The sequence below is a fragment of the Trichomycterus rosablanca genome, chromosome 6 (genome assembly GCF_030014385.1).
Source record: "Trichomycterus rosablanca isolate fTriRos1 chromosome 6, fTriRos1.hap1, whole genome shotgun sequence".
NCBI lineage: Eukaryota > Metazoa > Chordata > Actinopteri > Siluriformes > Trichomycteridae > Trichomycterus > Trichomycterus rosablanca.
Window position 1 is genome coordinate 26,572,669 of NC_085993.1, and position 139,212 is coordinate 26,711,880.

The 139,212-nt window shown below is 38.6% G+C and overlaps 2 protein-coding genes and 1 long non-coding RNA gene across 4 annotated transcripts; 1 reads left to right on the forward strand and 2 right to left on the reverse strand.

The window, feature by feature from the left end:
* Positions 1 to 544: 544 nt before the first annotated feature.
* Positions 545 to 67,180, reverse strand: LOC134316996 (dTDP-D-glucose 4,6-dehydratase-like). 2 transcript variants are annotated; one of them, XM_062997618.1, is made up of 12 exons: positions 66,702 to 67,152; positions 66,540 to 66,606; positions 66,346 to 66,414; positions 65,637 to 65,727; positions 65,397 to 65,539; positions 62,161 to 62,259; positions 54,954 to 55,013; positions 26,626 to 26,669; positions 26,381 to 26,546; positions 21,792 to 21,847; positions 21,357 to 21,454; positions 545 to 779 (listed from the first exon to the last, which is right to left on the reverse strand). In XM_062997618.1, the coding sequence occupies exons 1-12, from the start codon at positions 66,788 to 66,790 to the stop codon at positions 715 to 717; spliced, it is 1,047 nt and encodes a 348-aa protein (XP_062853688.1). In that variant the 5' UTR covers positions 66,791 to 67,152; the 3' UTR covers positions 545 to 714. The 2 variants fall into 2 exon arrangements, with proteins under 2 accessions (XP_062853688.1, XP_062853689.1); XM_062997619.1 differs by lacking the exons at positions 545 to 779; positions 21,357 to 21,454; positions 21,792 to 21,847 and adding an exon at positions 26,030 to 26,178 and having other exon boundaries at positions 66,702 to 67,180.
* Positions 67,181 to 81,561: 14,381 nt separating this feature from the next.
* LOC134316413 (coiled-coil domain-containing protein 122-like) lies at positions 81,562 to 113,070 on the reverse strand. Its single transcript, XM_062996778.1, has 5 exons — positions 113,003 to 113,070; positions 112,404 to 112,509; positions 111,838 to 112,236; positions 111,587 to 111,703; positions 81,562 to 81,886 (listed from the first exon to the last, which is right to left on the reverse strand). The coding sequence occupies exons 1-5, from the start codon at positions 113,026 to 113,028 to the stop codon at positions 81,725 to 81,727; spliced, it is 810 nt and encodes a 269-aa protein (XP_062852848.1). The 5' UTR covers positions 113,029 to 113,070; the 3' UTR covers positions 81,562 to 81,724.
* A 12,969-nt stretch (positions 113,071 to 126,039) lies between these two features.
* Positions 126,040 to 128,240, forward strand: LOC134316415 (uncharacterized). The gene is made up of 3 exons (XR_010013093.1): positions 126,040 to 126,253; positions 126,668 to 126,749; positions 128,015 to 128,240. It is a non-coding gene; the product is annotated as an uncharacterized LOC134316415 (long non-coding RNA).
* Positions 128,241 to 139,212: the final 10,972 nt, after the last annotated feature.

Consider the following 139,212-nt stretch of genomic DNA (forward strand, 5'->3'; position numbering starts at 1 on the left):
AATTGGGTGAAAAATTGGACGCACTAAAAGGAAAAAGGAAATGCATAAAAAAGTGTCAGTTAATAAGTTAAGAGATTTCACCTTTCACAAGCTGCTAATAAGGGCATGTTTAAAATTAATTATGAATTTGCCATCAACATGTATATTTGTATGTTGAATTTGTCTAATCTTTTGCAATAGTTTTTCTTTAGAAAAATTTACAAAAAATAGAAAGTACATTAATACATTTAACAAATTATATTTGCAGTATGGGACAAATACCAACAGAAAAGGTTTTAGGTAGCTAGTTTGCTATTTAGTTGCTAATGCTAATTTGCTGTTTAGATTACACTATACACAACTACAACTATAAGGTGCTGTTTTTGTAAAAATCACAGCACAGTTCAATAACACTTATTTAATGTTTACCATTCACTAGCCCATTGTTTAAGATTTGCTTACAAACATCTACAAAAACAGTCATGGGTGCTGTCCTGCCATGCTTCTGGATCCAGGGCTCATTCACACCTTGTTCCCAGCTAAGATCAATTGCAATTAAACAATATAGTTACTAAAATCAATGAATTTAATTAACCATATTATACATTTTCACAATAGTTTAAGAAAACTGTACATTAGTTTATTTGTATGCATGCAATAAAATTAGGCATTAGCTTACAGAAATTAAAAACAAACATTTCTTTGTAGTGTGAAAACATTGTGCTTCGTCATTTGTCATCCTCGCTCCTCCTTTTCAGTGACTGTTGGCCAGTAGCCCACATTCTCTTCATACCACCTAACTATAAAAAACAGACATTAACAAAACATTAGCTCACTGTCCACAAGGTTTATATACAGTAGGGAAAGAAATCAGTATTTAATCATGTTAGTTTTTCTTCTTTAGTACAATTCTCAATGCATATATCTACTACGAATATCTACTTGAAATTTATTTCCACTTTGTTATAAGCTTTAACTTTGTTTGGCTGCCGATGTTTAAAAAGGGGTGCTGAGGTGGCAAAGCACTGAAACACGCTAGCACACCAGAGCTCATAAGTTCGAATCTCAGCTCTGCTACTGGCAGGGCAGGCACCTATACGGACAATAATTGTGTTCTCTGCAGGTGTGATTGCAAGAGGGGATTTCTAATAACTGCTGCAATTAAGACCTCTCTTGGCTGATCGATGGCACCTACGACAAGGGATAATCGGTGTGTGACTCTTCATGCATAATACAGATCCCCATATAAACCTGCCTCATGAAGAGGCTGGCTACTGCACACATATCGGAAGGGGGCGTGTGTTAATCATGGCTCTCCTCGGTCAGGAGTGGAAGTCAGCAGCCGTAGAAGAAGCAAAATGTGATCAGGTAATTGGATACGACTACACTGGAAGGAAAATTGAGGAAAATGCATTAAAAAGGTATGTTTAAAACATTGATGGGGAAAAGATATGTATAACAAATCAAAAAAATGTGTCATTCATGGCAATTTATGGCAATTACAATTTCAAGGCAACTATAATAAAAAGTATTTTTGTAAAGGTAAGATTTTTTGCAGAATTTAATTTGGACCCAATACTTGGCATAAGTTAGGAGTTACAAAGCTACAAATCTTACAAAGCATTATCTATTCAAGTACTTCACTTTTATCTTTCAGTTATTTTAATCTGGTTTTCTGGCCTGCTTAAATCTTTTTATTGTAAAATGCAATAAAATCAAATCTGTTTTGTTAATTCTTTTAAAAGTTTTATCTTTAAATGTTACCTAAAATTGGAAAGCAGAGGCACAGACGACTGAGATTCGGAATCAGGTTGACCAACTTGGAGCAGAAATAAAACTTGCTAACGATGATGCTAAAAATGAGGCTCTGGAAAAACGAGAGGTCGCCCTCAAGTCCACAGCTGGCGGCTTTTCCAATCAGAGAACTGCTTTTGTTCAAGACATGGCTAATGTGCAAAGAGAACTGGCCATTTTGAAGGCTAGAAATGAGTATCTAAAGGCACACTGTAACCTACGCATTATCGGAACAAAAGAAAAGCGAGACTTCGTCTCTCAGTGCTTGAAGCAAACACTCAGCCTCGACAAGTTTCCTCTACTCGACCGGGCTCATCGCACACTGTGTGAAAGGCCGGGTGACGATGATCCGCCAAGAGCCTTTGTTATCAGATGCCACTATTTTCAGGAAAAAAAGGCAATCTTAAGAAAAGCCGGACAAATGAAACAATTGACTACAGGGGACGGTGATAAAATCTGCATCCAACCGAATTACACACAAGCGGTGACTAAACGGAGAGCCGAATGTAACGAAGTGCATGGTCTGTTGAGGGCCTGTGAGGGAATTCAATATGACCTGTGCTACCCAGCAGAGCTGAGGATAACCAGGCCAAACGGAGAGTGTTTACGCTTTAAAGATCCCAAATGAGCAAAGGACTTTATTATGAATAAACTGAAACGCAAAGCGTAACATGCTCGGTGACAATCACCGATGTTTTCGGTGAGGTTCTACACTTGGTAGGTTGGACGAGCGGTATTTGGGACATGACCTCTACAACTTACTTCGAATAGTTTAATGTCCGCTCAAGCATAATACTGCTTTAATTTTCTATTTCTAGCAAAGAGGTAAACATACAGTGGTGCTTGATAGTTTGTGAACCCTTTAGAATTTTCTATATTTCTGCATAAATATGACCTAAAACATCATCAGAAGTCCTAAAAGTAGATAAAGAGAACCCAGTTAAACAAATGAGACAAAAATATTATACTTGGTATTACCAATATTACATATTTGTGAGTGGCAAAAGTATGTGAATCTTTGCTTTCAGTATCTGGTGTGACTTTGACTTGGCCATTCCAAAACATTAACTTTATTCTTCTTTAACCATTCTTTGGTAGAACGACTTGTGTGCTTAGGGTCGTTGTCTTGTTGCATGACCCACCTTCTCTTGAGATTCAGTTCATGGACAGATGTCCTGACATTTTCCTTTAGAATTCTCTGATATAATTCAGAATTCATTGTTCCATCAATGATGGCAAGCTGTCCTGGCCCAGATGCAGCAAAACAGGCCCAAACCATGATACTACCACCACCATGTTTCAGAAATGGGATAAGGTTCTTATGCTGGAATGCAGTGTTTTCCTTTCTCCAAACATAACGCTTTTCATTTAAACCATAAAGTTCTATTTTGGTCTCATTCGTCCACAAAACATTCTTCCAATAGCCTTCTGGCTTGTCCATGTGATCTGTAGCAAACTGCAGACGAGCAGCAATGTTCTTTTTGGAGAGCAGTGGCTTTCTCCTTGCAACCCTGCCATGCACACCATTGTTGTTCAGTGTTCTCCTGATGGTGGACTCATGAACAATAATTAATTGCCAATTAGCCAATGTGAGAGAGGCCTTCAGTTGCTTAGAAGTTACTCTGGGGTCCTTTGTGACCTCGCCGACTATTACACGCCTTGCTCTTGGAGTGATCTTTGTTGGTCGACCACTCCTGGGGAGGGTAACAATGGTCTTGAATTTCCTCCATTTGTACAGAATTTCCTCCATTTGTACAAAATCTGTCTGACTGTGGATTGGTGGAGTCCAAACTCTTTAGAGATGGTTTTGTAACCTTTTCCAGCCTGATGAGCATCAACAACTCTTTTTCTGAGGTCCTCAGAAATCTCCTTTGTTCGTGCCATGATACACTTCCACAAACGTGTTGTGAAGAGCAGATTTTGATAGATCCCTGTTCTTTAAATAAAACAGGGTGCCCACTCACACCTGATTGTCATCCCATTGATTGAAAACACCTGACTCTAATTTCACCTTCAAATTAACTGCTAATCCTAGAGGTTCACATACTTTTGCCACTCACAAATATTGATATTGGATCATTTTCCTCAATAAATAAATGACCAAGTATAATATTTTTTGTCTCATTTGTTTAACTGGGTTCTCTTTATCTACTTTTAGGACTTGTGTGAAAATCTGATGATGTTTTAGGTCATACTTATGCAGAAATATAGAAAATTCTAAAGGGTTCACAAACTTTCAAGCACCACTGTATTTAAGTTCTTTGTTGATAAGCCATGTTATATAGTGATATAGTTCAGGACATCCCTGGCAAGATGACAGTTTAAAGAGGATGTGAAGAGGAGGATGGGAGATTTAATGAGTATGGTATGTTTGACTATGGTCATGTTTAGCTGCAAAAATTTTTTATTTTGTTATTTAATATAGTTCCAGTGGGGCTCAGTCTCACAAGGTAAGCGCGGATATGTTACGCAATAGGATGCAATGGAGGGTTTATGAGGCCTCTCATTTGGGAAGAGGGCAGCAATTAATTATTGTGAATAGGAGGTTTTTGGTTGTATTGTTTTTTGTCAGTTTTATGTTCATTGTTATATTCTTTAATTCTACATTACTACAGAGAACTGTTACTTTTTGGAATTTTTCATGACTATGCTGTCTCTAGCCGGAATGCCATTGTTTTGCTGTTAATACGAGTAAATAGTGGTCCCTAATATTAGTAGGTCAGGCTAGGCAATTACTAAATTCACTAACTGGAATATTAAAGGGCTTAATCATCCAGTAAAATGTTATAATGTGTTCTTACATAAAAACTGCAAACATACATAGCATTTCTAACTGAAACACACCTGCTTAAGACTTAATAGGGGGAATTTCTCCCAGATTTTTTATTCTAGACTTAATGCTAAATGCCAGGGAACAGCCATTTCACAGAGGGGTGCAATTTGTGCAGTCAAAAGTAATTTCAGACAGAGATGGCCGTTTTATCATTGTACAAGGACATCTGTTTAATATACCAGTGGTACACGCATGCGTTTACGCCCCCAACTGGGATAATAGCAATTTTTATTTATTTAGCCATTTTTTCTCCCTGCTTCCAGAGTTGAACAGCCACCAACTGATTATTGGAGGAGACTTAAATTGCGATTTGGACCCCGTTCTGGACCGCTCAGGGGCCGCACTGGAAAGGTTAAGTAAATCAGCAGAAACTATTAACACCTTTGTTCAGGCTTTTGGAGCCGCAGATGAATGGAGGTAGAGAAATCCAAGGTCTAGACTAGGGGTCACCAACGCGGTGCCCGCAGCGACCACGTGAGTCGCCCGCAGGGCATGTTCTAAAAAATAGCACCATGGAGTAGAGCCGGGTGGTTCGTGGTTCGTGAATCACCCGGGTTAATGATTCGAATCTTTGTACTGAATCAGGAAACACAAGTCCGAGGTCTCAATTAACCCGGAACCTATGAGTCCTCTGACTGGCTGCTGCTAAGTACACAAGGCGAGTGAGCAGACTCACCAGAAATTGAAAAAACAATTTGGACAGATTGAAAAGGTCCATGTACTGGCAGAAGCCACCCTTTTGGATCCACGGTTCAAAAAGCCTGCATTTGTGAATGAACGAAATGTTTGTTTATTAGGATTTTAAAGTCATGTTTTACACTTTGGTTACATTCATGACAGGAATGGTAGTTACTCATTACACAAGATTCATCAGTTCACAAGATTATATTAAACATGTCATGGACAATTTAGTGTCTCCAATTCACCTCACTTGCACGACTGTGGGAGAAAACCAGAGCACCTGGAGGAAACCCACGCGGACACAGGTCCAATATTACATGGGTCAATGACGAATAAGGAATTTCAACAGGCCAATTTTAAAATACTAAAAATAAGAGTGTTTCTTGCAATTGTTCACTTATTTAGAATGTTGTGTACATGTAAATTCCTATTAAAATTTTAAATTGTCATTTTAGTGTTTTATCATCCAGATGAATTGGCTGTGGCCTAACAAAATGTCAAAATTTTCTCAACATGCTTAAGTGTTTTTGCAAGTACTCAATAATATAATGTGTTTAGAAACAAATTGTTATTACTTTAAGTTTTTGTAAATAATGTACTTGTATTTTTTGTTGTATAACATCAAATTCACTACCTTAAATGTACTTGACAGACTTATTTTTCTTGTAAATTACATTAAACATATTAATTTTTTTACAACTACCTTTAACTTAGGCATACTGCATCAGTGATTAATATTTTAGCAACATAAGTGAGATTCATTATTTATCATTTAATTCAGTTACTTCTGTTATTGGTTGCACCACATGATAAGTGGTCGCCCCAAATGACATGAAGACCTCTTATTGTTAAAAATCTATTTGAAGAGATCAATAAACAAATTCCCTACAACAATAAATTTAAACCAGATTTTATTAACATTTCATCAAACTGACATGAATAGAAATGTTTCACAAACTTTCCATGAAAGGGTGAACATGGTCTGCAACAATGTTTAGGTAGGAGCTATGTGTCAGAGTAAAATCCACAAGGATGGCAGGACCCGAGGTTTCCCAGCACAATGTTGCCCAAAGCATCACACTGCCTCCGCTGGCTTGCCTTCTTTCTATAGTGCATCCTGGTGCCATGTGTTCCCCATGTAAGCAACACACAGCACCAGCACCCGGCCATCCACATGATGTAAAAGAAAACGTGCTTCATCAGACCAGGCCACCTTCTTCCATTGCTCCGTGGACCAGTTGCAATGCTCATGTGTCCATTGTTGGCACTTTCGGTGGTGGACAGGGGTCAGCATGGGCACCCTGACTGGTCTGCGGCTAAGCAGCCCCATATGCAACAAACTGTGATGCACTGTGTATTCTGACACCTTTCTATCAGAACCATCATTAACGTCTTCAGCAATTTGAGCTACAGTAGCTCGTCTGTTGGATCGGACCACACGGGCCAGCCTTCACTTCCCACGTGCATCAATGAGCCTTGGCTGACCATGCCCCTGTCACCGGTTTACCACTGTTCCTTCTTTGGACCACTTTTGATAGATACTGACCACTGCAGACCGGGAACACCCCACAAGAGCTGCAGTTTTGGAGATGCTCTGACCCAGTCGTCTAGCCATCACAGTTTGGCCCTCGTCAAACTCATCAAACTTTTCCTGCTTCTAACATCAACTTTGAGGATAAAATGTTCACTTGCTGCCTAATATACCCGCCCTCCCCCCCAACTAACATGTGCTGTGATGAAGAAATAATCAGTGTTATTCACTTTACCTGTCAGTGCTCATACTGTTATGCCTGGTCAGTAAATAGTGTTATGCCTTAATTATAGGGTATATTTTATTTTGCACTAATGATAGACAGCAGAAAAACATGTTAATGAAAAATCTATTTTTCTCCAGGTGATAAAAAGAACTACAATACACCCAAGCTATATGTACTTCATGTTTGTTTATTTATGCTGCATGTTTAACATAACTTTTCTCTTCTCCTAGCCAGGTACTGAGATCATACTGCAGATATAAATAAATATATAAATAAAAAAAGAATAAATGGCTAAAAATGCATAATTACCAAAGTGAAATTACATTTACTAATTTTAAGTTTTTCAAAAATTGTTCAAAGTTTAAACATTGTTTCTGAAATATTAGTCATGTTGCAATAAAATATATCCCAAAAACTATAATAAAGTACTTTACGTATATAAATAATCAGTTTTATATATATATAAAAGCACAAATACTGCCAATCTAGGACATAAATCCATCATGGAAATCACTCTGCAATGGTTGCACTGCATGATATTTGGTTGCACCACATGATATTTTCAAGTTTAGTTCAAATTTACAGGCACAGAATTGGCCACCTTAACAAAATAAGCTAGCTTCCCACATAATGTAATTCTGAAATCTATAAATAAAATATATGTTTGTAGAAATAACTTAATATTCATTATATTTTTGAGGTCATACCACATGATATCCAAATATGACAACTATATACTAGCTGTTAAAAGGGTTATTTTTTTGAAAATTGAGTTTGAGTTAGAAACCTGCATGTTGCTTTCAAGGGCCCTTGACAAATAGGTGTATGATACAACTTCAAGTCTTTGACTTGTTTTCAACATTAAAACCCCAAAGTGGTCATTTCTTCATGGTCGCACCACATGATATTTCATAAAATGGGCATCATCGGACAAAGTTTGTTTGTATATTATGATGGAAATTAAAATAAAAACGCTTTGCATTTTTGTACAGTACTGCAAAACACTTTAAAAATTATGCCGGGTAGGACATAAAATAAAGACGAACAGGTGTAGAGAATTTAAATGAAGTTTTTAAAACAGAAGTCATGGCCGGACGGTCACACCATATGATATTTTGACACTTTAAAAATCAAAAAATGACAATTTACTAATGTTTTGTGAAAATTTAAATTGAGTGCATATATGGGAGAGATACTACATACATATGGCATCTTTTTATGCGTTTAAACATTTTCTTAACTGAAGAAAATGCAGTCGGACAGAAAATGTAGGCGTCACGTCAATGACCCACATATTTGTGAGTGGCAAAAGTATGTGAATCTTTGCTTTCAGTATCTGGTGTGACCCCCCCTTTGCAGCAATAACTGCAACTAAACGTTTCCGGTAATTGTTGATCAGTCCTGCACACCGGCTTGGAGGAATTTTAGCCCATTCCTCCGTACAGAACAGCTTCAACTCTGGGATGTTGGTCCCAGATGCAGAGCACCTGGAGGAAACCCACGCGGACACAGGGAGAACATGCAAACTTGAAACTGAATTGCATATTTTTCAGTTTTGTTCCATTTGTTGTTTTTTGTGTTTAAGTTGTGTTTGTTTGTTTTCTTGGTGTGTGTAATTTAAATTAAATTGTTATTTATCGGATGGTGGGGGCGGTTGGAGGACTCAAGTGTCAAGTGAACTGGATCACTTTACCGAGTGACTCAGATTAACCCAAGTCCATAAAATGAACCGAATTTACCACCACTACCATGGAGCTCCGTCTAAAATTATATTTGTGTTGCTGTTCTTTTTGAATCAATAACACTTGCATTGATGTAGATTTGAAAATGACAATACTGAATATATTGTCATTATATATTGTCATTATATTGACACAAAAATGTTTTATGTTTTTATTAGGGATGCATCGATACCATTTTTTCCCAACCGAGTACAAGTACAAGTACATGTATTTTTGTACTTGCCGATACCGATACCGATACCGATACCTATTGGATCAGATATCTGACATGCTAGAAAACTCTATCCGGTCGCCGAGCGCTCGGTGAGTTCACACTTAGCGATCGAGAGCCGAGTTTTGATCGCCGAGCGAACGCTGAGTTGCTCCCGAGCCGGCAAATCTAGCGCCGACCAGTCGCCGAGCGAAAATCAGGGCAAAAATCGTGTAGTGTGAACTAGGCATAACACAGCAACGTGCACTAGGCACACAGTATCGGATGTTTAGTATCTGAGCCTCGTTTGCGAGTACAAGTTAATGAGCGCGGTATCGGGCAAATACCCGATACCAGTATCGGTACTCATGCATCTCTAATAATAATAATAAAAGTTTTGACTTTGATCAAAATGTTTCAAATGTACTCATTCATACAAAACTGTCAAGAAAGATATTTACAAAAATATCAGAGATGTGATAGCTCTGACTTTCAAATATTGAAACAGATAGAGATTAACTGCAATAAATAATTGTTACATGTTTAATGTTTCCTACCATGGTAAATCATTGTTAATAATATAATGAGGAATCATTAACATTAACATGTGATCAGTCTTTTCACATATATGATTATTATTATTATATTATTATTATTATTAATCATAATATTATCATTAAAGATGAACCGTGCAACTTTATGTTATTCAGGAAGTTTGTATTAAACAAGTAGCCCTTCGTATTACCCAGTACCCCTGAAGTAGCTCTCGGTCTCGAAAAGGTTGGTGACCCCTGGTCTAGACAGTATTCCTTCTATTCTGTGGCACATCAGTCATACTCTAGGATAGATTATTTCTTAATAGATAATAAATTTTCCCCCCTGCTGAGGTCTAGTGAATATGAGGGCATTGTGATCTCTTATCATAGCCCATCGACATTGGCGTTCTGTTTTCCTGACAATACACCTCCTCAACGTACCTTAATCCAAGTCTTTTGTCCAACAAAGATTTTGTTGGCTTTCTATCCACACAAATTGACTTTTTCCTAGAAATGAATCAGTCTTCAGGCACAAGTTATGGTATTCTCTGGGAGGCAATAAAAGCATATTTCCGCGGACAGATAATATCCTATAATGCCAGTATGAACAAAAGAAGGTCGGCACGCCTTAATGAACTCATTTCTTTAATTAAGGATATTGACCAGACACACTATAGCTTCATCAGATGATTTATACAATGAGAGAATGGCGTTGCTGACCGAATTTGACACACTTTCGACAGGGGAAGCTGAAAAGCTCCATCTTAAGTCTCGTCAAGAATTCTATAAGCATGGGGAACAAGCCAGTAAATTGCTATGTCACCAGCTAAGACAGTCTGAAGAGGCTGGCTTTAAAGCAGAGATTGACACCCCAGACGGAATAACTATGGATCAAAAAAGCATTAACAATCAGTTTTTATAAGATCTCTACTACTGCAAAGAGTGAGTCCACCCAAATAGCCCAATTCCTCTGCGGCCTTGTGTTGCCAACTATAGGTCTACAAGACAAGACTGATCTTGATAGTAGTATCTCAATAGTGGAAATCAAGCAGGCAATTATAAAGATGAAGAGTGGGAAAGCCCTAGGGCCAGATGGCTTCCCTATTAAGATAAACTAACCCCTCATTTAAAGGAAGTGTTTGCGGAGGCACTGGAGCAGAAGTTGCTCCTCCTAACAATGAGACCATGAAGCCATGATTTCAGTCCTTTTGAAAAAAGGAAAAGACCCTCTGAAGTGTAAGTCATATCGGCCAGCGAGCCTGCTCTGTTGTGATTACAAGATTTTGACTAAGGTCTTAGCTGGCAGACTGGAGTCTGTCATGCATACAGTGATACATCCAGATCAGACTGGCTTTATTGTGGGGCGGCAGCTTTTTAGTAATCTGCGCCGACTGTTTAATGTTCTCGATTCCCGCGAAGTTTCACCTACAGCTGAGGTTCTGCACTCTTTAGATGCACACAAAGCATAAGATCGAATTGAGTATAATTACCTTTTTGCAACATTGGAGAGGTTTGGTTTTGGTCCCAACTTTTGTGCATGGATAAGAGTTTTATACGCAGCACCCCAAGCCTCAGTCTGTACTAATACAGTCATTTCTCACTATTTTCTGGTATGTAGAGGAACTAGACAAGGCTGTCCATTAAGCCCTCTTCTATTCAACCTTGCCATTGAACCACTAGCAGTGGCTCTAAGGGAGACCGGGAACCTCACAGGAAATGTTAGGGGTGGTCAAACCCACAAACTGTCTCTGTATGCAGATGACCTAATGCTGTACCTGTCTAACCCTAGCATATCTATTCCCAAAGCACTAGAAATCATTTCTAACTTTGGCAACATTTCAGGTTACAAGATCAACCTCACTAAGAGCCTGCTATTGCCTATTAATGGCCAGGCCTGAGAGATGTCACATGAGTCATATTCATTGAGGAAAATTCATGACACTTTGACACCTTGACACCCGTAAATACAGTAATCCAGCCCTGGAGAGGGCCAAACAGGACCTTATCCGCTGGGCATCACTTTCTATTTCGTTAGTGAGCAGGATATACTTAATTAAGATGATAATTGCACCTAGGTTTCTGTTTCTGTTTCAAACAGTGCCAACCTTCATCACAAGTCTCTGACATGCTAGAAAACTCTATCCGGTCGCCGAGCGCTCGGTGAGTTCACACTTAGCGATCGAGAGCCGAGTTTTGATCGCCGAGCGAACGCTGAGTTGCTCCCGAGCCGGTAAATCTAGCGCCGACCAGTCGCCGAGCGAAAATCAGGGCAAAAATCGTGTAGTGTGAACTAGTGATCGACCGATATGGGTTTTTTAATGGCCGATGCCGATACCGATATTTAGACGAAAGAAGTGGCCGATGGCCGATATATAAAGCCGATAATACCATTTTTTTACAACTAAAAAATACAATAATAATAGTAATAATAATAATAATAATACAACAAAACAGAATTAATGATCTTAAATAAACATTTATTTATCACTGTATATTCTTGTTTGCTCTTTTGGCCATTCAAAAAATTAAATAATAAAATTAAAACTTTAAATAAAATACAAATTATTTCAAAGGTTTCAGTGCACTTAACATACACAAGCAGATAGCAGTATCTTTTTGTTTTTAAGAATGAACAAACTTGCTTAGTGAAGACAGTTGCACATAGAAGAACTTCTTTTAAGGAGCCATTATTTAAGCACCAAACTGTGTGTGCATTGTGTTTGAGCATTTAGATAAGTAATCAAAATATTAATAAAATATTAACAAAAATATTTGTGAATAAAAAATAATGAAGTTAAAGTTAAAGTGAAATATTTGGAAAAAAATGAGATGAGACGGCATGCAGCTACAGGCTGGAGGATTACAATCCTTGTTCTTGTGCATTCACTGATGTCTGCCTGGAGAGTAGCAAAATGGACACACGGGGCGCTCTAACAACAGCCAGACCAATGACTGTATACAGTCACTGAGCTGACGGAGGCAATGTTTAAATATCGGCCTTGTGCGCACATATATCGGCCGATGCCGATTATCTAAAAAATGCCAAAAATCGGCCCGATTGTCGATCACTAGTGTGAACTAGGCATAGTTGAGATGAGATGAGACGGCATGCAGCTACAGGCTGGAGGATTACAATCCTTGTTCTTGTGCATTCACTGATGTCTGCCTGGAGAGTGGCAAAATGGACACACGGGGCGCTCTAACAACAGCCAGACCAATGACTGTATACAGTCACTGAGCTGACGGAGGCAATGTTTAAATATCGGCCTTGTGCGCACACATATCGGCCGATGCCGATTATCTAAAAAATGCCAAAAATCGGCCCGATTAATCGGCCGGCCGATTAATCGGCCGATCACTAGTGTGAACTAGGCATAACACAGCAACGTGCACTAGGCACACAGTATCGGATGTTTAGTATCTGAGCCTCGTTTGCGAGTACGAGTACAAGTTAATGAGCGCGGTATCGGGCAAATACCCGGTACTCATGCATCTCTAATAATAATAATAAAAGTTTTGACTTTGATCAAAATGTTTCAAATGTACTCATTCATACAAAACTGTCAAGAAAGATATTTACAAAAATATCAGAGATGTGATAGCTCTGACTTTCAAATATTGAAACAGATAGAGATTAACAGCAATAAATAATTGTTACATGTTTAATGTTTCCTACCATGGTAAATCATTGTTAATAATATAATGAGGAATCATTAACATTAACATGTGATCAGTCTTTTCACATATATGATTATTATTATTATATTATTATTATTATTAATCATAATATTATCATTAAAGATGAACCGTGCAACTTTATGTTATTCAGGAAGTTTGTATTAAACAAGTAGCCCTTCGTATTACCCAGTACCCCTGAAGTAGCTCTCGGTCTCGAAAAGGTTGGTGACCCCTGGTCTAGACAGTATTCCTTCTATTCTGGGCATCACTTTCTATTTCGTTAGTGAGCAGGATCAACTTAATTAAGATGATAATTGCACCTAGGTTTATGTTTCTGTTTCAAACAGTGCCAACCTTCATCACAAGTCTTTTTTCAAAGAACTAGATAAGTCCATATCAACCTTTATTTGGAATAAGACTGTTCCATGGATAAGAATGGCAGAAAGAAGATGAAGGTCTGACACTTCCTAATTTTCTAGAATATCACTGGGCAGCTAATATTCATAAATTAATATATTGGGTCAGTGATGCAAAATGGAACAGCATTCTGCACACCCTGTGTCTCTGGCCTTGTTGGTATGTCATTACCACTTAAAACGTTATACAAATAATCCCATTGTGAGCAAGTCACTTAAAATTTTGTCTCAGTTTAGGACCCATTTTTGGCTCAGACAGACTTTGCCCTGTATTCCAATTGTTGCGAAAGCACTTTTCCCGCCTTCACTCATGGATGCGGCTTTCCGGATGTGGCTGGGGAGCGGTCTAGGACGGGTAAAGGATTTTTATAAGGATCGGGTGTTTATGGCTTTTGAACAACTAGTGAGAAAGTCCGATATACCCCGCTATCATTTTTTCAGGTATTTACAGGTACGGGCCTTTGTCAAGAGGCACGTCCCTTATCCCCACCAAGTAGCTGGATAGATGAATGGTTGGGTTCAGATCCAACTCAAAAGGGAGTGGTGAATAGATTATACTATGATATTCAAAAGATTGCTTTTCCATCACTTTACAGTGAAGCCTAGAAAAAAGACTTGGGTTATGACATCTCTGAGGATTTCTGGCTACTGGCAATTAAGAAGATACATTCAACCTCTATCAGACATGGTCTACTTCAAAAGTGCTTCACAGGCTCCATCTGTCTAAGAGCAGATTGGCCAAGATCTATCCAGGTGTTAACCCCGCTTGCTCTTGATGCCATCAGACCCCGGCCACTCTTTATCACATGTTCTGGTAATGTTCACGGCTAGTACAATTTTGGTCCTCTATTTTTAAAACGTTTTCCTATATTTGCAACATAGATATCAGCCCTGGCCCTGAAATAGCTATTTTTGGTGTAGTCCCCAGAGAGGTGGTGATGTCAACTGCCCAGTCAAAGGCCATGGCCTTTACATCCTATAAAAGAACAAAGACAAAAGGTGCATGGTTTGCTCCTACTCCCAGATCCTGTGATGACGCCCAGATCCTATCTTGCAACAATTGCCATAATTAACAAAAGACTGTCGCCTGCAATCAAGAGGTTTACGAATCCTGTTCCCGCTGACTTCAAACAGTTACTACTCCCCACCTAAGAAATATCTGATCTTTCCCACACACCATAACCTTTGTCACCATGTATATAAGAGATACTGTATCTTTGTTCCGGAGCACACTGCCCAGTTTACTATGTGAGGCTTGTCAGTGTGTTCCTTCTCTGCAGACAAAAATAAATCTCTTTTTTTACTTATAATCCAGTCTTCAAGGTATTTATTAAAAGGGTTTTCTTTCACCACAAGTTTGGCACCCCAGATGGCCAGTTCGTTTGGGTTTGGCCTGATCGACAGACAAGCTTAAGGACGCTCGTGGAGATTTAAAATTTATCTTCATCCTTTACTTCATTTTTTTGAGATGAAAGGAAGCATTGTCTGATCGTCAGTGGTCTGCCCTGCGCTACTGTCCGTACTCATACAGGTGAGAAAGAACCTTTCTTTGTTTTAGTAGTAATTCTGTAATGGAATAAGTGATTTAATTAGTTTTGTGGAACTGTGTGTATACGTTGTCCCCTAGAAGCTGACCGAAAACTGGGTTTTCGGGGTCGAGACCTCCCGTCTCTCGACTGAATGGGATATTTCGATAAAACTTGGATTTACATTGACGAATGTAACTTAGCAGGGCAACGGCGAATAAGTTAAACACTGGGTGTTTAATTGAATGCATGGTCTGGGACCTGCAACTTGGTACGGGTTAACAAGTAGTATTCGTGACGTGTTGTGGCTGCATGGTGCGCATTAGCTCGGGGCGTATAGACAGCACTTGCACAAACTAAAAGACTGGATTCTTAGTAGATTTGAGGATTTAAATGTTGTATGTGTGTCTTGTTACGTGTATTTTGTAGTTGTATGTGTTTTGAAACTTTTGTGACTTGCCATTTGCCATTCTTGGATATATTATTTTGTATATTATTTCTAGTGGTATATTATCATTTGTTTGGATATCATTAAAACTTCTGAGCTGCTACTACAAAGCTGTAGTACGTATGTAAGTAGGTATGTAAAAACTAAATAATTATAAATTTTTCTTGTTGAAATTTGACACTTTTCTGCTAAAATATGGGCCAGAACATGAGCAAAAAACATTCTATGTGATAACACTTATGATTACCCTAATATATGATTAATGCATGTTAAATATTGATCAGACAGTGTAAGACAAATAAGTTATTGGACAGAACAAGGGAAGTTTTGGTGAAAGTTAGAAATGTTAAAGTGACAATTGTATGTAAAAAGAAAAAGAAATGCTGAATTAAAAGCATTTTAGGGAAAGAGAATTTGCAGGTAGGGAAAGAGAATTTGCAGGTAGGGAAAGGAAAAGAAGGTAGTGCAGGCAGGGCAAAATTAATCTGTCTCTCAGTTTGTTAAAATGCAGGCCAACGCTGACCTGGACTCCACCCCAACACGCATGCAACAGAGACGTTCTGCTCAACATCACCACCAGCAACAGGAAGTACAAGACATGGATTCAGACAACCACATCAAAGACGGAGGAGCAGCAAAAGACAAAAGAGAGACAGACACTTCCAGTGCACAAAGACTCTACACCCAGATCCTCCAACACCTCCACCACTGGCCACAGCAACCAAAGGCCTCATGTCATCTGCTCACACAAGAGGTGTCAACAGACAAAGCCACCAGACATCAATAATGACTCCGCCCAAGCTTGACACCAAGAGACAGTTGCAATCCTGCTGATATCATCTCATGAAAGACACATCTAAAATGAACTGAGTCCTGAGATTTGAAACACGATAAAAACACTTGCATTACCTGGGATTTTGCCTGATTGAAGATACAGTCTATGCTAAAAAGACTGTGTTAAAATAATAATAATAATAAAATAAAAAAGAAGAAGAGAGAAGAGAGAAAAAAAAAGAAAGAGGAGCAGGAACCTGCATGCAGCCAGTGGGCGTTACCATGGATTAGGATGGGGTGATGGCGGACATACTGACAGTAGATCCACTGCCTGTCTGGATACAGAGTGTTACAACGCGGGAAGACTGGACACTTTTCAAAGAACTGCCCAAATAATATCAGCCACATGCTATAGCTGTGAGAAGAAGGGACACACAGCCAAGAACTGTTCCAGCGGTGATGAAGAGACCAACCAGCTGAAGGTCCTAAAGGCAGACTGGAGGGTGGAGTCTGGGGAAGCAGCCGACTGATTGAGCAGATGAGTATAGTTCTACACACACACCACCTAAAACTATCTTAGTGTATTTCATAAGTGTGTTTAATATTCTATTTTGTATTTTACTCACTTATAGACCCAAATATAGAACATTGCTTATAGCCACTTGAATGTATAGAATTGAGAGTATGACACTTACTGAATCTGTGTCTGATTTCTCATGTGATAAATGGAGAATCAGCCCTGATGCGGTAACCAAGGTCACTACATATCTTGTAGGTTTGGCTAAAGAACAAGTCAGGAATGAGGAAGTAGTTTTCATATCACCAGATGAGCTACATTTTACAGCACGTTCATATGGATCATATGTAGATTTCAAGGCAATATGGTACAGAAAAAAAAATGTTTTAACAGAATTGTTTTTTCTTTCTAGAAAATATCTATTTATCTAAAACTAATGTAGCTTGTCCAATGTTTTTTGCTCTGTCCTGGTCATTTGTTTGATGTACTAGGTTTCGTACCGCATGTTTTATTAGCAAGGCCTGGGCATGGCAAATGGCAAGCAAGAATTGGGCCCTGAGTTTTGTAGGGCCAACAAGTCAAACAATTGGGAATTAACCAGCAATCCTACATTTGTTTAATTTATTAATCAGAGTGGGTAAAGAATCCAACAAGAGTAAAAAAAAAAAAAGGCTTTTAATTACTGTGCATGCAATTAGAACAGTTTAAGTTAAGGACTGTGGGGATTCTCACCTCCACCGCCTCGCTAGGTCTGTTGTCTACAGACATACAACCAAGGTTGGCAGAGGTGCCAAGCCATTTGTGGGCTAAGGGAAAAATTATGTTGGGTTGGTAAAAGGGGCCGGAGGCTGTGAGAATTAAGCCTCTGAATTAGCCTAAATATTGTTCTTTTCAAACACAGTACCTATTAAAGACTAAAGTATTCAAAGGGATCACACCAAGGTTTAAGTTTCTTTTATAGCCAAGTGTCATTGTGCCTTGAGAAAGTCATAATAAATAAATGAATAAATAACAGTGCTAGGATGACATAGTGGTACAGCTGCAGCACCTCGTTAAAGAGGGCCACAAAGCTAGTTTGTCTAAATTATAATTAGTCAAAAAGCAGGTAATGGTCATGGGATATTGGCATGATATTTCAGCATCAGATAAGACTATTTTACTTGATCACATTGCTGCCATTAAGAAGATTCCTAAACATGCATATTCCTAAACATGTTACTAACAAGCAAGCGCTATCTTTTTGTGCATGTCATACCGTAGAACCTTTATCCCCTAATTATTAGATGTTGGAGGCACCACTGAGAGAAATTGCTCATGGACAAGGCCTCACTGCATACAGTAAGTCAAGTGGACAGAAGATGGACTGTGCAAGCTTTTGTTGACTTAAAATTATGCTTGCAGACTACACCTACACTTGGACTGTCTGACCCACCTAGACCTTTACCCAGACTGTGGACAAGAAAACATGACTGTATGATTTCAGTTTTGCTCCAGAACTACAGACAGATGGAGACCTCTGGACTATTTTATTTTATTTTTTTATTTTCAATTGTTACAATTAATGTTTTTTTTTTTTTGAATGATTAACATGACCATAAATGGTACACTGTCTTGAATCCAGCTACTAGGTTGTACGCAGAAAAGGAGGATGAACCACATGACTGTCTTAATAACTAATAAGCTTTCCTCCCCCAGGCCAGATCTGCTGGAAACCTCACCCCTTAATCCTAAACTGGAATTGAGTGAGCATTGTATTGGTCATTGTTCATGATGTTGTTACATTCATGATGTGGTTACTTAATATTATATTATTCTTAATTGAAGTTTGTAAATTTTGTGGAAGGCAAAACCTTATCAATTATATAGACAGTAGGAAATTTGAAGAAAATTTTTTTTTTATTATTATTAGTTTTGATAATCACACTGCCCACAACTCTTTGGCTTCACAGTTGCTTGATGCTATCTACTTCCAAAACAGGTTGCTGTTCATAAGTGTGGAGTTTATACTAACAAGTTTGATTTTGTTTCACAGGGTAGAGGCAAAGTGGAAGCTGCTGCTAAAATACCATATACGAATGTTTTGTCTGTTGTACATGATTCTAACACCAAACTATTTTTCAGGTTCCTAAAATCCAATAACGAGCTACTTCCGATGAAAAGGCAGAGGTGAAAAGCAGGTGGCATTGTCTCTGGTGGTGTGTGGTCTAGCGCTGATGGTAAACAGTATCTCCCAAAGCATTTGTTCAAAATTGACCCATGGAAAGCACCATGTGTAAAAAAGGGGGGATTAGTGCATTTTTTAGAAAACATGGGTTCACTAGAGCCTCTACTTCTTTTGCCCAAAAATTTTGTCTACAGTTTTGTAACAACACTGTCAAAGGCCAAGTGATGGAACAGGCTGCATACCCTGCTTCAAATAAATGTTTCAATCACCTGTAGATGAATTTTATTTAATTATCACTCAGTGAAGAAAAAATACTGTTTGGTAATCGTGGACATGTTCTCCAAATGGATTAAAGCATTTCCAACAGCCAAACAAGATTCAGAGGCTGTAGCGAAGGCACTGATTAAATAAATCATCCCTCGATGGGGAATTCCAGGTAAAATCTCTAGTGATAATGGTACTCCGTTCATAAGTGTAGCATTGAAACAGATCAGAAGATACTTGGGTATTGATCTGAGACAGCACTGTGCTTATCACCCAGCCAGCGGTGGAGCTGTGGAAAGGGATAATGGCACACTAAAAAACAAGCTCGCCAAGTGCTGTGCTGAAACAAAATTGTCCTGGACTAAAGCATTACCTCTGGTTCTCATGCAAATGAGAATGAGAGAAAGGTCAAAACATGGATTAAGTCCATTTGAGATTCTGTTCGGGAGACCTCCAAATACAGGAATTGGGCCAAATAAACCCACACCATCAGACGCAAACCAATGTGATGATGAAATGCTTGATTATTGCGTAAACCTGTCCTCTGCCCTGAATATGATCCATAGGTTGTAGGAGATGAATGCTGTACTTATGTTCCCCCAAACGATGCCACAGATGAAAACATAACTAAAGCTTTGAATATCATTAAGCAGCTAACCAATAGTTTAACCAAGGAAGAAACACTGAAAGACACTTGGGGCATGTGTCCTTAATTTCTAGATCCATGCAAAATCTTGCTGCTCCAGCATATGCACGACTACATCAACAACATCTGGACAGAACTGCAAACCAGAAACACATAACGACATGTTTCATATGGACGTGGATTATTTGTGATGTTACATGGTATATTAATGAAGCAATAACTTAAACCCGAATGGAGTGTTATTGTGGATGTATTCTATGTCATTTTCTTTTTTCTCTTTTTCCTTTTGTTTCCTTTTTATTTTCTTGTTCCTTAATATTTTGTTTCATATGCCTTATGCCTATACACATTTTTTGTTATGCTAACTTTGTTGAGTTAATTTGGTTGTCATAAAATGAAAAAAGGAGGGATTGTAAAAGAACAAAGACAAAAGGTGCATGGTTTGCTCCTACTCCCAGATCCTGTGATGACGCCCAGATCCTATCTTGCAACAATTGCCATACATAACTGTCGCCTGCAATCAAGAGGTTTACGAATCCTGTTCCCGCTGACTTCAAACAGTTACTACTCCCCACCTAAGAAATATCTGATCTTTCCCACACACCATAACCTTTGTCACCATGTACATAAGAGATACTGTATCTTTGACCCGGAGCACACTGCCCAGTTTACTATGTGAGGCTTGTCAGTGTGTTCCTTCTCTGCAGACCAGAATAAATCTATTTTTCTACTTATAATCCAGTCTTCAAGGTATTTATTAAAAGGGTTTTCTTCCACCACAGTCCCTACTGGCAAGACTTATTTTGTTGAACTGGAAATCGGCTACCCCTCCTGCACATAGATAGTGGGTGATGGAGGTGATTTCACACTTAAAGCTAGAGAAGCTAAAATACTCAATCAGGGGATTCAACCAAAGGTTTTATAGGGTGTGGCGGCCATTTCTGGACTACTTTAACTTGGAATTTCCGGCTGAAAGCACTGTTAAATAGAACTGTAATCTCTTTAGAATACAACTGACAATCTCTGTGATTTTATTTGTGGAATTGATTTTATGTATGTATGTTGGTAGGGGGGTTTTGTTGTATGTTGTTTACCGTTAAAATGACAATAAAATATTTGAATAATAATAATTAGATGGTTGCATGTTTTAAAAGAACTATTTGGACTGTTGTCAGACTGATAACAGTTTTGTCTGTGAGGATGCATCAAAGTTTGGGTGAGCAAATAATTTTAATACAATTGCAAGGACTTTTGGATCTACAGTCTGTAAATACAGTATATTAAAGGTAGAAATCTTTGTGCATGAAGCACAAAGCCAAAGCAAATCATTGCTTTCTGTCTTAATTTTCAAACTGTTACAACTTTTGATTTGCAAAAACACAGTACGAAATAAAGATATACAGGGCTTTACTTGTTCTTTGTATTCCTTCCTTCCATTGGACCCTTGGTCTCCATCCAAGTTTGCGCATCTTGTCTGAAATCATGGGATATCTCTGGTCACCAACAGGTCTATAATGTAAAATAAATATATAACGTTAGCCCCTCTGTGGTGAAACAGAGCAATGGTGATATACAATGAAGTGTAAATTATGGGCCCCTACAGACCCTGGTGTGTACCTTTCCAAATTTGTCCAATCAATTAACATTGCAAAAGTTTTTAAAAAACTCTAAAACAATTTGTCATTATAGATGACATAAATGTAAAAAATGTAAAATAGTGGGTAAAATGCAATTATACCCACTTTAACTCACAATTGGTCAGACCTCTTGACTTTATGCACACTTTAGTGTGTTGGGGATTTGATTTTTTACACACTATATTTTTAAAGGCTTGCATCATACGCACCTATCTTCAACAAACAGTAGCCAATTGTCCAGCTCATAGGCAGAAGCATTCTTCACCTAGAATGCAGCAACCCATTAATACATGGATATACAGTAAATAAGAAGTTCAGAAAGTCAAAACAAATATACTGTATCCATTATGTAAAATAGCAAATGCCATCTTCAGATCTGTCAATGCATATTTGTCATCCCAACACATTTTGGAAAACTTCATGTAAAATTTCATTTGCTTACAGCATAAAGTTATCCAACACTTATAACACTACTGTAAATAAAAAGCAATTGTTATTTTGTGTTATTAGCTGATGGAACTACTATTAGCAGCAATGACTGCAACTAAAATGTGCATGCTATGAAGATACATGTGGAGAAATTCTAGCTCATGTTTCTTCGAAAAACTGTTTTAAAGAGACACCCTGCTAGGTTTTTAAACTTACCGGCTTATTTCAAGTCTTGTAATTACACAGTAGAAATCTGAGATTTAGATCTCAAAGAAAATTCCTGAGATTGTGAGGTTAGCTTTTTAAGTGAGTAAAATCGAATAGTAATTTCACTGATGGTAAGTTTTTCCCTGCAGTGAAGCACCCCACACTGGCACGATCACTGCCATGTTTGATCGCTGATACTCTACAGGGCTGGCTGAAATCTTACCAACTAAATTTGATAAATTGGTTAATGGAGTAATGAAGTGTAAAGTTACTTGATAGATTTGCCCTTTAAATACATTTTACTCTAGTTCTCTTTGTTTAATATCATGTTTGTTTAATGGTGTATGTGTTGTCATTTAATGTGACAAATACGCATTAACAGAATCAGAAATGTGGCAATTACTTTTTTACAGCAAAAAAAACTTTTATTTCTAAGCTTAAAAATGTACTTACAAAAGAGTTTGGATATGTTTTATGAAAGTTCTATATACTGTCGGACATTGCTTGTTTCTCATCAACTGGACATTTTTGTTCATGTGTATTGTTTTAAAAGGGGGCTGATTATTGAGATGTACAATGCAGGCGAGGTCCTACACTGTACAATGTACTCATTTGAGTACACATTTAAATGTGCTAAAAGATTTAAGTGTACTAAACAAAAAAAAATACATTTCTATCAGATTAACTTAAAAAAGTAAAGTTAAGGTAATTAAACAGAAAAACGCCCCCCATTTACGTGTAAGTCCGCCTTTTTTCAGCTTTCTGTTGGTGAATCAGGCAAAAATGATTTTCTTGTGTTCGGGTAGCCATTTGTTTTAACTTTTGTAACCTGTTGTTGCAAATTACTTTTTACTTTTCATTTAAGGCTTTTTGCAAAAGTAAACTTGTTTTTTGTGAAGTGGAACCTTTGTTAAACTAAATGGACAAACATTTTCTTACTCATTATGCTATTTTTGAGTAGCATGTACACCAGTCTGATGGGACTTTTTCATCTTCCGTCCAATGTTGGTAAGTGTTGTACTTTACTTAACAATTTTGTTTAAAATAAATGATCTTAATGTTGACACTAAATAAATAATCAAACAGCGCTGCTTTATTTGCCGTGTTTAGGCTACATGCTAGCATGCTAGCCTTCATACGAAGCAAAGAGTGTGCTGGCCTGCTTTATTTTAATCTTTAAATGAATGGTATTAATGTTTATATTAATACTTCTGTTTCTTGTTTCTTTGTTTTGTTTTAGAGAGCTGCAGCCAAACGTTAAGAAATCAGCTTGCTGTACAGGTTCATGGTTACTGTAAAGAGCTGTTTGTGTTTCATCAAAACTTTATATACAGTTTGTACAGTTTTTAAGATGTTTTCTTGACATATTGTATTTTAAGTAAATACTTCTGAAGTGAAATAAAGAAAAATAATTTTATTATTCTGTCTGTTTTTCTATAAACATTTCTAATTGATATTTAACGTAATTAACATGAAAACTAAGAAGAAATCAATATTTTTGTCCATTGAGCTCAAGATAATAAATAGAATTATCGGGAAAAGCAGTTGGTATAACGAAAAAAAATTTAGTTTAATCAACTTGCCTTTTAGGTGTAATAACTTAAAGTTTTAAGTCATGCTAACTCAAGTTTTCATTATACATTACTTAACTTTTTTAAGGCAACCGGTTTCCTCAAATTTTTTAAGTAGATTGAACTTATCCGGGCTTACAGTGTAGAGGCAATGCAGATGGCTGAGAGCCTTTCGCAACGAGCTAGGAGGCTAATAAAATACTTCTGCACCTGGCGTATGGTTGCAAGTATGCCCCCACCTCCCTTTTTTTTTTTTATGTACAGCCGTTCTCATTTATCTTTCTTACTTGTGTGGCTAAAAAGGTGTTTATTTCTCCTAAAACATGCCAGTAATCCTTAGGGGAGAGTCCACTCCCTCCTTCACAAGCACATTATTCATTCTCAAGTAACTTTTTTTAATAGAAAACAGACTTATTCATCGGGACTTCGGAATATCATACCATTGTTATCTTGGATCACCCCCCTACCTCAGTAGATGTTAACTTCACCCTCAGCAACCCACCCTTAAGACCTTGGAGATTTAACTCTCAATTCTTTTCTGGCGACCAAGCAAAGGATTTTTCAAACCTATCCCCAGCAGAATATAAAAAAAGTCTCAAGCTACATTCAGAGAATGATCTGTTGACTACTCATTCGACTGAGACGCTACTAAAGAGAACTAAACAGTTATACTTTGAGCAGGGTGATAAAGCTGGGAAGGTGTTGGCAAAACAAGCTTAAGCACTCCGTGTTTCCAAGTCGATCCCCATCAGGGGATATAGTTTAAGACCCCACTGAAGTCACCAAAGCATTTCTGAACCATTATGTTGATCTGTATAGCTCAGAGAACCCTTCTTCTTCTCAGTGACTACAGAAATATTTTAATATACTGACTTTTCCCAAAGTATACGAGGTCCTTGCTAGAAACTTGGGCAGTTACGTCACTGCCCTGGAAGTATGCGAGGCAAAAAGTTCCCTGCATAATAACAGATATCCTGGTCCAGATAGTTTAACAGAAGAATTTTACAAAGCATTCCCTGATTTGATAACCTGCTGCCTACAGCCTGTAATGCCAAATATAATCGCACATGATCAGGTTGGATTCACCCAAGGGAGGCATTCCTTTTTTAACACCTTTTTAAAGAAGTTCGGATTAATCACCAATTTCACAGGATGGATTCATCTTCTTTAAAACTCTACTTGCTTCCCTTGATATAAACGGTACAAATTTAATTTGCAGAAAAGTGAACTATTTTTCATTAACTCTGCAGCATCATTGTCCCTTATTGGTACAGTAAACCTGATTAAGATGGTTATCCTACCCAGATTTATATATTTGTGCAACACATCCCCCATGCAACAAGTTTTTTTTTTATTAAGAAATCTTTCTTTAGTAACTTGGACTGGCAAATTGTTTTTTTTTTCTACTACTACTACTGGCCCTACAAAATTTTTATATTGGGTAGATCAAGCATGCGAATGTCTGTGGGCACATACAAAGATCTTTACCTCACAATGTTTATTACATGCACACAATTAGTGCAAAAATGCCATTACCCAATAACAAATTCCTTAACCTGGTGATCATGCATACTATTAAATTGGTTCCAGTTTGGGAGACACTTTGCTCATCCCTTTTATCAATATACCTGTTCTAAATAATCCTATGTTTTGTCCATCACGCTCTGATACAGCGATCTGTACCTGGTTCACAAAGGGTCTTTTTTTAAATAAGTAATTTGTACACTGACGGTGCATTTATGTAATTTTTAGACATGTCGGCCTAACCGACCTACCTAAGACACACCATTTCTGCTTTTTTTCCACATCAGGCACTATGTAGAAACCTTCTTTCCTTATTTCCCTAATTGCCTAGAGTCCATCTTGGATCAAATTTTTGCCCTTAATTGCACTCAGAAGCACTTTATATCACATCTCTATGGCATGATCAATGCTATCCGCACCTCTGTGGTGAGTGACCAGCACATATTTTTCTGGATAGGAACAATGCATTATCGCAATGCAAACAATCTCCTGCAGACCATTTACACATATTTTGGACATGTCCTAAGTTAGCAGTCGCTTCACAGAGAGTCCTTGCCTTCACCACACTGTTGGTTAGGCATGCTGTTCTACTTCAGTGCAAACACAATCTCCCACCTACTTATGATAGATGAGTTCAAGAAGTGTTAACTTCTGTTAAGCTTAAAAAGACAAGATCTCTCAATCTCTTTTATAAAACATGGGGCCCCATCCGCCACTTTATTAAAAACAAGATAGAAATGTTGGACCTAGTGGAATAAAAATGAAAAATTAACTATACAGTACATTTTAAAAATGGTTCACTGACAACAGAATCGAAATTTTGCCATGGTCATCCCAGTCTCCAGCGGTAAAAGCCATAGAAGACCTGTGGGAATAGCTAAATGAGAGTCCACAAGTAATTCTGCATAAAGGAATTATGTCAGATTCTATTAAACATTATATGAGAAACCTTTATTCTGACTATATTGTATTAACAAATGAAGGCTGCAAAAAACTAATCGAAATGTGTAGGGGGCTATACATTAAAGGCAGTTAAAATGTGATTTAGGGTATAATCAAAAAATTACCATTTTTACTAGCTCTTTGGCTAGCTGTATGATGGAAATTTCAAAGTTAGCAGCAATGTTGTAAATCTCTCCCAGGATGCCTCTGTTCATGATCATTAGGAGGGCTTCTGTTATATCATCTATATAGAGAAAGTGACGGGACTGCAAACCTGTTCCATGAATGGTGCTATTGGGCAGAATAAAGACATATTTCCCTTTGCTTAAATAGTACTCCTTTTATATAAATGAAATTAAGACAGCCTTACCATTTTTTGTCCTGTTGCAGAAGCACTAAAAACCGTGGAATAACCTTGAAAAAGTGTAACATTTGTAAATTCAATTATTTTGCACGTACACATACTACATACATATACTGTATATATATATATATATATATATATATATATATATATATATATATATATATATATATATATATATACAGTATATATATATATATATATATATATATATATATATATATATATATATATATATACTGTATATATATATATATATATATATATATATATATATATATATATATATATATATACAGTGTATCACAAAAGTGAGTACACCCCTCACATTTCTGCAGATATTTAAGTATATCTTTTCATGGGACAACACTGACAAAATGACACTTTGACACAATGAAAAGTAGTCTGTGTGCAGCTTATATAACAGTGTAAATTTATTCTTCCCTCAAAATAACTCAATATACAGCCATTAATGTCTAAACCACCGGCAACAAAAGTGAGTACACCCCTAAGAGACTACACCCCTAAATGTCCAAATTGAGCACTGCTTGTCATTTTCCCTCAAAAATGTCATGTGATTTGTTAGTGTTACTAGGTCTCGGGTGTGCATAGGGAGCAGGTGTGTTTAATTTAGTAGTACAGCTCTCACACTCTCTCATACTGGTCACTGAAAGTTCCAACATGGCACCTCATGGCAAAGAACTCTCTGAGGATCTTAAAAGACGAATTGTTGCGCTACATGAAGATGGCCAAGGCTACAAGAAGATTGCCAACACCCTGAAACTGAGCTGCAGCACAGTGGCCAAGATCATCCAGCGTTTTAAAAGAGCAGGGTCCACTCAGAACAGACCTCGCGTTGGTCGTCCAAAGAAGCTGAGTGCACGTGCTCAGCGTCACATCCAACTGCTGTCTTTGAAAGCTAGGCGCAGGAGTGCTGTCAGCATTGCTGCAGAGATTGAAAAGGTGGGGGGTCAGCCTGTCAGTGCTCAGACCATACGCCGCACACTACATCAAATTGGTCTGCATGGCTGTCACCCCAGAAGGAAGCCTCTTCTGAAGTCTCTTTACAAGAAAGCCCGCAAACAGTTTGCTGAAGACATGTCAACAAAGGACATGGATTACTGGAACCATGTCCTATGGTCTGATGAGACCAAGATTAATTTGTTTGGTTCAGATGGTCTCAAGCATGTGTGGCGGCAATCAGGTGAGGAGTACAAAGATAAGTGTGTCATGCCTACAGTCAAGCATGGTTGTGGGAATGCCATGGTCTGGGGCTGCATGAGTGCAGCAGGTGTTGGGGAGTTACATTTCATTGAGGGACACATGAACTCCAATATGTACTGTGAAATACTGAAGCAGAGCATGATCCCCTCCCTCCGGAAACTGGGTCGCAGGGCAGTATTCCAGCATGATAATGACCCCAAACACACCTCTAAGACGACCACTGCTTTATTGAAGAGGCTGAGGGTAAAGGTGATGGACTGGCCAAGCATGTCTCCAGACCTAAACCCAAGAGAACATCTTTGGGGCATCCTCAAGCGGAAGGTGGAGGAGCGCAAAGTCTCGAATATCCGCCAGCTCCGTGATGTCGTCATGGAGGAGTGGAAAAGCATTCCAGTGGCAACCTGTGAAGCTCTGGTAAACTCCATGCCCAGGAGAGTTAAGGCAGTTCTGGGAAATAATGGTGGCCACACAAAATATTGACACTTCAGGAACTTTCACTAAGGGGTGTACTTACTTTTGTTGCCGGTGGTTTAGACATTAATGGCTGTATATTGAGTTATTTTGAGGGAAGAATAAATTTACACTGTTATATAAGCTGCACACAGACTACTTTTCATTGTGTCAAAGTGTCATTTTGTCAGTGTTGTCCCATGAAAAGATATACTTAAATATCTGCAGAAATGTGAGGGGTGTACTCACTTTTGTGATACACTGTATATATATATGGGTCAAAGACGAGACGTAACTTTTTAGTGTCCCCACTTCATAAATAATATACAATTATATTATTATAAGTGGATATACCTTCAATCTACTCCATTTGTACATGTTTACTGAAACTTAAAGTAATTTTTACAGAAAACGTATGATTTTTGAAAAAATAACCCTCGACACCCCCAAAATGTCATTCAGTGCAACGGTCCCCCTACCTCTTTAAGTAATAAAACATTAAGAAAAAACTAATTAATCTTAAGTAAAACTTAAAATTTACTGCTTTGGCATAATTGTACAAATGTCATGTGTGACATATTAAATAATATTCAATCAGATGTGTTTTTTAATATTAATAATATTCAGGACACTTTCAGTCCCCATTTTCCCAATCTTCAGTTGTCATTCAGTACAACGTTAATAAAAAGCCTTATTTTAATATGCGATCAAGTTACTGCAGTCATGTGACCAATTATAACAACAAAAGAAGACACCTGGGGACCCTTCAGCACACACAAAAGGTCAATGCATTTTAACATTATTTGATAAAAATGTATTTTTACTGACATAGTACATTAAAGAACAAAACTGAGTGTCATTCAGTACAACACAGAAAACGTAATATTACAGTTACTCTTGTAAACAAACAAGGTTATTAACATTTAAATGTGAATATGTGTAGAAATGTCTGAGTTAAGGTCAATGTTAGCTTTGGCTAACCACTGGGATAACTGTAAAATGCGCTAAAGTAAAATTTCTGTCATTCAGTACAACAACAGTCATTCAGCGCAACAGAATTTCGCTGTTGCACTAAATTGACAATGACATTGTTATACTGACTTTTTAATGTTTTAAAATTATTTTTTAAAGCAAAATTGAAACAGAAATTCCTTTGTGTGGCCAAATCCACCTGATGAAATTTACTACCTTAAGTCTGATGTCAAAATCATAATCGCAGAACCAAAGCCATGTACAGCAAGAACCTCAAGGTTAACAACAAAAGATAAAATGTGACTTCAAATGGTTTTCACTGCTGAATGAATGTAGATTTACTGCAGCAACTTTTTCACGTGTTATGACACAAATTCCACACTTCCACACTGTTCTGGTGCCTTACAAGTTGTTATGATGGCTTCATTAGCTATGTTTTAATATTAAAATGCTTTATGAATATATTGAAATGCTTTAACAGCAACCATTTTTTCATGCTATGACAGGACTTCAAATGATCTTATGTTACATCACTTTTATGCAAGTTTCTTGTTTTATTTCAGAATAAAGTTTACGTTTTTGATTGCCTTACTTTTTTCATGATGTAGTTTGTTTGTTTATTAAAATTTTAACGTCATGTTTTACACTTTCGGTTACATTCATGACAGGAAACGGTACTTTTCCTTTTCCTTACACAAGGTTCATTAGCTTTATCAAACACAGTCATGGACAATTAAGTGTGTCCAATTCACCTCACTTGCATGTTTTTGGACTGTAGGAGGAAACCGGAGCTCCCGGAGTAAACCCACGCAGACACGGGGAGAACATGCAAACTCATGATGTACACATATATATACACACACACACACGTTGGAAACAGTGAGGGCGGGAGGAGTAGTAATTGGTGGTGTCTGAGAGACTGCGAGAGAGCTAATAGCCTAGAAGAACCCTCGTATATATCAAAATAGACAGACAGACATACAGATAGATAGATAGATATTTACACTGATCAGCCATAACATTAAAACCACCTCCTTGTTTCTACACTTACTGTCCATTTTATCAGCTCCACCTACCATATAGAAGCACTTTAAAGTTCTACAATTACTGACTGTAGTCCATCTGTTTCTCTACATATCTTTTTAGCCTGCTTTCATGCGGTTCTTTAATGGTCAGGACCACCACAGAGCAGGTATTATTTACTTGGTGGATCATTCTCAGCACTGCAGTGACAATGACATGGTGGTGGTGTGTTAGTATGTGCTGTGCTGGTATGACTGTTTAAAAACTCCATCAGTGCTGCTGTGTCTTATCCACTTATACCAGCACAACACACACTAACACACCACCATGTCAGTGTCATTGCAGTGCTGAGAATGACCCACCACCCAAATAATACCTACTCTGTAGTGGTCCTGGGAAAGTCTTTACCATTGAAGAACGGCATGAAAGGGGGCTAACAAAGCATGCAGAGAAACAGGTGGACTACAGTCAGTATTTGTAGAACTACAAAGTGCTTCTATTGGTAAGTGGAGCTGATAAAATGGACAGTGAGTGAAAAAACAAGGAGGTGGTTTTAATGTTATGGCTGATCGGTGTATATAAGAGAACACTAAAATAACACATCAGATCTCAATGAACAAAAGATTGAAGTTGAAAATCTTCAGTGACATAACTTGTGTAACTTGTTGAAAACAAAATTATATGACAGTCGATGAAAACTATAATTCACTAAGGCATGGATTAAAATTCACATGAAAATCAAAGTAAAAAATGAAATCACAAGGAGGTCCATTTTGCAAATCAAAAAGTCAAATGCTCAGTGTGAACCTCATCTGTTGGTTGTGCCCATGTGTTGGCACGATGAATTAAAACCTGTCTGTATATTTCAGCATTAATAATCCCATTAATTTGGACAATATCGACAACACTTCTGGAACATTTGTAGCCCCAAACCAGAACAGAACCTCCACTATGTTTTTAAAACCTAAATTCGCCACTTCACAATACTCTTTTCACTGATCTTCATTCCAATCTTTGCTAGCTTTAGCAGAAAGATGGTATCACCTACTAAAAACACCTACTCTTAGCTGCAGCTAAAAAAACAAAAAAACAAACAAAACAAAAACTTACACACGAGCATCTAAAGTGTGGGTGTATTTGAGAGAGACCAAACAATGTGGTGCTCTGTAAGATTTTTAAAGTGGAAATGTGGCTTGTGCAAAGTGGCTTATCACAGCAGTATGAATGCTATGCACAAGCACTTAGAGTAGCTTGCTGGAATGCTTTGTCAAGACTGCAGCAAGACACCACCATAACTCCTGTTTACTTTCACCACCCTAGCATTCCAAAGTAGGATTAATAACACATGTAGCTAACACTTTTCTGTTAGTAGTAGTCACTATAGAGTTAATTTTCTAGCTGTGTCACCATCCTATGTTAAAAGCAATCTCTGCCCTGTTGCTGTTATGTACTGTAACGTAATGCAGCACCATGCGTTATGTAAGATTGTTATTCAACCACTTTATATTTTTCCGTTTACTTTAATGGACATGTAGGAGTATGAAAATAGCTTAAACTAACATTATAGTCTGTTGCTAAATTGTTTTAAGTATTTTCCTTGTACTACATTAATGCAAAAACACATTTACAGCAGTGATAAAAACTAGACATAAACATAAACATAAACATCATCTCCAACTCATCTTGTAAAGCTAAGTACATTTCTCTGTTATTATGGCCCCAGCAGGAGCATTATATCCATGTTCCGAGTAGGGCTGTCGCGCTAACCGCAATTTTGAAATATCGCGGTATAGACCAGCCAACCGCAGGGCATGCCAAGCAACCGCCACACCGCGATATTCACGTTTTTTTTGTTGTTGTTGTTGTTGTTGCAGGGTCCATCTTGTTTTTCGCTTACAATCGGGCATAATAAATGTTAAATAAATTCATAATGAAAAAGAGCTAAGTGCGTCATTTTCCTGCAAACTGTTCACATGCGTTGCTGCTGAGTGTCAGGCTTTGTGTTTTAAGATGGAAACACTAGACGGTTTTCCATCCACCAACTTTTTGCGAATTTTGAAAACTGCGCATTAAAACACCTGGATGGAAAAGCAAAAAATTCGAAAAACGACCCAAATATCGCAAAAAAAAGTTTTCACGCTTGAACGAGGTGGAAAAGTTAGAATATCGCATCGCCGAAATGCGAAAAAAAGGGGATGGAAACGGGTTTTGCGAATAAACGATGACGTTTCAAGCTCTAAGTCACACACACACGCATATATATATATATTTTTTAAAACTGAATCACTGTCAACGTGTGTAGTGTACCTGAAAAGGTGTGATGTTTTAATAACTGCTGCGTTATGTGCGCTGCTGAGAAAGCCAACACATACATCACGAATCAACAACTGGTCATCCACAAGTGCCTGCAAAACAATCAATGGCCATCCCTTCTATGTACATAGCCCCTGTACCCGACTGCTGGAGGGAGGATTGGAATGTGTGTACCATCCAGTGCAGCGTACACCTGTGGTATATGATGCGCTGCGTAATTACGCGGTGCTATTTCTTCTGCCTCCTGCGCATTTGGTAATACGACGTAATGTTTAATTGGTTTTGATGTTATTGCTTGGCATACAGCGTATACACTATGGTGAACTGTTGTTACGCTCACGCCAAACGTCTCGCCCACTACTACTTGTATAAGGCAATAGCAATCCTCTTTTCAGTTGGCACGGGTGGCCGGTGACTGTAAACTTTTGGCTCTACAGATGACCCGATCATAGCTCATCAAAGGCTGATTTTGACATTCTGAAATTCTTGATCCAAAGCTCGTTTGAAAAATGGTTCTGCACGATGTGCTCCCAAAATTGTTTAGTGCGTTTTACGTTCCCAGATGCGAGGTGAACGTCGCCGTGGCACGGAGATTTGAGCCCACATTAGACGGGCCATTGCTCGTTCTGCCCGACGTCTCTCACGTCATGTAAAGGTTTTTTCACATAACTGTAGTTGATGGAAACGCAACATTTTCCGCTTTTTTTTCTGCCGATATTTCATAAATGCGCATTACACTTGCGAAATGTTTGGATGGAAACGGTTAATGGCAACAGGAATTACAGGCAAGTTTATTAATGATCAAATTGAGTTCACACTCAATAAAATACTTGTAATTTAGACTATATTCAAACCTTAAAAAAGCCTTGGCGAACTAAAACACTTAATGACGGTTAATATGGCATTGCAGCCTGCAAATATTCTCTTGCTGGCTTGCTGAAATGATTTAAATGTATTTTTTCGTTGAATAAAAATGTATTGAAACGAATAATAACTTAAAATGTAGTATTATTTTATATATTATATTGTTATGTTAATTATACCTACTAAATAGATGGTTAATAGTGACGCGACAACCAGGCTAGATTTGCTTTGATCTGTAAAGTCGCATGCAGGATCAGTACACGTGTGAATTAGTGTAACATCGGTAACATCGGGAACATCACTACCCCACTCAGATCCTCTCTAAACCACATCAGATGAACGTGTTGGTTCTTCTAGCACGCATGATAACGCAGGTTTAAACTCTTACAGACTTTATTCTTTATTCTATTTTTTTTACCATATTTTGATTAGATGTGCATTTAAAATATTTAGCCTAAACACTTTTTTTTTCGTTTCACAGTGTATATCTAGCCTAGGCTAGAAGCTTAATTTAAACCTTTTTTAATAGAGAAAAGACGCGCATCCCTGCTCTGTTCTGTATTTAACAATAAACACACATTTGATTGGTGTTAAAGCGGTCTCATCTTTGTCATTATAAAGCAATAATATACCGAATCATAGCCTAACAATAAAGCTTGTTTATATAGCTCTAAAATCCAGATAAATTAAGTCATTTTCAAAAAAAAATAAAAAATGGCGATATTATCGCATACCGCGATATTACGACAGGCTGAATATCGCAAGGGGAAATTCTTTCACCGCGACAGCCCTAGTTCCGAGTGTAACATGTTCAGTTATTCCTTCTCCGTGTTTAGTGATAACTTTACATGTGATAAGTGTAGATTAGTTGTTAGTCTGACGGAGAAGATCTCAGTGTTAGAAGGGCGCATTCGGGCGTTAGAACAGACTACTACTAGTGAGTGTTTAGATTTAGCTGTAGCAGTCCCGAATGCCAGCAGTTCAGGTATAGAACCCCAGACTCCGGCATTAGAGCCCTCACAGCGGGGCGACTGGGTGACGTCTCGGCGACATAGTCGTAGGGCAAAGCACCGACCATCTCAGTTGCACGTGTCCAACAGGTTTTCCCCACTCAGTGAGCCACCCACTGAGCAGCCTGTTAATGTAAGTGCTCTGGTTATAGGAGATTCTCAGCTCCGACACATGCGTATTGCAACCCCCATAGAGACACCAGCAACCTGAAAGTGCTGGCTAATGCTAATCGTAGATTTTCGAAGATTGTTATCCACGTCGGCACTAATGATGTTCGTTTACGGCAGTCTGAGGTTACTAAGAGTAATGTTAAAGAGGTGTGTGAGTTAGCTAGGTCGATGTCTGAGGCAGTAGTGTGCTCTGGCCCCTTACCGATTCGACCCAGTGGCGAAACCTACAGCAGGTTGTTGTCGCTGAACCGCTGGATGTCTAAATGGTGCTCAGAAAACTGCATTGATTTTGTAGATAATTGGTCCACCTTTGAGGGAAGGCCTGGTCTTTTGAAGCGGGATGGTGTCCACCCCACGTGTGAGGGTGCTGCTCGCATTTCTTGCAGCATAGGTGACAGGCTTTACCACTGCGTTAGTGTAGCGGCAGATAGTGTTAAATGACTATCCAGAGCCAAGACCAGGCAGCAGACTAACAGGCCTAACCAACTGTCTGCGAGTCGCCATCGGACGTCACCCGGAATCCTTAGGTCACAAACCATTGAGACTGTGTCTGTTTACCGTGGCAGGTGTAAGCCAAAACAAAATCAAAAAGTAGGTCATAATAACTTAATTAAAATTAATCTAAATGAGCATCATGAAAACCATAGTAAAGCTAAACTAAAGTTAGGACTTCTAAACATCAGGTCACTTGCATGCAAAACAGTAATTATAAATGAAATAATTACAGATAATAGTCTTAGTGCACTTTGTTTAACTGAGACCTGGGCTAGACCTGATGAGTATCTAGGTTTAAATGAAGCATCTCCTCCGGGTTACAGTTATGAACATAAGCCACGTCTTAGTGGTCGTGGTGGAGGAATAGCCGCAATTTATGACAAGGACATAGGTCTCACTGTAAAATCAACTCCCATAACAAACTCGTTTGAAGTTCTTATCTCTGACATAACCAATAAATGTTCATCTGATAAAACTAGTATGTTTAAGCTGGTTACTGTTTATCGACCCCCTGGTCCTTACTCAGAATTTCTTAACGAATTTGCCGATTTTCTTTCTAAATTAGTTTTATCAACTAAGAAAGCTTTAATTGTTGGTGACTTTAATATCCATTATGAGGATGAATGTAATCCACTCAAAACTGCGTTTGACTCTATTTTAGAATCTTTAGGCATCACCCAAAATGTAACAGGACCCACTCACCGCTGTAAACATACCTTAGATTTAATACTTACTTATGGTATAAACATAGACAACCTGGAAATTGTACCACAGAATGACTTAATCTCTGATCACTCTCTACTAATTTATGAAGTGTCCCTGTCCAATAAGGTACAGCAACCAAATCGTTTTAAATATAAGCGCACTATTACATCTGCAACTGCAGCAGCGTTCATAAACTGCCTATCAGAATTACCAAATATACCAGCATCAGAACCTAAAGAACTAGATCACGCAACTCAAAACCTAGACTCTGTATTGCGCACAACCTTAAATAACGTAGCCCCACTCAAAACTAAACTGATTAGGGAGAAAAAACTTGCTCCTTGGTACAATGACCACACATGCGCACTTAAACAAGCAGCACGGAAATTAGAACGCAAGTGGCGTCACACTACACTGGAAGTGTATAAGATTGCTTGGAAAGATGCTCTAACTGAGTATAAACATGCACTTATAAAAGCTAAATCTTTATATTATTCGTCCCTAATAGAGAAAAATAAAAACAATCCCAGATTCCTTTTTGAGACAGTGTCCAAATTAACTAAAAACGTCAATGAAACTGAATCTAATATACTGCCTGACTGTACCAGCGATGATTTTTTAAAATTCTTGACAAGACAAGATAGAAAAAATACGACTTCAGAGTCAGAGTGTGTCACCTGCCAATGTTAAGTATGGACTCACTCTGAGCAGCATTGGTGAGAACAGTGATAACAGTAACGAGTTAATCCAACTAAATTCCTTTAATCCAATCTCCAAAAATGAACTAACTGTGTTGATTAAATCATCGAAGTCATCATCGTGTATACTCGATCCTGTTCCAACTCGTTTACTTAAAGATTTACTCCCAGCTATTGTAGAGCCCCTGCTTACATTAATCAATGCATCCCTTAGCCTTGGATATGTACCTAAATTGTTTAAAAGTGCTGTTATTAAACCCCTGATTAAAAAACCTAATCTTGATCCACATGTACTAGCTAATTATAGGCCAATTTCAAACCTTCCTTTTGTCTCAAAGATATTAGAAAAAGTCGTTTCCAAACAGCTATGTTCTTATTTGAATGAAAATTGTGTTCATGAAAAATTTCAATCAGGATTTAGACCCAACCATAGTACCGATACCGCATTAATTAGAGTAGTTAACGAGTTGTTAATGTCTTCTGATAATAGATGTGTCTCTTTTCTTGTTCTATTAGATCTTAGCGCAGCGTTTGATACGGTTGATCATAACATTTTACTGGAGAGGCTAGAAAATACAGTAGGTGTTAAAGGACTCGCACTCTCTTGGTTTAAATCATATCTGACTGACCGCTCTCAATTCGTTTATGTAAATAATAAATGCTCGGAAACTACAAAAGTAAAGTATGGTGTTCCACAGGGGTCGGTACTGGGACCGCTATTATTTACACTCTATATGCTTCCACTAGGTGAAATTATTCATAAACATGGCATAAACTTTCACTGCTATGCAGATGACACACAGCTGTATATATCAGCCAAACCAAATGATACTGACACAATCAGTAAGATAGAAGATTGTGTAAACGACATAAAAAACTGGATGTCGTGTAATTTTCTTTTACTTAATTCAGATAAAACTGAGGTTTTACTTGTTGGCTCTAAAGCTGCAAGAGACAAGTTGTCTAACCTGGTGCTAAACCTAAACACTTTCTCTGTTACTCCCAGCCCAGATGTAAAAAACTTAGGTGTCACAATAGATTCAGATCTCTCATTTGATACACACGTTAATAATATTACTAGAGTTGCTTTCTATCATTTGCGTAACATTTCTAAAATAAGAAATATACTATCTGTTAATGACGCTGAAAAACTGATCCATGCGTTTATAACTTCTCGGTTAGATTATTGTAATGCTCTTCTAACTGGATGCTCTGGTAGATCCTTAAACAAACTCCAATTAGTTCAAAATGCAGCAGCTCGAGTGCTAACTAGAACTAAAAAATTTGACCATATTACTCCTGTTCTATCATCTCTACACTGGCTGCCAGTTAAATTTCGCATTGATTACAAAATACTTTTACTAACTTATAAAGCGCTACATGGTCTGGCTCCACAGTATCTGAGTGAACTTATTAATCACTACAGCCCAGCGCGTCCACTTCGTTCACAAGATGCAGGGTTACTTATAGTTCCTAAAATTAAAAAGATCACGGCTGGTGGAAGAGCGTTTTCTTACAAAGCTCCACAACTCTGGAATAATCTTCCTGCCTCTATTCGGGATTCGGACACAGTCTCAATGTTGAAGTCTAGACTGAAAACATATTTATTTTCTCAGGCTTTTGATTAGTATAGACAAAGGCGCAGAGCTTGGGGGTTCTTGGTCATAGAAACTTGTGGTGATCAGGGATGTTGGGTTGCTGTCGTTCTGCCTCTCTTGTCCGATCACTCAGGTTTGATGATGGTGGGGAGATGGGCGCTGATGTCCTGTGAAAGCCTTCATGACCTTGTTACCTGCTTGCTCTCCCTTTTAGTTATGCTGTAATAATTAGGGCTGCCGGAGTCTAAAACTCTCTGTAAAACTGTTTGTCAACTAGCATTGTACATTATTAACTACATTCTCTGTTGTTTTACCCCGAGGGCATTCTGATGGAAACCTGTTTACCCGCCGAGGTTAAGGATTAAAGTCGAGACTGCCGGGACAACGATGCTGCTCCTGTCAGATGTGACGGGTCTGGAGTAATTGCAACGACAAGAAATCACTACATACTTTATTGAAGACTAGAGCAGATAACAACTCTATTATTATTTAATTGTTTATTTATCTATTTATTACCAGTTATGACTTTTAGATCATTTAATTCTGTGTTTGTATGATTTGTGTAAATCGTGTATTTATTTAAAGTATCCTCCAGGCCACCCAAGAAGGATGGGCCCTGCTGAGTCTGGTTCCTCTCAAGGTTTCTTCCTGTAATTTTCAGGGAGTTTTTCCTTGCCACAGTCGCCCTCGGCTTGCTCAACAGGGGTTTTTGTATCTGTTGGTCCTGGATTTTGTAAAGTTGCTTTGAGACAATGTATATTGTAAAAAGCGCTATATAAATAAAGTTGACTTGACTAGACTAAACTAGGTTATAACTTGGAATTATTTTAAGTAAAATATTGATACTTCATTTCGATCAAAGAGTTGCTATGACATACAGTAATAGAATAAAACTGTCACAGCAATTTGGATTTGAGGTCTAGTGTTTTTCTGACGAGACATCTGACAACATAGTAGTGAAATAGAAAGTAAACAAATTTTAAAATGGCATCATTGTCAGTCTAATGTGCTTTATGTACCTTTTTAAGGGACAGGCAAAGAAGTGTGGAAGACTTCTTCCACAAATGAAAGTTCATGCACATCCCAGATGGCTGTTGGGTATTCTACCAGCATCCTCCATCATTAAGGATAAGAAACTAGCAAGTCACTGTCTTCCTGAGTGGAGAGGCTTATGTCCCTGCCTGTGCTTTACCTCTATTGGTAAAGGGTATCCAAAAGTCAACACAAAAAACTTTCTTTGAGTATGCCTCTGCTAACTTTTTTTATACAGCTGCAGCACAGGAGATAGCTTTAAGGTGGGAGGGTGAAACCAAATTCAGAGAGGATGATCAAAATGTGTCTATCATTGCTGTTGCCCATGACCCTAAGTTCCTGTCATCAGATGATCTCCTAAAAGTACAAGTCAAAGACTCTTACACTTTAAGTCAAAAGACATGAAGAGAGACAGCTTCAACAGGCATGTGTTGAGCAAGATGACTCAGCCAGCCACAAGTTTCTACTACCCCTTTTCCACCGACACGGCATGGAGCCCGTTCCGGTTCCCGAACTTGATTATGAACCGGTTCCGCGTGTTTCCACCGGAAAAAAGAGGTTCCAGACAGCGAACTAGCGGGCCAATCTGGCACCACAGAATACTTGGTTTTTCAGCGTGAACCATCGGTGGGCGCGTCATGTTGTACAGCATAGCGACAGCAACAATGGCGTCAGCTGGAGTCTCGTATGGAGCTTAATGCTGCATTTTTATCTTTTAAACTTCACCTGATTACATTTTGAGCCAGTTTGCCGCTGATATTTTCAAAGAGCCTTTAAAAAAGTGAATTGTGTGATATTACGTGATAAACGTGACCCGGACAGAACGAAAAACGCTTAACGTGAAAAATAAAGCGTGAAGCTTTTTCAACTCCCCGAGCTACATCAACACACGAGAAGTAAATCCAGCTAAACACAGATACATGTTTTATTTTAGAGTAGATTTGATGTTTATTTCACACAAATGTTTGTTCGTGTTGTGGAACTTTAGTGATGTTTCACCTCTTAAGTCGAGCGCTGAGCAAATCGGCTATTTGTGCCGAGGGTCACGGTGAAACCGAAGCACAAAACACTTCTCACATCAATAAACTAAATAAAACAACAACTGCGACAAACACGTCACGTCTTCTTATCACCGATTGTTAGATTGATGCTTTTTACATAAAAACAAACATCTGTAACAGCAGCACAAATGCTCGCACATAATCTACACGCTCCGCCATGATATTACTGCTCTTAACTTTCGTTTAGTAACGCCCACCGTTGATGACGCTGCTTGGTTCTCAAAAACTGGTAGAAACGCGCGTCGGTTCTCTACAGAACACCAAGGTTCAGAGAAACCTGAACATAACCGGTTCAAGAACCCTGGTTTTTTTGGTGGAAAAGGGGTAAATGAGGGCAATGTCTGTGCTGAACACATTGCTGAGCTCAGAGGAGGACAACAGCAACGAGAAAGACAATAGCCAGGAAGTAGTCAATGAAATGGTAAGAAATTAGATATTCAGGTATTGTGATGAATGTATTTGATGAAGGGATAAGAGCCCACTCCAGTGGTGAAAAGAAAATGACATGCTCACATTCCTCCACTGCAATGCTTAACTGTCCTTATAAACACAGGACACATAGACACCCATGCACTAAGAGAAGGAGAGGGGAAGATTGTGTGCTTGGGTGTGAGTTAGTGAGCTGCACTGGTTTTAGTTATTTCTGTTCTTTTAAAAAAAAAAAGCTCAAATTGCACAAATTTGACCAGTATGGAAGTGGACCCACACCTGGTATCATGGATTACTGACTATCTCACTGACAGACCACAGTTTGTTAGGCTAAGGAACTGTACATCGGTGACTGTGGTCAGCAGCACAGAAGTTCCACAGGGGGCTGTATTTTCCCCTTTCCTTTTCAGACTCTACACGTCAGACATTAACTACAACTTGGAAACCTGCCATATGCAGAAGTTCTCCGAAGATACTGTTATTTTTGGGTGTGTTAGAGATGGACAGGAAAAGGAATACATTAACCTGGTGAGAGACTTTGTTGGGTGGTGCCAGGTGAACCATCTACAACTTAATGCATCAAAGACAAAGAAGGTCAGGGTGGCCTATGCAACCAGTATCAATCAAAGGGAATGCTGTGGAAGTTGGAAGGACTTACAGATACCTAGGGGTGCAGCAGGATGACAAACTGGACTGGTCAGTGAATACTGACACTTTACACATCTCTTTTATGCTGTGCTGGGGTGGCAGTATTAACAAGAGAGATGAAGCATGACTGGACAAACTGATTAGGCAGGCTGGTGCAGTGGTCGGCATAGAACTGGAACCACTGGTAACAATAGCAGAAAGGAGGACACTGTGTAAACTTTATTCCATCATGGACAATGTCAGTCACCCACTACATACAGTTATCATTAAACAGAGGAGTATGTTCAGTGACAGGCTGCTGTCACAAAGCTGCTCAACGGACAGGCTTAGAAGGTCCTTCGTCCCCAGAGCCATTATGCTCTACAACTCCACCAGGCAGGGACGGCTGGCAGTAAATAAAGACTGAGGGTCCTATACGTAGCCATGTGTGTATGTACATGTATGCATATATACAGGTCCTTCTAAAAAAATTAGCATATTGTGATAAAGTTCATTATTTTCCATAATGTAATGATAAAAATTAAACTTTCATATATTTTAGATTCATTGCACACCAACTGAAATATTTCAGGTCTTTTATTGTTTTAATACTGATGATTTTGGCATACAGCTCATGAAAACCCAAAATTCCTATCTCAAAAAATTAGCATATCATGAAAAGGTTCTCTAAACGAGCTATTAACCTAATCATCTGAATCAACGAATTAACTCTAAACACCTGCAAAAGATTCCTGAGGCTTTTAAAAACTCCCAGCCTGGTTCATTACTCAAAACTGCAATCATGGGTAAGACTGCCGACCTGACTGCTGTCCAGAAGGCCATCATTGACACCCTCAAGCAAGAGGGTAAGACACAGAAAGAAATTTCTGAACGAATAGGCTGTTCCCAGAGTGCTGTATCAAGGCACCTCAGTGGGAAGTCTGTGGGAAGGAAAAAGTGTGGCAGAAAACGCTGCACAACGAGAAGAGGTGACCGGACCCTGAGGAAGATTGTGGAGAAGGGCCGATTCCAGACCTTGGGGGACCTGCGGAAGCAGTGGACTGAGTCTGGAGTAGAAACATCCAGAGCCACCGTGCACAGGCGTGTGCAGGAAATGGGCTACAGGTGCCGCATTCCCCAGGTCAAGCCACTTTTGAACCAGAAACAGCGGCAGAAGCGCCTGACCTGGGCTACAGAGAAGCAGCACTGGACTGTTGCTCAGTGGTCCAAAGTACTGTTTTCGGATGAAAGCAAATTTTGCATGTCATTCGGAAATCAAGGTGCCAGAGTCTGGAGGAAGACTGGGGAGAAGGAAATGCCAAAATGCCTGAAGTCCAGTGTCAAGTACCCACAGTCAGTGATGGTCTGGGGTGCCATGTCAGCTGCTGGTGTTGGTCCACTGTGTTTTATCAAGGGCAGGGTCAATGCAGCTAGCTATCAGGAGATTTTGGAGCACTTCATGCTTCCATCTGCTGAAAAGCTTTATCGAGATGAAGATTTCATTTCAGATGGGTGAATGGTTTACTGACCATGGTATTACTGTGCTCAATTGGCCTGCCAACTCTCCTGACCTGAACCCCATAGAGAATCTGTGGGATATTGTGAAGAGAAAGTTGAGAGACACAAGACCCAACACTCTGGATGAGCTTAAGGCCACTATCGAAGCATCCTGGGCCTCCATAACACCTCAGCAGTGCCACAGGCTGATTGCCTCCATGCCACGCCGCATTGAAGCAGTCATTTCTGCAAAAGGATTCCCGACCAAGTATTGAGTGCATAACTGAACATAATTATTTGAAGGTTGACTTTTTTTGTATTAAAAACACTTTTCTTTTATTGGTCGGATGAAATATGCTAATTTTTTGAGATAGGAATTTTGGGTTTTCATGAGCTGTATGCCAAAATCATCAGTATTAAAACAATAAAAGACCTGAAATATTTCAGTTGGTGTGCAATGAATCTAAAATATATGAAAGTTTAATTTTTATCATTACATTATGGAAAATAATGAACTTTATCACAATATGCTAATTTTTTGAGAAGGACCTGTATATATATACAGTGTATCACAAAAGTGAGTACACCCCTCACATTTCTGCAAATATTTCATTATATCGTTTCATGGGACAACACTATAGACATGAAACTTGGATATAACTTAGAGTAGTCAGTGTACAACTTGTATAGCAGTGTAGATTTACTGTCTTCTGAAAATAACTCAACACACAGCCATTAATGTCTAAATAGCTGGCAACATAAGTGAGTACACCCCACAGTGAACATGTCCAAATTGTGCCCAAAGTGTCAATATTTTGTGTGACCACCATTATTATCCAGCACTGCCTTAAACCTCCTGGGCATGGAATTCACCAGAGCTGCACAGGTTGCTACTGGAATCCTCTTCCACTCCTCCATGATGACATCACAGAGCTGGTGGATGTTAGACATTATATATATATATAGTATATATAGTATATAGTATATATATATATATATATATATATATATATATATATATATATATATATATATATATATATATATATATATATATATATATATATATATATATATATATATATATATATATACAGTGGGGGAAATAAGTATTTGATCCCCTGCTGATTTTGTAAGTTTACCCCCTTACAAAAACTTGAACAGTCTATAATTTTTATGGAAGGTTTATTTTAACAGAGAGAGACAGAATATCAACAAAAAATCCAGAAAAAAGACATTAAATAAAAGCTATAAATTAATTTGTATTTAATTAAGGGAATTAAGTATTTGATCCCCTACCAACCAGCAAGAATTCTGACCCCTACAGACCGGTTATGTGCCCATGAGGCACACAAATTAGTCCTGTCCCTGTATAAAAGACTCCTGTCACAGAATCAGTTTCTTCCGTTCAAATCTCTCGACCACCATGGGCAAGACCAAAGAGCTATCAAAGGACGTCAGGGACAAGATTGTAGACCTGCACAAGGCTGGAATGGGCTACAAGACCATCAGCAAGAAGCTTTTGAGAAAGAGACCACTGTTGGTGCGATAATTCGAAAATGGAAGAAATACAAGATCACAGTCAATCACCCTCACTCTGGAGCTCCATGCAAGATCTCACCTGGTGGGGTAAGAAAGATTCTGAGAAAGGTGAGGTCAGTCCAGAATTACACGGGAGGAGCTTGTCAATGATCTCAAGGGAGCTGGGAGCACAGTCACCAAGAAAACCATTAGTAACACACTTCGCCGTAATGGATTGAGATCCTGCAGTGCCCGCAAAGTCCCTTTGCTCAAGAAGGCTCATGTACAGGCCCGTCTGAAGTTTGCCAATGAACACCTGAATGATTCAGAGAAAGCTTGGGAGAATGTGATATGGTCAGATGAGACCAAAATTGAGCTCTTTGGCATCAACTCCACTCGCCGTGTTTGGAGGCAAAGAAATGCCCGGTGGGGATGGTGTTCTCGGGGTCATATCCAGCATTTCTCTGCTCCCAGCTCCCTTGAGATCATTGACAAGCTCCTCCCGTGTAATTCTGGACTGACCTCACCTTTCTCAGAATCATTCTTACCCCACCAGGTGAGATCTTGCATGGAGCTCCAGAGTGAGGGTGATTGACTGTGATCTTGTATTTCTTCCATTTTCGAATTATCGCACCAACAGTGGTCTCTTTCTCACCAAGCTTCTTGCTGATGGTCTTGTAGCCCATTCCAGTCTTGTGCAGGTCTACAATCTTGTCCCTGATGTCCTTTGATAGCTCTTTGGTCTTGCCCATGGTGGTCGAGAGATTTGAACGGAAGAAACTGATTCTGTGACAGGAGTCTTTTATACAGGGACAGGACTAATTTGTGTGCCTCATGGGCACATAACCGGTCTGTGGGGGTCAGAATTCTTGCTGGTTGGTAGGGGATCAAATACTTATTTCCCTTAATTAAATACAAATTAATTTATAACTTTTATTTAATGTTTTTTTCTGGATTTTTTTGTTGATATTCTGTCTCTCTCTGTTAAAATAAACCTTCCATAAAAATTATAGACTGTTCAAGTCTTTGTAAGGGGGTAAACTTACAAAATCAGCAGGGGATCAAATACTTATTTCCCCCACTGTATATATACAGTGTATCACAAAAGTGAGTACACCTCTCACATTTCTGCAAATATTTCATTATATCTTTTCATGGGACAACACTATAGACATGAAACTTGGATATAACTTAGAGTAGTCAGTGTACAACTTGTATAGCAGTGTAGATTTACTGTCTTCTGAAAATAACTCAACACACAGCCATTAATGTCTAAATAGCTGGCAACATAAGTGAGTACACCCCACAGTGAACATGTCCAAATTGTGCCCAAATGTGTCGTTGTCCCTCCCTGGTGTCATGTGTCAAGGTCCCAGGTGTAAATGGGGAGCAGGGCTGTTAAATTTGGTGTTTTGGGTACAATTCTCTCATACTGACCACTGGATATTCAACATGGCACCTCATGGCAAAGAACTCTCTGAGGATGTGAGAAATAGAATTGTTGCTCTCCACAAAGATGGTGAGGCTATAAGAAGATTGCTAACACCCTGAAACTGAGCTACAGCATGGTGGCCAAGGTCATACAGCGGTTTTCCAGGACAGGTTTCACTCGGAACAGGCTTCGCCAGGGTCGACCAAAGAAGTCGAGTCCACGTGTTCGGCGTCATATCCAGAGGTTGGCTTTAAAAAATAGACACATGAGTGCTGCCAGCATTGCTGCAGAGGTTGAAGACGTGCGAGGTCAGCCTGTCAGTGCTCAGACCATACGCTGCACACTGCATCCACTCGGTCTGCATGGTCGTCATCCCAGAAGGAAGCTGACACACAAGAAAGCCCGCAAACAGTTTGCTGAAGACAAGCAGTCCAAGAACATGGATTACTGGAATGCCCTGTGGTCTGATAAGACCAAGATAAACTTGTTTGGCTCAGATGGTGTCCAGCATGTGTGGCGGCGCCCTGGTGAGAAGTACCAAGACAACTGTATCTTGCCTACAGTCAAGCATGGTGGTGGTAGCATCATGGTCTTGGGCTGCATGAGTGTTGCTGGCACTGGGGAGCTGCAGTTCATTGAGGGAAACATGAATTCCAACATGTACTGTGACATTCTGAAACAGAGCATGATCCCCTCCCTTGGAAAACTGGGCCTCATGGCAGTTTTCAAACAGGATAACGACCCCAAACACAACCTCCAAGATGACAACTGCCTTGCTGAGGAAGCTGAAGGTAAAGGTGATGGACTAAACCCAATTGAGCACCTGTGGCGCATCCTCAAGTGGAAGGTGGAGGAGTTCAAGGTGTCTAACATCCACCAGCTCTGTGATGTCATCATGGAGGAGTGGAAGAGGATTCCAGTAGCAACCTGTGCAGCTCTGGTGAATTCCATGCCCAGGAGGGTTAAGGCAGTGCTGGATAATAATGGTGGTCACACAAAATATTGACACTTTGGGCACAATTTGGACATGTTCACTGTGGGGTGTACTCACTTATGTTGCCAGCCATTTAGACATTAATGGCTGTGTGTTGAGTTATTTTCAGAAGACAGTAAATCTACACTGCTATACAAGTTGTACACTGACTACTCTAAGTTATATCCAAGTTTCATGTCTATAGTGTTGTCCCATGAAAAGATATAATGAAATATTTGCAGAAATGTGAGGGGTGTACTCACTTTTGTGATACACTGTATATATATATATGTGTGTGTGTGTGTGTGTGTGTGTGTGTGTGTGTGTGTGTGTGTGTGTGTGTGTGTTATGTATTTTTGGCAATGCGTTTTGACCTGTACGGGCACCATACTGTGTCAGTGTTAACCTGTAATGTAGTCCATAAATGTGAAGTAAAGAAGCGAGCTGTATTCTCCCGCCACTCTACCACCGTCTCATATTATTAAGTTAATTAATATAGTGTAGATCAGGGTTTAAAATAGTTTATTTAGGGTTGTTATAGTAATATAGTGTAGATCAGGGTTTAAAAAAGTTTATTTAGGGTGGTTATAGTAATTTAGTGTAGATCAGGGTTTAAAATGTTTATTTAGGGTTGTTATAGTAATTTAGTGTAGATCAGGGTTTAAAATGTTTATTTAGGGTTGTTATAGTAATATAGTGTAGACCAGGGTTTAAAATGTTTATTTAGGGTTGTTATAATAATATAGTGTAGATCAGGGTTTAAAATGTTTATTTAGGGTGGTTATAGTAATATAGGGTAGACCAGGGTTTAAAATGTTAATTTAGGGTTGTTATAGTAATATAGTGTAGATCAGGGTTTAAAATGTTTATTTAGGGTTGTTATAATAATATAGTGTAGACCAGGGTTTAAAATGTTAATTTATGGTTGTTTTAGTAATAAAGTGTAGACCAGGGTTTAAAATGTTCATTTAGGGTGGTTATAGTAATATAGTGTAGACCAGGGTTTAAAATGTTTATTTATTTAAAAACAGACGTATGCAAGTACCCAGAAAGAAAAACTTTACACATATTCGTCTTGGAACATGGAATGTTCGAACTCTCTGCACCAGAATTGAAGATGACATTGGTGTCAAGAAAACAGCAATTGTTGACCTCGAACTGGACAGACTGTGTGTGGATTTAGCTGCCTTACAACAAACTCGGCTCCCAGATTCTGGCTCTATCAAAGAAGCAAACTACAGGCCGCTCAGGTGGCGCAGCGGTAAAAGACACGCGCTGCAACCAGAGCTGGACTTCGAAGGAGCGTCGTTTCGAATCCAGCTCTGCCTTCACGGTCGAGGCTGGGCGGCTATGGACAACGATTGGCCTGTTGTCCGGGTGGGGGGCGGGACTTGAGACCGTAGGGGATGCTCTCTCAGGAACGGGGCGGTTGCGCCCTCTGCTGGCTGGTTGGTGGCGCCTGTATGGAGACGGAAGGGGGTGTGGCGGAGTGTGTGATCCTCCGTGCACAGTACTCTGCCACGCTACACTCGTCAAGTGTGGGTGATAAGACAGTCGATTGGCTGTGCACGTTTCGGAGGAGGCGTGGAACGGCCTCGTCAGCCCCAATCAGGAGCAGGAATCCGCACTAATGAGAGGATGATAGATGGGACGAAATTGGACGTGCTAAATTTATTTAAAAAGGCAAGGCCTTTGCACGTGTCATCCTCACAAGACTGAAAAGACTTGCAGAGAGAATATTGCCTGAGAGTCAGTGTGGTTTTCGACCCAAACGTTCAACAATGGACATGATATTCTCCTTGAGACAGTTGCAAGAAAAATGTCGGGAGCAACAAATGCCCCTTCACATTGCTTTTGTAGATCTAATCAACGCTTTCGACACAGTTAGCAGATCCGGCTTGTACAAGGTCCTTAAAGTTGTTGGATGTCCCCCTACCGTTCTGAAGTTGATATTATCTTTCCACGACGGGATGGAAGCCACCATCCAGTTTGATGGTTCCAGATCAGAATCCTTCAAAATCAGAAGTGGGGTAAAGCAGGGATGTGTACTTGCACCTATCCTATTTGCTATCTATTTTGCAGTCTTGTTGGAAACAGCATTCCGTAATTCTCCAGGTGATGTTCTTCTACACTGGAGGAGTGACGGCTCTTTGTTCAACCTTGCTCGTCTCAAAGCCAAGACCAAGGTGAGACAGACAACACTTCGAGACTTGCTCTTTGCCAATGATGCTGCACTCGTTGCTCACGACACCAGCACTCTCCAGGAGATGATCAACAAGCTAAATGAAACATGTAAAGCATTCTCTCTGGCTGTGAGTGTTAAGAAAACTGTTGTTCTTTATCAAGGCACAGATGATGCACTAAAACCTATCACAATCGATAATGAGATGCTTGACATCACTCACAAATTCTGCTACTTGGGCTCTACAGTCACCAGCTCTGTCTCCTTGAATGGGAAAATCAACTGCAGAATAGGCAAAGCAGCCACTACCTTCAGCAGGCTGACCAAACGAGTATGGCAGAACAAATACCTTGCAACAAAGACAAAAACCCAGATCTATGATGCCTGTGTGCTGAGTACTCTTCTCTATGCCTCAGAGACATGGACTATCTACAAGGCACAAGAGCGTAAACTAAACTCATTCCATCTGCAATGCCTATGCAAAATCCTTGGCATTAAGTGGCAGGATCGTGTGTCCAACACCAGAGTTCTTGAGTTGTCTCACCAATACTCCATTGCAACCATCCTAAGCAAAAGGAGAATGAGCTGGCTTGGCCATATCAAGCGGATGGAGGACACTCGTATCCCCAAGCAGCTCCTGTTTGGTGCCCTTGTTGATGGACAACGGCAACGAGGACGTCCCAAGCTGCGCTACAAGGATGTGTGTAAAGTCACATTGTACAACCTCCAGATCAACCCAGATGCCTGGGAGAAGATAGCAATGGACAGGAGCAAATGGAGAGAAGCAATCCACACAGGAGCCTCAGTCTACGAAAGACAACAAAGAAGGAACCAAGAACTAATGAATCAATGCTGGAAAGACAGAGCTGCATCTTCTTCAACACCCCGTGGGATAATCTTTCCCTGTTTCAAATGCAGTCGCCCCTGTCTTTTCAATATCGGAAGGATAAGTCACGAACGCACCATGCATCCACAAACAGCTGCTAAGATCATCTGTCAAGACGCAACAGCCAAAGAGAATATTTCACGACGACACAACAGAAACTGGCGACGAGGATAAAAGTAGGATTCTTTTATCCTCTTTTTTGTGTGAGATGGTTCGAAACGCGTAGTTTTAAACGTGGTTTGTGCAACGGATTGAGTGCACATTACAGCATCGGAAGCTGCTGTGCATGTCAGTGAGTGAGTAACGGTTTGAGCACTCCGTCTCTGAGCGCACGCAGAGAAAATACGTGCATGCACAAGTTCTAGTTTTTCTGTTTTGCTTTTGTTTTGTACTGTACTGTTAATTATTTGTTGTATAATGCTGCTGGGGCTTTAATTTCCCTTCAGAATCAATAAAGTATTTATCTATCTATACTATACTATATTATATCACTTAATGGTTTCTTACAGAGGTGGAAAGAGTACTAAAATATTGTACTCAAGTAAAAGTACTATTACTTTAAATAATTTTTACTTAAGTACGAGTAAATTTACTAGTCTAAAAACCTACTCAAGTAAAAAGTAACTCATTTAAAATGTACTCAGAGTAAACGTTAGTTACTTTTTAAACAGCGGGGGGGGTGTCTCTCCTGTGTAATGCAAACAGGACCAGTGGATATAAATCACACAATAGTTGTTTTGAATTAAAATATAATAGAAAAAAACATGTTGATACAACATTTAACACATTTAGGGATGTGTCATGTGTCATTTCAGTACAGACCATCCCATAAAACTTTTTCAAACTGTATAACCACTGAAGTTGGCATTAATTTTTTGATTCTATAGACCAGCCTCCTTTTCATCACCGACAAATACCAAACAACAATCATACTGCAAATCTCATAACTCAAAACAAGTCAAGGTTACAAGTGTTGTGACTTTCACTAAATGACCCAAAGAAAACCTTCAAGATGTAAGACAAAACTTTGCCATTCTTTGACATCAGACCATGTTATAGTGATGGGAATTATGGCTCTTTAAAGGGAGCCGGATCTTTTGGCTCCGTTCCTTTTAAAGAGCCTTTCAAAAAATGGCTCTTCGTTCTTTTTTCTACTGGGTACCCAGATATTAATATCAATGATGAACAATCATGCAAATTTTGCTACCTTGCCTTAAATGTAGGCCTGATTCAAACAACACTTAAACGAGAAAAAAAGATTTATTTTAAAAGGAAAAAAAACTACAGGGAAGAGACACACTGTGGTTGCATTGCATTAAGTTTCAGAAAAAATCATCTCTTTTGCAGAGATGTGCCTGTGTTTGTTTCTGCTTTAAAACATACATGCCATGAAAGAATCAGGATGTAAATTTCGACAATAAACAGCTCTGTTTGATTCCCTCTACTGATGCAAAGTGGAATGGGTGGATTACAGCCGATAAGAACTGCCCAGAAATAATAATATATGTAACGGCTCCCAGAGGCGCGACTCGGTTCCTTTCGTTCATTTTAAAGAGCCGTTCAATAGAATCGGATTGTTCGCGAACGACCCATCACTACTATGTTGTCAAATAACGAAACATCAAACTCCAAACATGTTAAACTTTTAAAATCACCCTTCCCTCCCTACTCTGTACCTACAGGGGTTGGACAATGAAACTGAAACACCTGGTTTTAGACCACAATAATTTATTAGTATGGTGTAGGGCCTCCTTTTGCGGCCAATACAGCGTCAATTCGTCTTGGAAGTGACATATACAAGTCCTGCACAGTGGTCAGAGGGATTTTAAGCCATTCTTCTTGCAGGATAGTGGCCAGGTCACTACGTGATGCTGGTGGAGGAAAACGTTTCCTGACTCGCTTCTCCAAAACACCCCAAAGTGGCTCAATAATATTTAGATCTGGTGACTGTGCAGGCCATGGGAGATGTTCAACTTCACTTTCATGTTCATCAAACCAATCTTTCACCAGTCTTGCTGTGTGTATTGGTGCATTGTCATCCTGATACACGGCACCGCCTTCAGGATACAATGTTTGAACCATTGGATGCACATGGTCCTCCAGAATGGTTCGGTAGTCCTTGGCAGTGACGCGCCCATCTAGCACAAGTATTGGGCCAAGGGAATGCCATGATATGGCAGCCCAAACCATCACTGATCCACCCCCATGCTTCACTCTGGGCATGCAACAGTCTGGGTGGTACGCTTCTTTGGGGCTTCTCCACACCGTAACTCTCCCGGATGTGGGGAAAACAGTAAAGGTGGACTCATCAGAGAACAATACATGTTTCACATTGTCCACAGCCCAAGATTTGCGCTCCTTGCACCATTGAAACCGACGTTTGGCATTGGCACGAGTGACCAAAGGTTTGGCTATAGCAGCCCGGCCGTGTATATTGACCCTGTGGAGCTCCCGACGGACAGTTCTGGTGAAAACAGGAGAGTTGAGGTGCACATTTAATTCTGCCGTGATTTGGGCAGCCGTGGTTTTATGTTTTTTGGATACAATCCAGGTTAGCACCCGAACATCCCTTTCAGACAGCTTCCTCTTGCGTCCACAGTTAATCCTGTTGGATGTGGTTTGTCCTTCTTGGTGGTATGCTGACATTACCCTGGATACCGTGGCTCTTGATACATCACAAAGACTTGCTGTCTTGGTCACAGATGCGCCAGCAAGACGTGCACCAACAATTTGTCCTCTTTTGAACTCTGGTATGTCACCCATAATGTTGTGTGCATTGCAATATTTTGAGCAAAACTGTGCTCTTACCCTGCTAATTGAACCTTCACACTCTGCTCTTACTGGTGCAATGTGCAATTAATGAAGATTGGCCACCAGACTGGTCCAATTTAGCCATGAAACCTCCCACACTAAAATGACAGGTGTTTCAGTTTCATTGTCCAACCCCTGTAGATTACAGCTCCTTTATTTTAGCACCAGTTTATTTTCCATCGCAGAATTCACTGCAGCAGTTTCCCAGACGTGATTTTTTTTAGCGTTTATTTTACTCAGTAACGGATGTTATTTAAAATGTAGCGAATTACAATTCTTAATACAAAACATACTTAAGTAAAAGTAAAATTACTAGTTGTAAAATCTACTTTAAAAGTACAAGTACACAAAAAAACTACTCAATTACAGTAACGCGAGTAAATGCAATTCGTTACTTTCCACCTCTGGTTTCTTAGCTGCTACTCACCAAAAAGATCAGCCCTAATCAAGTTTCTTTGGACTGTAGAAGGGTCAACTTGGCATTGCAATAAAGCTGCCAAATGCTAAGCCAGGTCCATGCTTGACTTCTTTTGGCCTCTGGTGCATAATTATGATTTTATGTTTGTCAGTTGTGTGATCTTAGGGATTTTTAATTAAATGAGTGATTGGAAGTTGGTCTTACACATATTAGCCCTTACAAAGACTTGAACAGTCTATAATTTTTATGGAAGGTTTATTTTAACAGAAAGAGACAGAATATCAACAAAAAATCCAGAAAAAAAACATTAAATAAAGGTTATAAATTAATTTGTACTTAATTAAGGGAAATAAGTATTTGATCCCCTACCAACCAGCAAGAATTCTTACCCCCACAGACCGGTTATGTGCCCATGAGGCACACAAATTAGTCCTGTCCCTGTATAAAAGACACCTGTTACAGAATCAGTTTCTTCCATTCAAATCTCTCGACCACCATGGGCAAGACCAAAGAGCTATCAAAAGTCATCAGGAACAAGATTGTAGACCTGCACAAGGCTGGAATGGGCTACAAGACCATCAGCAAGAAGCTTGGTGAGAAAGAGACCACTGTTGGCGCGATAATTCAAAAATGGAAGAAATACAAGATCACAGTTAATCGCCCTCGCTCTGGAGCTCCATGCAAGATCTCACCTCGTGGGGTAAGAATGATTCTGAGAAAGGTGAGGTCAGTCCAGAATTACACGGGAATAGCTTGTCAATGATCTCAAGGGAGCTGGGAGCACAGTCACCAAGAAAACCATTAGTAACACACTTCGCCGTAATGGATTGAGATCCTGCAGTGCCCGCAAAGTCCCTCTGCTCAAGAAGGCTCATGTACAGGCCCGTCTGAAGTTTGCCAGTGAACACCTGAATGATTCAGAGAAAGCTTGGGAGAATGTGATATGGTCAGATGAGACCAAAATTGAGCTCTTTGGCATCAACTCCACTCGCCGTGTTTGGAGGCAGAGAAATGCCCAGTGGGGATGGTGTTCTTGGGGTCATATCCAGCATTTCTCTGCTCCCAGCTCCCTTGAGATCATTGACAAGCTCCTCCCGTGTAATTCTGGGCTGACCTCACCTTTCTCAGAATCATTCTTACCCCACGAGGCGAGATCTTGCATGGAGCTCCAGAGCGAGGGCGATTGACTGTGATCTTGTATTTCTTTCATTTTCGAATTATCGCGCCAACAGTGGTCTCTTTCTCACCAAGCGTCTTGCTGATGGTCTTGTAGCCCATTCCAGCCTTGTGCAGGTCTACAATCTTGTCCCTGACGTCCTTTGATAGCTCTTTGGTCTTGCCCATGGTGGTCGGGAGATTTGAATGGAAGAAACTGATTCTGTGACAGGTGTCTTTTATACAGGGACAGGACTAATTTGTGTGCCTCATGGGCACATAACCGGTCTGTGGGGGTCAGAATTCTTGCTGGTTGCTAGGGGATCAAATACTTATTTCCCTTACTTAAATACAAATTAACTTATAACCTTTATTTAATGTTTTTTTTCTGGATTTTTTGTTGATATTCTGTCTCTCTCTGTTAAAATAAACCTTCCATGAAAATTATAGACTTTGTAAGGGGGTAAACTTACAAAATCAGCAGGGGATCAAATACTTATTTTCCCCACTGTATATCTAATGCTGGCAAGCACATCTGGCACGAATCTGGTGTAATAGACCATAGCAGTCATTTTGACATGAAATTGGACAAATACAGTTGTCTACAATGTGAAAGAAAGAAATTTTGTTTTTAATTTTGTGTACATGTTTACTTTATTATCTGTTAGTGTGTTAATAAAGAGACTGAAAAAAAAATGTATATGTATATATGTGTGTGTGTGTGTGTGTGTGTGTGTGTGTGTGTGTGTGTGTGTGTGTGTGTGTGTGTGTGTGTGTTATTAAATACCTTTTCATGATATTGTCGTGGTCCATACACATTACTGCTTCTTGCAATTATTACTGGAAACTATGTAAATTAAGAAAACAAACTTTAATACAATATATATTTATCAACCCTTACTAAAAAAAATGCACTTAAGTGTGTTTAAAATATACCAAGATTAGTCTAAGTATACTGTAATTAAATTAGCAAATACCTCTTCAAACACGTTACAAATATACTAATCCAATGATTGCAAGTACACTTCTATCATACTTTAAAAAAAAAATTGTAAGTATTTTTTCGATAAACACGTTACTATGAAGTATACTTTTAGTTAAAATTAAGTTTCATTTAATTTAATATACTTCTCAAATACTTGCTTTCAAAACTTAAAGCACACTTTTAACACATTATACAAAGGTTTTACTTAGTAGTATTTTTTAGAAAGTTACTTCATGAAAAGAGTAAAACGTTTTTAAAAATTTTTGTTATATTAAAATATAATAATTTTAAATATATTTCAGTAATTTGTATATTTCACAATTATCATATGAAAATAAATTAATCATATTAAAGAACATATTCAGGTACTGTTATGTATTTTTACTTTACAAGATGCTGTAATTATAGTTGCAAAAAATACTACATAAATATTCATTCGATGTACTTACGGAGCTATATACACTGATCAGCCATAACATTAAAACCACCTCCTTGTTTTAACACTCACTATCCATTTTATAAGCTCCACTTACCATACAGAAGCACTTTGTAGTTCTACAATTACTGACTGTAGTCCATCTATAATACATTACTATAAGGAGACTGTAGCCTAGTTGTTTGTTTGTTTGTAGCCATTAGCTAAATAACTTTTTATATACGTATGTTTTAAACGTTAATCTTTCGCGCGTAGTTGATATAGAGTGTTATTTTGTCTATCGTAAAAAAGCGCTTGTGTTTACGCTTGTTTACTAACGTAAATCCGTGCTTGTGAAAACTTCTGCTACCGGCATCCGAACGAAGCCGGTTTTAGTTTGTATTGTAATTCAGCGCATAAACATATTATTCATCCAGAATTAAAACCGCTTTCTGTCCGCACGAAGCACGTTTGTGTTTGTTTTTGTATTTTAGCGCTTAAACATATTTACTTTGTGGAGAGTTAAAGCCGTTCTGTTCGTAGGAAGCGCGTTCTGTTTATTTGTTTTGTACACCAGCACATAAACACCGTTTTCCTTTAGAGTTACAGCCGGTTTTGTCGGAAACAAAGCGCGTTTGTGTTTGTTTGTTTTTGTAGTTCAGCGCTTAAACATCTTTGTTTTGTGGGGAGTTAAAACCGTTTTCTGTCTGTAGGAACCGCGTTTTGTTTATTTGTTTTGTACATGAGCGCATAAACACCGTTTTCCTTTAGAATTACAGCCGTTTTATCCGAACGAAGCGCGTTTGTGTTGTTTGGTTGTTGGTTTTTGTATTCCAGCTCATCATCGCCTGTTTCGTCTGGAATTAAAGCCGGTTTTCTGTGACTACCAGCAGAAGCGCCGGTGAAACCAACATAAACATCAACTCATCAACTTCAACTCATCTTCTAAAGCTAAGTACATTTCTCTGTTATTATGGCCCCAGCAGGAGCTTTATATCCATGTTCCGAGCGCAACATGTTCAGTTATTCCTTCTCCGTGTTTAGTGATAACTTTATATGTGATAAGTGTAGATTAGTTGTTAGTCTGACGGAGAAGATCTCAGTGTTAGAAGGGCGCATTCGGGCTTTAGAACAGACTACTACTAGTGAGGGCTTAGATTCAGCTGTAGCAGTCCCGAATGCCAGCAGTTCAGGTATAGAACCCCAGACTCCGGGGTTAGAGCCCTCACAGCGGGGCGACTGGGTGACATCTCGGCGACATAGTCGTAGGGCAAAGCACCGACCATCTCAGTTGCACGTGTCCAACAGGTTTTCCCCACTCAGTGAGCCACCCGCTGAGAAGCCTGTTAATGTAAGTGCTCTGGTTATAGGAGATTCTCAGCTCCGACACGTGCGTATTGCAACCCCCATAGAGACACCAGCAACCATAGTCACTTGTATTCCGGGGGCCAGGGCGCCTGACATCAGAGCAAATCTGAAAGTGCTGGCTAATGCTAATCGTAGATTTTCGAAGATTGTTATCCACGTCGGCACTAATGATGTTCGTTTACGGCAGTCTGAGGTTACTAAGAGTAATGTTAAAGAGGTGTGTGAGTTAGCTAGGTCGATGTCTGAGGCAGTAGTGTGCTCTGGCCCCTTACCGATTCGACCCAGTGGCGAAACCTACAGCAGGTTGTTGTCGCTGAACCGCTGGATGTCTAAATGGTGCTCAGAAAACTGCATTGATTTTGTAGATAACTGGTCCACCTTTGAGGGAAGGCCTGGTCTTTTGAAGCGGGATGGTGTCCACCCCACGTGGGAGGGTGCTGCTCGCATTTCTTGCAGCATAGGTGACAGGCTTTACCACCGCGTTAGTGTAGCGGCAGATAGTGTTAAATGACTATCCAGAGCCAAGACCAGGCAGCAGACAAACAGGCCTAACCGACTGTCTGCGAGTCGCCATCGGACGTCACCCGGAATCCTTAGGTCACAAACCATTGAGACTGTGTCTGTTTACCGTGGCAGGTGTAAGCCAAAACAAAATCAAAAAGTATGTCATAATAACTTAATTAAAATTAATCTAAATGAGCATCATGAAAACCCTAGTAAGGCTAAACTAAAGTTAGGACTTCTAAACATCAGGTCACTTACATGCAAAACAGTAATTGTAAATGAAATAATTACAGATAATAGTCTTAGTGCACTTTGTTTAACCGAGACCTGGGCTAGACCTGATAAGTATCTAAGTTTAAATGAAGCATCTCCTCCGGGTTACAGTTATGAACATAAGCCACGTCTTAGCGGTCGTGGTGGAGGAATAGCCACAATTTATGATAAAGACATAGGTCTTACTGTAAAATCATCTCCCATAACAAACTCGTTTGAAGTTCTTATCTCTGACATAACCAATAAATGTTCATCTGATAAAACTAGTATGTTTAAACTGGTTACTGTTTATCGACCTCCTGGTCCTCACTCAGAATTTCTTAACGAATTTGCCAATTTTCTTTCTGGACTAGTCTTATCAACTAAGAAAGCTTTAATTGTTGGTGACTTTAATATTCATTATGAGGATAAGTGTAATCCACTCAAAATTGCGTTTGATTCTATTTTAGAGTCCTTAGGCATCACCCAAAATGTAACAGGACCCACTCACTGCTGTAAACATACCTTAGATTTAATACTTATAGTATAGTATACTATACTATAGTATAGTATAGTATAGTATACCTATAGTATAGTATACCTATAGTATAAACATAGACAACCTGGAAATTGTACCACAGAATGAGTTAATTTCTGATCACTCCCTACTAATATATGAAGTGTCCCTGTCCAATAATATACAGCAACCACATCGTTTTAAATGTAAGCACACTATTACATCTGCAACTGCAGCAGCGTTCATAAACTGCCTACCAGAATTACCAAATATACCAGCATCAGAACCTAAAGAACTAGATCACGCAACTCAAAACCTAGAAACCGTACTGCGCACAACCTTAGATAACGTAGCCCCACTCAAAACTAAACTGATTAGGGAGAAAAAACTTGCTCCTTGGTACAATGACCACACATGTGCACTTAAACAAGCAGCACGGAAATTAGAACGCAAGTGGCGTCACACTACACTGGAGGTGTATAAGATTGCTTGGAAAGATGCTCTAACTGAGTATAAACATGCACTTATAAAAGCTAAATCTTTATATTATTCGTCCCTAATAGAGAAAAATAAAAACAATCCCAGATTCCTTTTCGAGACAGTGTCCAAATTAACTAAAAACGTCAATGAAACTGAATCTAATATACCGCCTGACTGTACCAGCGATGATTTTTTAAAATTCTTTAATGACAAGATAGAAAAAACACGACTTCAGAGTCAAAGTGTGTCACTTGCCAATGTTAAGTATGGACTCACTCCGAGCAGCATTGGTGATAATAGTAACGAGTTAATCCAACTAAATTCCTTTAATCCAATCTCCCAAAATGAACTAACTATGTTGATTAAATCATCGAAGTCATCATCGTGTATACTCGATCCTGTTCCAACTCGTTTACTTAAAGATTTACTCCCAGCTATTGTAGAGCCCCTGCTTACATTAATCAATGCATCCCTTAGCCTTGGGTACATACCTAAATTGTTTAAAAGTGCTGTTATTAAACCCCTGATTAAAAAACCTAATCTTGATCCACATGTACTAGCTAATTATAGGCTAATTTCAAACCTTCCTTTTGTCTCTAAAATATTAGAAAAAGTCGTTTCCAAACAGTTATGCTCTTATTTGAATGAAAATTGTATTCATGAAAAATTTCAATCAGGATTTAGACCCAATCATAGTACCGAAACCGCATTAATTAGAGTAGTTAACGAGTTGTTAATGTCTTCTGATAATGGATGTGTCTCTTTTCTTGTTCTATTAGATCTTAGCGCAGCGTTTGATACGGTCGATCATAACATTTTACTGGAGAGGCTAGAAAATACAGTAGGTGTTAAAGGACTCGCACTCTCTTGGTTTCAATCATATCTGACTGACCGCTCGCAATTTGTTTATGTAAATAATAAATGCTCGGAAACTACAAAAGTAAAGTGTGGTGTTCCACAGGGGTCGGTACTTGGACCGCTATTATTTACACTCTATATGCTTCCACTAGGTGAAATTATTCATAAACATGGCATAAAATTTCACTGCTATGCAGATGACACACAGCTGTATATATCAGCCAAACCAAATGATACTGACACAATCAGTAAAATAGAAGATTGTGTAAACGACATAAAAAACTGGATGTCGTGTAATTTTCTTTTACTTAATTCAGATAAAACTGAGGTTTTACTTGTTGGCTCTAAAGCTGCAAGAGACAAGTTGTCTAACCTGGTGCTAAACCTAAACACTTTCTCTGTTACTCCCAGCCCAGATGTAAAAAACTTGGGTGTCACAATAGATTCAGATCTTTCCTTTGATACACACATTAATAATATTACTAGAGTTGCTTTCTATCATTTGCGTAATATCTCTAAAATAAGAAATATACTATCTGTTAATGACGCTGAAAAACTGATCCATGCGTTTATAACTTCTCAGTTAGATTATTGTAATGCTCTTCTAACTGGATGCTCTGGTAGATCCATAAACAAACTCCAGTTAGTTCAAAATGCAGCAGCTCGAGTGCTAACTAGAACTAAAAAATTTGATCATATCAGTCCTGTTCTATCATCTCTACACTGGCTGCCAGTTAAATTCCGCATTGATTACAAAATACTTTTACTAACCTATAAAGCGCTACATGGTCTGGCTCCACAGTATCTGAGTGAACTTATTAATCACTACAATCCAGCGCGTCCACTTCGTTCACAAGATGCAGGGTTACTTATAGTTCCTAAAATTAAAAAGACCACAGCTGGTGGAAGAGCATTTTCTTACAAAGCTCCACAACTCTGGAATAATCTTCCTGCCTCTATTCGGGATTCGGACACAGTCTCAATGTTTAAGTCTAGACTGAAAACATATTTATTTTCTCAGGCTTTTGATTAGTATAGACAAAGGCGCAGAGCTTGGGGGTTCTTGGTCATAGAAACTTGTGGTGATCAGGGATGTTGGGTTGCTGTCGTTCTGCCTCTCTTGTCCAATCACTCCGGTTTGGGTAGGAGAGGTGGGCGCTGATGTCCTGTGAAAGCCTTCATGACCTTGTTACCTGCTCGCTCTCCCTTTTAGTTATGCTGTAATAATTAGGGTTGCCGGAGTCTAAAACTCTCTGTAAAACTGTTTTACTCAACTAGCATTGTACATTATTAACTACATTCTTTGTTGTTTTACTCCAAAGGCATTCTGATGGAAACCTGTTTACCCGCCGAGGTTAAGGATTAAAGTCGAGACTGCCATTACAACTATGCTGCTCCTGCCGGATGTGACTGGTCTGGAGTAATTGCACCAAGAATGACAAGAAATCACTACAGACATTATTGAAGACTACAGCGAAGAACAACTCTATTATTATTTATCTATTTTTTACCAGTTATAACTTTTAGATAATTTAATTCTGTGTTCGTATGATTTGTGTAAATCGTGTATTTATTTAAAGTATCCTCCTGGCCACCCAAGAAGGATGGGCCCTGCTGAGTCTGGTTCCTCTCAAGGTTTCTTCCTGTAATTTTCAGGGAGTTTTTCCTTGCCACAGTCGCCCTCGGCTTGCTCAACAGGGGTTTTTTGTATCTGTTGGTCCTGGATTTTGTAAAGTTGCTTTGAGACAATGTCTATTGTAAAAAGCGCTATATAAATAAAGTTGACTTGACTTAATGCGAAACATTATTTAACATACCTTTAGTATTACAGATCAAGCTGACTTACTAATTAAAGCATTTTAAAAACATGTAAAAACATTCACTTCAACAACAAGCTGGCATAATTCTTTAAATTTTTAATCATATGAAAAAAAGAATCTTAAGCTCTTATGGTAGGTATTATACACGTGTGATTACAGCGCTCAGGTGGCGCAACGGTAAATCACACGTGTCAGTGTTAGAATCTTGCATCCGCTACCCGGCTTATAACCATCGCAAGACTAATGCAGTTACGACCCCTGTTGGTTGATGGTTAACCCCCCCCCCCCCCCCCCCCCCCCAAAAAAAAAAAACAACAACGAAAAACATCAGAGATCAGTGCGTGTATGATAAATAAATTGCTATGCATCGGGTCTAGAAAGACAGGAAGTGAAAGTGTATTTTTACTCAAAAGTAAATACATTTGAAGTCTATTTTAAAAATATTTTAATGTACTCCAAGTGCACTTGGAATACTTATTAAATGGGCTTTAATTTCACCTTAAGTGTATGTGAAACATGGAGTTAAATACACATGTAGTATACTTAAGTTGAATTAAATATAAATAGTCCCAATTTAGTACAGTTTAGTACACTTAATACAATTAGAGTCAAGCTTCTGTATTTTTTGTACAATTAAAGTAAAATAAGTTATTAGTTTTTGCATTTTAGCACTCTTTAAGTGCACTGATCATTAGTGTGACAACAATACGTTATAGTACATATTAAAGGTTAGTATACTTAAGTCTACTTTTTTCACCAGACAAAACAAAAAAGTATTTATCTATATATAAATACCTTGTGCTCTTTCCAGTATGACATCACAACATTTTCAGCAGCAGCTTTTGATATGGAATATGGATTGGTTGGGTTTTTTGGACTCAACTCATCAAAATCCTGTTGGCAGATTATATATTTAGTTTATAATAGCATATTTCAGACATGCTTATAAATTCCCAAAGACACACTACAAAATCTTTTGTAAAGCCATCCAAATGAGATTTCCAACAGGCTTATGGTAAAGTTTTAACACACATTCTGGAGAAGCCTTGAATAAAAAAAACTGTATGTATGCATGTACAGAATTAAAACCTCAAAATGAACAAAAACTTCAGTCAGTAGCATGGCTAAAAACTATTCTACTAGTAGTAGTGTTGCTACTTTATTAATCAAAAGTCTACCAGGTGGTACAGTGGTAATTTACGCTAGACCACTACCACATGGATACAGGGTTTGAATGCTCAGCAATGAAATTGGCCAGTCAGGCATCTACAACCCCAAATAAGAAAAAGTTGGAACAGTATGAAAAATGCAAATAAAAAACAAAATTAATTGGAGTTTAAACCCAAGATATTTCATGTATTGTCTGGTCAACTTTATGTAAATTGTAAATATGCATTTAATACTGCATTTCAGGCCTGCAATACATTCCAAAAAGGTTGTGACCTTGGCTTTGGATTTGTTGCTGATAATAATCCAAATGCTTCTTTTCGTCTTTGGTCCGGAGCGCACAGCGTCCTATTCTTGGAATACTGATTCATCTGACCACAATACCAGTTGCACCTTGCCCATGTGATTAAATCAGCTATTGATGAATGATTTCTTAATGCAGTGCCATCTGTGCCATCATTTAATTATATTACGCAAATCCCTTCCAATCTTTCTTTAAGAAACATTGTTTATAAACATTTTATCCTTGTTTATAAACATTTCATTTTCTCAAGCATTTGCTCCTCAAAATGTTTTGCTTACAATCACCTGTTGACATCACCTGTTTAAAAATCACATCAGTATTTAGTTTTAACCTCATTACAAGCCCTAAATTGCACCCATCCCAACTTTTTAGGAATGTGTTGCAGGCCTGGATTCAGAAATGTATATTAAAGAATGAAATTCAGTTGACGAGACAAAACATAAATATCTTGGGTTTATGTTGTCTAAAATGAAATAAAAGTCAAAGTAAATGTAAGAAACACCACATATTTGCATTTTTCATAGTGTCATAACTTTTTCGGATTTGGGGTTGTACATAAAGAGATGACTGGCTATGAATGGGGGAGAGCCGAGGCCCCACAATAAATTGATGTCCTGTTGAGGGTGTGTTACTTCTTTGCACCAAATGATTCCAGGAAAACCAGACCCACCGCAACACTGAGCAATACAAAGCAGTGGCACAACATAAAAATGAAATTATTTTTTTTTAAATCAATGCTTCTTGTTCTTGTTATATAAAAAATTTCATTTTTATTTTGTATATATATATATATATATATATATATATATATATATATATATATATATATACACAGTTGTGCTCAAAAGTTTACATACCCTGGCAGAATTTGTGATTTTTTTGGCCATTTCTCTGAGAATATTAATGATAATACAAATAAAATTATTTTATTCATGGTTAGTAGTTGGGTGAAGACATGTATTATCAAACAATTGTGTTTGCCCTTTTTAAATCATAATGACAACAGAAACTACACAAAAATGACCCTGATCAAAAGTTTACATACCCTAGTTCATATTAATACCCTGTATTGCCTCCTTTATCATCAATGACAGCTTGAAGTCTTTTGTGGTAGTTGTGGATGAGACCCTAATTTTCTCAGATGGTAAAGCTGCACATTCTTCTTGGCAAAATGCCTCCAGTTCCTGTAAATTCTTGGGCTGTCTTGCATGAACTGCACAGTTGAGATCTCCCCAAAGCTGCTCCATGATATTGAGGTCAGGGGACTGAGATGGCCACTCCAGAAACTTCACTTTTTTCTGCTGTAGCCAATGACAGGTCAACTTGGCCTTGTGTTTTGAACCATTGTCATGTAGGAGCGTCCAAGTGTGTCCCATGCGCAGCTTCCAGGCTGATGAGTGCAAGTTTTCCTCCAATATTTTCTGATAAAAGACTGCATTCATCTTGCCATCAATTTTGACCAAGTTCCCTGTGCCTGTGTAGCTCAGACATCCCCAAAATATCAGCGATCCACCGTGTTTCACAGTAGGGATGGTGCACTTTTCATCATAGGCTTTGTTGACTCTCCAAATGTAGCATTTATGGTTGTGGCCAAAAAGTTCAATAACTGTTCCAGAAATGTTGAGGTTTGTCTCTGTGCTGTTTAGCATATTGTAAGCGGGCTGCTTTGTGGCATTGGTGTAGTAACGACTTTCTTCTGGCAACTCGAACATGCAGCCCATTTTTCTTCATGTGCCTCCTTATTTTGCATCTACACCACTTTTTTTCAGAGATTATTTGTGGGTTTTTCTTTGCATCCCGAACAATTTTCCTGGCAGTTTTGGCTGAAATTTTTGTTGGTCTACCTGACCTTGGCTTGGTTTAAACAGAATCCCTCATTTTCCACCTTCTTAATTAGAGTTTGAACACTGCTGATTAACATTCTAAATTTTTTGGATATCTTTTCATATCCTTTTCCTGTTTTATAAAGTTCAACTATCTTCTCCTGCGAATCCTTTGATAATTATTTTGCTTTCCCCAAGCTTGTAATCCAACAACATCAGTGGCAGCACTGGATGAAACATGCAGGGGTCTGTCAGGAGCCCATAAACTCACTGACTTTTTATACACACACAGGAATTACAAGCAAACAGATCACAGGTGAGGATTGGTACCTTTAGTAGCCATTTAAACCTGTGTGTGTCAATTTGTGTGTATGTTATCATGCCAAAACTTCCAGGGTATGTAAACTTTTGATCAGGGTAATTTGGGTAGTTTTTGTTGTCATTATGATTTAAAAAGGGCAAACACAATTGTTTGATAATAAATGTCTTCACCCAACCACTAACCATGAATAAAATAAATTTTTGTGTATTATCATTCATATTCTCAGAGAAATGGCCAAAAAAAAATCACAAATTCTTCCAGGGTATGTAAACTTATGAGCACAACTGTATATATATATATATATATATATATATAGAAGAGAGAGAGAGAGAGAGAGAGAGAGAGAGAGAGAGAGAGAGAGAGAGAGAGAGAGACATAAATATATAAATATCAACATTTGTATAATAGAACTGACCTTGTCCAGACTGTCTCCATAAACCTCATCAGTGCTCATATATATGAACTTCTCTACACTACTTTTTAATGCTGCTTGGAGAAGTATACCTGTGCCAGTGGCATTGACATGCATAAACTGGGATGGATACAGGAAGGAATTGTCTAAGGGGTGACACAAAAGTATCATCACCAGTGTCATCACCTTATAGCCATTTTATTAAATATAAAGTTAACTTAAAATTTACAAAATATTACTCACCAACATGTGTCTGAGCAGCACAATGAAAGACAATGTTTATATTTTCAGTAGAAAACAGATTATTAATAAAGTATTGGTCACAGACATCTCCCTGTGGTGAGAAAACATAATATACTGGAAGGCTTGTACATTTTTAAGTATAGTACTACAAGCTGATACATTGTAGTTTTTTTTTTTAAAACAACATGAAGTTAACAGCCTGTGCCAAACTAAAGCAAGAAAAAAAAAATCACACAAAAAACATGAAATGACTTGAAGTCCAGTGTAAAAAAAATTGATTCATAGTGACTAGTAGTGTATTTAGACACACACCCATCAATTACAGAGTGCAAACTGTGAAGTCCAGTGAACAAATTTTTGAAAGATTGTATTTTTGAAGGACATGATAAACAATAATAAAGCAATAAAAATGTATTCTAACAACCCAACTGAGCTATAGAGCCACAGTAACCTAAATAAAAAGTAGTGATGATTGTAGGGGCAGAAAATTTAAAACCACCAAAATCCCTTTAGTTAATTTGTAGGGACGGGAAGCGCAAAATAATTTTTGAAGGGGCTAAGATGTTTAGCTATGTCCCTAATTATTATTGTGAAAGCAGTAACAATAAAATAAATTACATGCCCAATAAGTCATATAGTTTTAATATATGTTCATTTTATGTAGTTTTACAAATTGTGAAAATATTACACTAGATACACCAAGACATACCTGAATAAATTTGTAAGTGCTTGTGTTCTCAAGACGTTTGAGATTCTTCAAACTTGAGCAATAGTCCAGCTGCAACAAATTAGATAAAACTAATTAGATTTAATTGACCATTTCATGTATGTAAATGAAATTTATGTGCAGCCCTATAGTGTGTTTACCCAACAAGGTATTTATTAATAAAATTACACACTTACTGAATCAACATTAATGATTCGCCACAAGGGATATCGTGCAGCCAAAAGCAAAACCAGATGCGACCCACTAATTAAAAAAGAACTTCCATAATTACTTGGCATATCAACAAAAAAAATCATAATTTATTAACAAACGAATAAGCAATTAAATTAAACACGCACATGAAACCAGCACCTCCAGTAACAAGAACAGTCTTACAGTCTGGCTGTAGTTTGCTAACAGCAGTCTGGTTTTCACTTTTGTCTGACATTTTTGCTTGACAAATAACTTTTTTTACATAAAATTATATTATTGTTAACGTATTATAAGGTATTGTAATTTTCTGACTGAAGGTTTAGCTTGCAGTAATCGCTTTATGATGGTTAATCCGCTTTTCTACTTGACAGTCAGCTTCAAGGTACAGTACCAGCCTTACATACAGCAAGATGGAAAGATAGCCCTCAAGTAACGCAGGAGGTCATTATCATGCAATATAGGTAAACGGCGTTTTGTCTTGTTTTATATGTAAGTAAACAGACAGCAAGTTGACGTTGTGAAGTGTTATCAATAATATTTCTCTCTGATGACTGATAACTACATAGACACTCGCTCGAAATAAACAATGCTACATGTAGTCTACTCAGAATTGACACAAAAGTACTTTTCGACTAATTTACACGCTTTACGGCAGTGCTGACACGTACGCTGTTTGTCAACGTCCCTCCTCTACTGTTTTCTCGTTGCCAGAGCGGTAGAGAGAACAGAGTGGCGACACTCCCATAGGGAACCGTTGTAACGGGGGCGGGACATATTTTTGCGCAGCTTCCGGGTTGTGGAGCTCTGAATAGTTCCAAACAACCCATAGAGCCCCATTCATTTCCACTACTTAGCAAGCATTTTCAGCTCTATTTTGCTTTGTTTAAAAAAATAATGAATTTGATGTCATTAATATACTTAATACTGTTATTGTTTAGCATTTGCTCAGCACTAAATGTTACACGTTTATCTTAATTAATAGGTACTGAATTTAGCTTAGTCAGTTAAGCTAAATTAATGACACTAGGTCTTTTCACCTAAAATGAGTTGATTAATCAAGAGTCTTGTTACAGAAATGATAATAAAACATTAGAGCCATTATAAGTCATTATACTTTTACTTTCATTCTTAAGTACATTTGAAGGTAAATACTTTAGTACTTTTACTCAAGTGGAGGTAAAGAGTATGTTTACTTTTATTTCTACTTTTACTGGAGTAATATTTTACCTTGAATATCTCTACTTTAACTCAACTACATGGTTTGTGTACCTTGTCCACCACTTACATTAGACAAAATGAACTTGTGCATATTCATAATGAATTCATTCATGTATTACATGTAAGAATCAATTATTAATTACTCATAAAATAAGACATGAATGAATGCTATTTCATGTACCTGCAGTGCAGGTAAACATTATGAATCCAGCACATGGCTTAGTGTTTAGCCAAAATGATTATTATTATGAATCCTCAGGAAAGTGAAGGGAGATTAGTTTATGCAAAAAACAAAACTTTAATCTCTGTACTGTATATTGTCTCTGCTACTTAATGATATCGCATTATGTAATGTATGCTAATATAATGTACTGTGTTAACAAGAACGACCTATTAACAAGTCATTATAAACATCAATCTTCCAATTTATATACCAAATTGACATTAAAGCAGATGCAGTAAATGTAAAGGCAGTTGAAAATTCCCAGAAATTGTACAAATGTTTATTATTTAGCGTTTAATATTTCATTCACTGCTGCCTGTCCCATATGAGAACATGACAGCGCCGGGTTTGTTTGGAACTATTGGAGGGTTACATGAACCACGTGACCGCGTGGCGGCGAGAACAAGGAGTGTCGCAACTCTATCTACGGCTCTGCTCGTTGCTTGTGCGGGCTGTAAAAATCCTCCTCAGTTGATTGGTCAGTTTTTCTTTCAATCAATAAGTCAGCGTGACGCTGCGAAGAAAAAAACAAAAGACAATTTATTTCTTTATCACTGTATGTGATTGGAGATAAACTGTCAGATAAACAAAAAATGTTCTTCAAATACAGATTGGAAGGGTTGCATATTCCTCGATTTAAGGCATAGAACAAGGACGTCCTCTTTTTCCCAGACATCTCCTCTTTTTTGGACCTAAAAAATGCGTCCAGCCGGGATTTCTAAATCACAAAAAATGTCCGGGATTCAGCTTTTGTATTCCTTTCTGTTTAAGTCCCGCCTTTTCGCACTTCTCTTTAAAAATTCCCAAGCGCAAATGAGAATTCACTAGTGATGGGAATTATGGCTCTTTGAAGGGAGTCGGATCTTTGGCTCCGTTCCTTTTAAAGAGCCGTTAAAAAAATAGCTCTTCATTCTTTTTTTTCAGGCAGCGGGAGGAGCTACTGGGTAACTATAGACAGCCCGGATATGAATTTCAATGACGAACAATCATGCAAATTTTGCTACCTTGTCTTAAATGTAAGCCTAATTCAAACAACACTTAAATGAGAAATACAGATTTATTTCAAAAGTATACAAATTGACAACAATTATATTTTAATAACAATAGGTAAACAAAAATAGTTTTAAATAATTGCAAATAAATAAAGTTTGTATCGTCTGTTGTATAACTTGTAGCTAAACTGGGCTTACATTTCAAGCACAAAAAACAATTAGAAACACAAAAACAATTTTAGCAAAATTTACCAAAAAAGTGCACAACTGCAGCATCTGGTGCAGGTTTGCATTCAAAAAAACAAGTTCTCTGACTTTGGAAGGTTTCACTCGATTTCTCAGTAATAATCTGTCCTGTTTTTAGAAAATATGCACTTAGATGGGACAGAAGTGGCCACAATGAAAAGACATACAGTGGTTGCATTGCATTAAGTTTCAGAAAAATCCTCTCTTGTGCAGCAGAGATGTGCCTGCAGCCCTGGTTCTGGACTGCGCTGATTTGGGGGGCAATGTCCACCCCAGCGCCCCCATAGCACCGGCCCTGCATGTTTTACTTTAGTTTCGCCGTAAGCCAGATTCGAACCTAGGGTGGAAAAATATGCAAGATGCGCTCTGCCCACTGCACTACTCAAACAGCAGTGTATTAAACACATTGTAATGCTGATATAACCTGCACACACACACGGCGTTACTAAGACTAAAAGTAAACACTACTTAAAATAATAACAAAACGCTTTCTAATTCCCACGGTAGCGGCAGAAGCCGCTCGCCCTGTTAAAGGTTCAGAGATAATGAAAAAAAAATAGCCTTTGCTTGCGTTGCACCCCCCCGGGGCCCCCTGACCTCAAGGGCCCCTGGGCGCTGGCCCCACTGGCCCGGTCAGTAATCCAGCCATGGTGAAGCTAAAACAGAAGCATCAACTGTGCAACTATTGTCCTTCATTTATATTTTGATAAGCAAATTCTCATGTCAAATAACTCATCAATTATTTCCTGTGCTGCTGAATTTGATACATGCAAAAGGGCTTGCATGTGAAGAAACAGAGATCCCAATTGATGTTGAACGGTCTTTACATGTTCAAGTTCAGCCTCAAATACAGAATCAGATTCAAGAGTGTCTAAAACAAAACCCTCTTCTGTTAAAGGCACTGAAAGTGTATTCTGTACTAAAAGCTCTGGTCTGAAATTTTCAAGGGAGGAAAACTTATGATTACGACTTCTATGAGCAGTAAAAGTCGACAGCACACTAGACTGGAATATGCAACCTAAAAAGGGACATTTAACAACTTCTCTATTTCTCAAATGAGTCTTCAGGTGACTGAAGTATTTATTAATGTCACTAGGCTCTGATAAAGTACACAAATCACAGGACAATTTGCTTACAATTGCATAAGCTTCTTTTACATGCTCTTTCAGATTAACTTTAAGTTCTACTTGGGTTTGAAAAGTTTTTAAACAGGCTTTATAAATACAGACAAGGCCTGAACACCTTCGATAATGCCCATGACGTTTTTTGTAGTGCTGTAATATCCTTCCTTGGCCATTAGTGGAAAACACACAAAACTTACATTTCCACTTCATGAACGTGGCATGCCTTCAGAACTCTGCAAAGAGAAAAAACAAGACTGCTGAATTGTGTTCTCAAAAATGTATGTAAATAAAATTGTTATCTGGATAGCGATATATTTAGGTATCTTCATTATCCATACATAGGTCAATTAAACCCAACTACAACATTTAAAAAATCAGAAATCAGCTTAAGAAAAAAATCTGACAAAGATGACAAATAAATCCCACTTTCTAGCTAATTACATCACTGGAACAAATGTAATATTCCATTTTTGAGCTTTCTGGTCTTGGTAGAAGAAAACTGTGCAAGTAACCTGGTTAGTAAGCACGGCTGCGCACCACTATGTCCGGGATAAAACACATAAAAAGGCGCCAAGCTGATACGTAGCAAAGCTATCTAGCCAACTAACTTTACTAGCACTAGCTAATCCAAGCCGCAACCTAGTCAACGATTTTTTATTTCTTTAGCTCCAGTAACGTTACACATATTACTAAAACTACAACCACCAACTAAAATACCCACTTTGAACTCCAATGGTTTAGTAAAATTCGTTATCTACTGTTAACATTTAAGGCTTTACAAACATGATGAATTAACGACGGAAGACCGTGGTAATGCGCTCACAGAGTACCGTTATTACATTTTATCAACTCAAAAGCACGAACACTAGTGAAAAGACGAAAATATATCTCCTTTTCGGGAAGTTGGACAAAGTAAGCTAGAAAGGGGAATTGGTGGGAACGTCCCATAAAAATGGAGGGAAAAAAATATAACTATATCTGTAATTATTTCACGGTTTCAACGTCTTAAAAAAAATTTTTTACACTCAGCAGAGCGACATAGTACAAAATAAGTCATTATTGAACTTTGAAAATAGATTTCTAACGAATTAGCTAGCTAGTTAACATAACATTTACCACTATTAGCTTACCCGAGCACACATGCAGCCGTTTCGTTCGAAGGCAAACCAAAGGTTATTTCGCCCCAGTTAACGTTACGTTATACGCATTACAGCACAAAACATCGCAACCACCATTTAAAATATCTGCCAAATAGTTCGATCGTAGTACACAATTTCGTTTTTTATCACACATTTTAAACACTGATAAACTCACCTGCTTCCCGCCGTTAATGCTGCCAGTGAAGGCTACTCCAGCTTCCCAAACTCCACTCGGTGTATCAATCCGCACTCAATTTGCCTCAAACTGTAGTCCAGTCAGGTGTATCCCTCTGCCGCTGAAAGTAGTCCACTGTTGTATAACGTGTGTTGTTGTGTTTAATCTGTATTAATATTAATGGCTTTCCGTCTGAAAAAAAATAGTTAGCCCCATGCTCCCATGGTTTTAACGTATTAAAAATATTATTGTTCTGTGTAGCTCAAAAATGGTGCCCACCTCTAGGAATCGCACATTCTTTCCCCTTTCCTTTTTTAACTGATAACTTACAGACATGAGTTAGATGAACATTGATAACTCAGAAAAACTCACAAGTAGTCAAGACAACTGATTGTTTTACGTTATACTTTCTGAAATCTTATTTACCTAAGTTCAATATCCAAAACTTGTCATGACAATTGGAGTTGAAAAGGAGAAACAAGTTCACATAACTTATTGAGGCTGAATTGTTTTACAGTGTGCGCGTTAAAGGGGAAACAGGGGGAACTGAATTCTCCGACTGAATTCTCCTGTGTGCCTGTTTGTTTCTGCTTTAAAACATAAGCGCCATGTAAGAATCAGATGTAACATAATTAAACGAGTTTATTCCTTAATTATTTGTCCTTATACTACTAGCACTGTTCATTTTCTGCTCGTTCTCTCTGTAGCTCGGTTACGGCTCTCTCTCTCTGTGTGTGTGTGTGTGTGCGTGTCTAGCTCGCTCTCTCCGCGATACTGAAAGTGTTTTCGGATTTGAATTTCGACAATAAACAGCTCTCATTATGACTGATTGATTCCTTCTACTGATGCGAAGCGGAATAAGTGAATTACAGCCGATAAGAACTGCGCAGAAATAAAAAAAAATTCACAGAGGAATTACTGTTTAGGGCTAAACGCTGAATCAAAAGATACCATAAATACATTTGTTTTTTGTCTGGTTAAAAAGTAGCTGTTCAGTTCAATAACATAGTTGCATGGTTGTTAATGCATTTGTCAAATATTTAAACCCCTACTTTATACACATTGCCGTGGTGCCACCAATTACATGAAATTTTTGTCAATCCAACGTCGTGGCCAAGTGTCCTCTTTTATAAAAAAAACCAACAAAAAAAAAATATATAGTCACCCTACTCAGATGGCAAGACCCGTCAAGAACCGTCAATCATAAATAGCTGAAATAACCACATGGGCAGGGGATTACTTTAGCAAACCTTTGTCAAACTCCCTTCCTTACCATCTACAAGTGCTTGCCCTTTTCTCCAGTTTTCATTTTAACCCCATAGACTGAGTATTTCATCTTTACAGTTTTTTGCATACACTTGGACTTGTAGCACAATTTTGGAAACCACTAACTCATGTAGCCTATCTATTGACCTGGTACTCTTAACAATAAACACATTCTCTGCCTTACACCTATTTAGCAATTCTATAACACACTTGCAAAACACTAAGCACAGTTCCTTACATTAGACTCATTACTGAAAACTGAAAATCCTGTGTTTCTTTTTGAAAACACTGCCATGAAAATACCACACACAAATACCAATTACCCAAAACACAGTTCTCACAGGTAAAAACAATTCTGGCTATTTACTACAGACCTTCGGAAATCTGAGCCTGAGCCCTATAAAGAGGCCATATTACATATGCTGATTTGCACAACAATGGAGGCCTGTACTGGAAAGAGAGAAAGAGGATGAGCAACCATCACATATGAGATCCGGGTCACTTTGGTTGACCATGTGGTCATGCATGGGTTGAGTTTTTAGGAAGCAGGGCAGAGGGTCCAGCCTAATTTGAACTGCAACACTATAGCAAGCATCATGTGGACATTTCAAAATGTGAGTAGATAAATATACCTGTCCTCTATACCGTAACTATTGAACCTCCAAGCTAGAGGAAGAAAACGGCTTTTCACCCCAGAGCAAAAAGAGACTATAATAAACATGGTCAAAGCAAACAATAACGTACGTTTACCACAACAGCACATTATTACCGACAATGTAATGTTCAGCAACATCCGATTGGCAAGCTTATCTGCACTGGGTCGTCTCCTAAAAAGACATTAAGTTTGCATGAAGCAGCTATACAGGGTACAGTTTCAGTGCAACTCAAAGTGTGAAACGAATGCGCTTTAAATATGTACAGGTAAGCTATGCTATCCTCTTTTTGGTACTGTATTCCAGAGTTATTTTTTTATTTTTGTTTATACAGTATATACAGCATGTGTTGCATTACTTTCCATGCAAAATACAGTAAATACAATAAAATTTTGGCAGGAGTTGAAAAAGTTTTGGAAGAAGTGTTTGCTTGTTCCAAAAGTGTGAGACGTTTTGCATGTTGAGTGTGTGGCTTTGGCTGCTGTGTGGTAAATTCTCACAAAAGATAGATACAGTTTTAGGTCTTGGCAACTGCAAAAACATTGAATAGTAACACGACACACAAGGGATCGAATTGATTTGTATTTAATATTTTACTGTACGTCCTTCTCCCCTCCCTGATCCTCTTTGACTAGCAATTGTGTTTTTTTCTATTTCCTTCTGATTTCCAATTAGAATTTCACATGGTTACATGAAGACCTATTTTGAACTTTCACACAGTCCTTCCCATCTGCTTTCTGTTGTCACTCGAGCTCAAGCATACTTGCAGTATTGACTGTTTGCTATTTCCTATTTACATTATTCCTTTTAGGACTCCTTGTTTTACTGCCCCGCTATGCAGCTTGCTTTTAATTTAAGTTTTGATAAATAAATATTTTCAGGTTATATTCTTAAAGGATTTTTCACATGCGCTCTCATCCTGTTTCTCTGCAAGTACTAAGTAGATATTCATTTTTATTTCATACTGTTTGTAATAAAAACATTTTGGCAGCCATGGAAAATTTTTGAAGTAGAAAAAAAATTGCACTGCATTTTTAAACAAGCACAATTGTTTTGTTTGTACATTTGCATTACAGGTTCTTTCAAAAAAAGAAAAAATGCATTTGCTCAAAACATTCCTGACTATAATATACAGTATATTAACATTACATAGGTATAAACATCTTTATGTGTGTTGTTTATTAAAAGCAATAATCTCCCTTAATGTTTGTGTTACTGAATACATGCTTTGCATTTTCATATACATTTGCATTTTTTTTTTTTACAAATTTTAATTATAAAATACATGTAAAGTTATGTAGATTAAGTAATTTGTTATTTTAAGTTATAAGGTACACTACATATACCATTTAAGATACGATAAGACTTTATTGATCCCCTTGGGGAAATTAACTTGTTACAGCAGTTAAAAGAAAGAAAAACTGAAAAACTGAAAAAATACAACTAAGTGAAAAATAAATAAATATAATTAAATAAATTAAATATTTCCTGTGCAGTGTTGTCCAGGATGGATGACAGCTTGGCTATCATCCTCCTGTCTCCCACCTCCTCTACAGATTTGAGAGGACAGTTCAAGACAGAGCTTGATCAGCTTGTTCAGTCTTTTCCTGTCGGTCTCCGAGATTGCACAAGGATTTTAGCAGAGGTCGGCACACTCCAAAGGACCTCAGTCTCCTCAGTAGGTGGAGGCAACCTTGGCCCTTTCTGTATAGAAAATCCGAGTTGCTAGGCCACTCCAGTTTGTTATTGAGGTGAACACCCATGTATGTGTGCTGTATGGGAAGTGTGCTGTGATGCAACCTTTTCCTGAAATTGATCACCAATGCTTTAGTCTTACTGGTGTTAATGTGAAGCCCATTTAGTTCACACCAGGCACAATAGCTGTGTGGTCTGAGAACTTTTAAAGGTACCATTCTTGTGTGTTGTGTCTAAAGTCCGATGTGTATATGGAAAAAAGAAATGGAGAGAGCACAGTCCCTTGTGGTGCACCCATACATCGAACACACAGTCCTGTAGACTAACATACTGTGGTCTGTTGGAGAGGTAATCAATCGTCAACTCCACGTTATGGCATGGAAGACGAAATGGGATATGAAATCAGCTCTCTCAGTGCACATGTGGACTAACACCCATTCACACACAGACATTCAGACCACATATACATGGCTCACAACTAATAGCTGCACAGTCTAACGCCCTAATGCATTTCTCAGCACAGCCAACCCATTCCCAGTGCTGAGTAACACGGCCACGGTAGATCTTAACACCACGGCCGCAAGTCCTTCTGGGTAAAGCTCCGCCCCCTTCTCGTCCACAGCAGTGGGTCGCTACAGTATATTTGACATGCATATATTTGCTCTATTGGCAAAAAAAAAAAAAAACATTATGGGGAAGCAATTTCCGTACTGGACATTGTACACCACCGTGGTCAAGTTAGTTTTATACTTGATGATCGCCTGACGTCCGAGACGTGATTTTTTTTTTTTTCTTGTATTATAGTATTTCTTGTTATCGGCCAATAAACATCCAAAAATGAATAAAATTGCACGAACTGAAGCAAACAACAATCAAATATATTTCAAAAAGTTATTTGTTATTTTTTAGTTAAAGCTATTTCTTAAACGCTATTTCTCATCTGCGATAACAAACTAATGGAGCGTCTAAAAAGTGCATGAAGGAGAACGCTAAAAAAATGCATTAAATGTAATAGTTGTAATAACAGAGCGACATGTACGATTAATTATGCCTGTATTACAGAATTGAGTCCTATACGGTAAAAAATATTAATATACATTTTGTGATGACGGTCAGACGTTAGTAAACAGCTTTCTTTTTCTTAGAATAGCCCTTTTATTTCTCTTAGTTCTTGTGTGAATTACAAGGGCATGGAAAAAGTATGGCAGACACAAAAGTCAGAACAGGGGACGCGTCGTAACATTATTACTACTTTTTGCTCTTCACAACTTCTCAACACTTGTGCTTGATTTACACTGTTTATATGAAGCAAATATACGCATGTGCACAAGCTTGCGCGTTTATTTCTGGTTGAGCTGATAGAAAATGTTGATTGTGGAAAATGAAAATAATTTTTTTACATTTCTGCTCGTTTGTTATTTGATTTTTGATCTTGAAACGATAAATGAAAAACAGCTCGTTTTCTTGTTTTTCAGTTTTGGTTTTTGAAGTAAAAAACAAATGACCAAAATTACACGGACCAACATGAATTACCTTTCTTAAGTTTTAAAAATTAACAGTTAAATTAAAAAAGCTATCAGTGCCTGATGATACAACAGTCACCTTAGTTGCTTTAGTATAATATTTAGATTATGAACATGAAAACTACAGTATTACAGATTAAGAGGCGCATTTTCTAAAGAAAATGTGAGTGTGATTACAGCTCAGCAGTAGAGTGTGTGTGGGGTCTGAATACTTTTGCTAAGATAAGAGATTGTATGTATGCAAGAACACAAGCATGCTTGGCATATGCTAATGTTTTGCTAAGTGTTGCCAAGGTGTACTTGTTGGTTGGAGTTTTCTCAAGTGGTTGCTAAAGTATAGCTAGATGGTTGCTATGGTAACAAGTTGTTTTTGTTAACGAGATGCTAGGCACTTACTAAGATTATGCCAAGTGGCTGCTAATATATTGCTCGGTGGTTGCTATGGTAGTGGTGTAATTGCTAACACACTAAGTGTTGCTGGGTGGTTACTAAGGTTTTTACCAAAGTGTATTAAGATTGCTAAGCTGTGGCTAAGTGGTTGTTATGCCAAGGAGTATCCGGTGGTTGCTATGGTGTTGCTAGGTGGCTAGTACGATACAAGGGATGGTTGCTAAGGTGTTCCTAAGGGGTTGCTATGGTAATGGGTTAATTGCTGTGATGTTGTTATGCAGTTGCTAAGGTGTACTGTTTCTTTAATTTGCTGTTTGTTACCATAGCTACGCCTCAGCCTGCCTAAAGCATTACTAGAAAGTTTTCATTCATCAGCAGCCTGTTTCGTTCATATGTGGAAGAAGCTGACAGAGAATATTCCAATCTCAAGTTACAAACAGATGTCAGATGGCTTAGTAGACACTGTGCCACCCTGCTTTTAACCCAGTCTTCATACACATTTGGCCCTATAGTGTAGTAATTACTAGGGATGTAATGATACACTCACACCCAATGCGATACGATTTACGATACTGGGTTCACGATACGATTTTTTTCCCAATTTTTTTAAACAAAATGAAATTTAAGACAAATTATGACAAAGTTTATTATTTATCTTTAAAAAATCTAATAAAATACTGTATTTGTGCTTATCTTTTATTTATCTAAATAATAAATGCCCTTTTATTTCTGAGGTAGGTACAAACTATGCCAAATAATGCTTATTGGGTAAAAAAAAAAAAAAAAACCCTGAAATTAAATTTTAAAACAAATCCAACATTACATAAAAATAAATAAATAATACAACAAAAGAACGTATCCTCACATAAATAAATTTGGCTGGAGAATCCCCTACCTTTGTGAAGTGCTGTCAAACAGGCAAGGTAAATAGCGCCAGTGCCCTCTGCTGTTTAAAGTGAATATCGATTCATCTTAAATGAATAACCGATTCGAATTGTGGCACCTATGCACTGATTTTAAACTGTCTTGTGGTGCATCGTTACATCCCAAGTAATTACAATATTAAATAGTTATATGTTAAATGTTTAATAAATGCATTAATGTGTGTGTGTGTGTTACAGCTTGTGCAGGCTGTGGGAAAGACATTAAGAATGAACAGGCTCTGTTCCCTGGACAGGCAGTGGCACTTGGGCTGCTTCAATTGTAAAGCCTGCGGCAAAGTACTAACCGGAGAATACATCAGCAAGTACGACACACACACACACATACATACATACACAATTAGTCAGCACAGTCCTGACCACCTCCAGGCACTCTCTGTAAGGAGGTTTGCATGTTCTCTTTGTGTCTGTGTGGTTTTCCTCCGGGTACTCAAGTTTACACCTACATACCAAAAACATGCAGAAGGTGGACTGGATGCTTTAAATTGGGCAGATGTATAAGTGTGTTGCTCTGTGATGTATTGTTGTCCAAGGTGTATCCTTGAAGAAGTGGTTGTAGGAGGCAACTGACCACAACACGGACCAGAATGGAGCAACTAGCTATTATGATATTTGTGGCTATATTCCGAAAACACATGGGTGTATATAAAAGTTATTACTAATTGCCTTTTTTTTTTTGCTATTTTCCCCCTTTTTTCCCAATTTAGTGTAGTCAATTCGTCTTCCACTGCTGGAGACTCTGGTCGTGTCTGAGGAGGGTATTTTTGCCTGCCTCTTTGTGCACAGTCACAGGGTGGCACAGTTTCTCGAACGCTACAGAATACGCCCAGCAGGATGACAAACATTGGGTCAAACATTTTTGGCATTCATGACAGATCTAGCCAACATGTTGAATAAGCTTGATTTAGAGCTGCAAGGCAAAGACAAATGTGTGCTGGACATGATCAGATCTGTGAACACTTTCAAACAAAAACTGGAGTTATTGTCCTCAAAGTTGCAGCGTCACAACTTACGGAAATTCCAAAACATGTAATTGGAGCTGGAAAAGCAGGGGGCATCTTGCATACAACTGAATAATGCACGATACATTGAACAAATTCAGAACGTGATAGCAGACTTTGAACAGCGCTTTTGAGACTTTAGGTTGCTTAAGCCGATTGCAACATTCATGTGCTTTCCATTTGGTGGTACAGCTGAAGCTGGTGTGCTGGCTTCAAAAACTGCATCGTTGTTCCACATGAACCCATCTGACATTTATATTAAGTCAAGGGTCTCTGCTGGAAAATTTTGGAACTTGCTGGCTGAGGAAAAATATCCATTTAGGAAACGTGCAACATATTTTTTTTTTATTATTTTTTTAATGCATTTTCTCCTCATTTTCCTCCTGATTTAGCGCACTCAATTTTGTCTTCCGCTGCTGAGAGATGCCAGATTGCATCCGAGGAGAGCACGTCGCTGCACATGCCTCTTTCGACACGTGTACAGCCCTCCTTTTCTCGCCCCTGCAATCTGCACAGGTGTCTCTTCTGCCAATCAGAGTCCTTACACAGTGTATGAAGACCCACCCACCCACACATAGTCCGGCCCCCACCCTGCAGATACAGTGGCCAATTAGTATCTGCTGCAGACACTGCCAATTATGCCTGCTAGATGGCACCCAGCCGACTGGTGGCAACACCTAGTTTCGAACCGGGGAGTCCAGAAACTCGGTGCTGGTGTGCAAGCGCAATATCTGTGCGCACCACATATTTGACACCATTCTTTGGATCAACCTACTTGTTTGAATCAGCCTTTTTCCATATGAAAGCGCATTTAAAAAAAGCTTTAAAGGTCCGAATACTTTAGGTCATGCAGTTGGTACACTCATGCACTAATAATTACACTAATGGATAACAATAGTTTTCCATTAGACTAACGGATGACAATAGTGTGATTGCCTACTGCAATCACTCTAATAATAATCAGACTAAGGGATAATAATGTGATTGCCTGCAACTGTAGATCAATCTTTTACATTGTTGTGGAGCAATTGTGGCCCTCTTTTTTTTGCAGAGCTGTTTTATATCAGCCACACTAAAGGGCTTTTGAGAACAGCTGTTTAAGGTGTTGCCACAGGATCTCAATTGGGTTTAAACTATGACATACTATGCCACTCAAAATTTTTTTTTAAAACATATGCATGCATAGATTTAAGAATACAAAGAAAACAATTACATAGAAGAATATACAATAATAAAAAATAATATACAAATATGTTAATAAAAAGGAAAATAAATACATTAAAAATAAAATGAAAAATATGAATTATCATATGGTTATTAAATACGAACAATAAATAAATACAAACCTGAAACTTCTAGAAAAGTTTGGCCATTTTGTAAAATGCTATAAATATGTAATTTGTTCATTCTCTTGAACCTTTATTTAACAGACAAGTAACAATGGAAAATCTTCGCTGACCAAATTAATTTGTTTTGTACATATAAACAAATGTAGTATTTGATGTCTGCAACACACTTAAAAAAGTTGGGACATTACAATTTTTAATGATTTGAGATCGGTGGACACTAATTGTTGCAGGTTTGCGAGTTAATTTTTTGCCCATTTTAACTGGAAACAAAACTTAAGCTGTTCAACAGTCTGGGGTCACCTTTGTCAGATTCTCCTTATCATGAAGCACCCTATTTTTTTAATAGCAGAAAGATCTGAACTGCGGGCAGACCTGTCAAGCACACACACTCTGTGTCTACAAAGCCACACTGTTTTAGTGCATGCAGAATGATGTTTGGCATTGTACTGTATATGTTGCCTTGATGGCTGCATGTCTCTCTTTGCACCTTTTGCTGATAACAGTCTGATAACGCTGATAACACTCTTTAGCACGATTAACTCAATGTTGGTTTTTCCAAGTACTCCTGAGCACATGTAACTATATCACTGTAGCATGACAATTTCTGTTGCTGTTTACAGTAGTTTGTTGGCCTTGTCTTACACAGATTGAGATTTTTCTGGATTCTATAAATCTGTCTATAATATTATGTAAGATAGACGGTACAACTTTTTACTCTTTTTGTGCCAATTTTTTCAGTGTTGCAAGCGTCAAATTCAAAATTTGTTGGTCTGTCAAACCATACTTAACACATTAAAAAGTTAAACAAATGTTCAAGAAAATGAACAAATTTCAGATTCTTGTTTTTATTGCATTTTACAAAATATCTCAACTGTGGATTTGGGTATTAAAGATAATTGTGACATGAAAAGCTTAATTTAACATATGTATAGCAACAATATACATGTCTTAAATTATCTAAACATTTTAAAATTACTATTAAACAACATATTAACTAAAGCTACTATGAATAAATATAATTAAAAAAGTGTAAGATCATATAATGAACAGCAACAGCTGAAAGGACCGCCTTCTATTATTTATTGCATGGACATTTTGTTGCTTCACAAACAGGTCTACAACATACTGACAGAAAAAGTCTATTATTACTTAACTCCACAGCACCAAGTCTTTTAGAAAATTAACAAAAATATTATCCAAAAGCCCACTGCTATTGCCTTTATTTTGATAGGGGTCAATAACAATTGGCATGAGGTAATTCTAGCAGTTTCTTGAGACGTTCTACCTCCTTCTCCATGTTGAAGATGTCACTATTCAGCTGTTGAAATTTGGACTGAGCCTTGTTTAACTGACAGCGGAGCCTTTTCACAATGGCCTCACATCTTCTGTTGCGAATCTAAAAAAAGACGACTCTTAATGTAAGTCATTTTACTAACTTATTTTTAACAACACTATAAAAAAATAAAAAAAATACATTATTGAAAAACAGGAAAACACCATTTTTAGTTTTGCTTTTTAAGATCAGAAAATCAAATAACAAACAGATATGGAATAACATGTAGAGCAACTGCCTATATTATGCATTTGTTAGACATGCGCACTTTGAAGTGTGTAGCCTTCTTCCCTTCCTCTCGGTATGTTGTTGGAACGCACCCTGCTCACACACAAGCTCTAAGTCTCTGCAAGCTGATGCTCCTAACAATAAAGCAGTTTCGTTTCAGTTAAAAAAGTGTCCTTTCTGAAGTTCTAGAACTAGTCAGAAGACAGTGGATAAAACTTTGCAAAGAAAGGAAGAGCAAATGAGCCATGAACACCAAAAGAAAAAGTTTGCCGTGAGTAAAGAGTGCTAATAAACTGCTAGCCTACACCGCAGCATGGCAGGAGAGTTTCGTAGACCAGACCCCATCGTGTTTAACCAAGAATATAGCTGAAAATTGGCACATTTTCGAGCAAGAATATGACATGACATTCATTGCAGCTGCACACGCAGATAAACCGAACACAAGCATACTCGCTGTGAATGTTTGTTTACGCACCAGAGGTGAGAGAACACAGTGAGAACGGCAATGTTATAACTCCAGCAGAGAGCAGAGAAGACCCTGTCTGTCTCCCTGTCTGTCTGACGATAAAATTCCGTGAGATTTGCGTCCCACAAACGAATGTCACAATGGAATGACACAAATTCAACACAAGGTCCCAGAGACCAGGTGAGTCAATTGAATCATATGTCAGTGACCTCAAAATCAAAGCTAAAAGCTGCAGTTTTGGTGTTTTACAAGAGGAGCTCATCAGAGATAAACTTGTGGCATCAGTAAACTTGTGGCATCAGATAAACTTGTGGCATCAGAAAGGTCACAAGCCAAAATTTCGACCTCAAACTGAAGCCCCACATACCATAACAAATTGCAGCAACTGTGGAGGCAACCATGCAGCTAAAAGAGTTATGGCCAACAATGCAACAGCTGTAAAACATGGAACCACTTCAAAAAATGCTGCAGGCCCACTCACAAGGAACAAAGTAGACACAGACCTACAAAGTTGGTTCATCAAAATCGAGCCAAATGAAACCAACAGCACTGGTGAGAAACCATTCTTCATTGATGGTGTCATAGCTGAACAAAATGTTGATGCTAATACAATCAGTAAGAATTAACTGTTCAGCACTGTTTGCATACATGGAAAAACCATTGATCTGAAGGTTGACACTGGAGCTAAGTGCAATGTGATCTCATACGACACATTCGATCTCATACGCCAAGGAGAACAACTTGACATCCAACATTGCAAAGTTAATGGCATACAGTGGCAATGGGATAAGTCACATAATCATGCTATTCAGCAGGTCAGAGCTACAATATACAATTCTATGTGATCGAAAAAAATGCACAGCGACTACTAGGCCTACAGGACCGTTTGCATATGGGACTCATAACGCTAAACAAAGAGGTCCAACAGCTCAACACCTCTGACAGCTCTGATTTCACAAACAAAATCTTTGAGCATTATGCAGACTTTTCAAAGATGAAGTAGGCAAACTTCCTGTTACATATTCAATGAAAATAGACCCCACAATGCAGCCAGTCATCCGTCCAGCATGATGCTCCAGCTGTAGCTCCAGCTGATCCGTCCAGCTGTAGCTCAGCTTTGACCTTGTCTTGCATGGCTAATGGAATATTAGCCATGCAAGACAAGGTCAAAGCTGAGCTACAAAGAATGACAGGTCTAGGCATCATAACTCCTGTATCAGAACCTACCGAATGGGTTTCATCAATGTTAGCGACGCATAAAAAGAACACTGACCACATTCAAATTCGCATATATCATAGAGATCTTAATGTGGCCCTGAAAAGATCACATCACCCAGTGCACACTGTTGAAGAAGTCGCAGCCCAAATGTCAAATTGTGTTGTTTTCTCTGTGCTAGATACAAAGAGTTCTTTCTGGCAAATATTGCTAGACCACAAATCATCACTGCTCACCATGTTCAGCACCCCCTTTGGCTGAAATAGGTTCCTCAAGATACCATTTGGAATGAACTCAGCCAGTAAAGTATTCCAGTACTCAATGGAACAATTTTTTGCCGGTTATCCATGCACAGCCATTGTAGATGATATCTTAGTTGGAGGTAAAAATGAGCAGGAACATGATGAAAAAAAAAAAAAGTTCTTGATCATGCCAGACATATCAATCTGAGACTAAACCAGCTCAAATGCAAGTTCAAGCTCAAAGAAGTGAGCTACGTAGGCCACCTATTCAGTAGCATTGGTCTACAGGCTGACCATTCTACAACAAAAGAAATCAGTGAGACAGTACCATCAAATGTTATGGCACTCCAGAGATTCCTTGGGATGACGAATCACCTTGGGAAATTCATTCCAAACTTTAGCAAGATATCTGCTCCATTACGCCATCTGACACACAAGAACTATGAAAGGTGTTGGCTGAAACAGCATCAAGATGCATTCGATACACTGAAAAAGTGCATATCAAGCCCGTCTGTACTATCATATTACAGTGTTGATAAGCCAGTTACATTGACCTGTAATTCATCACAATATGGTCTTGGAGCAGCATGCTAACAGGAAGGCAAGCCAATAGCCTATGCCTCATGCACGCTAACGGAAACAGAATTGCACTATGTGCAGATTAAAAAGGAGCTACTTGCTGTTGTGTTTGCTTGCCAATCACCATGGAAACAGACCAACAGATCAACCCCTAGTGACAATCATTAAAAAGCCAATTCATACCGCTCCTGCACGACTCCAACGCAAAAGTACAACTTTAACTTGGTGTACAAAAAAAAAGGCAAACAAATGTACATAGCTGACACGCTATCTCGAGCACCAAGCCCTTTCACACTGCAACACCTACGTGAGGAAAACACCTTTAAGGTCATGAACATTTGTGATATCTCCTCATCCTGTCTGGAAGAACTTAAACAGCACACTGCAAAAGATGCTACACTACAGTTGCTCAGCGACATCATCAGGCGAGGATGGCCAAGCAGTATGCACAGTGTACCACCCACAATTTAACCATTCTACCCCTTTAAACATGAGTTGATCGTGGATGAGGGAATTGTGAGAAAAGGCCACAAGGCAGTGATACCCCAATCAGTGGTAGCCTAGTGAGTAGGGCTTTCAGCTATTAACTGAACTCTGCCATGTGGCCATTGTTGGGCCCTTGAGCAAGGCCCTTAACCCTGTCTGCTCCAGGGGTGCTGTACTGTGGCTGACCCTGCGCTCTGACCCCAGTTTCCAAACAACTTGGGATATTCGAAGAAAGAATTTTGTTGTACTGTGCACCTGTATCTGTAAATATGACAAATAAAGGCATTCTATTCTATTATTACAAACTGAGTACATAAAAATTGTGCACAGGGAACACCCAGGAACCGAGTCAACAAAGTGCAGAGCTAGAGGTATAATCTTTTGGCCCACCATGACCAAAGACATAGAAGATCAAACTCAGTCATGCTCAATCTGCAACAGTACCACAAGATCCCAGACTTGCCATGGTCAACTGTAGCAGCTGACATCTTTTAATGGAACAGTACTTAGTGCTCACTGACTCCTACTCAGGATGGTTTAAAGTCGACTTTCTCCATGACTTGACCTTAGCAACAGTCACTGGAAAACTGAAGAGACACTTCTCTGTCCATGGATCGCCACACATCTTCATTTCTGACAACGCAAAACAATTCACAAGTCACCAATTCAAAATCTTCGCTGCAACTTGGGATTTTGAGCATACAGTGGGGCCAAAAAGTATTTAGTCAGCCACTGATTGTGCAAGTTCTCCTACTTAGAAAGATGAGAGAGGTCTGTCATCATAGGTACACTTCAACTATGAGAGACAAAATGAGAAAAAAAAATCCAGGAAATCACATTGTAGGATTTTTAAAGAATTTATTTGTAAATTATGGTGGAAAATAAGTATTTGGTCACCCACAAACAAGCAAGATTTCTGGCTCTCACAGACCTGTAACTTCTTCTTTAAGAAGCTCTTCTGTCCTCCACTCGTTACCTGTATTAATGGCACCTGTTTGTGTAAGGTTCTGTGGCGTCAGTGGTACTTACCACTCTTCCCTGATGTCACAGAGCCTTACAGAGCTCAGTAGAGGAAGGCCTTAAATAATAGGCCTTCCAATTAGGGCGAATTGCCTGCAGCTGTGGGCTGGCTTACTTAAGCCAGCTCTGCACAGCAGCGGGTGTCGCACCTTTTGTCTGCTTTTGTTTCTTTTGTTTGTTTTTTCAGTTCGCTGGTGGCAGCGCATCCACGCTTTTATAGGCCAGACGGTATCCCCTGGTGGCATGTGCCATTAGGGTGTGTAGACTGCAAGGTCGAGGTAACATCTTTATTTAGCCTATTGCTTTAGCGTGGTGCGACGCCGTGCAGCCCTCGTGCTGCCTTTTCTTTATTCGGTTAGCGTTAGCGGTGCTGCTAAACAGCAAGCGATAGCGCTTGCAGCCGTATCCGCATTAACCTCTCATCTTAAGTGGTCATTTGGTTTCGTAACCGCTGGATGGCGAGGCCGTTAAGTGTTCGGCTCTCGCGTCAACATCCCCGGTTCGAATCCGCACTTCTGAGGTTGGCTAACTGATTTGTTCTTTTCTTCTCTTTTCAGATCGGCGAACTTCATTAGCTGCAACCTTCAGCGAAGCCACGCCGATCGCGTCCTTCCCGTAGCCCACCGCCGTGCGGGGGGCTATTGATGTCCGGGAGTCCTTAACTCCCGTGTCATATTGCTGTAGTGCCTTAGCGCTTTCAGCTTGGTGGGTTAGTAACTGCCTGATGGTGATGCCGTCAAGCGCTCGGCTATAACGCCATTACCCGGTTTACACCCACCGCTTTATTCTCAGCGATAGTGGGATTAGTAACTGCCTGATGGTGATGCCGTCAAGCGCTCGGCTATAACGCCATTACCCGGTTTACACCCACCGCTTTATTCTCAGTGATAGTGGGATCAGTAACTGCCTGGTGGTGATGCCGTCAAGCGCTCGGCTATAACGCCATTACCCGGTTCATACCCACCGCTTTATGTTTCAGCGCCTGTAGGTTCAGTAACTGCCTGATGGTGATGCCGTCAAGCGCTCGCTTTATCTTCAGCGTCTACACACACCCCCTCACCCGCGCTACGTTAGCGCGGTGGCAACACAACCGCCATGCACCGGCGCGACCCGGGTTCGCGCCTTGCATTAATCTTTGTTTTCCTTTTTCAGTTTTCGTTGCCTGCATCGCCCAGCGGTCTCCAGCGGGGTTCATTATTGGTTTTGTTTTTGTTTTGTGTTTTGTGTTTAATTTTTCATTTAAAAAAATAAAATTATTATTTAAGTTAATCTCCGCACTTGAGTCCTTTCTCTCCCACGTAACAGTTTGATCTCGTTATCTGTATAAAAGACACCTGTCCACAGCCTCAAACAGTCAGACTCCAAACTCAACCATGGCCAAGACCAAAGAGCTGTCGAAGGACACCAGGAAGAAAATTGTAGACCTGCACCAGGCTGGGAAGAGTGAATCTACAATAGGCAAGCAGGTTGGTGTGAATAAATCAACTGTGGGAGCAATTGTTAGAAAATGGAAGACATACAAGACCATTGATAATCTCCCTCGATCTGGGGCCCCACGCAAGATCTCATCCCGTGGGGTCAAAATGATCATGAGAACGGTGAGCAAAAATCCCAGAACTACACGGAGGGATCTGATGAATGACCTGCAGAGAGCTGGGACCAAAATAACAAAGGCTACCATCAGTAACACACTACGCCGAGAGGGACTCAAATCCTGCAGTGCCAGGCGTGTCCCCCTGCTTAAGCCAGTACATGTCCAGGCCCGTCTGAAGTTTGCCAGAGAGCATATGGATGATCCAGAAGAGGATTGGGAGAATATCATGTGGAATGGAAAATTTAACTTTTTGGTAAAAACTCAACTCGTCGTGTTTGGAGGAAGAAGAATGCTGAGTTGCATCCCAAGAACACCATACCTACTGTGAAGAATGGGGGTGGAAACATCATGCTTTGGGGCTGTTTTTCTGCAAAGGGGACAGGACGACTGATCCGTGTTAAGGGAAGAATGAACGGGGCCATGTATCGTGAGATTTTAAGCCAAAACCTCCTTCCATCAGTGAGAGCATTGAAGATGGAACGTGGCTGGGTCTTCCAGCATGACAATGATCCCAAACACACCGCTCGGGCAACGAAGGAGTGGCTCCGTAAAAAGCATTTCAAGGTCCTGGAGTGGCCTAGCCAGTCTCCAGACCTCAACCCCATAGAAAATTTGTGGAGGGAGTTGAAAGTCCGTGTTGCCCAGTGACAGCCCCAAAACATCACTGCTCTAGAGGAGATCTGCATGGAGGAATGGGCCAAAATACCAGCTACAGTGTGTGCAAACCTATTGAAGACTTACAGGAAACGTTTGACCTCTGTCATAGCCAACCAAGGTTATGTTACAAAGTATTGAGTTGAACTTTTGTTATTGACCAAATACTTATTTTCCACCATAATTTACAAATAAATTCTTTAAAAATCCTACAATGTGATTTCCTGGATTTTTTTTTCTCATTTTGTCTCTCATAGTTGAAGTGTACCTATGATGAAAATTACAGACCTCTCTCATCTTTCTAAGTAGGAGAACTTGCACAATCAGTGGCTGACTAAATACTTTTTGGCCCCACTGTAAAACTAGCAGCCCAGAATATCCACAAAAGTCAAAAGTCAAAGACAAAGTGAACTTTATTGTCATTCAGACTATACAGCTAGGAGGGCACAGCTGAACGAGATTGCGTTTCTCAAGCTCCAATGTGCAGAATATGAAAAAAAAGAGCATATACAAGACAAAATATACATTAAGTTTAATAGTAAACTAAATAGACGTTCTGATTCTTGTCCTTTGCCTGTTTTTAAATGATAGCTCTCAATCCACTTAATCACCATCACTTTTTACTTTGTGTATAGGCAAAATAACACTGTTAACTCTAAAAATGAGGTTTTTTCTTTAAGAAGTGACTGTGTAATTATTTAACGGTTTATTATGAGGTCTAATGTTTAACATGTTGACCTGCATTTAGTTTAGTTAGAGTTCTTCTCTAAACTGTTTGTTATTATGTCAATTTCTTTGTTATCTTTAAATGTAAGAGGTATTAGGAATAACGTTAAACGCGATTTTTCATTTTTGTAAGGAGCAATCTAAAGTCAATTGTTTTTTTCTACAAGAGACTCATTCTACTGATGCTGAGGTCAAATTCTGGAAGTCCCAGTGGGGTGGAGAAGCTTTATTTTCTCATGGTTCCTCACTTAGCAGGGGTTGCTTTTTTATTTAAAAACTTACATGGTAAGATCATCGATTTCAAGAGTGATCCTGAGGGTCACTGGATCATGGTTATTCTTGTGAAGGTAACTATTTGCTTTTAAATGTTTATGGTCACACTAACAAGGCTGATTGTTAGATTTTAGTTACACTTATGTCGATATACTTATGGTATGACTAGTATTTCTGCTCTTCTCATCGCTTATGAGCTGATGAGCTGAGAATGCAGTTTGAAGGTTGTTTTGGCTAATTTTGTTCTTGTTGATCAAAAATGTCCTTCTCTCTAAAACCATCTCATGTAGTTTAGCCTTCACACACACACACACATATTTAGACACTTTCTCTCTCACACACACATACTTTTCCGGTCTTTATAAAAACTCTGTTTTCTTTCAATAAACTAAGGCATTCATACTTTGACTTTGGTGTCTGGTCTGGGTGCTTTCCTCGTGCACGAGATTCAACGAATGATTCTTCTCCTGCTTAAGTTCTAGTCTAATTTAAGGGACAGGCCTTTCAGTAAATTAGAGAAACTACCTAACAAATGTTAATACCTAACACTGATAATAGTAAATTGTTTCACAATCTGAGTTCTTTAATTGATGTCTGGAAAAACACTTATGGTTTAGATAAAATTATTATTGGAGGGGATTTTAATGCCATTTCGGATGAATGATCGATATCCGACTCCTTTTAACTCACATTCCTTTAACCCTCTAGTACAGGGGTTTTCAACCTTTTTTAGGCATGCGCCCCCCTTCGTGTGCCAAGCGCAACTTGCGGCCCCCTTGGCGCCACGCCCCCTGCCCTTGAGGACGTACGGCTCAAGTGCAGATGCCAAGCGCTGCTTCCGCCACGCCCCCCCTCCCCTTGATGAAGCACGGCTCAAACGTGGATGCCGAGCGCGGCTTTTGCCACGCACCCCTCCCCTTATTGAACCACGGCTCAATCTCGTGTGCCACAGGTTCATAATAATAATCTCGTAAAGCCACGTCAGCCCCCTTTCATTCTGTTCTTCGGTGGTGCTAAGCAGGTATTAGTTGGGTGGTGGGTCATTCTCAGCACTTCAGTGTTTTTAAACACCTCACTGTCACTGCTGGATTGAGGATAGTCAACCAACCAAAAACATCCAGCATGATGAAGGTCTAGAAGACCAACTCGAACAGCAGCAATAGATGAGCGTACGTCTCTGACTTTACGTCTACAAGGTGGACCAACTAGGTAGTGTTTAATAGAGTAGTGTCTAATTGAGTGGACACGGCATTTAAAAACTCCAGCAGCGCTGCTGTGTCTGATCTCATACCAGCACAACACACACTAACACACCACCACCATGTCATTGTCACTGCAGCGTTGAGAATGATCCACCATCTAAATAATACCTGCTCTGTGGGGGTCCCAATCCATCATACCAAGTTGTCTGAAGTCTGCCACCATCGTACCACTGCCCAAAAGGACAAACATCAGTGACTATAATGACTATCGCCCAGTTGCACTCACTCCAGTCATAATGAAGTGCTTTGAGAAATGGTTCTACATCACATCAGAGCCAGTCTCCCACCTGCCTTTGATCCACACCAGTTTGCCTACAAAGCTAATAGATCCACTGAAGATGCCATCACCACTGCTCTTCACACAGCACTCACTCACCTGGAACACCAAGGGGGCTATGTGAAGATGCTCTTCATAGACTTTAGTTCTGCTTTCAATACAGTCATACCGAGCAGACTGGTGATCAAACCCGCAGATCTTGGACTTTCTCAACCCAGATTAAGGACTTTCTGACAAACCGCACCCAGTCTGTTAGATTAGGCCGCCTTCATTCTTCCAGCATCACACTTAGCACTGGTGCCCCCACCCACTCCAGCAACACAATCATCAAGTTTGCGGATGACACAACTGTAGTTGGACTTATCTCGGCAGGAGACAAAACCGCATACAGGGGTGAAGTTCAAGGACTGTCTGAGTGGTGTTTACAGAACAATCTCACCGTGAACTCATCAAAAACAAAATAACTAATAATTGATTTTAGGAAAAAGCGTGCAGACCCTGCACCTCTAATCATCTATGGAGACTGCGTGGAAATTGTCCCTTCCTTCAGATTTCTGGGCACATACATCTCTGAAGACATCTCCTGGACCACCAACACCATGGCAGTAGTGAAGAAGGCACAGCAGAGATTCTACTTCCTGAGAATTCTCAGGAAAAACAACCTTCAGGAGAAACTGCTGGTGTCCTACTACCGCTCCTCCATTGAGAGTGTGCTGACATACTGCATCTCAACATGGTACAGTAGCTGCTCAGCGGCAGATAAGAGATCTCTTCAGAGGGTCATCAACACTGCCCAGAACATCATCGGCTGCCCACTGCCCAGCCTGGAGGACCTTTTCAGCTCTCGCTGCCTCAGCAGAGCAACCAGCATACTGAAAGATCCATCTCACCCTGGACATTATCTGTTCGACCTGCTGCCCTCTGGAAAACGCTTCAGGTCCATCACAGCCCGGACAAACGGACTAAAAAACAGTTTTTACCCCAGGGCCATACGGGAACTAAACACTCCCAAACCACACACTAACAACTGACTCTTATAAAATCACTGCACAAGTAAACTGAACAACAACATTAAACACTGGACCCCTTTAAAACATGGCACAATGTTTCATTCTACTCTGATTGTATTTATATTTATATTTATTATGACTGCACTACTGTTTTTTTAGAGCTAAATATATATTCTGTGCAATATCTTCTTAAGCTACTCAGGGCATGTGCAATACCCCACTGCTACCTCACTGCTGTAAACAATGTCTGTTGTCCTTTTTAATAATTATAGTTTAGTCTTTATTCTTTATATTTAAGATTCTTAGGCATACATACATGTGTGTGTGTTGTGTATATGTATATAATTTTTGCTTCTATTTTTACTTATTGTATGTGTAAGCACCGTTGGATTGCTACTTAATTTTGTTGTACACTGTGCAATAACAATAAAGGCATCTTATCTTATCTTATCTTACAGTTGAATTCTTAAAACATTTTTGGCCTGGTATAAAAACCTTAGTTTTTGAAGCCTTTAAAGATTGTATAGGTAGTTCAACCATGCCTCTACTCCCAAAGCCAAATAAAGATAACAAATAAAGATAATCTCGATAACTTGGGCCCCTTAACACTTCTTTCTTGCGACTATAAGCTGCTTTCTCTACTCCCAAAGCCAAATAAAGATAACAAATAAAGATAATCTCGATAACTTGGGCCCCTTAACACTTCTTTCTTGCGACTATAAGCTGCTTTCACTACTATAACTGCTTTTTAGCTACAATGAAAAGTTTGCTGAATCAGTGGTTAACTAGAGACCAGTGGTATATAAAGTACCTGAAAACATGTATGTATATGTATGTTATGTTAACAGAAATATATTGGGTTTATATAAGATGGAATAAGAGTCAATGTAAATGTATGCAAACAGTGTCTTTTTTTATTTGCATTTTCTATACTGTATATGCAAACAGATTGAAAAGGGGGCTGAGTAGGATAATTGACGAAACCCAGTGTCCTTTTATTAAAGGAAGACATATTCACAATCATATTCATCTGGCCCTCGATATGCTTGACTATGATTTTTTTGATACCTCATCAGAGTTTAATTTAATTCTTAAACTTCTTTAAAGCTTTTGACACGTTGGAACATTAGTTTCTGTTGAAAATCCTGGAAATATACGTAGGTTTCAATACTCATTTTTGCAAAGTAATTTTTATGTTTTATAATGACATTTACAGTAGTATATCTCTTACCCATGGTTCATCACCAAAATGTAAAATTAAAAGGGGAATTCATCAAGGGTGTCCAATCACTCCTTTATTATTTCTTTTAACTGTAGTTAATGGCTATACATATCAAAAAGTCTGAGGTCGTTCATGGTGTAGACATTCTCGGTAGAGAATTTATTATAAGTCAATTTGCTGATGATACAGCCTTATTTTTTGAAGAATAGTGATATGGTCTCCATAGTTATTGATAAAATAATTTTTCTTTCGAAAGCTTCCGGTTTGACTTTAAACCTAAAAAATTTGAACTACTAGCAATTCATAGTTGTACACTAAAAGAAATTGCTAATATCCCTGTGAAGTCAAAAGTTAAATATCTTGATGTTCTTTTAACTAAAAATGTTAAAAGGGAGGAGTTAGCTACAATGAAAAGTTTGCTGAATCAGTGGTTAACTAGAGACCAGTGGTATATAAAGTACCTGAAAACATGTATGTACAGTGTATCACAAAAGTGAGTACACCCCTCACATTTCTGCAGATATTTAAGTATATCTTTTCATGGGACAACACTGGCAAAATGTCACTTTGACACAATGAAAAGTAGTCTGTGTGCAGCTTATATAACAGTGTAAATTTATTCTTCCCTCAAAATAACTCAATATACAGCCATTAATGTCTAAACCACCGGCAACAAAAGTGAGTACACCCCTTAGTGAAAGTTCCTGAAGTGTCAATATTTTGTGTGGCCACCATTATTTCCCAGAACTGCCTTAACTCTCCTGGGCATGGAGTTTACCAGAGCTTCACAGGTTGCCACTGGAATGCTTTTCCACTCCTCCATGACGACATCACGGAGCTGGCGGATATTCGAGACTTTGCGCTCCTCCACCTTCCGCTTGAGGATGCCCCAAAGATGTTCTATTGGGTTTAGGTCTGGAGACATGCTTGGCCAGTCCATCACCTTTACCCTCAGCCTCTTCAATAAAGCAGTGGTCGTCTTAGAGGTGTGTTTGGGGTCATTATCATGCTGGAACACTGCCCTGCGACCCAGTTTCCGGAAGGAGGGGATCATGCTCTGCTTCAGTATTTCACAGTACATATTGGAGTTCATGTGTCCCTCAATGAAATGTAACTCCCTAACACCTGCTGCACTCATGCAGCCCCAGACCATGGCATTCCCACCACCATGCTTGACTGTAGGCATGACACACTTATCTTTGTACTTCTCACCTGATTGCCACCACACATGCTTGAGACCATCTGAACCAAACAAATTAATCTTGGTCTCATCAGACCATAGGACATGGTTCCAGTAATCCATGTCCTTTGTTGACATGTCTTCAGCAAACTGTTTGCGGGCTTTCTTGTGTAAAGACTTCAGAAGAGGCTTCCTTCTGGGGTGACAGCCATGCAGACCAATTTGATGTAGTGTGCGGCGAATGGTCTGAGCACTGACAGGCTGACCCCCCACCTTTTCAATCTCTGCAGCAATGCTGACAGCACTCCTGCACCTATCTTTCAAAGACAGCAGTTGGATGTGACGCTGAGCACGTGCACTCAGCTTCTTTGGACGACCAACGCGAGGTCTGTTCTGAGTGGACCCTGCTCTTTTAAAACGCTGGATGATCTTGGCCACTGTGCTGCAGCTCAGTTTCAGGGTGTTGGCAATCTTCTTGTAGCCTTGGCCATCTTCATGTAGCGCAACAATTCGTCTTTTAAGATCCTCAGAGAGTTCTTTGCCATGAGGTGCCATGTTGGAACTTTCAGTGACCAGTATGAGAGAGTGTGAGAGCTGTACTACTAAATTGAACACACCTGCTCCCTATGCATACCTGAGACCTAGTAACACTAACAAATCACATGACATTTTGGAGGGAAAATGACAAGCAGTGCTCAATTTGGACATTTAGGGGTGTAGTCTCTTAGGGGTGTACTCACTTTTGTTGCCGGTGGTTTAGACATTAATGGCTGTATTTTGAGTTATTTTGAGGGAAGAATAAATTTACACTGTTATATAAGCTGCACACAGACTACTTTTCATTGTGTCAAATTTTCATTTTGTCAGTGTTGTCCCATGAAAAGATATACTTAAATATCTGCAGAAATGTGAGGGGTGTACTCACTTTTGTGATACACTGTATATGTATGTTATGTTAACAGAAATATATTGGGTTTATATAAGATGGAATAAGAGTCAATGTAAATGTAAGAAACAGTGTCTTTTTTTATTTGCATTTTCTATACTGTCCCAATTTTATTCTGATTTGGGTTAAACATTCAAGTCATAGATGTAGATATATAACCACTGAATCTTGGCAGAATTGATTTAAAGCAAAACAAAACGTGTGGCACTTTTAGCCCTTTAATGGTCTGCTCAACCATTGCTTTGAGTCTAAATACTTGGGTAAAAATAAGCTGTATTTAAATAATCTTGTTTTGGCCGTATTTACTCTGGTTGGCTTGTGTTAAACTCAAAAATACTGATAGATGACACTGTTATTTTTAGAAAACACCATCCATCATCCATGAAAAGTTGGAACAGTTAAAAAATAGGAAAAGCAAATAAATATTTTTTAAACACTGTTTTCTTGTTGAGACCATTTTAAGGGTTAAAAGGGTTAAAACATTATATCTGTGGTTCGAATGTAATCGAAAATGATAGCTAGATATGTAAACAATCTTAATGCTAATTATAAGAAATAAAAACTATGATGCTGCGGCTTTACTTTGTTAATCATTCTTAACTTACATCATTGTGTTTCTTGTGGTTGGATGGGGAGTTCTGTTCTGAAATGCCGATATTTCCATATCTTTGGGTAAAATTAATCAGATACGAAGAATCTTTCACTCCGATTGCCTTTAGAGAACATGTTTGCACTTGCACATTAATGTGCTTAACCACTGATGATCTCATTCACAAGTGCAAATTTGCCAAACCTGCTTGCAGTTTGTGACACAATTTCTTGTCGTTATTTTGTAGTAATGTAACGAATTTACATACGCCAAATGTATCGTAGTAAAAGTCTACATTTTCTTTAAAAAATTTAGTGGAGTAACAGTAAAAATTGTCACATTTTTATACTCAAATAAAGTACAGATACTTCAAAAAAATGGAGGAAGTGTCGAGACTTGTTTATCCGTGTCACTCTTTATATATTTCTCCAAAAGTAATTAAATAAGCCAACTCTATTATCTTTAATTTTCTGTGATCGAATAAAACTCATTACTTGCAGAAATCTCAAATAATTAAAGATTACGTGCAGGGAGGTTTAAAAGCCTTATAATTTAAATCTATTTTAGGGATGCTCAGGGTTAAATGGTTGAAAGATTGTATTACCAGACCACGGTCTCTTTGAATTGGATTTGGTCAAAGGGTTGGTGGCCTTGAATTCCTTGTTAATGTGATTATTAACTTTCAAGAATCCCTTGAAAATTAGCATATTTCCATAAACAGGTGCTCCTTTTCTGGAAAATGATATTTACCCACAATTTATCTCCCCATAAGTCTATAATTTGGAATAACAGGTTTATCAATATAAATAATAGATTTCTTTTTAAAGCTGACTGGTTCGAAAGAGGTATCTTCTTTGTTTAAGACTTATTGGGCAGTAATGGGTGTTTTTTATCTTTCAACTGTTTTAGCAAAAATGGTGTTAAAACTACTCGTAAAGGCTTTGAGAAGATCTGCAGAGCAATACCCTCAGCCTTTTTAAGTCTCATTCAAAGATATCTTTAAAACTCCTTATTGATGTCCACTGAGTCTTTACCTACCTTGAAAGTCCCAAATGTTGATTTGTTTGATACAAAATGTAGTAACAAACTGATTAGTAAGGAGTTTAAACGTTTATTTTTCTGTGATTTTTATTCTCTAACTTCCTGTGAGGTGTCATTGAGAGACAAAGCTTTTTATTTTTATCAATCTTTGCCTGTTGCTCCTAAGGTTAATACAGAGCTCCTTAGGGGTCACTAAGGAAAAAAAATATGTGAAGAGCAAAATCCGTACCCTCGGTTTAGTAAACCGTACCCTCGGTTTAGTAAACCGTACCCTCGGTTTAGTAATCTGTACGCACGGATTTGTAAACTGTACTGTACTGTAGTTTTAAGATCCGACCGCGGTCACGCTATCTGCGCTACCACTTTTACTGTGCACCTAAACCCCGTTTTACGGTAATACAGTCGCGAAGCATTGAAGAGGATAAAGCATCTCTTTACTTTTAGCTTAATATACAAAACCCAGCTCTGATGCACAAAGACGTGCCAGAAAGAAAAGTTACAACCTATATGTAGATCTAAAAAGTTGGAAATTCAGACCTTCTCTGTTATTTTTATTTTTCATTTTTAAAAATCACTTTCCTACCTATTTGTTATATATCTTTTTGTTTATATTTTGACAACATAAGCACATAACATGATAAAATTATGCAAATGGAAAATTTTAAAATTCCATTGAAACAAGTCGAATTGCTATAGACCAATTTTAAGGTCTAATTAAATAAGCAAATCAAATTATTATTAAATCACCCCATCAGACTCTTGAAGAATACTTCTGCTTCTACTTACTGACTTTATGAGGCTCAGACATTTATACTGTACATTTCACTTTACGTTGGTTTGCAATCCTATTATTCTAAATTCCTAAGGTAAAATAGTCTCAAAATCACAAGATGAGTACTAGTGTTCTTTATGATTGTGGGGGTGGCATTTGATAACATTTTGATTTGACTTTTTAAAGTTTGCTATTCCATCACCCCAGATTACTACAGTAAAAATGTCTTAAATGTATTTCATTAATAAAAGAGTTAATGCTCTTAAAGAAAAAAGTGGAGTGCTTTGATAACAATTTGATTAGCTTATTTTATTACCTTTCAAATTGGTCTACAACAATTCCACTTGTTTTAACGGAATTTTAAAATTATCCATTTGCATAATTTGCATAATTTGACCATGTTATGTGCTTTTGTATATTAAGATGTAAAGAGACGCTTTATCCTCTTCAATGCTTTGCAACTGTATTACCGTAAAACAGGGTTTAGGCGCACAGTAAAAGTGGTAGCGCAGATAGCGTGACCGCGGACGGACTTTAAAACTACAGTACAGTTTACAAATCCGTGTGTACGGATTACTAAACCAAGGTTACGGTTTACTAAACCGAGGGTACGGTTTACTAAACTGAGGGTACGGATTACTAAACCGAGGGTACGGATTTTGCTGTTCATATATTTTTTTTCCTTAGTGACCCCTAAGGGGCTCTGTAGGTTAAAGAGACACATTATAAAGTTATTTTTAACATATATCCAGTTAGTGAGCTTTTTTAAATTACATTTAAATTTGAATTAGAAACTAAGCCTTGTGTCTTTTGTACTTCTGCTGTAGAGAGAACTATACAGTGGGGCCAAAAAGTATTTAGTCAGCCACTGATTGTGCAAGTTCTCCTACTTAGAAAGATGAGAGAGGTCTGTAATTTTCATCATAGGTACACTTCAACTATGAGAGACAAAATGAGAAAAAAAAAATCCAAGAAATCACATTGTAGGATTTTTTAAGAATTTATTTGTAAATTATGGTGGAAAATAAGTATTTGGTCAATAACAAAAGTTCAACTCAATACTTTGTAACATAACCTTTGTTGGCAATGACAGAGGTCAAACGTTTTCTGTAAGTCTTCACCAGGTTTGCACACACTGTAGCTGGTATTTTGGCCCATTCCTCCATGCAGATCTCCTCTAGAGCAGTGATGTTTTGGGGCTGTCGCTGGGCAACATGGACTTTCAACTCCCTCAAAAAATTTTCTGTGGGGTTGAGGTCTGGAGTCTGGCTAGGCCATCTTTAGGCCATCTAGTTCCATCTTCAATGCTCTCACTGATGGAAGGAGGTTTTGGCTCTAAATCTCACGATACATGGCCCCGTTAATACTTCCCTTAACACGGATCAGCCGTCCTGTCCCCTTTGCAGAAAAACAGCCCCAAAGCATGATGTTTCCACCCCACAGTAGGTATGGTGTTCTTGGGATGCAACTCAGCATTCTTCTTCCTCCAAACACGACGAGTTGAGTTTTTACCAAAAAGTTCCATTTTGGATTCATCTGACCACATGATATTCTCCCAATCCTCTTCTGGATCATCCATATGCTCTCTGGCAAACTTCAGATGGGCCTGGACATGTACTGGCTTAAGCAGGGGGACACGCCTGGCACTGCAGGATTTGAGTCCCTCTCGGCGTAGTGTGTTACTGATGGCCTTTGTTACTTTGGTCCCAGCTCTCTGCAGGTCATTTATCAGGTCCCTCCGTGTAGTTCTGGGATTTTTGCTCACCGTTTTCATGATCATTTTGTCCCCACGAGATGAGATCTTGCATGGGGCCCCAGATCGAGGGAGATTATCAATGGTCTTGTATGTCTTCCATTTTCTTACAATTGCTCCCACAGTTGATTTATTCACACCAACCTGCTTGCCTATTGTAGATTCACTCTTCCCAGCCTGGTGCAGGTCTACAATTTTCTTCCTGGTGTCCTTCGACAGCTCTTTGGTCTTTGCCATGGTTGAGTTTGGAGTCTGACTGTTTGAGGCTGTGGACAGGTGTCTTTTATACAGATAACGAGGTCAAACAGGTGCCATTAATACAGGTAACGAGTGGAAGACAGAAGAGCTTCTTAAAGAAGAAGTTATAGGTCTGTGAGAGCCAGAAATCTTGCTTGTTTGTGGGTGACCAAATACTTATTTTCCACCATAATTTACAAATAAATTCTTTAAAAATCCTACAGTGTGATTTCCTGGATTGTTTTTTTCTCATTTTGTCTCTCATAGTTGAAGTGTACCTATGATGAAAATTACAGACCTCTCTCATCTTTCTAAGTAGGAGAACTTGCACAATCAGTGGCTGACTAAATACTTTTTGGCCCCACTGTAAAACTAGCAGCCCAGAACATCCACAAAAGTCAAAAGTCAAAGACAAAGTGAACTTTATTGTCATTCAGACTATACAGCTAGGAGTGCACAGCTGAACGAGATTGCGTTTCTCAAGCTCCAATGTGCAGAATATGAAAAAAAAGAGCATATACAAGACAAAATATACATTAAGTTTAAAAAAGAAATAAAAAAAAGATATACATTAAGTAAAAAGAAATAAAAAAAATATTGCACAGACATTGTAGACAGACATAAAATACATGTTAATTAAAGTAAAAAATATATACACTCTAAGTAGAATATATACAGTGCCTTGCAAAAGTATTCAGCCCCCTTGAACTTTTCAACCTTTTGCCACATTTCAGGCTTCAAACATAACGATATGAAATTGTAATTTTTTGTGAAGAATCAACAACAAGTGGGACACAATCGTGAAGTGGAACGAAATTTATTGGATATTTTAAACTTTTTTTAGAAATAAAAAACTGAAAAGTGGGGCGTGCAATATTATTCAGCCCCCTTGCGTTAATACTTTGTAGCGCCACCTTTTGCTGCGATTACAGCTGCAAGTCGCTTGGGGTATGTCTCTATCAGTTTTGCACATCGAGAGACAGAAATTTTTGCCCATTCTTCCTTGCAAAACAGCTCGAGCTCAGTGAGGTTGGATGGAGAGCGTTTGTGAACAGCAGTTTTCAGCTCTTTCCACAGATTCTCGATGGGATTCAGGTCTGGACTTTGACTTGGCCATTCTAACACCTGGATACGTTTATTTGTGAACCATTCCATTGTAGATTTTGCTTTATGTTTTGGATCATTGTCTTGTTGGAAGATAAATCTCCGTCCCAGTCTCAGGTCTTTTGCAGACTGCAACAGGTTTTCTTCCAGAATGGTCCTGTATTTGGCTCCATCCATCTTCCCATCAATTTTAACCATCTTCCCTGTCCCTGCTGAAGAAAAGCAGGCCCAAACCATGATGCTGCCACCACCATGTTTGACAGTGGGGATGGTGTGTTCAGGGTGATGAGCTGTGTTGCTTTTACGCCAAACATAACGTTTTGCATTGTGGCCAAAAAGTTCGATTTTGGTTTCATCTGACCAGAGCACCTTCTTCCACATGTTTGGTGTGTCTCCCAGGTGACTTTTTATAGATATCTTTGAGAAATGGCTTTCTTCTTGCCACTCTTCCATAAAGGCCAGATTTGTGCAGTGTACGACTGATTGTGTCCTATGGACAGAGTCTCCCACCTCAGCTGTAGATCTCTGCAGTTCATTCAGAGTGATCATGGGCCTCTTGGCTGCATCTCTGATCAGTCTTCTCCTTGTTTGAGCTGAAAGTTTAGAGGGACGGCCGGGTCTTGGTAGATTTGCAGTGGTCTGATACTCCTTCCATTTCAATATGATCGCTTGCACAGTGCTCCTTGAGATGTTTAAAGCTTGGGAAATCTTTTTGTATCCAAATCCGGCTTTAAACTTCTCCACAACAGTATCTCGGACCTGCCTGGTGTGTTCCTTAGTCTTCATGATGCTCTCTGCGCTTTAAACAGAACTCTGAGACTGTCACAGAGCAGGTGCATTTATACGGAGACTTGATTACACACAGGTGGATTCTATTTATCACCATCAGTCATTTAGGTCAACATTGGATCATTCAGAGATCCTCACTGAACTTCTGGAGTGAGTTTGCTGCACTGAAAGTAAAGGGGCTGAATAATATTGCACGCCCCACTTTTTAGTTTTTTATTTCTAAAAAAAGTTTAAAATATCCAATAAATTTCGTTCTACTTCACGATTGTGTCCCACTTGTTGTTGATTCTTCACAAAAAATTACAATTTCATATCGTTATGTTTGAAGCCTGAAATGTGGCAAAAGGTTGAAAAGTTCAAGGGGGCTGAATACTTTTGCAAGGCACTGTATATATATATATATATACAGTGTATCACAAAAGTGAGTACACCCCTCACATTTCTGCAAATATTTCATTATATCTTTTCATGGGACAACACTATAGACATGAAACTTGGATATAACTTAGAATAGTCAGTGTACAGCTTGTATAGCAGTGTAGATTTACTGTCTTCTGAAAATAACTCAACACACAGCCATTAATGTCTAAATAGCTGGCAACATAAGTGAGTACACCCCACAGTGAACATGTCCAAATTGTGCCCAAATGTGTCGTTGTCCCTCCCTGGTGTCATGTGTCAAGGTCCCAGGTGTAAATGGGGAGCAGGGCTGTTAAATTTGGTGTTTTGGGTACAATTCTCTCATACTGGCCACTGGATATTCAACATGGCACCTCATGGCAAAGAACTCTCTGAGGATGTGAGAAATAGAATTGTTGCTCTCCACAAAGATGGCCTGGGCTATAAGAAGATTGCTAACACCCTGAAACTGAGCTACAGCATGGTGGCCAAGGTCATACAGCGGTTTTCCAGGACAGGTTCCACTCGGAACAGGCTTCGCCAGGGTCGACCAAAGAAGTTGAGTCCACGTGTTCGGCGTCATATCCAGAGGTTGGCTTTAAAAAATAGACACATGAGTGCTGCCAGCATTGCTGCAGAGGTTGAACACGTGGGAGGTCAGCCTGTCAGTGCTCAGACCATACGCCGCACACTGCATCAACTCGGTCTGCATGGTCGTCATCCCAGAAGGAAGCTGACGCACAAGAAAGCCAGCAAACAGTTTGCTGAAGACAAGCAGTCCAAGAACATGGATTACTGGACTGCCCTGTGGTCTGACGAGACCAAGATAAACTTGTTTGGCTCAGATGGTGTCCAGCATGTGTGGCGGCGCCCTGGTGAGAAGTACCAAGACAACTGTATCTTGCCTACAGTCAAGCATGGTGGTGGTAGCATCATGGTCTTGGGCTGCATGAGTGTTGCTGGCACTGGGGAGCTGCAGTTCATTGAGGGAAACATGAATTCCAACATGTACTGTGACATTCTGAAACAGAGCATGATCCCCTCCCTTCGAAAACTGGGCCTCATGGCAGTTTTCCAACAGGATAACGACCCCAAACACAACCTCCAAGATGACAACTGCCTTGCTGAGGAAGCTGAAGGTAAAGGTGATGGACTAAACCCAATTGAGCACCTGTGGCGCATCCTCAAGTGGAAGGTGGAGGAGTTTAAGGTGTCTAACATCCACCAGCTCCGTGATGTCATCACGGAGGAGTGGAAGAGGATTCCAGTAGCAACCTGTGCAGCTCTGGTGAATTCCATGCCCAGGAGGGTTAAGGCAGTGATAATAATGGTGGTCACACAAAATATTGACACTTTAGGCTCAATTTGGACATGTTCACTGTGGGGTGTACTCACTTATGTTGCCAGCTATTTAGACATTAATGGCTGTGTGTTGAGTTATTTTCAGAAGACAGTAAATCTACACTGCTATACAAGCTGTACACTGACTACTCTTAGTTATATCCAAGTTTCATGTCTATAGTGTTGTCCCATGAAAAGATATAATGAAATATTTGCAGAAATGTGAGGGGTGTACTCACTTTCGTGATACACTGTATATATATATATATATATATATATATATATATATATATATATATAGGTTACACAGATTCCCAAAATCGCTTGCTGTGCACTCACTGTGTATTGTGATTACATGTATTCTGATATTTCATTGTCTTTTAGTTATTTTAATATTTTACTCAACGAAAATATTGTCGTGTTTTTACTTTTGCTATCGCGGCACTTTACCACTAGCATTAGCCACTTGCTACTGTAGAGGGTCAGCTCACATAGCCGCTGTCCGGTGGGGATGCATGGGTCTTTTGCTGTGTGGTGGTTGAGGTGTGGGAATAAAGGCACACCACAAGGTAGAGTCACTTTAACTGTTTAGTCAGGACTTCAATGAGCGTTACAATACTTTAGACTGCATAGCTCCAGAACCCGAACTTCAATGCTGGGACCATAAGGCGAGACTCATATACAAAACTAACTGCAGAACGTCCGAACGCACATGTATAAACCTGGTGCTGCATTCTGATTGGCTGAGTTGAATGTCACTCACATACTAGCTCTAACGTTCACATTGCTTAACTGAAACCACCAATCAGAATTACAGCAGCTCGTTAGAGTTTATCTGGCCAATCAACAGTCAGAAATATGAATAACGTGTAAATGATTTACAAAATCTTTGGTTTGTAAGCTTCCCCATTCTTATTAACCAAAATAACTAACAAAATAAATAAAAAATAAAACAGCCAATCCGGGGCCCTCAATTATTCGGGGCCCCTGGGCTGAAGCCCAGGTAAGCCCGTGCATTAAATCGCCCCTGGCTACTTGCACAATCTACAGTAGCTCAGAAAAACAGACAGGCATGTGCTTCACACAGATGGGCAAGGGCTTCGCACAAGGGTTATCAATGGAAATAGGAGTTTCTGTGACAGCTCAGACACTGTAAAAGACATTGCATAACGTCAACCTCTATGGACAGCGTCCAAGAGCTCCTCAGCACAAAACTGCAAGATTAAACTTTGCCAAAGAACATGAAAAGAAGCCTGATAAATATTGGAAGTACATTCTTTCGTCAGATGAGACCAAGATAAATGTGTTTGGCTCAGATGGGGTCCAGCATCTTTAGCGTGAACCTGACCAGGACTATGACCTGGCCAATGATGTCATCTGACTTGAATCCAATAGAACACTTTAAATTTTAAGAGTAAGGTAGAGCAACACAAAGCCTCCAACAAACAGCAGCTGAAAAAATCGTCTCTGAAGGACGGCAGAAAATCTCTCCAAATATTTGTGCAACACTGGTATTTTCCATGCTGAGGAAGATTGTGTCATTAAAAATAAAAGTATTTAAAAAACAAAATATTTTATTTTAAATTATTTGACATTTAAGTGATATTGCACATGGGTGTACTCACTTGCTGTATACTGATCATCTGTATGCACTGTTGTGTGCCTTGGGTACTTTGCAAACTTTCATAGCATGCAGATGTTCATATTTTCCACATTATTTATTATTTATCTCCTGACTACATGTTACTTTAGGTTTAGATTAGTGTGAGTAACTTCATGAAAAAATGTATGTTAAAAAAATAAAATTATAATTGCTTTTTTTATCTTGATAAAAATAAATGAATAAAATTATGACTCAGGTTGTCATAATTTATGCATCATATGGTTAAGATGTATTTTAAACTTTTGTAGTTGAAGTAATTGAATAATAATTTCAGCCCACAAACTAATTGTAGCCTGTTTTAATGAGAATCTTTGTATTTAACAATTATTGTTTTATTTATACTTGGGTAGCACAGGGGCTCAGATGGTAGCACTGTTGCCTCACAGAAGGTCCTAGGTTCGATCCCCAGGTGGAGCGGTCAGGGTCCTTTCTGTGAAGTTTGCATGTGCTCCCCGTGTTTGTGTGGGTTTCTTCCGGAAGCTCTGGTTTTCTCCCAAAGACATGCAAGTGAAGTGACTTGGACATACAAAATTGTCCATGACTGGTGTCTGACATTTAACTTGTGAACTGATGAATCTTGTGTAACCTATTTTTTCATAAATGTAACCAAAGTGTGTAAAACATGACGTTAAAATCCTAATAAATAAATACATTTTTATTTATACTAAATTATACAACCCCAAATCAGAAAAAGTTGGAACAACATGGAAAATGCGAATAATAAAAAAACACAGAGTTTCTAACATTTACTTTGACTTTTATTTCATTGCAGACAGTATGAACCTAAGATATTTCATGTTTTGTCTGCTCAGCTTCATTTAATTTATTAAAAAACATCCATTCCTGCATTTTAGGCCTATAACACAAAGTTGGGACAGTAAAGCATTTACCACTTTGTAATGTTGCTATTCCTTTTCACCACACTTAAAAGATGTTTTGGCACATAGGATACCAAGCTGTTTAGTGTTTCAGGTTTTATTTTGTCCCATACTTCCTGCAAACACGTCTTAAGATGTGCCACAGTACGGGGTCGTCTTTGGTTCATTTTCCTTTTCAAAATTCTCCACACATTTCCTATTGGGGACAGGTCAGGACTGCAGGCAGGCCAGTCCAGTACCCGTACCCTCTTCTTCCGCAGCCATGCCTTTGTAATGTGTGCAGCATGTGGCTTTGCATTGTCTTGTTGAAAAATGCATGAATGTCCCTGGAAAACATGACGTCTTAAAGGCAGCACATGTTGCTCTAAGTTCTCAATGTACTTTTCTGCATTAATGCTGCCATCACTGAAGTGTAAATGACATTTGCCAAGGGCACTGACACAGCCCCATACCATGACAGACCCTGGCTTTTGGACTTGTTGCTGATAACAGTCTGGATGGTCCTTTTCATCTTTGGTCTGGAGCACATGGCATCCATTTTTTCCAAAAAAGATCTAGAATGCTGATTCATCTGACCACAATGTGTTTCCACTGTGTGATGGTCCATCCTAGATGCCTCCTAGCCCAGAGAAGTTGATGTCGCTTCTGGACATGGTAAACATAAGGCTTCTTTTTTTGCACAGTGAACTTTAAAGTGGCATTTGTGCATGTACCTCTGTATTGTAGTGCTTGACAAAGGTTTGCCAAAGTTATCCCTTGCCCATGTGGTTATATCAACTATTGTTGAGTGGCAGGTCTTGATGCAGTGCCGCCTGAGGGATCGAAGATCACAGGCGTTCAGCTTAAGCTTGCACCCTTGGCCTTTCAATCTTTTTTTGAGGTACATTGTTTTTAAACATTTCATAATAAATACACCTAGGGCTGGACGATATGGCTAAAATTTATATCACGATATAACTAATTTCGGTCGATACGATATAATTCCGATATCGATATGAATAATACAAATGTCAGAAAAACTGCCAAAAACGTGCTTAAATTGGTCAAAAACTCTGTTATATGGGTTCTGGTTTCATTCTGTGTGTTGCAGTATCATGTCCCCCTGTTCCTGGTATGATGCCCTACTTTTGGGTGTATTGTCCTCCTTTTTGTGACTATGAATGTGGCCACCCTAGGCTAGTGGCTGTTGATCCAGTAGTGTTTTGGTCACTCACTAAGCTTTTTATTTTTTCTCATTTTCCCTGTGAGAAACTAAAATATAGCCTATAACCTTAACAGAATTTTAAAGATATTCCTTTGCAATACTTCATCATTTGACTGCAAACTTGTGTGTACTGATGAGACTCATCTGAACCCCAGAACATGCTAGTGTGAATGCATGGAAAACCAATTTTAATTTTCTTTCAAGAATATGACACATTCTGACCAACACAATTAAGCTAAATCAGCATTGAAAATTTACTTTAGTTTTAATAGCCTTCTACAATGTTGGGGCTTCTTAAAACTGAATATTCTATTTTCAATAGAAGTGTTATTTAAATGCTATTAAATTGTTTTTGAAAAAAAAACAAAAAAAAAAACGCCCAATCTGGCAACACTGGAACGCAAATATCCCGTCGTCGAGCACCACAACTAATAAGAAGTAGTAGTAATAACTGGTATTAGTACTCAGTAGTATTAGTACTCAGTAATACTTCTTCTGTAATAGTGTTGGTGGTTGACATTTATGTTAAATGTGTTACTGCACTGTTTTGGTGGAGAATTACTTGCTTGAGGTGCGCTGTTGAATTGCGTCCCTGTGAGAACACCTGCGAGCAGAAATGCTTCCGCAAAAAAGTAACACCGGCAAAGCGGCCACCCCCCGGCTCCGCCCCTGACTGGATGCTCGTTCACTTACAGCTGTTGAACTCATTTAGCCGCTAATATCCACCGTGTTGTAGCGGAGTGTAATCAGAGCGGTAACGCTGAGCACCGGCTTCGTGCCTGTGGCGTACGTCATCACGCACTGACGTAAGCATATCGATCGAATTTGTTTAAAAATCATATCACCGTTATTGAAACATTTTCTGTCGCGATATATATTGATATCAAATTATTGTCCAGCACTAAATACACCATAAATACAATCGCCTGTTGACACCACCTGTTTGGAATCAAATGATTATTTAGTTTTTTCACCTCATTACTAGCCCTAAATTGCCCCGTCCCAACTTTTTTTGGAATGTGTTGCAGACCTGAAATGCAGGAATGGAGGTATATTAACAAATGAAATGAAGTTGAGTGGATAAAACATGAAATATTTTGGGTTCAAACTGTCTACAATCAAAGTAAAGGTAAGGAGCACTGTATTTTTATTTGCATTTTCCATACTGTCCCAACTTTTTCTGATTTGGGGTTGTAAAAAAACTTAAAAACACATTTTTATCATTTTTATTATTATTATTATTATTATTATTCTTATTACCAGTAGTAGTAGCAGTATTGGTATTATTATTTACATGTCAGCATTGAGGTAAGCAATGCATTGGAGTTGACAACCCAAAATTCATGCTAAAATTAACCCAGCATTGTGTAAAAAAGAACCTCACTGCACAATGATTAAACTGCATAACTAAACAAGGTGTGCATAACCAAACAGTATGTGTTTTGTCCAATATTTACCTAGTGCTGGGTTGCCAAATAACCCAGATTGCCAAATAAACCCAGGTTTTCAGACCCGCATTTTTTTAGTGTAAAGAAGAAAACTGTTTAAAATGCATTAAATGACATTTTGACCCTGTCCCTGTCCCTGGCCCAGGCTGTGATTCCAACAAGCTTCAAAACGGCCACCATTGTGCCAGTGCCAAAGCATTCAGCTGATTCAGCACTAAACGACTTTCAAGTGCTTTGAAGGAGTAGTTCTTTCTCAATTTAAATCCTGTCTTCCTGCTACATTAGACCAGCACCAATTTGCATATTGTCCCATCAGGTCAATAGAGGATGCTGTTTCTACTGCACTTCCCACTGCGCTGACCCATTTGGACTGTCATAACACCTATGGTAGAATGCTGTTCATCAACTTCAGTTCAGCACATCACTCTGTAACTGGATTCTGGACTCTTTAGCCAATAGATCCCAGTCTGTTAAGTTAGGCAACTCATCCTACAGGGGTTTTCAATCTGTGGGGTGCGACATTCTTTTTAACTTCTAAAACTAAAGCAATTCATTTTTTACCCACAGGAGACATATTTAATTGGTCTCGCTGACACACACACATGCATGTTTAATGTTATCCAGCTCAGTCTGAAAAAGGACAGTTGGCTAGCAAAACTTAAAAACAGGTGACAGTGTAGATAAATCGGTGACAAAACAATGACTGCTGTTATAGGACGTGTGTGTGTGTCTTTAAGAGAGGTGTATAGTGGGAGATGCTCTGTTCACAATATCGCTATAAGTGATTCAGGAGTCAATTCTTATGAAGCGAAACGTAAGTTTCTCTTCTCGGTCATCTCTCCGTTTTTACTGTTATTAAAAACTGCTGCAGTTTTAAATAAACACCAGCTACTGGAACATTTTGTGTGACTCGCTTTTCTTACAGGTGGGACACTTAAACTGGCTATTAGCACAGAGCGGTAGCCAAGTCAGACTCGTTCTGTCCGTGGAGCTAAAAGTTAGCTCACCTGAGTTTTCTGTCAGTCAGAGCAGAGTATCCTGAACTACAGAACTTTTTTTAGAGCAATTGATATAATTTTGCTCGAGTTCGAGGTCGGCACACAGAAGGGGGCGCATGTCCAAAACGGTTGAAAACCCCTGCTCTATCACCTTTACTCATCCTCTGCGACTGAAGCATGTTAAATATCTGGACCAGCCTCCAACTCAAAATCGTGTAGTGTGAAAGACGTTGCAAGCAGGTTGCGAGTGGCAGCGAGTGCTATGTCGAACTACAGCCAAGGAGAACGCAGGATAAGGGGTGATGGGAAACCCGGGGGAGGAGTGTAAAAATGTGGGACAGGGGCATAATATAGTTTCTATCAGAATACATCAGCACACACACAAGCTGTACAGTATTTGTGACTTTATCGTTCACGCCAAACCATAATACCAATGCTGCATTGCAAAAAATATTCATTTACAGTCAAGCCGGAAAGTCTACACACCCCTTTCACCTTCTCCATGTTTTATTACATTACAGACACATTCTTTAATAGATTGAGTTCACTTTTGTTACAAAGTGAAAGCAGGTTTTTAGACATTTGTGCTAATTTATTAAAAGTCATAATGTGAAATATCGTATGTACACAAGTGTGCACACCCTTTAATATGACACCCAAAAGTGAGCTCCACCTGTGGTAAATTTAAGTGATTGGACATGATTGGGGATTGCCAACACCTGCCTATATACGGTCCCACAGTTGACAGTGCATATCAGAGCAAACTCCAAGCCATTGGGTCAAAGGAATTATCTGCAGACCTCAGAAACAGGATTGTGTCAAGGTATAGATCTGGAGAGGGGTTCAGAAAAATTGCTGCAGCTTTAAGGTCCCAAAGAACACAGTGGCCACATCACTCATAAATGGAAGTAGTTTGGAACCACCAAATATCTTCCTAGACCTGGCCGCCTGGCCAAACAAAGCGATCGAAGAAGACGGGCCTTGGCCAGGGAGGTGAGCAGGAACCCGAGGGTCACTCTGACATAGCTCCAGCGTATCCTTGTGGAGATGGAAGAACCTATCAGAAGATCAACCATCCAGGCAGCACTCCACAAATCACGCCTTAATAGTAGAGTGGCCAGACGGAACACACTCCTTGGTACATGACAGCCTGCTTGGAGTATAATAAAACCAAAATTGAACTTTTTGGCCTGAATACCAAGCGTCACGTAGAGGAAACCAGGTACCGCTCATCACCTGGCTAATGCCATCCCTATAGTAAAGCATGGCGGTGGCAGCATGATAATGTGGGGATGTTTTTCAGCAGCGGGACTGGGGCGACTGAGATCCTTTAAGAAAACCTTGAAGAAAGATCTTTTCCGGGGGAGATGGTTTTTTGAAAGTGAGGATATACATAAGTGTTTGTTTTAAAAATTATGTTCTGTCTTTTTATTGCAATTCATTGGACATTTGATAAGAATACAATTCCTTATTATAAAGTCTAAACTTTACTGTTGGAGCTAGGGATGTCCCGATCACGTTTTTTTGTTCCCGATACCGATCCCGATTATTAATTTTGATCCCGATCCGATACCGAGTCTCAAACCGATACTTGTATTTTCTAGATACTGTCTAGATAAGAACTGGATACTACTGTTCACACAGTGCACACTTCAAGTACATTACAGTTATTCAAATTAATTCAATGTACATGTTTAACAACTAAAAAGCTCTGCGGTGCTAAAGGGAAAAATGCTGCATCCAAGCTAGTGGCTTAATGTTTTTGTATTTTTACAAAATCAATCAAAATTAGTGAGATAATTACAGTTTTACTTTAAACTTTACATTCAAAGAAAAAAAATCTGTTTAAAGCAGTGATGCACTAAAATGAACATAAATCTGTGTAGCAGCTTAACTTGAATATAAGACAAAAAAAGTTACTTAAAAGCATTACAGTAAAACCTGAATACCAAAATAAAATGGAAAGGCTCTTTTGTTATGAAGGAAAGGCCGTTCTTAAAGTGCTTGTATTGTGACAAGGGTTTGATGGACGTTTGTACACGAAGTGAGTGTGTTTTGACCCTTTAGGCCTTCCATACAACATGAACTAGCGCGCTTCACCGTAACAGAAGAAGTTAATAAAGTGTTTTGCTCCCCTACAAAATATTTCTGAAGGTCTATCCTTACCGTAATATCCCTTTGTAGTTGTGAGTGGGTCTCTCTTTCTTTTTCTAAAAGCATCCTTTCTCCTTTAATAAGCTCCTGAGTGTGATGTATCTGTGTCTTTATATCGTCAATTTCTTTCTAAAGTAAAAAAATAAATATACCATGTTTTGTTGTCATACCGCCACAGCAGTAAAATCTCCACAAATTTATAACATAAAACAATGTTTTATGTGTTTATTTGTTACAGTTATACAAAAAACATTGTACTTTACCTGAGCCTTCTGAGCAGTAATGCCATTTGGATTTTGTAATTCCACCCGGAGTTCCTCTTGGTGCTTTTTCAGTCTTTTCACTTCATTTCTCTTCACCATTAATTCTTTTTGAACAGCTGTTTGGCTCTCCAATGCAAGTATAGCCATTTTGAAGCTTTTTATTTTATTGCAGTAAGTGTTGTACATAGCCACTGCTAAGTGCAAGCTTTCCAACTGTTCTTCAATGTTGTGTTTGAGTTTCATGTTTTCCATCAGTATAGCTTGTATGTTATTTTGCTGTCTCTCATTCTGGCTATATGCACGCTCAATTTCGTTAGTGAAGCTATTGATTTGTCGCTGCTTCACTTTTATGTTACTGGCAACAGCTTCAAAGCTTTTTACCAGCTCTGATAGTTTAACCTATAAAGTTATGAAAGTCTGGTTCAGATTTACTAACTAAAACAGTCCTCCACATGATCTATAATTTGATCTGTTGCTATCACTAAATGTTTATTATAAACTGGGTGAAAGGTAAAAGTAATAATAATTCATCGCAGTAGTTCTTTAATAGTTAAGAAAGGCCTAACCTGCACTGAACGTAGAATCTGCCGTTTTTTCTTCAGCTCTGTAGCTTGAGACTCCCCCTGTTGGGAAACATCTAGAAGTGCACTGCACAGTGAGAACTGACTGTCACTAAACAAAACAAACGTTTGAAGTAATTAATAGCGTAATGACGAAAATGTAACAAGTCATATATTGTATACTAACTAAGTGTGAGCATTTATTTTACTTTTTCCTAAAACTGTTACAACCCTCAGCTTGCCATAAAGTTTTTAATCAATATGTGCTGTTTATATTATAACGAGTAAGCACTATTAAAAACACAGCTATAGAGACAGCTAACGCAGCTAACGTTAGCTCAGTGTTTACACTTCGTCGTTAAGATTTATATTTATGTTCAAGTTAATAAAACAATTATTGCTGTCAATTGTGTCTCATTATTGTTCATAAAGGAGTTTTACTTAACACAAATTTTGCTTTTGTTTATTTGTATTTAACATTGTTACCTATGTGGGTATCAAAACTCGCGAATTACCTTATTATCAAATGTATTATGACTATTAAAATAAATAGTTTTGGTAAGATTTTGGTTTTGCTAACTATTATCAAATATGTTAAGGCATACCTGACTAATCCTTTTTTGTAAGACATGGCTATCTGGTTAGAAACTAATCAAGTCAGCTGTTAGCTGGGATGAAAGAGTAAATGCAAGTTTGTCAGTCAAGTGGGCGTAAACTAAATTTAAACTAAACATGTCAGTCCAAATTTAAATTGCTTACTAGGCAACACATGAAAATACTCTTCATACTTAAATAAATGTATAATAAATGTACAGTGTTGTGTTATAGCCCAAATGCATATATGTACATATTTACTTTAAATGTTCACACGTCTTTTAACTTTTTTATGGGAATCGAGCCATGAAAGTACTTCATTTATTTAGAATTTATGTTTAAAGCTGTTGTCTTTACGATGAGGTGTTTTAGTGAAATAAAAATTTTCTTTATTTCTCCTTTGTGCAATACGTCATACTGAAGTCATATTGAAGTCGTGTCGTCATTTTGTAGGCCACGCCATGTTGTTATGCCCATATTTGGTAACCCGGGTCTAAGAGAATTTTTGAATGGGAAAAATTAATGGAGATTTTGCAAATTGCCTCTTTCGCATCCTGATAGTCATAAAAAATTTTCCAAAGCTATTACGTTTTGTTTTATGGATATTCTTCTGTCTATTATCACTGGATCCTCTGAATCGTTAAAGAGTCGTTAAAGAGTCAAAATATGAATATTGTTAGATGTAAGCTAATGCTACTTGACGTCACTAGACTGGAAAGCCTCTTAATTTTTTCTTTAATAAGCCTCTTAAATAACCGCACGAAGCAGCGCGATTCACCAGTGTATTCACCAGTGATATTAACAAGTTTTAGTTGATATTTTTAGTAGGTAGCTACATTAAAGTAGAAAGCAAGGATGGTTGGGTGTTACACCTTTGGTTGTACTCACCAAAAGCGAGCCGTTCATTCCGTTGATTTGATTAGTGTAGTTCAGTGACGTCTAATTAATGTGCAGTAGCATTAGCTTTCGTGTAGCATTATTAGTATTACGACCCTTTAACAACCTCGTAATTCAGAGGATCCAGTAATGTACATGAGAAAAATTTACACAGGACAAAACGTATAGGGTTCTGAACATGTTTATTTAGCACAGGATGCGTTAGAGACGATTTTTTGAAAACCCCGTTCATTTTTACCATTGAAAATCTAACTTAGACCCGGGTCTCCAAATTTGGGCATAACAAGGACTACAGAATGACGCATGACTTCAGTGGTCTATTAGTGATGGGAATTATGGCTCTTTGAAGGGAGTCGGATCTTTTGGCTTCGGTCCTTTTAAAGAGCCGTTCAAAAAAATGGCTCTTCATTCTTTTTTTTCAGGCAGCGGGAAGGGCTACTGGGTAACTATGAGACAGCCCCGATATTAATATCAATGATGAACAATCACGCAAATTTTGCTACCTTGTCTTAAATGTAAGCCTAATTCAAACAACACTTAAATGAGAAATACAGATTTATTTCAAAAGTATACAAATTGACAACAAGTATATTTTAATAACAATAGGTAAACAACAATAGTTTAAAATAATTGCAAATAAATAAAGTTTGTATCATCTGTTGTATAACTTGTAGCCAAACTGGACTTACATTTCAAGCACAAAAAACAATTAGAAACACAAAAACTATTTTAGCAAAATTTACCAAAAAAGTGCACAACTGCAGCATTTAGTATATATATAGTATATACAGGGGTTGGACAAAATAACTGAAACACCTGGTTTTAGACCACAATAATTTATTAGTATGGTGTAGGGCCTCCTTTTGCGGCCAATACAGCGTCAATTCATCTTGGAAATGACATATACAAGTCCTGCACAGTGGTCAGAGGGATTTTAAGCCATTCTTCTTGCAGGATAGTGGCCAGGTCACTACGTGATGCTGGTGGAGGAAAACGTTTCCTGACTCGCTTCTCCAAAACACCCCAAAGTGGCTCAGTAATATTTAGATCTGGTGACTGTGCAGGCCATGGGAGATGTTCAACTTCACTTTCATGTTCATCAAACCAATCTTTCACCAGTCTTGCTGTGTGTATTGGTGCATTGTCATCCTGATACATGGCACCGCCATTGGATGCACATGGTCCTCCAGAATGGTTCGGTAGTCCTTGGCAGTGACGCGCCCATCTAGCACAAGTATTGGGCCAAGGGAATGCCATGATATGGCAGCCCAAACCATCACTGATCCACCCCCATGCTTCACTCTGGGCATGCAACAGTCTGGGTGGTACGCTTCTTTGGGGCTTCTCCACACCGTAACTCTCCCGGATGTGTGGAAAACAGTAAAGGTGGACTCATCAGAGAACAATACATGTTTCACATTGTCCACAGCCCAAGATTTGCGCTCCTTGCACCATTGAAACCGACGTTTGGCATTGGCACGAGTGACCAAAGGTTTGGCTATAGCAGCCCGGCCGTGTATATTGACCCTGTGGAGCTCCCGACGGACAGTTCTGGTGGAAACAGGAGAGTTGAGGTGCACATTTAATTCTGCCGTGATTTGGGCAGCCGTGGTTTTATGTTTTTTGGATACAATCCGGGTTAGCACCCGAACATCCCTTTCAGACAGCTTCCTCTTGCGTCCACAGTTAATCCTGTTGGATGTGGTTTGTCCTTCTTGGTGGTATGCTGACATTACCCTGGATACCGTGGCTCTTGATACATCACAAAGACTTGCTGTCTTGGTCACAGATGCGCCAGCAAGACGTGCACCAACAATTTGTCCTCTTTTGAACTCTGGTATGTCACCCATAATGTTGTGTGCATTGCAATATTTTGAGCAAAACTGTGCTCTTACCCTGCTAATTGAACCTTCACACTCTGCTCTTACTGGTGCAATGTGCAATTACTGAAGATTGGCCACCAGACTGGTCCAATTTAGCCATGAAACCTCCCACACTAAAATGACAGGTGTTTCAGTTATTTTGTCCAACCCCTGTATATATATATATAGTATATACAGTCATGTGAAAAAGTTAGAACACCCCATGAGAACATTTGTCTTTTTGAACATATTTAAACAAATGAACATTTGAGCTTCATTTGCCAGGATTGAGAGATGGAGCTTATATAACTAAACAAATGAAACTGAAATAATTACTTTTAAACACAAGTTGTAAAATGTAATAAACAATAAAGAAAATTTATTGTGAGGAAAAAGTAAGGACACCCTATGTCCTAATAGCTGGTGCTTCCCCCTTTGGCTGAAATAACCTCAATTAGACATTTCCTATAACCGTCTACCGTCTCTGACATCGACTGGAAGAAAGCTTTCCACCCTCCTCCATGCATGAAGAAATTCTGCATGGAGGAGGGTGGAAAGCTTTCTTCCATGCACAGCCCGTTTCAAATCACCCCACAGCATCTCAATAGGATTAAGATCCGGGCTTTGACTTGGCCATTCCAGAATTCTCCATTTCTTTCTTTTGAGCCATTCCTTGGTGGATTTACTGGGATGTTTTGGGTTGTTGGCATGTTGCATGATCCACCTCCGCTTCAGCTTCAGTTTTTGGACAGATGGTCTTACATTTTTCTTAAGCACCCTCTGATACAGTGAAGAATTCATTGTGGATTCTATAATGGAGAGCTTGCCAGGCCGTGCTGCTGCAAAGCAGCCCCAAACCATGACATTTCCGCCTCCATGCTTCACAGTTGGTATGAGGTTCTTGTTCCCAAATGCTGTGTTGGGTTTGCGCCAAACGTGTCTTCTGTTATTGTGCCCAAATAATTCAGCTTTGGATTCATCTGTCCAAAGCACATTGTTCCAGAAGTGCTGGTCTTTGTGTGTTCTAGGTGTTCTCTGGTAAACTTTAGTCTTGCCCTGATGTTTTTTTCACAGCAAGGGTTTCCTCCTTGCTCACCTCCCATGAAAATCAAACTTGTGCAGTCTCTTTCTGATGGTAGATGCATGTACCTTGACATCAACTGTGGCAAGAGCTAGCTGTAGGTCCCGTGATGACATTGTAGGATTATTGGAGATTTCTTTACGCATCTTGCGGTCTGCTCTTGGGCTGAACTTGCTAGGACAGCCTGACCTGGCCATGTTGGCATTTGTTTTAAATGTTCACCACATGTAAATGATTTTCCGGACAGTGGAATGGCTGATTTCTAATTGTTTTTAGATCTTTTTAAATCCCTTCCCAGACTCATATGCATTTACAACCTTCATTCTGAAGGCCTCAGAAAGCTCTTTAGATCTCACCATGGTGAATATCACTTACTTCAACAATCAAGAGCAAACCAAACTAATGTCTGAGGTTTAAATAAAACTCCACTGTCCCCTAATGATGGTCTAATCATTGCAGCTGATGTGGTGCACCGGATTCTAATTTTAGACATTTTAAGTAGTAATAAATGTGGGGGTGTCCTAACTTTTTCCTCACAATAAATTTCCATTTGTGTTCATTACATTTTACAGCTTGTGTTTAAAAGTAATTTTTTAACATTTTATTTGTTTAGTTATATAAGCTCCATCTCTCATTACTGTTCAAATGAAGCTCAAATGTTCAAATGTTTAAATATGTTCAAAAAGACAAAGGATTTCATGGGGTGTCTTTTTCACATGACTGTATATATAGTGCACAACTGCAGCATTTAGTCTATATATATGTATATATATATGTATATATATATATATATATGTATATATATATATATATATATATATATATATATATATATATATATAAACACGACCTCAAGTGTTCTATTGCTTTTATACAACAGTTTTTACAAAATAAAGAAAGAAAATAAATCAAAGAAGCCCTGAATTTCATATTAAATATGCTTTAATATTGACAATACCTTCCGCCAAAAAGTAGTTCCACAACGAATATAAAGTTTAACACTACAAAGCAGACATCCCAAGTTGCAAAAACTCATTTTATAGGAGGTAAGAACAACAAGAAGAAGAAGGCAAGAACCTCCGAAGGGAAAAAAAGAAATAAAAAACCTCTCGCACACACCAAAGGATATGGGTGATAACAGAACTCTTAGGAGCTGCTAACTGGGCTATTAAGCTAACTGTTCGCGTTACAAACACATTAAAGTTCCCTACATAGTGCACTAGATTGTGTATCAGATCGCGGATTTATGTTCCCTACATAGTGCACTAGATTGTGTATCAGATCGTGGATTTATGTTCCCTATACATTGCGCTAGATTGTATATCAGATAACGGATTTAAAACGCGATCGGGAATAAAGTCTGTGTCGCCTGCGTGCGCGTTTGTGTGCATGAAGCTTGTCGTTACTGGCAATGCATCAGCGGAGTAATACAGTTGTGGTGTGAAAAGGCCGTGCTGTTATCACGAATATCAGCACGGTTAGAATCATGCTCTGTTTCAGAATGTCACAGTACATGTTGGAATTCATGTTTCCCTCAATGAACTGCAGCTCCCCAGTGCCAGCAACACTCATGCAGCCCAAGACCATGATGCTACCACCACCATGCTTGACTGTAGGCAAGATACAGTTATCTTGGTACTTCTCACCAGGGCGCCGCCACACATGCTAGACACCATCTGAGCCAAACAAGTTAATCTTGGTCTCGTCAGACCACAGGGCATTCCAGTAATCCATGTTCTTGGACTGCTTGTCTTCAGCAAACTGTTTGCGGGCTTTCTTGTGCGTCAGCTTCCTTCTGGGATGACGACCATGCAGACCGAGTTGATGCAGTGTGCGGCGTATGGTCTGAGCACTGACAGGCTGACCTCCCACGTCTTCAACCTCTGCAGCAATGCTGGCAGCACTCATGTGTCTATTTTTTAAAGCCAACCTCTGGATATGACGCCGAACACGTGGACTCAACTTCTTTGGTCGACCCTGGCGAAGCCTGTTCCGAGTGGAACCTGTCCTGGAAAACCGCTGTATGACCTTGGCCACCATGCTGTAGCTCAGTTTCAGGGTGTTAGCAATCTTCTTATAGCCCAGGCCATCTTTGTGGAGAGCAACAATTCTATTTCTCACATCCTCAGAGAGTTCTTTGCCATGAGGTGCCATGTTGAATATCCAGTGGCCAGTATGAGAGAATTGTACCCAAAACACCAAATTTAACAGCCCTGCTCCCCATTCACACCTGGGACCTCGACACATGACACCAGAGAGGGACAACGACACATTTGGGCACAATTTGGACATGTTCACTGTGGGGTGTACTCACTTATGTTGCCAGCTATTTAGACATTAATGGCTTTGTGTTGAGTTATTTTCAGAAGACAGTAAATCTACACTGCTATACACGCTGTACACTGACTACTCTAAGTTATATCCAAGTTTCATGTCTATAGTGTTGTCCCATGAAAAGATATAATGAAATATTTGCAGAAATGTGAGGGGTGTACTCACTTTTGTGATACACTGTGTATATATATATATATATATATATATATATATATATTTATATATATTTATATATATGAGCTCCTAGTTAAGCCATCGACATCATGTTTTCATAGATTAATTGATGTAATGCTTCGGTACCGTTTGTAGAGAAGCAGCTCTAAACTTTACTGTGGATATGATGTTCTTGCCTTTACTAGAGCACCCCTTCTTTCTTTTATCATGTGAGCTAAATTACTGTCATAGTTCTATTTTTGTTTTTTTTCCATTAAAGGTAGACACGGGAATGATTGCAGTGCTGTTCACTTTTTTTCCTTTATACTGTCTAAAAATTTGCACAGCATTTGTAGTGTTAATTTGTAGCCGAATAATTTAGGCTATTTTTATTTATTTTCATGTTACCTTTACGTATAAAATTGGATTTTAATTAAATGACAATTTTCACATTTCTATTTTACTTTTTTCTGCGGTCCATTACGACCGCTGAGATGCAGATTCAGTTAACTTTTTGTCAAAGTTCATTAAATCAAAGTAAAAAGATGCAAATATTAAATGCGTATAGTAAATATATGCACTAAGGAATTTGTACTTTAACAAAAACCTTCCCTACTGTCTGCATCGCCACCTCACAATCGTTTGTGAAAACTACATTTCCCAGGTATACAAGTTGTGTACTTCTTACTGACCTTCCTGTGCACGTTTTCCTTTCTAAATTCAGCTGCTTTATATCCAATGCCTTGTGATTTTTTTTTTATAGTCGGGTAGAATGTTTTAGTGTATAGCTTAAATGTAGGGCCTACTTAATCGTGTCTATTTGTATTGCTTGTTGGTCGTTTTGCTGCTGTTACCTCGGTTAAGGGTCATTTGAAGGCACTAACCTAAATTAGAATAGCCTGTAATGTCTCATGGACGTATACAATGACTATACAGAACTGGTCACGGCTGTTTGTGCTCCTCTTATCCAATGCCAGCTCCATTTTAACTCCATTTGCTCGGAAACATGTTTTAAACCTTAGCTCGTTACTTTGCGACAATCCCGTTAGGTTGTCACGGTTCTACTGCTATAAAGGTGACGGATCTACTGAAAAATGCAGCAGTCCAAAAGCACCTGAAGCGGCTGCTGGGTGAACATGAGAACATATTGAATAGTTTACAAAGAGATGTTATCAGCGACCCTGATAGGAGACTGTTGTACCAAAAACTAGCTGAACTATCGCCTGTAACAAACACGTTTCAAAATGTTGAAGTCGCACTGAAGGAACTTCTTCTTCTTCTTCTTCTTGTTGGTTTACTGGCGGGTGACATCTCTTTGGTGCATACCGCCACCTACTGTACAGGAGTGTGTAAAGGGCCTTAGTAGGCTATGTTTTCTAGGTCTTAGATTCTTAAGCTTAACTGACTAAGCTAAATTCAGTTATACCTATTAATTAAGATAAACATGTAACATTTAGTGCTGAGCAAATGCTAAACAATAACAGTATTAAGTATATTGTGGCGCCGGCGAGCAGGAAGGATAGCGTCGGGGCCGCGAGTGAGCTGCCTTTGGCAGTTCATTCAGTGGTTTAGAGACAGACACCCATTCATACACACATACATTCAGACAACAGACAAACATATAAGCTACTTACCCAACCCTCACCGCAGCCACCCCACTCCCAACAACGGGATACACGGCCACGGTGAGCTTAGACACCACTGCCGCAAGGATTTACTACTACTTTTACTGGAGTAATATGTTACCTTGGATATCTCTACTTTAACTCAACTACATGGTTTGTGTACCTTGTCCACCACTTACATTAGACAAAATGAACTTGTGCATATTCATAATGAATTCATTAATGTATTACATGTAGGAATCAATTATTAATCACTCATGAAATAAGAGATGAATGAATGCTTTTTCATGTACCTGCACTATAATGTTTTTGGTACGGTAGTGTGTTTATCAATCTTTTCATTCAGTGCAGGTAAACCTTATTAATCTAGCCACATGGCTTAGTGTTTAGCCAAAATGATTATTATTTTGAATCCTCAGGAAAGTGAAGGGAGGTTAGTTTATGTAAAAAACAAAACATAAAAAAACTTTAATCTCTGTACTGTATATTGTCTCTACTACTTAATGATATCGCATTATGTAATGTATGCTAATATAATGTACTGTGTTAACAAGAACGACCTATTAACAAGTCATTATAAACATCAATCTTCCACTTTATATACCAAATTGACATTAAAGCAGATGCAGTAAATGTAAACGCAGTTGAAAATACCCAGAAATTGTACAAATGTTTATCATTTGCCGTTTAATATTTCATTCACTGCTGCCTGTCCCATATGAGAACATGACAGCGCCGGGTTTGTTTGGAACTATTGAGGGTTAAATGAACCACGTGACCGCGTAGCGGCGAGATCAAGGAGTGTCGCAACTCTCTCTTATCTACGGCTCTGATTAAACCTATATCATTAAGGAAAATAATTAATGATTTAATTCTGTCACGCTGCATCCCTTCTTCTTTAAGAATATTTTCTATTTCATTCCCTGCCTCCCTTTCTTGCCATTGGTGTCTATATTCTGTGTATTTATTGCAGTTAAATAAGACATGATTTACATCTTCTTGGACGTGACATACGTACATTACATAACCCATTGCCTTTCCCTATTAACCGTAGTGTGATATTAAGACCTGTGTGGCCCAACCTTAATCTACTATATACAATCTCTTCCCTTCTGTTGATACCTATTGATGTTGTCCTTTTCCCCCATACCTTTTCTTGAATTGAATAATATTGCCTGGCATTATATTCTGCTTCCCATTCAGTTTGCCATTTCAGTAGAACTTAAGATTTAATTTTGGTTTTGGCTTCCTCCTTCCCTATTGGAATTTTAATTCCTATATGTTCTTTTTCTAGCGCTTTTTTAGCTAATTTATCAGCCATGTCATTTCCTTTAATACCAACATGTGCTGGAACCCAACAAAACTGAACTATTATTCCAAGGTTCTTCAGATTCAATAAAATATGCCTAGCTTCTATAACTAAATCATCTCTTACTGAATTACCTGTTTCAAAGCTTATCAAAACTGCTAGTGAGTCAGTACATATAACTGATCTAATTGGTTTGACTTCTTCAATCCACCTCAGAGCGGTTATTATTCCAATTATTTCTATTGAGTAAATTGATAAAAAAAATTGCTTACTCTGTATCCATACTTTTTCTTAAAATTTGGAATATAGATCCCTATTCCACAATGACTATTTTCTGGATCTTTTGACCCATCTGTAAAAATTTTGAGAAAACCATAATATTTAGATATAAGGTACCGTTGACTGCATTCTACAAGACTTTGTTCATTTGGTTGCGCTGCCTTTTCTTTCAGTAATTTAATATCAACAGTTGGAGTTGGCAGTATCCATGGTGGAACCCTACTCATCACTAATGCAGGACTAAATTTTAAATCTTTAATTCCATACCTTTCTGCTGTGCTATTAATGTTCCATCCAAAGCCATTACTCTTTGTTTGATATTCCCAACATTCATTTAAAACTGATAAAGATGGATTACTTACACTCCCTTTCAGCCTTACCCAGTATGTTGAGGATAATTGACCATATCTTAATTTGAGTGGAGTTTCTTTAGATTCCACTAGAAGTGCGCATGTACGTAGGTGTTATTTTAATGGCTCCTAAAGCAATCCTTATTCCTTTATACTGAACCCTGTCTAATCTTCTGAGAGATGTTATGCATGCTGACCTATACACTATGCATCCATAAGGTGTGCGACTAAAAAGCTGTTTGATTATTTTCATCTAATTTCCATGTATTTTGGTGTGCTGAAAACGAAAAAAATATTGAAAAAAAATCCTGGACGTCAGGATTTGCCACAAAATGCAAAATTCTCTTCAAATTTAGTAAATGTTTCTCCATTTTTGGTATTTTTTTATCTTAGGGTTTTTAACCAAATTTAAAGTCAAAATTACTATTAATTAATTCACATCAGTGCATTCAAGATATACAATGCCAAAAAAATATAACTTTCAAAGAAATGAACTTTCACAGTGAGCTAATGAAACCAGCATCAACATGTTGCAAGCTGAACGCACAGGCTCTGACATGCCCGGGCTTGATTCAATAGTTTTTTCTTGGTTCTCGCCTGTTCACACTTTTTTATCTCAGTTCGTGTTAGCTCGTCATTATTCCTACGGTGGCCCGCTGAGTCAAAACACGATAACATTTACAAAACAAACAAAAGCTGACAACACAACGAAATTAAGGAAACACAAATACAAAATGACAACACAACGAAATTAAGGAAACATGAATACAAAAGGACAACACAACGAAATTAAGGAAACACAAATACAAAAGGACAACACAACGAAATTAAGGAAACACAAATACAAAAGGACAACACAACGAAATTAAGGAAACACGAATACAAAAGGACAACGCAACGAAATTAAGGAAACACGAGTACAAAATGACAACACAACGAAATTAAGGAAACACGAATACAAAATGACAACACAACGAAATTAAGGAAACACAAATTCAAATCCTACAACGGAAATGCTCCCGGTCACTAGAGGGCACCTCTATCATTTTTTATCTGTATGAACATTGCAGCAAAGAAAGCAAGAAGCAGAGCAGCGTAGTGCAGAGAATCTGGATATTGAATATTACAGACTTTGTGAAAAAAGTATACTTTGCATACTTCAGACTAAAGCTTGGAGATCAAGATAAAGCTTGGGCGCCTCATAAAGTGTGCAAACGGTGTGTTGAGGACCTCCGAAATTGGTTCAAGGGTAAGAAAAAAGCTTTCCGTTATGGGATTCCTATGGTATGGCGAGAGCAAAAGAACCATAGTGACGATTGTTACTTTTGTTCATGTGATGTGAAAGGGTATAATTCAAAATGGAAGCATTCCATTTCATACCCCAATCTTCACTCAGCAATTCGTCCCATCCCCCATGGCACAGATATACCAGTACCCAAGGCCCCTGCTACCTTGGAAGAGATAACTAGCGCCGATGAAGATGGAGTCATACCTGAACCAGATGATGAATCAAGTTCTGACTTTGAAGATGATGCAAGACCAAAATTGTTTTCCCAGGAGGAGATGAATGATTTGGTAAGAGACTTGAATCTTCCCAAAGATGCCGCTGAGTTACTCGGATCAAGGCTCAAAAGCAGGAATTTATTGTTGTCAGGAGTGTCTTTTTCATGGTTCAGACATCGTGAAAAGGAGTTCGTTCCTTACTTTGCCCAGGAAGATAAGTTGGTTTATTGCATCGATGTCGAAGGTTTGATGGGTCAATTCAAAATCCAATATGATTCAGCGCAATGGCGTCTTTTTATAGATTCTTCAAAAAGAAGTCTCAAAGCAGTTTTACTCCACAACGGCGGTTTTTATGCTTCCATCCCTGTAGGTCATTCCGTACACCTCAAGGAAACCTACGAGAACTTGGAATTGGTTCTTCGTAAACTTAAATATGAAGACCACGGTTGGCAAGTGTGCGGGGATTTGAAAGTCTTGTGCATGCTGCTCGGGCAACAAGCTGGGTATACCAAATACCCTTGTTTTCTGTGTCTATGGGACAGTCGAGACCGACAAAATCACTGGACCAAGAAGAGTTGCCAGCCGAGGGTGCTCACAGTTGGTGAAAAAAATGTCCCCCGAGAAACTTTGGTACCTCCCGATAAAGTTCTTCTACCACCTCTCCACATAAAATTGGGATTGATTAAGCAATTCCTAAAATCCCTTCCAAGAGATGGAGAATGCTTCAAATACTTGGTCATCAAGTTTCCAGGCCTCTCGGAGGCAAAATTGAAGGAAGGTGTGTTCGTCGGACCAGACATTAGAAGGCTTATAGCTGATCAAGAGTTTATCAATACCATTATGGATCCTCAAAAAGAAGGGTGGATTGCATTTACAGAAGTCGTAAATAAATTTTTAGGCAATAACAGAGATCCTGACTACAAAAAGATCGTCGGACGAATGCTGAAAGCATTTCAAGCTTTAGGTTGCCTGATGAGTTTGAAAGTGCATTTCCTCCACTCCCACCTTGACAACTTTCCTGAAAATTTGGGAGCTGTGAGTGAAGAGCAAGGTGAACGATTCCACCAGGACATTAAAGAGATGGAAAGAAGATACTAGGGAAGATGGAGCATTACAATGATGGCAGACTACTGTTGGACGCTTCAGAGACATTCCAGATGCTACTCACAAGCGTAAATGTACCAAGAGGAGCCTCACAGGGAAGAAGAATCGATTTTAGTGTGTGTTAGTGAGCTCATTCCAGTTAAAAAAAATTTTTTCATGAAAAATCTGTAATAAAAAATTGTATTATTATATACAATTATAAGTATTGTTTTATGTCTGATTTGATAACAATTTGATTTGCTTATTTTATTTGAAGTGGTCTATACAGAACCGAAGTCACTTTACATAGGTTTGCCATCCCATTTCTCCAAATTCCAATAGTAAAAATGTCCTAAAATCACAACATAAGTACAACAGTAAATCATCTTTAAGAATTAAGGGGTGTCATTTGATAACAATTTGATTTGCTTGTTTTATTGGACTTTAAAGTACTACAAAGTAAAACAAATTTCAAAATAGCTTTAATTTAAGAAAATATGGTGCTGACTACAACGGGACTTTTACCTTGTAGAAGAGCTTTGATTCTTTCAGTTCCTTCAGTGGATCGCAAGTCACACGGAGGTTGTGCTGGTTAGCGGCAGAGGTGGAGACGATGTACACACGGGGTGTAAACGCGGAAGGTTTGAATTAAACTAATACAACTAATACAACTGTACAGTGAATGTAAAGTGGACAATGGCAGAGGAATCAGATGGTTATATACGGGATCATGAGGATTTGGATGAAAATGACGAAATGTTCTGGGAGGAAATTAGGAAAAAACAAGTAAGACGAAGATCAGAATTTAGCAGTAGTAATGAGTCCATAGACACAGTTAAAAGGAGTAAGTCTGAATTAAGAACTAGAGTCAAGGAGCCAAATAAAGAAGTTTGGAAAGTACACTCTAAGAAGTAATGTGTAATTTTTTCTACACAGCTACTGTGTCCTGCGGTCTGTAACACACTTTGTGTCATTTCTGGCCCCTTTTTGCACAGACACGTGTAAAGTAACTCCAATAGTTAGTCTACACATTTATGTAAAATACATTGTTTAAAAATATATATTTATTTAATTGTATTTAAATTTGTTGGATAAAATAATGGCATTTATGACTAAAAACATAGATTATTTCACATGTAAGATTAAAAATAAATTAATAAATAAAAATATGTGTTAACCAATCACATTTCTCCTATCAAGTATATCTCAGTGTTTCATGGTTGATTCCCTCATTTTGGACCATGCAAGGAAAGGAGCAGGATCCGTCCTTATACCCTTATTGGTAAGTTGCAAAAGGAACTAGTATTGAGTATGTTTTATTAATGTTTATGTAGTTCATGTTTATCAGTGTTTTGTTGTGTGTTTTATGAAGTCAAGCAAAGCTATAAAAAGTAGGTTTTAACCCTGTGACCTGTTTTAACAATCGACTTTAATTGACAATTAAGTAAAAAAGAAGGCACTGAATTACATTAATATAAACCTAAGTTTGCTTTTCTGTTCCTATTCAGCAATAAATGTTCTGTTAAACCTGACTAGTCTTTCTTTTTATTGGTATTATTTATCGTTAGCCAACTAGCTAACCGTTAATTGGACTTTTAGTTTGCTCAAAATGGCGTCAAAACAGAATGATTGTGGATAAGGTTACCATAGCAACCCTCTGTGTTTTCAGTTCTTTTAAGGTAACTTACTTAACTGACCTATTGAGACTGTGATTAAGTAACATTATTTAAATTAAATCTCATTATGAGAAGCGAATTTTAATAATTTTAACATTTTTAGCTTGGTTTAGCTCAGTTCGTTTTACTGAATCGGTTCTTTTAAATCATCCGTTTAAACGAATCGAAAAAACTGAATCGATTGATTCATTAGGACTGTTAAGAGGCTGAGTATATTCATAAGAATCGAAAGTTTGACTCCTTAATCGCATCTGCTTATTTGGCTTACATTCTCCCTTAAACAGTACAACAGTGGATGCCTGGGTGGAACGAAAACTTCAAATAATTAGTTAACTCAAATATCACAGTCATAACTTGCATGAATTCAGAGAACTAATGTTATTTTTATTATTTATCCACCCTGGAAGCAAAGGTATTCACTGAAACGAGTTGTTCGGAAGAATCGGTTCTTTAAATCGAATCGAATCGTTAGCATCATTGCCTAACATCATTAGCATTAAAGCTGGTAGTGGTGGATATATTTCAGGGTAAAGCAACTAATTAAATAATAAAACTCTTCCAAAATTCATCATCCGATTTACTTTATTCTGATAAAGGAAACATTTTAGCTTGTATTCTGTAACTGTAGTTTTCAAGTGACTTGTTCAATAATTAGTTAAACAGCCTATGTGAATAATTAGACAGCTGATGACAAATTTGGAGGAATATTAGTTGTTAGCTGATTACTCATTTGGTTGGTTGAATAATCGGAATGTTATTCAAAATATTAAATGTTGTAAATGTTTAATTCAGTTAATATTTTGTATTGTGTACACAAGATTGAGAGAGAATCACAGCACCTTGTAATTATATTTTTTTGTCTTTCTTTTAGGACAGAGAAACAGACGTTTTACGAGCTCTTGCAACCATCTTTAAGAATGGGAAAGAACACAAGAAACTGCATTTGAATATTTAAGTGTGTTTGGGCCTTTACTATTTAGCCATATGTACTTTCAATACATTCTTAATCAATTATTTATTACAAAATATTGAATATTTTAATACGTTTTTGTACCTTTACTGTTAAACTGTTTGTAATCTTGTTTTAATTTATTACTTGTCACAAAAAATGTTATTTAAACATTTGTAATATTATACAGTAAAATAAAATGGCTACAAATTTTTACACCTGTTTCCATTTGTATTAGTCTTTATTTTACCCATTTTCTTGATTATACATAATCAACACACTTTGTGTGTTAATTATCCTGACACAGTGGGTGTGCAAAAACAGAATGACTCATTTACTGTGTTTAAATCAACACAGTATGTGTCGTCCCTGAGCACACATCACGTGTTGAAATTCCACACAGTGTGTGTCATTTTTAACACGTCTTTTTAGAGTGTAGTTATAGTGTTTGAACAACAAGGAGGGCCAGACTTACACCCCATTTATGTTACCAAAGCAATATAGAAGGAAATAGGTAAAATTAATCATGCACGGTTTATGGGTAATGGTAGACTATTGATTTTTGCAATGTCTGAGGCTCAGCGAGGGGCGATCTTAAAAAAGACTACATTAAATGGTACTAAAATAACCTCACACATCCCAGGAATAGCGGCAAAGAAAAGAGGAGTAATATTCGGGATTCCAGTATCAAATGAAGAGATCAAGAGTAACCTGAAAGGGGGAGAGATAGTTGATGTGAAACGCCTGACTAAAGGTAAAGAGAAAACAGGAAGTTTGTCAGTCCTGCTCTACTTTAAAAATGAAATGCCTACAAAAGTCCAAATGGGTTTCATGTGCTACCCAGTAAGAGAATTCATTCCCCCTCCATTACGGTGTTTTAAATGCCAAAGATTTGGTCATATAGCTGCACAATGTAAAGGTACACTAAGATGTGTAAAATGTGGAGGTGAACATGAATATGGGAAATGTGGGGAGAATGTTCAGTTAAAATGTTGCAATTGTGGAGGTCAGCATAGTGCTGCTTATGGAGGGTGTGAGAAACAAAAGGAAGCAAAGGAAATACAGAAATACAAACTGACTCATCAAGTATCATATGCAGATGCAATCAAGGAAATACACAGAGCTAAGAAAGACACTAATGCTAACAATATTGTTTCTCCAACAGAGCAAACTTCTAGGACACCAACAAGTTATATCTACAGTTCAAACACAGTGAGACAGAATCATGAGAACCATTTGAGAGAGATAACACAACAGACAAAGGTAGGCTTACCAAGGTCTAACCAAGTATCAGAATGCTGTGAATGCAAAACAAGAATTTCCAATGAGACTCTGTTGATTAAGAAAAATGAATTTATAGCATTTATCTGTTCCATAGTCAATGTCACAATGCAACATTCCAGAAAAAGTGACCAAATTAGATCAGTTGTGGAAAATGCAAATGACTTTTTGGGCACAACAACTAAAGCTGATGAGATTCATGAAATGTTAAATAATAAGTATGGAGAGTCACAAACTGGCTAAATATTTAATGGTTTTAATCATTCTTCAATGGAATGCAAGAAGTTTGATTGCGAATGGGCAAGAGTTTAAAAGATATGTTCACGAGCTAACTAATAAGCCAGATATTATTTGTATACAGGAAACATGGTTAAAATCACATTTAGATTTTGTTTTAAAAGGCTACAACAGTATAAGGCATGATAGAGGAAAAGATAGAGGAGGAGGATGTATAACTTTTATGAAAGAAGGAGTACAGACATATAAAAACAGCTGAGGAACATGAATGTATTGTGACTGAAATTTTTAATGGTACTATTGGTAAATATACAATTGTTAATTATTATAATCCATGCAAAGTTTTAATTAATTAAGTACTGAAAAACATTTTCAAAAGAACTCAGAGAAATTTGGTGTGGGGATTTTAACGCCCATAACAGTCTATGGGGAAGTAAACATACATATTTAAATGGGGAGGTTGTTGAAGAAATGATTAATGACAGAATGCTTGTATGTTTAAATAATGGTAACGGAACACAGATAAATACAGTGTATCACAAAAGTGAGTACACCCCTCACATTTCTGCAGATATTTAAGTATATCTTTTCATGGGACAACACTGACAAAATGACACTTTGACACAATGAAAAGTAGTCTGTGTGCAGCTTATACAACAGTGTAAATTTATTCTTCCCTCAAAATAACTCAATATACAGCCATTAATGTCTAAACCACCTGCAACAAAAGTGAGTACACCCCTAAGAGACTACACCCCTAAATGTCCAAATTGAGCACTGCTTGTCATTTTCCCTCCAAAATGTCATGTGATTTGTTAGTGTTACTAGGTCTCAGGTGTGCATAGGGAGCAGGTGTGTTCAATTTAGTAGTACAGCTCTCACACTCTCTCATACTGGTCACTGAAAGTTCCAACATGGCACCTCATGGCAAAGAACTCTCTGAGGATCTTAAAAGACGAATTGTTGCGCTACATGAAGATGGCCAAGGCTACAAGAAGATTGCCAACACCCTGAAACTGAGCTGCAGCACAGTGGCCAAGATCATCCAGCGTTTTAAAAGAGCAGGGTCCACTCAGAACAGACCTCGCGTTGGTCGTCCAAAGAAGCTGAGTGCACGTGCTCAGCGTCACATCCAACTGCTGTCTTTGAAAGCTAGGCGCAGGAGTGCTGTCAGCATTGCTGCAGAGATTGAAAAGGTGGGGGGTCAGCCTGTCAGTGCTCAGACCATATGCCGCACACTACATCAAATTGGTCTGCATGGCTGTCACCCCAGAAGGAAGCCTCTTCTGAAGTCTCTACACAAGAAAGCCCGCAAACAGTTTGCTGAAGACATGCCAACAAAGGACATGGATTACTGAAACCATGTCCTATGGTCTGATGAGACCAAGATTAATTTGTTTGGTTCAGATGGTCTCAAGCATGTGTGGCGGCAATCAGGTGAGGAGTACAAAGATAAGTGTGTCATGCCTACAGTCAAGCATGGTGGTGGGAATGCCATGGTCTGGGGCTGCATGAGTGCAGCAAGTGTTGGGGAGTTACATTTCATTGAGGGACACATGAACTCCAATATGTACTGTGAAATACTGAAGCAGAGCATGATCCCCTCCCTCCGGAAACTGGGTCGCAGGGCAGTGTTCCAGCATGATAATGACCCCAAACACACCTCTAAGACGACCACTGCTTTATTGAAGAGGCTGAGGGTAAAGGTGATGGACTGGCCAAGCATGTCTCCAGACCTAAACCCAATAGAACATCTTTGGGGCATTCTCAAGCGGAAGGTGGAGGAGCGCAAAGTCTCGAATATCCGCCAGCTCCGTGATGTCATCATGGAGGAGTGGAAAAGCATTCCAGTGGCAACCTGTGAAGCTCTGGTAAACTCCATGCCCAGGAGAGTTAAGGCAGTTCTGGGAAATAATGGTGGCCACACAAAATATTGACACTTCAGGAACTTTCACTAAGGGGTGTACTCACTTTTGTTGCCGGTGGTTTAGACATTAATGGCTGTATATTGAGTTATTTTGAGGGAAGAATAAATTTACACTGTTATATAAGCTGCACACAGACTACTTTTCATTGTGTCAAAGTGTCATTTTGTCAGTGTTGTCCCATGAAAAGATATACTTAAATATCTGCAGAAATGTGAGGGGTGTACTCACTTTTGTGATACACTGTATATACAAAAACGAAACATCATGTATTGACCTGACTTTAGTTGATAGGAAAATAGCCAATATATGTGAATGGGAAGTAGATCAGAACACAAGCATTGGTAGCGATCATTTCCCTACCTTCTGTAAAATTGAAATGGAGTTGAAGACTGAAAAGAGTTACATTCATCATAAATGGCATTTCATAAAAGCAAACTGGGAGAAATATTATCAAAGTTGCAATGAAGAAATAAAAAATATACCGGAGACAGACCAATCTGTAGATCAGATGAATGACAGTTTAAGCAGACTCATTCTCACTGCAGCTAGTCAGAGCATTCCTGTTAGTAAAAGTAAAAAAGAAAGAGTAACTGTTCCATGGTGGAATGATAAATGTCAAGAAGTTATTAAAAACAGAAATAGAGCTTTTAAAATATTACGTAAAACACTAACTGTAGATAATCTTATAGAATATCAAAGGAAAAAGGCGCTAGCAAGGAAAGTAATAAAAGACGCTAAAAAAGAATCTTGGAGGCAGTTTTGTTCTACAGTTGGAGGAGAAACAACTTTGGATAAAATATGGAAGATGATTAAAAGGATAACAGGCAGATATAAACCAACAAGTGTCCCCGTACTAATAGATGACAATAATATTAAAGCTATATCAGATAAAGGAAAGGCTGATATGCTGGGTAAAATGTTTGCCGATGTCCATAAAGGCGATCACTTAGATGAATGTTTTAAAAAAAGAAAAGAGGATATCTTAAAAGTAAATAAAGGTATCCTAAATGCCAAAACAGAAACAGGAACTATACTTGATGAAGAATTTAATATTTCAGAATTGCGAATGGCTGTAAATAACACAGCATACTCCTCACCAGGAACAGACAATTTATGTTATCCAATGTTTAGGAAACTCCCTGATGAAATGCTGGAAAAGATCCTAGCACTATTTAATAACATTTGGAATGAAGGTAAATTACCTAAAATATGGAAAAAGGCAATAATTCTTCCATTTCCTAAACCAGGAAAAGATCCAAATAATCCAGGGAATTACAGACCAATAGCTTTGACCTCACATTTAGGAAAGCTCATGGAAAATATGGTAGTTGCTCGTTTTAACTACTTCTTGGAAAATAAATGTTTGGTTAAAAGTTATCAAACAGGATTCAGGGAGAGTAAATCAACCACTAATGCCCTAGTCAAACTCTGTAATGAGATAGAGAAATCATTAATTATGAAAGAAGTAATGACTGCAGTCTTTCTTGATATTGAAAAAGCTTATGATACTATGTGGAGGGAGGGTCTGTTAATCAAACTGGAGAAGATTGGGATTAAAGGGAAAATGTTCTACATTGTTGACTTTTTGTCACAACGCACCTTGAGGGTCAGAGTAAATAATGAACTATAGAAGAATTCATGGTGGAAAGTGGAATTCCCCAAGGGAGTGTAATCAGTCCTATTTTATTTAACATCATGATAAATGATATATTTGGAAAAGGAAGTGAAGGATTATTATATGCTGATGATGCTGTGATTTGGAAAAGGGGACGTAATGTCTATATAGCAGAAAACATACAAAAAGAAATGCAAATATTAGAGCAATGGGGAATGGACTGGGGTTTTAAGTTCTCCATGCAAAAATCTAAAGTGATGTTTTTTACTAGAAAGAAAGTACCAGACAACTTAAAAATAATGTTATATAACCAGCCACTTGAAAGAGTGAAACAATTTAAATACCTAGGAATCTGGATGGATGAAAGAATTACATGGAAACATCATATAGTACATGTAGAAACCAAATGCAAAAAGGTACTAAATCTCATGAGGATGATCTCAGGGCAATACTGGGGTGCAGACAAACAATCCTTGATGAATATACAGTGTATCACAAAAGTGAGTACACCCCTCACATTTCTGCAAATATTTTATTATATCTTTTCATGGGACAACACTATAGAAATAAAACTTGGATATAACTTAGAGTAGTCAGTGTACAACTTGTATAGCAGTGTAGATTTACTGTCTTCTGAAAATAACTCAACACACAGCCATTAATGTCTAAATAGCTGGCAACATAAGTGAGTACACCCCACAGTGAACATGTCCAAATTGTGCCCAAAGTGTCAATATTTTGTGTGACCACCATTATTATCCAGCACTGCCTTAACCCTCCTGGGCATGGAATTCACCAGAGCTGCACAGGTTGCTACTGGAATCCTCTTCCACTCCTCCATGATGACATCACGGAGCTGGTGGATGTTAGACACCTTGAACTCCTCCACCTTCCACTTGAGGATGCGCCACAGGTGCTCAATTGGGTTTAGTCCATCACCTTTACCTTCAGCTTCCTCAGCAAGGCAGTTGTCATCTTGGAGGTTGTGTTTGGGGTCGTTATCCTGTTGGCCCAGTTTTCGAAGGGAGGGGATCATGCTCTGTTTCAGAATGTCACAGTACATGTTGGAATTCATGTTTCCCTCAATGAACTGCAGCTCCCCAGTGCCAGCAACACTCATGCAGCCCAAGACCATGATGCTACCACCACCATGCTTGACTGTAGGCAAGATACAGTTGTCTTGGTACTTCTCACCAGGGCGCCACCACACATGCTGGACACCATCTGAGCCAAACAAGTTAATCTTGGTCTCGTCAGACCACAGGGCATTCCAGTATTCCATGTTCTTGGACTGCTTGTCTTCAGCAAACTGTTTGCGGGCTTTCTTGTGCGTCAGCTTCCTTCTGGGATGACGACCATGCAGACCGAGTTGATGCAGTGTGCGGCGTATGGTCTGAGCACTGACAGGCTGACCTCCCACGTCTTCAACCTCTGCAGCAATGCTGGCAGCACTCATGTGTCTATTTTTTAAAGCCAACCTCTGGATATGACGCCGAACACGTGGACTCAACTTCTTTGGTCGACCCTGGCGAAGCCTGTTCCGAGTGGAACCTGTCCTGGAAAACCGCTGTATGACCTTGGCCACCATGCTGTAGCTCAGTTTCAGGGTGTTAGCAATCTTCTTATAGCCCAGGCCATCTTTGTGGAGAGCAACAATTCTATTTCTCACATCCTCAGAGAGTTCTTTGCCATGAGGTGCCATGTTGAATATCCAGTGGCCAGTATGAGAGAATTGTACCCAAAACACCAAATTTAACAGCCCTGCTCCCCATTTACACCTGGGACCTTGACATATGACACCAGGGAGGGACAACGACACATTTGGGCACAATTTGGACATGTTCACTGTGGGGTGTACTCACTTATGTTGCCAGCTATTTAGACATTAATGGCTGTGTGTTGAGTTATTTTCAGAAGACAGTAAATCTACACTGCTATACAAGTTGTACACTGACTACTCTAAGTTATATCCAAGTTTCATGTCTATAGTGTTGTCCCATGAAAAGATATAATGAAATATTTGCAGAAATGTGAGGGGTGTACTCACTTTTGTGATACACTGTATATAAAGCACTAATCAGATCAACCGAACATGCCCTTAATAATGTAATATTTAGGCTAGTACTGGTGTAATTAATTATTTATTCTTGAAGATCCATAAGTTTGCCAACCCATTATTCCCAATTCATACAGTAAAGTGTCCTGAAACTTATTTCATGTGTACACGAGTTCCTCAATGTGTGTTCAAGAATATGTGATATGATTTGACAACAATTTGTTCTTATTTTATTGGACTTCAAAAAGCAAATAGACACATGACATAGATTTGCCATCCCATTACACCAAATTCCTACAGTAAAATGTCTGAAACTCATTTACTCAGTACACGAGAATATAAGAATATGAGAATATAATGGTATCATTTGATGCCATTTTGATTTGCTTATTTGATGTAATTTTAAAATTATCCGTTTGCATTTCATGTCCTCATATTGTCAAAGTAAAAACAAAATGATGTATTATTAGTAGGTAGGAAAGTTATTTTTTCAAAATATATAGATTAAACTGAATAGTTTTTGTTTCATTTTTACTAACAAAGGAAATCTGAATGTTTAACATATTAAATTGTTATGCAATATTACCCATAATAACAGTGAAAAACTTTTTTTTTAATTAAATCAATATCAAAAACTGAACTCATTGTCCATATAGGCACCCAGCCTGCCGGTAGCAGAGCTGAGAATCGAATTTAAATCGAACTTGAGATAGATGATGGTGAAACTTCCAACATAATAATGTGCCTTGCCAAAGAAGCACAAACTATCTTAAACTGGTTCCATAAATATGACCATTAGTTCTGTATGCTTTAATGGCATCTCTATTCACTACACAGAGCACCTTGTGAACACTGATGTGGTAAAATGGCAGTTTACAGCATAAATTATGGTGCAAAAAGACTAATAATTAAAAGACTTTCTTTGCATCTTTAAAATTTTTTAATTTATCACATTTTTAAGTCAAAATGCTCCAGACACACTTTATTGAGGACAGGTCAGGTTTGCAGGAAGGCCACTCTAGTAAACATACCCTCTTCTTCTGCAGCCATTCCTTTGTAATGTGTGCGGCCTGTGGTTTTGCATTGTCCTGTTGAAAAATGCATGGACATCCCTGTCATTGTGAAGGCACCATATGTTCTCCAAAATCTCAGGATTTCAGCAAAAAATTTCTTACTAGGTAGCACTGAATCAGAAGTCAGATAGTTCTTCTAAGCAAAAAAGGGCTTTCTCAGCATTTAATCTTTTCTAAACTATAATTTTAAGGGGACAGTACATCAAACTCTAAAACACTTTAGACCAAAATTAAATAGTTTCAAACCATGATCACACAGACCAAAAGTGACCACATTATTAAATACATTCCGCTTTGTTTACTGTGAGACAGAATAGCAACTTCTGCACAGATAGAGGATGTGCTAGACTGAGAGAGCAGCTCAAATTAGCTAAAACTAAAAAGTATGTAGTAGTGTTCTTAAAGTCTCTTAACCACTTCTCAGGAGGATAAACAAGGCTAAACTATTGGGCTACAACAAATATTTTACAGCAGAGTACTTGACCTATTTACTTTCAACTTTGATACTTATAGCAGTAACAGAAGGCTTTAAGAACAAGAACAGGGAGATTGTATTTTTATTTAATAACATCACAAGATGGAATTCTGTGGAATATTGTAAAATTACGCTGGAATAACATTGATGATCATATTTTGCACAAACTTGTGGAGTCCACACCAATTTGAGTACATGCTGTCAGTAAAGGGAAGACACACCAAATACTAAGAAATTCTGGAATTCACTTTTTAATAAACATTAAAAAAAAAACTTTTAAATAACCTTTGCTGAAATTGTTATGCCTATTGTTTGATTAATAATGAAAAACTTTGTATTAAATTTAAAGAAAAGAAAAATGTGGAATAGAAGCTTTTTACTAGTGGTATCAGACTTTTGGTCCCCACTGCATGTGCAGTGACAAATCAGCAGCAATTACATGATACAGTCATGGCAACATCACTCAAAATCTCAAAGGAATGTTTTAGTTACCTTGTAAAATTCATTACACAACTGAGGCTATATTAAACATAATATTTTTCATGGTCTGGGTGACTGACCTGGCAGGGTGGTTGGTGCCAACTAGGGCTGTCGCGGTGAAAGAATTTCCCCTTGCGATATTCAGCCTGTCTTAATATCGCGGTATGCGGTGATATCGCCATTTTTTATTTTTTTTTTGAAAATTACTTAATTTATCTGGATTTTAGAGCTATATAAACAAGCTTTATTGTTAGGCCACGATTCGGTATATTATTGCTTTATAATGACAAAGATGAGACAGCTTTAAGACCAATGAAATGCATGTTTAATGTTAAATACAGAACAGAGCAGGGATGCGCGTCTTTTCTCTATTAAAAAAAGGTTTAAATTAAGCTTCTAGCCTAGGCTAGATATGCACTGTGAAACGAAAAAAAAAAGAGTTTAGGCTAAATATTTTAAATGCACATCTAATCAAAATATGGTTAAAAAAAATTTGAATAAAGAATAAAGTCTGTAAGAGTTTAAACCTGCGATATCATGCGCGCTAGAAGAACCAACATGTTCACCTGATGTGGTTTAGAGAGGATCTGAGTGGGGTAGCGATGTTCCCGGCGTTACCGATGTTGCGCTAATACACATGTACTGTACCTGCATGCGACTTTACACAGCAGAGGAAATCTAGCCTGGTTATCGCACCACTATTAACTATCTATTTAGTAGGTATAATTAACATAACAATATATACTACATTTTAAGTTATTATTCGTTTCAATACATTTTTATTCAACGAAAAAATTCATTTAAATCATTCCAGCAAGCCAGCAAGAGAATATTTGCAGGCTGCAATGCCATATTAACCGTCATTAAGTGTTTTAGTACGCCGAGGCTGTTTAAATGTAGTCTAAATTACAAGTATTTTATTGAGTGTGAACTCAATTTAATCATTAATAAACTTGCCTATAATTCCTGTTGCGATTGTTTACATTTTAAAACACAAAGCCTGAAACTCAGCAGCAACGGATGCGAACAGTTGGCAGGAAAATGACGCTCTTAGCTCATTTTCATTATGAATTTATTTAACATTTATTACGCCCGAATGTAAGCGTAAAACAAGATGGACCCTGCAACAACAACAAAAAAAGAGAAGAAAGAAAAAACGTGAATATCGCGGTGATGCGGTTGCTTGGCATGCCCTGCGGTTGGCTGGTCTATACCGCGATATTTCAAAATTGCGGTTAGCGCGACAGCCCTAGTGCCAACTGTGTTTGAGTATGTCAGTTACACATGTAGCATGTAGACAAAGTGTGTACTCAAAATGTTTTTTTAATGTCATTTTTTAAACCGCTTTATCCTGGTCAGGGTTGTGGTGGCTCTGGTTTCACTGGGAAATTCGGAGTGCAAGATAGGAATTCTCTGGCCAATACATCACAGTGCTTTGGCCATCCCTCTCAGACATAGCCAATCATGTCTGTGCAGATGCCCAGTCAGCCAATAACATCACTGATATTCAAACCCAAATCTCATCAGTGGTGGGCTAGTGTAATAGGCTGCTGTGCCAAAGGGACAAACACTTTAAAAAGTTGTCAGGTAGAATAGCTGAAGGCTGGTTTTAGCTGACAAGAAGGCTATGGTAACTTAAATAACCTCCATAATAAAAAGAACCCCCACCCTGACTGAGAAGAGACACAGACTATCTTGCGGCTCCTCTGACACACTGAACTTCCAGCAGCCAAACACAAATTTTTACTTGCTGGAGACAAGGTCTGAAAGAGAGCAATATTGGATGCAGAGTGTCACTCGCTACTATTTGTGAATCAACCATTCCCATTAAAATTTTTTTAGCAGTCTAGTTAGTTTGTGCCCTCAGTGTAGCCTTAGATTTCTGTTCTAAGAGGTCAAGATATTGTGCATTTTAACATGCTTTTCCACTCAGCTCAGTTGTAAAGATTTGGTAATTTGAGTCAGCTCAAACCAG

Coding starts and splice junctions, on each gene's coding strand:
- LOC134316996 (XM_062997618.1), bottom strand. CDS start 66,790: ATGTCAGACAAAAGTGAAAACCAGACTGCTGTTAGCAAACTACAGCCA. Junction 66,415..66,539: donor GAATCATTAATGTTGATTCA/GTAAGTGTGTAA, acceptor AATTTGTTGCAG/CTGGACTATTGCTCAAGTTT. Junction 26,547..26,625: donor CTGCAACAGGACAAAAAATG/GTAAGGCTGTCT, acceptor TCTGCCCAATAG/CACCATTCATGGAACAGGTT.
- LOC134316413 (XM_062996778.1), bottom strand. CDS start 113,028: ATGTCTTACAAAAAAGGATTAGTCAG. Junction 112,510..113,002: donor TACAAAAAAGGATTAGTCAG/GTATGCCTTAAC, acceptor TGTTTTGTTTAG/TGACAGTCAGTTCTCACTGT. Junction 112,237..112,403: donor AGATTCTACGTTCAGTGCAG/GTTAGGCCTTTC, acceptor ATAACTTTATAG/GTTAAACTATCAGAGCTGGT.